Source organism: Mesoplodon bidens (genome assembly GCF_964165515.1).
Source record: "Mesoplodon bidens genome assembly, chromosome: 1".
NCBI classification, from domain to species: Eukaryota; Metazoa; Chordata; class Mammalia; order Artiodactyla; family Ziphiidae; genus Mesoplodon; species Mesoplodon bidens.
Window position 1 is genome coordinate 75,016,522 of NC_138176.1, and position 144,179 is coordinate 75,160,700.

Genomic DNA, 144,179 nt, shown 5'->3' on the forward strand with positions numbered 1-144,179 from the left:
CAAAAAAAAAAAAGCCTCGATTTGCTTTTCTTTATTGACTGTTTCACCTCTTTCCTTAACATTTCTGCTACTTGAAGCATTTCTGCTCATGCAAAGGAAGGACAGTCTAACGGTTAAGAGTGCAGAAGTTCTGAAGCCAGATGCTTAGGTTTAAATCCCAGCCTGGCTACTTCTTCGCTGTGTGACCACGGGCAGGTCACTTAACCTTCATCTCAGTTTCCCCATCCTACTGACATAAGATTGAGATATGCCCAGCACATTCTAAGTGCAATGTAAGTGCTAGCTACAACTAAGGGCTAGGTATACATTTGTTGCTAGGGATCAAATGATAGACAAGAGCAACGCCATCTTGCCCTATGGAGCTTTCTAGCTGTAGGACTTAAGCAAATGACTTAACATGAGCCTCGGTTTAATTATTTGTAATCAGGTGTTTCCCTCACAGGATTCTTACGGGAATCACATGAGATATGCCAAGGAAAATGCTTAATAGGGTGTGGTGAATATTAAACACTCAACAGGAGCTAATACTGTACAGCAAGACAGGCAGATCATTTAACAGCCTAAGAGATGCAATAACTTATAATAGAAGTTTAGAATGCTATAGGAGCGCCCCCTAGGATATCGAAAGTGAGTCCTAAAAAATAAGGAGGAGTTCGCCAGAATAAAAAGAGGAAGAGGGTTCCCAGAAGAGGAAGCCAGAGAGCTTCACCGGTTTAAACAAACTAGAAGTTGAATGTAGTAAAGAATGGAAGCCGGGAGTGGCAGGCAGAAATCAAGTCATTAATAGAGCTTTTCAGCTATACTCAAAGTTGACCGTATCCTGAGAAATGGGAGAAATGAGAAGCCAGGTAATGGGCTCAAATAGGGGGTGATAAAACCAGAATGGCACTTTAGAATGAGCCTGATGGCTGCAGACTAGGGAATGAAAGGGAGGGGGTCAGGAGGCAGGACGCCCTTTGGGAAGCTGCTGCAGTTTCTAGGTTCTAAGTGAGGGCTGGAAGGTGGTGAACTGGGACAGGGTAGTGACAATGGGAATGGAGAGACCTGGTGTCCTTCCTCAATCCTGCTGCTTTGGTGAGCACTTCATGTCTTCAGTCTGAAGTCTTCTTTCCTATGTAGATCCCACTGTGACTTTCTCACCTCCTCTCACCTACTGCAGTGAGGGGTGTTATTGTCCTCCTGAAACTTCCCCAAACATCCTGCCCCAGCAGCAGGCACTGGAGGAGAGCTCACCAGCTTAGCTGGTTTGAGTGTTGATTTCCTCCCACAAAGAGAACAATTCTTAATCAAATATTGCTTGAGGCCCCCTATCATTTGTTTTACATGCTGTCATGTGGAGCTGCCCCCAGGTATGTCATATGACCACAGTGTCGCCAAGATGATTAGGACTGCAGTTTTCCAGCTGGAAAGGTAATATTTACCTCACCAGGAGGAGAAGTGAAACTACTTCTTCATATAATAAAATAATGACTTACAAACTTCACCACCTGACCATACTGTATCCAACTATTTATAAATAATTCCTTGGAAATGACTTGGGTGTTGGGCAGTGGGGAGGGTAAATTAGCTCTGTTATGGGCTTCCCTGGTGGTGCAGTGGTTGAGAGTCCGCCTGCCGATGCAGGGGACACGGGTTCGTGCCCTGGTCCGGGAAGATCCCACATGCCGTGGAGCGGCTGGGCCCGTGAGCCATGGCCGCTGAGCCTGCGCGTCCGGAGCCTGTGCTCCGCAACGGGAGAGGCCACAACAGTGAGAGGCCTGCGTACCGCAAAAAAAAAAAAAAAAAAAAAAAAAAAAAATGAGCTCTGTTTTGGGAGCCCAACCCACCCTAATCACCTAATCCACCCTAATCACCTAATCCACCTTATCCACGGTCAGAGTTCAATGTAATCCCGTATAGAGGTTGTGGGTTGTGATAAGTGAGCAGTAAATATCTAATCAACTGAAGAAGAAATGCCATTTTAGAGGTCATTGGCCTCACTGTGCTCCTCCAAAACCATTATGGGATTTGGGTAGGAGGTTAGTTTTATGGTTTGTTTTTGTTTCCTTTGTCATCTTTGCTCAGTAGCAGTTCCTGACTGGAATAGCCTCAAGCAAAATTGTAAGGGTGGTGAACTGAGACAGCATTTTCCTCGTTTCACCACTCTTTGCTTTCCTAAACTTCAGTGCCTTCACCTGATACTCTCTTGAAAGCAGGAAAAGGTATGAACTTATTTACAATAAGACTAGTGTGTGTGTCTTAGCGTAAGGTGGACCCAGTCCCAGGGAAGCAAAGGTGATCTCAGACTCAGAGGGCCTGGAAAATTTGCTGAAAAACATGAATTTAGGATCATGAAGATAATAGGGGGAAGTGCAAGTCAAAACCAGTTCAACTGAAATCAACATCCAGTCTGAGAGCCATGAACCTCAAGTCTTCCTCCCCTGCTCCCCTCTGGTCATGCCCCGTGCAACTTTAACTTTTAACTTCACAAACCATCCAACACCGTAACTTCAGATCTTTAGCTGCCATGCTGTAGCAAGCTTCACCCCCTGGTGCTTATGCAAAATCCCTTAGCCAGAAATAGGTAAAACCATATCACTTGGAACTGTGCCTACTCCAAAATAATAAACTTATAAATTCCTCTCTGAAAACAATGGCCTCAAACCTACACTTCAAGTTCATGGAGACTTCAGTCTTTATCCCTTTTCCCAACCTCAGCCCTTCCTAGTTTTATTTATTTTATTTAATTAATTAATTAATTTATTTATTTATTTATTTATTTTTGGCTGCGTTGTGTCTTTGTTGCGTGTGGGCTTTCTCTAGTTGCGGTGAGCGGGGGCTACTCTTCATTGCAGTGTATGGGCTTCTCATTGCAGTGGCTTCTCTTGTTGCGGAGCACGGGCTCTAGGCGCACAGGCTTCAGTAGTTGTGGCTTGCGGGCTCTAGAGCGTAGGCTCAGTAGTTGTGGCGCACGGGCTTAGTTGCTCCACGGCTTGTGGGATCTTCCCAGACCAGGGCTCAAACCCGTGTCCCCTGCATTGGCAGGTGGATTCTTAACCACTGCACCACCAGGGAAGTCCCCCTTCCTAGTTTTAGAGCCTCTGTAATCTAACCTGAATCCCATTCACTGAACTGAATTTATTAGGTTTCTATTTTATGCCAGACATTGTCCTAGACCAGTTGTTGTCAGCCTTGGCTGTAGACTGGAATCATTCAGAGACCTTTAAAAAAATACCATGCCTGGAACTCACCCAGAGATTCCGATTTAACTGGTTCAAGGTGCAGTTTAGGCATAAGGACTTTCTAAAGCTCTCCGGGTGATTACAATCCACCGTTAAGAGCCGTTGTTCCAGGTACTGGAGATACAGCAATGACAAGACAAACAAGGCAGAACTCTTATTTTAACAAGTTCAAATTCTGTCCCTCCTCTGATTACCAGCTGCCTCAATTCTCTTGCTAGCTTATCTTTTCTACTATTCTTGCTCTTCCAGGTCATGGTCCTAGATAAAACCGTCTAACACTCTCTTTTCTCAAGCCCCCAGGTGTCCTGTCCCAGCTGTGTGAAACATATAACTCTGCTGATTAGCTTCATTACAAATTTATGAGCTCCATTCTCAGTCTGGCTCTCAACATTGGCAAATTTTTACTTATCTTTTGGCAGCTTCCTTTCTCATCTTTGATAGCAAACATTTCAAATCTTTATTTCTCTCTTAAAACCCCATATCAAGATCCTGTCTCTCTCACTCTCAGCAGATAACTCAACCTCTTTTTAACAAAGAAAATAGTAGCCAGAGTGGTGAAATCCTTCAGCATTCTTCCTTCCCACCTTAACAGTGCCTTCCTTTTCTCCCCCTTGTATCTGTAATTTCTCTCTACAGCCAGACCCTTCTTTACTTCTTACAAATGTCCTCAAGCATCTGCCTATTAAACCTACATAGAGGGACTTTCCTGGTTGTCCACTATGTAAGACTCCGTGCTCCCAATGCAGGGGGCCCAGGTTTGATCCCTGGTCAGGGAACTAGACCCCACATGCATGCCACAACAAAGATCCCACATGCCGCAACTAAGACCCGGCACAGGCCAAGATAAATAAGCAAAATAAATAATTTTTTAAAAACCTGCTTAGAATCAGTCTATTTGCTCTCTCTCCTTTCACTGACATATATATCTGGACAGACTTCTCTACACTCACAGCTTCCACCTCCATTTCTCCACTTAGTCCTCGTGAATTGCAGTTTGACTTCCACTGCTATCACTATGCAGCTGTGCTTTCCAAACTTTTCCATGTCACAGCAGCCAGAGAAAATTACTATATTTATTTGGTATCCTGAGAACAACATCAAAGTCAATCTAGCTCCTCCCGGCCATGTCAGGAACTTAAGGGGTTAAGTTTTCAGCCCCCCCCTTGCAATCATTCATGCCTCACCAGCCTACCTTGGCATACCAGGGGGGAGGCTCTCTTCCACTGCAACTGGTCTGGCAAAGGACACCAGTGACCTAACTGACAAATGCAGTGTCCACTTCTCTGTCCTCATCCGTTCTATAGCACAGTTTATTGAACATGGAGATCCTATTTAAAATGACCACATTTGGTCAAGATAATGGGGAATTGGAGGCCAGGAAGTAGGTGGAGATGAGAAGAGCAGGCTACTTTCCTTTCACTGTCTCCTTAATCAAAGCCCAGTTGTAGGGCTTCCCTGGTGGCGCAGTGGTTGAGAGTACTCCTGCCGATGCAGGGGACACGTGTTCGTGCCCCGGTCTGGGAAGATCCCACATGCCGTGGAGCGGCTGGGCCCGTGAGCCATGGCCGCTGAGCCTGCACGTCCAGAGCCTGTGCTCCGCAACGGGAGAGGCCACAACAGTGAGAGGCCTGTGTACCGCAAAAAAAAAAAAAAAAAAAAAAGCCCAGTTGTATAGGAGAATCAACAGGCAATGCCTGGGAATCCATGGTCAGATTATGCGGCCAGAGAAGGTCATTTGCCCCAGGCAAAGGGCCCCAGAGTCTTTTTTTTTTTGGCTGCCTCCCACGGTTTGAGGGATCTTAGTTCCCCAACCAGGGATCGAACCCGTGCCCCCTGCAGTGGAAGCATGGAGTCTTAACCACTGGACCAGTAGGGAAGTCCCAGGGGCCCCAGAGTCTCAACTGACTAAGCAGTTGGTAAACTGTGACACTCATGAACATTTTGTGTATTATTGTACCCCTAGAATGCTTTCACAAATTAATTCGAATTCATTAAGATCCTGACCATGGACTATCTGCATATTTCTGAGGAGAGGCCATTTAGGGAGTCTTTGCGTTACAAACCTTAGGATGGTTTTTGTTGTGTGTGTGGTTTAACTTGGGATTGTCCACAGCATCCATGCGTAACTGCTTACCTTACCTTCATGTTGGCTTCATTTTCTCCCAGTTGGCCCTTACTCTAATGGTAAAGTTTGGCCTGACAAAAGAGCATTTTCCCACCAAAATAATAGGGGTAGAATGTTAACAACTTGGCTACATTTAAACTATATAGTACCTAGTTGGTGTGTGGTGGGAGGGGGTTTGGGAAATTGACTGGTTAGGTTAAATTCTAAGGTCATTGGTCTCTTCAATTTGCCCTATTATGCCTGTTGCCAACCAGGCTGAGGATGCTGGAGTTCACTGCCTTAGAAATCCCTTACCATAAACCTACCTGCAGAGACTCCTAAAACTCTGTAGGGATTTGTGCTGGGTATTCTCTATTTGCCCTTCCAGATCCATTCTCACCCATCTCAGCTCTGTTCTGTACCCCTGGACACTAAACCTTTACCAACGGTATCGTCTGGGTTTTCTCACCCTTCAGCTGTGGGTTTGGGTCAGTTACCAGCAGGAAATCCGGGGGCAGGAGGAGAGGGAAGTCAGGATCATTGTTCTCACTCTTTCCCCTCTTGTAAAAGTTCTGCGTGGTTACACTCCTCCCGCTAAGGCCGTAGCTCCCGTCAGGCTGCCCCTTTACACAGAGCTGGCTCTTAGCTGCTGCTGGAAACATCTTTCCCCTTCTTTCCCCTTCAGGCCTAGAGTTAGTAATGACTTCCCAATGTCCCTGGGCACTTCATCATTTCTTATTCTGACTACACCCTTTATAACTAGTCCCTTTGTTAAACTCTTTGTAGTTAAACCCTGTGGGTATATCATCTTTTTCCTGACAAGACCCTAACTGTATGAGCACATGTATAGCTGTATGCCGATGGTTCAACATTTCAGTGAATATAATTACTATTGTTATTCTATGTTTTCCTCTTAACTTTTTCATTTATTTAGTTATCTACTACTTTAATTCCCTAACATGTTTCAAGGGGTATTATCCTAGTGATGGAGGGACAGGGGGAAGCCAGAAGCTGTTGGCACTAGTAGGCACAATTAAAGTGGGTTCTAAAAAGCATGGCATGTCGTCCATGAGTTGGGTTGAAAAACTTTGAAAACAAATGTGAAATAGGTACATTAAGTTTTAAGTTACTTCCAGGTGAAGTATGATCACATTTTCATCAATGTAATTCTGATGTGTTTATCTTATTTTCCCAACTGTATTGAGAACATTTTGAAACCAGGAATATAGGCTATACTTTTGTCTCCCTTATAAAACTCAGTATTTTCCAGAGTAAATACTACAGTACTACATGATCTATAGCTGGTTTAATCTGCAAGTACAGAGGAACCAAGAAAATGAAGGGCCAACTATCAATTGTACTCAGATTTTCAACTGTGTGGAGGGTGGTCACCCCTAACCCTCGAATTGTTCAAGTGTCAACAGTATAATGAAAGAAACCAGACCAGGGAAAGAGAGGGCTAAAAGAAGGACACAATTAATTTATGAGACCTAGCTACAAAAGGGCAAGGGCAACAGAGAATGAAGAATGCCAGGTTGGGTGGGTAGGGGTGATGTAATGTCAAGAAATTAAATGGAAAACAATGGGTTTTAAAAGCACAAAAGAAAACAGAAAGTGGTTTTTTAAAACTATTATAGGCAACTACTTTCTTCTGAATCTTAGAGCATTTAATATTAAATACTGAACGCAGACTAAGGAGTAACCAAAATTTAAGAGGATGTTGTAAAGATATAATAAATGAGTTAATGACATGAAAGTACTCTGGATTCTTTTCAATAACAACATTAGTATAAAAGCAAGATGTTATTTCATGTTAAATTTATAGATTGCATACATGATATACACTCTAATGGCCACTATCTGAAAACACACCTAAGATTAGAAGGGTTGAAGAAACTGGGAAGTCAAAGATTTTCATCGATTACTTCTTATCGTCTATGTCTCTCTATCCCTGACAATATTTAACTACTAGAAAGTTGTAAAGATGATTGAGGTCATCTTTGTAGATGATTGACCTACATGTCTGAGGTCATTGACCCAATACTTTCATATAGAAAGCACAACACAGTGCAATTATTACCCCCCCTTCATTACAGAAAAGGCTTGAATAAACAGGCAGAATTTGTACCTTTCTCGTTCAACATTTTGGTTTGAGCTAACAGCTGAAAAGTCAGGGCTGCATAAAATTACCATGTCCTTCAGCAATATCATCCTCCTTCACATTTCAAATTAGGGGGGTAAAAAGTCTGTTTAATTTGCAATTCAAGTCCCATCCCCTTTTTTTTTTTTCTCAACATCTTTATTGGAGTATAATTGCTTTACAATGGTGTGTCAGTTTCTGCTTTATAACAAAGTGAATCAATTATACATATACACATGTTCCCATATCTCTTCCCTCTTTCGTCTCCCTCCCTCCCACCCTCCCTATCCCACCCCTCTAGGTGGTCACAAAGCACCGAGCTGATCTCCCTGTGCTATGTGGCTGCTTCCCACTAGCTATCTACGTTTGGTAGTGTATATATGTCCATGCCACTCTCTCACTTTGTCACAGCCTACCCTTCCCCCTCCCCACATCCTCAAGTCCATTCTCTAGTAGGTCTGCGTCTCCATTCCCATCTTACCCCTAGATTCTTCATGACCTTTTTTTTTTTCTTAGATTCCATATATATGTGTTAGCATACGGTATTTGTTTTTCTCTTTCTGACTTACTTCACTCTGTATGACAGACTCTAGGTCCATCCACCTCACTACAAATAACTCAATTTCGTTTCTTTTTATGGCTGAGTAATACTCCATTGTATATATGTGCCACATCTTCTTTATCCATTCATCTGATGATGGACACTTAGGTTGCTTCCATCTCCTGGCTATTGTAAATAGAGCTGCAATGAAAATTTTGGTACATGACTCTTTTTGAATTATGGTTTTCTCAGGGTATATGCCTAGTAGTGGGATTGCTGGGTCATATGGTAGTTCTATTTGTAGTTTTTTAAGGAACCTCCATACTGTTCTCCATAGTGGCTGTACCAATTTACATTCCCACCAGCAGTGCAAGAGTGTTCCCTTTTCTCCACACCCTCTCCAGCATTTACTGTTTCTAGATATTTTGATGATGGCCATTCTGACCAGTGTGAGATAATATCGCATTGTTGTTTTGATTTGCATTTCTCTAATGATTAATGATGTTGAGCATTCTTTCATGTTTTTGTTGGCAATCTGTATATCTTCTTTGGAGAAATGTCTGTTTAGGTCTTCTGCCCATTTTTGGATTGGGTTGTTTGTTTTTTTGTTATTGAGCTGCATGAGCTGCTTGTAAATTTTGGAGATTAATCCTTTGTCAGTTGCTTCATTTGCAAATATTTTCTCCCATTCTGAGGGTTGTCTTTTGGTCTTGTTTTTTTTTTTTTTTTTTTTTTTGCGGTATGCGGGCCTCTCACTGTTGTGGCCTCTCCCGTTGCGGAGCACAGGCTCCGGATGCGCAGGCTCAGTGGCCATGGCTCACGGGCCCAGCCGCTCCGCGGCATATGGGATCCTCCCGGACCGGGGCACGAACCCGTATCCCCTGCATCGGCAGGCGGACTCTCAACCACTGCGCCACCAGGGAGGCCCTGGTCTTGTTTATGGTTTCCTTTGCTGTGCAAAAGCTTTTAAGTTTTATTAGGTCCCATTTGTTTATTTTTGTTTTTATTTCCATTTCTCTAGGACGTGGGTCAAAAAGGATCTTGCTGTGATTTATGTCATAGAGTGTTCTGCCTATGTTTTCCTCTTAAGAGTTTGATAGTTTCTGGCCTTACATTTAGGTCTTTAATCCATTTTGAGCTTATTTTTGTGTATGGTGTTAGGGAGTGTTCTAATCTCATACTTTTACATGTAGCTGTCCAGTTTTCCCAGCACCACTTATTGAAGAGGCTGTCTTTTCTCCACTGTATATTCTTGCCTCCTTTATTAAAGATAAGGTGACCATATGTGTGTGGGTTTATCTCTGGGCTTTCTATCCTGTTCCATTGATCTATATTTCTGTCCCATCCCTTTTAAGGTCAAATTGGAGTAAGGCGATATCATCATGTACAGTGCCCTTATGTAAACTTAGTTTGTAAACTGTAAGAGTTATGTAGATAATGGCCTTATTGTTATCACTATTAACAACATTAATATTAAAGTGTGAATAATTTTTAAAAATCACAGTAAAAAAAATCATATACAGTGCCCTGTTAAACTGTATGGAGGAAGATGTGTGTGTGTATGCACATTCTAATTGGAATATAACCAGGGATACAGCTGGAGATCCAGCCAATGAAGAAAGAGAGTGAGGCCTGGGAGGCTAGCAAGCTGTCCAGATGTGTTCTACAGGGGGTCATTTTGGGCACCAGTCTGTGAAGTCCAGTCTTTAGTTTGGTAGGCTTAAAATTCAACTTTGCTAGAATAGCAAGGTGACTGGCTTTCTAGAGGCAGCCTGACCAGAATTATGTCATAGAACACTCTAAACATCAGAACATAACTATTAAGTTCATTAGTGAATTCTCTTCCTCTTGGCTAGAGTCTAGACCAGTGACTGTCAAACAGAGAAAGAGGTTGGAAATAGGGTGGTGGAGGATGACCCTCCCTAGTGAGAAGGAGACTCAGTTTCTCTGGGGAATCTTTTTAAAGTTAAATCCACACTATCCTCCTTCTTACCCAATCCCAGACAGTGTTGTAATTCTGATAGCCCCGTCCAGGAGGGCATGGTCCCTGATTGAAAATTATGGCTAATATTTCTTATTATTAGAAATAATAATAATTATTATTAAGCAAATTACACAACTATATAGGGAAATTTGCTCAGCTATATAGGGAAAAAGGTAGAGAATCATTGCCTTAAGCTAAAATTTTCCAAGTTTTTCTCAGCATAAGAATCACCTCAGGGGAGTTCCCTGGCGGTCCAGGGGTTAGGACTCGGCCCTTTCACCGCCGAGGGCCTGGGTTCAATCCCTGGTCAGGGAGCTAAGCCCACGTGGTGGCAAAAAAAAAAAGAATCACCTTAGGCACTTACTTAACATGGTGTCAGGAATCCCTTCCCTGAAGATTCATTGAGTCATGGGTGGGCCCCACGTAATGACGGTATTTAGAAAACTGGCTAGTTTGGGCAATGCTGCTCCAGGCTAACCTCTCTGGGAATCAAATCATTATCATGCAGGCCTCCTTCTTGCTGTTGCTGAATTTTCCAAGGCACCTGTTCCCACTACCCTCCAGGAGACTCTCAGACATATATCTGCCATTTCTCATGTGGTTCCAACACTTACCCCTTTATGATAGAAGTGAGGGTCAAAGAGTAAAAACAAAGCAAACTCAAAGTTAGCCAGTCAAGCATATACACAGACCCCAGAGGTTAGACCAGCCCTTACTTCTGATTCAAGTACTATATTTCAACCAGCCAGATTCCCCCGACTGATGGACCTTTGGTACTATTCTCTCGATCCCTTGGATGCTGACCACATAAAGACCACCTGGAGCCGCCGATATGACAGATCTCAGTATTAAAATGGAAGGAGGGACTTCCCTGGTGGCTTAGTGGTTAAGAATCTGCCTGCCAATGCAGGGGGCACGGGTTGGAGCCCTGGTCTGGGAAGATCCCACATGCCGCAGAGCAACTAAGCCCATGCACCACAACTACTGAGCCTGCACTCTAGAGCCTGCGAGCCACAACTACTGAAGCCTGCGCTATAAGAGCCCGTACTCCGCAACAAGAGAAGCCACTGCAATAAGCCAGCGCACTGCAACAAAGAGTAGCTCCCGCTTGCTTCAACTGAAGAAAGCCCGTGTGCAGCAGCGAAGATCCAATGCAGCCAAAAATTAAAAATAAATAAATTTATTAAAAACAAAAAAACAGTACGGCACTGGCACAACAGACACATAGATCAATGGAACAGAACAGAGACCCTTTGCCTGTCTGTTCCATCACTACTCCCATTCTCTGTGCCATGCCCAAGTGGCTGAGTGCTGCCAGAGAAAGCCACTCTTGGTATCACCATGGCCCCAACCGTGCCATCTGTCACATTTACAGAGTTTCTCTAGTCAGTTCATGTTCTTACTTTCCAGTGTGGTTACTTCAAACTTTTCCCATTCTCTCTAAAACCTCCCACCTCTTCCACTTCCTATTCTCAGTTGATGTTGTCACTTTGCGCTCAGCAGAATGGGCCTCCCAAAGATGTCCATGCCCTAATCCCTAGAACCTGTGAATATGTTACATTACATGGCAAACGGGACTTTGCAGATGTAATTAAGATTATGGGTCTTACAGTAGAAAAAGTATCCTGAATTATCCAGGTGGGCCCAATTTAATCACATGCATCCTTAAAAACAGAGAACTTTCTCCAGCGGAGGCAAAGAGATGTGGCAGAGAAGTAAGAAAGATTCCAGTTGTGAGAAGGATTCAACATGCTGTGGCTAGCTCTGGGACAGATGCTTCTGCTGCCAAAGGTGACCCCCCCACCCCCCAGCTGACAGCCAGAAGGGAAATAGAAACCTTTGTTCTGCAAGTGGAAAGACCTAGATTCTGCTAATGACCTGAGGAGTTTGGAAGCCTGCCAGAACCTGCTAAAACTTGGAGCAGAGAAACCAACAGACCGGCGGAACTGTGAGCTAATAGATTTGTGTTATTTCAAGCTAGTAAGTTTGTGATCATTTGTTACAGCAACAATAGAAAACTAATACACACCTCCTGACTCACAGAAAAATGGAAGCATCCAAAGGGTTGAGTTCAGGGCTTCCCTGGTGGCGCAGTGGTTGAGAGTCCGCCTGCTGATGCAGGGGACACGGGTTCATGCCCCGGTCCGGGAAGATCCCACATGCTGCAGAGTGGCTGGGCCCGTGAGCCATGGCTGCTGAGCCTGCGTGTCCGGAGCCTGTGCTCCGCAACGGGAGAGGCCACAACAGTAAAAGGTCCATGTACTGCAAAACAAAACAAAACAAAACAAAAAAAAACCCCAAAGGGGTGAGTTCAACTTTCTACACGCAGTCTACAAGCATAACTGTGTCACTCCCATGCTTCTCTTTCTTCCTTTTTCCCTCTTGTTGTATTGAACTAGCTGTTCTTTCTCATCTCCCAGGCCATTCCTTCCATCTGTTCTGAATACCGTCTCCTCTTGACTTCTGAACTTTGACTGTTGATTATCCTCCCCATTGTCTCCTTCCTCATCCCCTTTACTGATTCCTTCCCATCAGCAGTCAATTGTAGAAAGTTTTCCTCACCTCAGAAAGAAAACCTATACTATTAGCCCTCATTTCCCACCAACCCAAGTTTATTTTACCAATTTATTCTGATAATGCTTTAGCACCCCTTATAGATCAGCCCTCCAGGAAGACAGCTCACTGGCCTGCTGCTGAACCCAGCTCTTTTTCACTCCCACTCAACCAGGATTCCACTCAACATAGCATAACCAAACTCCCTCTGGCTAAGGCTAACAAAGACCTCTATGTTACCAAATTCAATGGACTTTTACAGCTTTATTTTACCTGCGCTCTCAGGAGCATTCAATATATTATAGATGCCATTCTGCCTTTCTCAAAAAGTCTTTTTTTTTTTTTTTAGTTTCTGCTTTATAACAAAGTGAATCAGTCATACATATACATCTGTTCCCCCATCCCTTCCCTCTTGCGTCTCCCTCCCTCCCACCCTCCCTATCCCACCCCTCCAGGCGGTCACAAAGCACCAAGCTGATCTCCCTGTGCTATGCGGCTGCTTCCCACTATCTATCTACCTTACGTTTGGTACTGTATATATGTCCATGCCTCTCTTTCGCTTTGTCACAGCTTACCCTTCCCCCTCCCCATATCCTCAAGTCCATTCTCAAGTAGGTCTGTGTCTTTATTCCTGTTTTACCCCTAGGTTCTTCATGACATTTTTTTCTTAAATTCCATATATATGTGTTAGCATACGGTATTTGTCTTTCTCTTTCTGAGTTACTTCACTCTGTATGACAGACTCTAGGTCTATCCACCTCATTACAAATAGCTCAGTTTCATTTCTTTTTATGGCTGAGTAATATTCCATTGTATATATGTGCCACATCTTCTTTATCCATTCATCCGATGATGGACACTTAGGTTGTTTCCATCTCCGGGCTATTGTGAATAGAGCTGCAATGAACATTTTGGTACATGTCTCTTTTTGAATTATGGTTTTCTCAGGGTATATGCCTAGTAGTGGGATTGCTGGGTCATATGGTAGTTCTATTTTTAGTTTTTTGAGGAGCCTCCATATTGTTCTCCACAGTGGCTGCACCAACTCACATTCCCACCAACTGTGTCCAAGGGGTCCCTTTCCTCCACATCCTCACCAACATTTTTTATTTGTGGTCTTTATGATGACAGCCCTTCTGACAGGTGTGAGGTGATATCTCATTGTGGTTTCAATTTGCATTTCTCTGATGATTAGTGATTTTGAGAATTGTTTCATGTGCCTGTTGGGCATTGGTATGTCGTCTTTGGAAAAATGTCTGTTCAGACCTTCTGCCCAGTTTTTTCTATTTCTGATAATCAGTACTATGAGCTGCTTAGATATTTTCAACATCAACCCCTTATTGTTCAGATCACTTACAAATATTTTCTACCCTTCAGTATGTTGTCTTTTTGTTGTCAATTGTTTCCTTTGCTGTGCAAAAGCTTTTAAGTTTAATTAGGTCCCATTTGTTTACTTTTTCTTTTGTTTCATGTGCCTTAGGTGACAGATCCAAAAAAATATTGCTACAATTTATGACAAAGACTGTTCTGCCTGTGTTTTTTCCTAAGAGTTTTATGCTTTCCAGTCTAACATTTAGGTCTTTAATCCATTTTGAGTTTATTTTTGTATATGGTATGAGAAAATGCTCTAATTTCATTCTTTTACATGTAGCTGTCCCGTTTTCCCAGCGCCACTAATTGAAGAGACTGTCTTTCCTCCATTGTATATTCTTGCCTCCTTTGTCGTAGATAAGTTGACCATAAGTCGTGGGTTTATTTCTGCGGTCTCTCTTCTGTTCCATTGATCTATGTGTCTGTTGTGCCAGTACCATACTGTTTTTTTGTTTTTAATAAATTTATTTATTTATTTTTAATTTTTGGCTGCATTGGATCGCTGCTGCACACGGGCTTTCTTCAGTTACAGCAAGTGGGAGCTACTCTTTGTTGTGGTGCATGGGCTTCTTATTGCAGTGGCTTCTCTTGTTGCAGAGCACAGGCTCTAATAGTGCAGACTTCAGTAGTTGTGGCTCACAGGCTCTGAAGTGCAGGGTCAGTAGTTGTGGCACACGGGCTTAGTTGCTCTGTGACATGTGGGATCTTCCTGGACCAGGGCTCAAACCCGTGTCCCCTGCTCTGGCAGGCAGATTCTTAACCACTGCACCACCAGGGAAGCCCCAGTACCATACTGTTTTGATTGATGTAGCTTTGTAGTATAGTCTGAAGTCAGGGAGCATGATACCTCCAGCTCTGTTCTTCTTTCTCAAGATTGTTTTGACTATTTGGGATCTTTTGTGCTTCCATACACATTTTAAAATTATTTTTTCTAGATTTCTGATAAATGCCATTGGTACTTTGAAAGGGGTTGCAATGAATCTGTAGATTGCCTTGGGTAGCAACTATGGTCATTTTAACAATTATTAATTTTTCTAATCCGTGAACACAGTGTATCTTTCCATCTGTTTGTGTTGTCTTCAATTTCTTTCATCAGTATCTTACAGGTTTTTTTTTTTTGGCCGCACTGCATGGCATGCAGGATCTTAGTTCCCTGGCCAGGGATCAAACCCATGCCCCCTGCATTGGAAGCATGGAGTCTTAACCACTGGACCACCAGGGAAGTCCCATCTTAAGTTTTCTAAGTACAGTTAGATTTATTCCTGGGTATTTTATTCTTTTTGATGAGATTGTAAATGGGATTGTTTCCTTAATTTCTCTTGCAGTTGTTAGTTTTAGAAATGCAGCTGATTTCTGCATATTGATTTTGTATCCTACAATTTTACTGAATTCATTGATGAGCTCTAGTATTTTTTTTTTTTTTTTTTTTTTTTGCGGTACACGGGCCTCTCACTGTTGTGGCCTCTCCCATTGCAGAGCACAGGCTCCGGATGTGCAGGCTTATAGGCCATGGCTCATAGGCCTAGCTGCTCCACGGCATGTGAGATCTTCCCGGACTGGGGCACGAACCCCTGTCCCCTGCATCGGCAGGCGGACTCTCAACCACTGCGCCACCAGGGAAGCCCATCTATTTTATATATAGTAGTGTGTATATTTTCAATTTGGATTCCTTCTATTTCTTTTTTTTTTTGTCTGGTTGCTGTGGCTAGGACTTCCAATACTATGTTGAATAAAAATAGTGAAAGTGGGCATCCTTGTCTTGCTCTTGTTCTTAGAGGAAAAGCTTTCAGCTTTTCACTGTTAAGTATCATGTTAACTGTCAGCTTATATATGGCCTTTATTATGTTGAGTTATGTTCTCTATATACCACTTTGTGTAGAGTATGTGTGTGTGTGTGTATGTGTAGAGTTTTTTTCATAAATCGATGTAGAATTTTTTCAAAAACTTTTTCTGCATCTACTGAGATGATCATATGATTTTTATTCTTAAATTTATTAATGTGGTGTATCATATTGATTTATTTGCAGATACTGAACCATTCTTGCAACCCTGAGATAAATCCCACTTGATCATGGTGTATTATCCTTTTAATGTATTGTTGGATTTGGTTTGCTAATATTTTGTTGAGAATTTTTGCATCTATGTTCATCAGTAATATTGGCCTGTAATTTTCTTTCTTTCTTTCTTTTTTGATATCTTTGTTTGATTTTGGTTATCAGGGTGATGCTGATCTTGTAGAATAAGTTTGGAAGCATTCCTTCCTCTACAGTTGTTCTACAATTGTTTGGAATAGTTTGAGAAAAATAGGGTTAACTCTTCTGTAAATGCTTGGGAGAATTCACCTGTGAAGCCATCTAGCCTTGGACTTTTGTTTGGGAGTTTTTTGTTTTTGTTGTTTTTTAATTGGAGTATAGTTGCTTTACAATGTTGTGTTAGCTTCTACTGCACTGCAAAATGAATCAGCCATACGTATACATATATCCCCTTCCTTTTGGATTACCCTCCCATTTAGGACACCACAGTGAATTAAGTAGAGTTCCCTGTGCTATACAGTATGTTCCCATCAGTTGTCTATTTAATACATAGCATCAATAGCATATATGTGTCAATCCCAATCTCCCAATTCCTCCCACCCCACCCCTTTCCCCCTTGGTAACCATACATTTGTTCTCTATGTCCATGTCTCTATTTCTGCTTGGCAAATAAGGTCATCTATGCCATTTTACTAGATTCCACATATATGCGTTAATATACAATATTTGTTTTTCTCTTTCTGACTTACTTCACTCTGTATGACACTCTAGGTCCATCCACTTCTCTACAAATGACCCAATTTCATTCCTTTTTATGGCTGAGTAATATTCCATTGTATATATGTACCACATCTTCTTTATCCATTCCTCTGCTGATGGACATTTAGGTTGCTTCCATGCCCTGGCTTTTATAAATAGGGCTGCTATAAACATTGTAATGCATGTGTCTTTTTGAATTATGGTTTTCTCTGGGTATATGCCCAGTAGTGGGCCTGCTGAGTCATAGTGTAGTTCTATTTTTAGTTTTTTAAGGAACCTCCATACTGTTTTGTTGGGAGTTTTAAAATTACTGATTCAATTTCATTACTGGTAATTGGTCTGTTCATATTGTCTATTTCTTCCTGATTCAGTCTTGGGAGATTGTACATTTCTAGGAATTTGTCCATTTCTTCTAGGTGGTCCATTTTATTGGCATATAGTTGTTCATAGTAATCTCTTATGATGCTTTGTGTTTCTGTGGTGTCCATTGTAATTTCTCCTTTTTCATTTCTGATTTTATTGATTTGGGCCCTCTTTTTTTCTTGATGAGTCCAGCTAAAGGTTTATCCATTTTATCTTTTCAAAGAACCAGCTCTTAGTTTTACTGATCTTTTCTCTTCTTTTCTTTCTTTCTTTCTTTCTTTTTCTTTCTTTCTTTCCTTCTTTCTTTTTATTCTTTGTCTCTATTTCATTAATTTCTGCTCTGATCTCTATGATTTCTTTCCTTCCACTAACTTTGTTTTGTGTTTGTTCTTTTTCTAATTAATTTAGGTGTAGGGTTAGGTTGTTTATTTGAGATTTTTCTTGTTTCCTGAGGTAGGCTTGTATCACTATAAACTTCCCTATTAGAACTGCTTTTGCTGCATTCCATAGATTTAGGATTATTGTGTTTTCATTTTCATTTGTCTCTCGGTATTTTTTTATTTCTTGTTTGAGTCCTTCAGTGATTCATTGGTTGTTTAGTAGCATATTGTTTAGCCTCCATGTGTTTTTGTTATCTACATTTTTTTGTTATTTTTAGTTGATTTCTAGTCTCATCACGTTGTGGTTGGAAAAAATGTTTGGTTTAATTTAAATTTTCTTAAATTTACCAAGGCTTGTTTTGTTTTGTGGTATAGTATGTGATCTGCCCTGGAGAATGTTCCATGTGCACTTGAAAAGAATGTGTATTCTGCTGCTTTGGGATGGAATGTTTTATATATATATATATATATATATATATATATATATATATATATATATATATATGTCTATTTGTTTTAATGTGTCATGTTGTGTTTCCTTATTGATTTTCTGTCTGGGTGATCTGTCCATTGATTTAAGTTGGGTGTTAAATTCCCCTCCTATTATTGTTTTGCCATTGATTTCTCCCTTTATGTCTGTTAATATTTGCCTTTTGTATTTATGTGCTCCTAACTTGGGTGCATATATATTTACAATTGTTACATATTCTCCTTGGATTGATCCCTTGATCATTATGTGATGTCTTTCTTTGTCTCTTATTACAGTCTTTGTTTAAAAGTCTATTTTGTCTTGATACAAATATTGCTACCCTGACTTTCTTTTGATTTCCATTGCATATTGCATCTTTTTCCATCCCTTCCCTTTCAGTCTCTGTGTGTCTTTAGATCTGAAGTGAGTCTCTTGTAGGCAGCATATAGATAGGTCTTGCTTTTTTTTATCTATTCAGTCACCCTAAGTTTTTTTGGTTTTTTTTGTTTTGTTTTTTTTTTAGAATTCTCTCTTCTCTTTAATCACTGTGTTTCACATTTTACAAATAATCTTAGAACAATTCAGGTAACTAAGGTTTTGGGGGGAAACAGTTCTTACTTGTACATGAAAAACTACTACATGCTCCATTTTTCTGTAAATAACTCCATTGGCTGGATTAACAAAGATTGTCACAGAAACACAGAACTTTTTTAAAGCCATAGATCACTGCATATATATTCACAAAAAGCCGTAAACGAACGTGCATTTCTTCTTACTAGGAGAACTTAATTAGATGTTTGAACATTAAGGCAGTGATGATTCTAAAACATAATGAAATTCTAAGTTAAGCCTTTATGTTTATTTTGAAACCCATATTCATAGGCAACTGTGACCAAAGCAAACTTTTATCTACCAGGTTGAGTTCATCTGCCCAGGGTATGTTATTTATCCACTACCAAAAATTCTTCGACAGGATAGGAATTAGTAGCGACACCATTGATTTACTTTAATGAATTATTAGTCCCCTCCTTAGGTTTTATTTTGAGGATTTAGCTTTCAGCAGCATAAGCATGTGCCACAGAAGGAACAGAGTATTTTTCTGTGTAAACTTAGAAAAATTTACAGACCGCACTGATTTTTACTTGCTTGAAAGTTGGCCAACAGTCAAGAACTCAGAATCTCCTAAATACAGAAAACCCCAAAAGCATGCTTCACCACACACCCATCTCAAAACATAGATGTTCTTGATTATTGAAGCACTTGGTTTTCACATCATTTTCTTTGAAGATTGTTTGGTATTACCCTCTCTAAACAAACAAAGCAACAAAATGCAGAATACGATATTTTAGATGGATCTATTCTATAATTGCTACCCTCAAGGCACAAATACTATCCTTGCTAGACCAATGTGTTTCCTCATTTAAGAAAAAATGAGAGGTGGATGAAAAGAAGATTCACTTTAAAATAGTTGTTGACTGCACTCTTGCCCTATCAAGCTTATGCAAAGTATTCAAATTTAGTGGGGAATGTCCTTTTCTCCTTATGTTATTTTTTTTAACATTTAGAGAGACAAAACTCAGACTCAGCTGGTGGGTGCATTTTGAGGAGCAGCTCTGGGGCACCATCTTGGCCTTCTGTAAGGAGTAGGAGGGATGCTCATAGGACACACTCCAGTCTGAGCTAACAGGCATGATTTCACAGCCCAGCGTTTCCATAGTTGGGGTGACTTACTGTCCCTTAGACTGAAAGTCAGTCATCCTACGTTTTTTGATTGGGACATTTAGTCATTTACATTTGAAGTAATTACGGATAGGTTGTATTTAATCTCATTTAGTTAATTGTTTTCTGGTTGTTTTTGTAGTTCTTCGCTGTTTCTTTCTTTTTCTCTTGCTCTCTTCATGATTTGATGATTTTCTTTAGTGTTATGTTTGAATTCCTTTCTGTTTATTTTTTATGTCTCTATATTAGGTTTTTGGTTCATGGTTACCATGAGGTTTATATATAGCAATCTTTATATATACATGATTATTTTAAGTTGCTGATGTCTTAATTTCAAATGCACTTTAACAACCCTCCATTTTTACTCTCCTCCCCCCATCATTACTGTTTTTGACATCATATTTTACATCTTTTTGTTTTGTGTATCCCTTAACTGCTTATCACAGATATAAATGGTTTTACTACTTTTGTCTTTTAACCTTCCTGCTAATTTTGCACATGGTTGATTTACTACCTTTTCTGTATATTTGCCTTTACCAATGAGGTTTTACTTTTTTGTAATTTTCATGTTTCTACTTGTAGCCTTTTCTTTTTCACTTAGAGAAATCCCTTTAACATTTCTTGTAAAGCTGGTTTGATGGTGCTGAACTCTTATCTTTTGCTTATCTGTAAAACTTTTTTTTTGAATTTTAGAATTTTATTACTTTTTTATACAGCAGGTTCTTATTAGTTATCCATTTAATACATATTAGTGTATATATGTCAATCCCAATCTCCCAATTTATCACCTCCCCTCCCCCCACCCCGCTTATCTGTAAAACTTTTGATCTCTCCATCCAATCAGAAAGAAAGCCTTGCTTGGTGGATTATTCTTGGTTGTAGTTTTTCCCTTTCATCACTTTAGATATGTCATGCCAGTCCCTTCTGGCCAGCAGAGTTTCTGCTGAAAAGTCAGCTGAGAGCCTGATGGGAGTTCCCTTGTATGTAATTTATTGCTTTTCCCTGGCTGCTTTTAATATTCTCTCTTTATCTTTAATTTTTGTCATCTTAAATACAATGTGTCTTGGTATGTTCCTCCTTAGGTTGATCCTGTTTTGCACTCTCTGTGCTTCCTGGACCTGGATGTCTGCTTCCTTTCTCAGGTTATGTAAGTATTCAGCTATTATGTCTTCAAATATGTTCTCAGTCCCTTTCTCTCTCTCTCCTCTTTCTGGGATTCCTATAATGTAAATGTTAGTATGCCTGATGTTGTGCCAGAAGTCTCTTAAACTGTCCTCATTTCCTTTTATTCTTTTTTCTGTTCAACCTCAGTGATTTCCACAGCTCTATCTTCTAGCTCGCTGATACCTTCCTCTGTATCATTTAATCTACTCTTGATTCCTTCTAGTTTATTTTTCATTTCAGTTACTGTATTCTATCTCTCTCATTCTTCTTTATATTTTCTAACTCTTTGTTAAAAACTCCTAATTTCTCACTCTGTTCATCCATTTTTCTCCTGAGTTCTTTGATCATCTTTACAATCATTACCTTGAACTCTTTATCAGGTAGATTGCCTATCTCCATTTCACTTAGTTCTTCTTTTGGGGCTTTATCTTGTTGCTTCATCTGGAACATTGTCACCTCATTTTCCAAGTTGCTATTTTTACTTCTATGTATCTGGTAGGTTGGTTACATATCCAGACCTTGGAGAAGCTGCTGTTTGGAGGAGGTGTCCTATGCATCCCAGCAGCACACTCCCCTCTGGTAACCAGAGCTATATGCTCTAGGGATGCTCCCTATGTTGGGCTACATAGGTCCTTCTCTTGTAGTGGGCTGACTACTATGGGCAGTTTGGTAGGCGTGGCTGGCCCCCTGTCCAGTTGGTTGCCAGGCCCTGCCTGTGCGGAGGCTGCCAGCTGCTGTTTGGTGGGGCCAGGTCACGAGTTGGCTAGCTATGGAACCTCGCGGGCTAGCTCGTGGTGGGCAGAGCTAGGTTCTGTAGTGCGTGGTTGTGGGGCTGGACTTCCCAAATATAGTGTTGGTGGTGGGTAGGACCAGTTCCTGACAAAGCTGGCTGCAGGTTCTGGGGTTTCCCAAAGCTGGTGCTGGCCCACTGGTGACTGGGGCTGGAGCCTTGGGTGTCTGAGGAGTCCAAGTATCTCAGACCTGGTGTTGGCCTGCAGGTGAGTGGCCCCAGGGCCCAGGGGCGTCCCAGGACTAGTGCTGGCTCACTGGTGTGTGGAGCTGGGTACCAGGGTCTCTAGCTGCAGGGCCCTGGGTGTTCCAAAGCTGGTTTCAATCCGCTGCTGGGTGGGGCTAGATCCTGGGGCTGCTGGCTAAAAGGCGCAAGGTGTTCCAGAGCTGGTGGGCATGGCCGGGGCCTGGGGGTTTCCAGGGTTGCTGTGTTGGCTGGGTCCTGACAAGTCAAGCTGCAGGGCTGCACTGGTCCTGGGGCCAGTGTCTGCCTGCTTCTGTGTGGGGTCGTGGCGCAGAGATCCCGGGACTGGTGGGTCGCCCGCTTGGGTGTATGAGTCTTGACTGTACTGTGTGTGACTCCACTCCTCCTACCCATCTCATTGCTGTTTCTTTTTTTCTTTCTTTTTTTTTTTTTGCGGTACGCGGGCCTCCCACTCTTGTGGCCTCTCCCACTGCAGAGCACAGGCTCTGGACGTGCAGGCTCAGCGGCCATGGCTCACGGGCCCAGCTGCTCCACGGCATGTGGGATCTTCCCGGACCAGGGCACGAACCCGTGTCCCCTGCATTGACAGGCGGACTCTCAACCACTGCGCCACCAGGGAAGCCCTGTTTCTTTCTTTATATCTTTAGTTGTACAAGATCTTTTCTGGTAGATTCTGGGTTTTCTCATCAAACGTTGCTCTCTAAATATTTGTAATTTTGGCATGCCCACGAGAGGAGGTGAGCTCAGGGTCTTCCTACTCCACCGTCTTTGCCAAGGTCTCCTATGGCTTTCTTATCTACATGCTGACTCTTCTCAAATTTATATCTGCAGTTCTTGGCTCTTTTCTGAGTTCCAGACTCCTATCATCAGCTCCCCATTTGACATCTCCAATTATACGTCTCAGATCTCAAAGTCATCATGTTTAAATATAATTCATCATCTTCCTTCATAAACCTGTTCTTATCTTGGCATTCCTTGTCCTGGTAAAGGGCACTACCATCCATCCACCTAAGTGCTCAAGTAAACAAAAAAAGTAGGAGTATCTTTGGCTCCATCCCCATATCCAATTGATCTGCAAGTTCTGTCCATTATCCTTCAAATCTGCTCTACCTTCTACATTCCCATCACTACTCTCCTAATGCAGACCATGGCCATTTCACACCCGGACTGCGGCAAAACTGCTTATTGTGGTCCCTACACCCTCCTCATTTTCCTCCAGTCCAGAAACAGCATGGACAGTAATGTTAATAAAATGTGGCAAATAGTACATTTCATTTACTTTTCTGAATACCCAAAACACTTTCATTTAATATAGAACATTTGTTTAGATAGTGTAGTAGTACCAACTGTAAAAAAGATAGCCCAAGGATTTTCATTAGTAGAAAAATATAAAAATATTAAACTAAATTGCTCCTCAATCAAGAACTAGACTACCAGATTTCAGAGAGACCAAGTTCAATGCACACACATACATGTACAAGCATATATATATATATTTTTGGCACACCTTCCAGCCACTGAAATAATAATCTTGAGGAAAGAGCATATGATATAGTGCTAATTTTTTTAAAAAATCAGAATAAGAATAATTTGTATGCTGTTGTTGAAATTATCTTAAACAATGGAAATCTAAGGGAAGGAGACTGGACACCAAAATGTTAACAGTGTTTACATTTTTTCTTCATTTTCCAATAGCAGCATAATATGGTACTATTACCTTATTTTAAAAATAAGTTTAAAATAAACATGTTTTAAAAACCAAAGTAAGAGTATTGTTACATCAAAGGAGTTATATCAGTGTGGATGCAATTTTTTTTTTTAGAGCATGTTTCAATGTCAGTGTTTAATGTGTCACAACATTTGGCTCATCTTGGCAAATCATGAAATTTTTCTAATTCCTAAGGTATCATTAAACAGCTGTTGTTTTTCTTCTAAATAATAATAACTCTGCCCCCTCCCCACCCAGGACTGTCTAGGTTTCAATAGCCTAGATTTTCAGTGCAATGGTGTCAATTTCACTTTGGAATCCTTTCACAGATTATGGATGTCCACTTCTCATGCAGGGGTATGAACATGCAAGAAATGGTCAAGAGTTTGCTGTTTGTGAAAAGACTCAGCTGTAGCGGCATCTGGACAACACACTTTCAAAACGGGGTTATTTCATAATTGCATCGGCTCAACTCCGACTGCACTGGACCTTGTCAGTTTATTGTTGGCTCTGCAGTTCCACGCTCCAGGGTGGCAAGAACTGCCCTGCTTGGCCAGCCTGGAGAAGGCTTGGTGAATTCCTGCAGCCATGGCTCCATTTCTTGCTGCCCACGATTGGCATGGCATTGGAGTGAAGTCCATTTGGCCTGTGACTGGACCTCTTATTAGTCACAGGCAAAAAGTCCACTGAGGTCCCCAGGAAAAGTAAGATGGAATCCAGGTGATAAGGTCTTAACCCCTTCTTGCGCACTTGGTCTAGTTTCACTTGCTCACAGGGTGCCACATGCAGAGGCCTTGCATCATCGGCCCTTCACACCACAGCTCCTAGCATGAAAGAGCTGGGCCTGACTCCTCAGCTCCGAGACCATGTGCAGAAGCGCCACGCACAACACTCAGTGTGGATGCAATTTAAGGAATAGTGGCCCAAAGCATGAACTTTAGGGCCAGAAGACCCTGGTTTTATGCCCCAATGATGCCACTTACTTTTTTTTTTTTTTTTTTTTTTGTCACCTGGTTTTAGTTCCCTGACCAGGGATTGAACCTGGGCCCTCAACAGTGAGAGTGCAGAGTCCTAACCACTGGACTGCCAGGGAATTCCCATGATGCTACTTACTTGAATGTGATCTCCAGAAAATGACAATCTCTCTTTTCTTTGGTTACCTTATATGTAGAGAAGGGCATTATGAGTACCTATCTCAGATTGTTGCTGAAATTGTTAAATGAGATAATATAGGTAAAGCAATTTGCACAGTCCCTGGCATACAATAAGTACTCAATAAATGGTAGGTGTTTGCTTTTTGGATGGGCCTGGCACAGAATAAATATCTGAAACCCCAAATTCAGAGGGTGATCAGCCTTAATCTCTATTGTTCCGGGCATTATTATCTCTCCAACTAGACAGTAAGCTTCCTTATGTCATGGACTTGTATTACTGCCTTCTCAGTTGTAATATTGCTTGTGTTGTTGTTTTTGATTTCAAAAGTAACGTCTTATTGAAAAATAGTCCAGAAATACTAGTTTCCCCCTCACATTCTTACCTTCTATATAGTTGCCCTCAGTATCTGCAGGGTATTGGTTCCAGGACCCTGGTGGGTACCAAAATCCATGGATGCTCAAATCCCTTATATTAAATGGCAAAGATTTTGCATATAACCTATGCACACCCTCCTATATACTTTAAATCATCTTTAGATTACTTATAATACCTAATACAATGTAAATGCTATCTAAATAATTGCAATAATGGCACTGCAAATTAAAGTTTTGCTTTTTGGAATTTCCTGGAATTTTTTTCTGAATATTTTCAATCTTGGTTGAATCGGAGGCTACAGAACCTGCAGATACAGAGGGCTGACTGTATCTCATTGCAAGAGGTAATACATAGTTTGATTCTGGATTTTTTGGGGGGAAGTTTTTTTTTTTTTAAACCTGTCTTCCTCCTTTTTAAAAAAATGTTTTCTTTTTGGCTACCTTGGGTCTTAGTTGCTGCATGCAGGCTTTCTTCTAGTTGCGGCCAGAGGGGGCTGCTCTTCGTTGCAGTGTGCGGGCTTCTCATTGCGGTGGCTTTTCTTGTTGCGGAGCATGGGCTTTAGGCATGCAGGCTTCAGTAGTTGTGGCTCACAGGCTCTAGAGCACAGGCTCAGTAGTTGTGGTGCACGGGCTTAGTTGTTCCACAGCATGTGGGATCTTCCTGGACCAGGGCTTGAATCCGCGTCCCCTGCATTGGCAGGCGGATTCTTAACCACTGCGCCACAAGGGAAGTCCTGGGAAGTTATGGGTTTTTTTTTTTTCTTTTAAAATTTTATTTATTTATTTTTGGCTGCATTGGGTCTTCGTTGCTGTGCGTGGGTTTTCTCTAGTTGTGGCAAGTGGGGGCTACTCTTCGTTGCGGTGCATGGGCTTCTCATTGCGGTGGCTTCTCTTGTTGCAGAGCTCGGGCTCTAGGTGCGCAGGCTTCAATAGTTGTGGCACATGGGCTAAGTAGTTGTGGCTCGCGGGCTCTAGAGCACAGGCTCAGTAGTTGTGGCACACGGTCTTAGTTGCTCCGCGGCATGTGGGATCTTCCTGGTTCAGGGATCGAACCCGTGTCCCCTGCATTGGCAGGAGGATTCTTAATCACTGCACCACCGGGGAAGTCCTGGAAGTTATGTTTGATTCATAAAAATTGTGTGTGTGTGAATATATTTCTCATCAGCTCAAATTTTCACTTAACACAGAGTTTTCTAAGAGCCTATGGAACTATTTTATTCTTTTTTTTTTCCATTGCCTATATAGTATCTCATAACATGGGATTACTTCACTATTAGTTTGTTCTTTGAGGCTTGTTCATTCATTTATTTCACTCACTTAATAATTACATTCCAGGCACTAGACCCTGGGAAAATTATAAATAGTACTGCTCTAAACATCTTTAGGTAATTTTTTTAAAAAAGCAAACATTCTTGGGCTTCCCTGGTGGCGCAGTGGTTGAGAGTCCGCCTGCCGATGCAGGGGACACGGGTTCGTGCCCTGGTCTGGGAAGATCCCACATGCCGCGGAGCGGCTGGGCTCGTGAGCCGTGGCCACTGAGCCTGCACGTCTGGAGCCTGTGCTCCGCAGCGGAAGAGGGCACGGCAGTGAGAGGCCCGCGTACGGCAAAAAAAAAAATAAATAAAATAAAATATCTTTAAAAAAAAATAAATAAATAAAAAATAAAAATAAAAATAAAAAAGCAAACATTCCCATTGCTGAGACATATGTTTAGAAGATGCACATGGTGATTCTTTTTTTTTTTTTTTTTTTTTTTTTTCTTTTTGCGGTATGCGGGCCTCTCACTGTTGTGGCCTCTCCCGTTGCGGAGCACAGGCTCCGGACGCGCAGGCCCAGAGGCCATGGCTCACGGGCCCAGCCGCTCCGCGGCATGTGGGATCCTCCCTGACCGGGGCACGAACCCGTGTCCCCTGCATCGGCAGGCGGACTCTCAACCACTGCGCCACCAGGGAGGCCCCACATGGTGATTCTTAGACAAACGATGCAGGCACAAAGTGGGAACTCAGTAAACATTTGTTGCTTGAGTCAATGACTTAGGTACATCTAGAGTAGAAGTTATTATAAGAGCAGATAAGTACTACAGATATGTATGTTTTCCTAGCTTAACCAGTATGTTGTATCATACCAAAGAAATATCTGTAAAACTCACTTTACAGTATGTACTGGTTTAGAAAAAAAAATTGACAGGAATACAACTGTCAGCCCTATCTCTCCTTTAGAACATTCAGCATTATTATTTTCGGAAGGTGATTAATCAAGGACTTAATAAACTTTGATATGTTGTATAACAAAAAGTTCAGTTGAAAAAAAAATCACCTCTTTCTGTGAGACAGACAAGTCAATCAGTGTTTTTCAAAACATGGAAATTAAGAAGAATAATTTCCTTTCTCATATGTTGATAATGAGTAGAATGGAGAAACTTTATGGAACTCAATCACAATTATATTATTCAGTATTACATTTACTGGGGTATATTTAAGTGGTATAATAAAATCATGTAATTATTTATTTCACAATATTTAAACTGAGACATAATAGTAACTGCAAATTTAAAACTACCCATTAAACAGCCTCTCATACAGACAGTGACCTTTGTATGATAGAGCTGCAGGATTTACATCTGCAACAAGACACATAGGATGGGAGGCCTTCTTTTGAGGTTTTTGACTTCACCCACGTACATAGACCCCGAAACCCACAATATCATTTTCTGAGATCTGTAGAAAATCTTACTTAAACATATCTCCATAATGCCTGAACATTTGGGTCATAAAGTAGGGAGTAGGTGGGATATTTACTCAAACTTTCCTGTGGCTACACATTTGAATCTAGTCCTTCTGTGTTACCAGTGGACAGGACACCCAAGCCTCTGATTACATCTGCGATGGTCTATAAAAACTGTTGGTTTGAATTTCTATTTACTTTACATCCTAGCAAACCAATCCATTTGCTAGTGCCTTCTGGGCAAAATGCCTGGGTTTTGTAAAAAACGAACTCCTATTGAAAAGGAAACATAAACCCAAGTAAAATAAATTTCAATTGTTGGTGTTCTGGGTTGTTACCTTTCTGTACCTTGATGTACATTTTCCACAACAATGATGTTGAACCTCTGGTTAACTCAGGAGCGTTTTCATTTCAGGGAAACTCCTGTAGTGACATCATACAGTTGTCCGTTTTGGGACTGTCCTGCAAGTTTTTGTGTGTGTGTTTTTTTGTTTGTTTTTCTGTTACCATCCTGTTGAATAATCATAAACAGATGATTGTTTACCTCCATGATTTCTGCACTGGGCACCCAGACATGTCTCTAGATTATTTTTGTTGACTATATGTAATCACCCACAAGCCAGTGCAAATCCTAAGCATAATTACCCTGTCCGAAACTAGAAATTAACATAAAACATATCTGTCAGTTAAATTCAATAAGGATTTGACCAAATTCCCTCTGATTCATCCTAGTTAGAATCCGAGGCAGCCATCGTTTACTTTGAAAACTGCCTAGCAGGTGTATGAATAGCAACTCCAAAAACTGTAGAGCCTTGACCATTTTAAAGAAGGCAACACCCTTCTAAAAACATAACTGCTGAGCTCATCAAAGAAATCTCACACGGCCGTCTTGTGCTCTCGAAAAGCTGCGGAAAAGCGCAGTGTTCCGCTGAGCAAAGAACTACTCTCTCACTGTTTATTTTGGTTACTGTTTTCTATCCTTAATGAGAAGCAAATCAATTAACAGGATATATGACATGGTGGTTAGTCACCTAAGGGAAAGTATTAGTAGCCTCATTAACTTGGAGAACCCTTCCAGCTCTCACCTAGAGTTACCATCGTGCGGACCCATGACTAACCCTGCCAGGCAATCCTTTGAGGTCTGGAAACCCACTCTTTGGCCCAGGCCCAGGCAATACCCAGTGAATAACCGCTGGTGCCCCAAGCCCACTCACACCGACATCAGGAAGCCGTTCCCGAGAAAGGCGACGTGCGGGGGTGGGGGGATTTCTTCCCGGCCCCACCCTTGAAAGTTGCAGGGAGTGGCACCCAGAGAACTTTCCCAGATTGTTCTCTGTCACCGCTCAGGGAGGTCCGCTCCAGCCTTTCCCCGCTGAGCCAATCTGCCCCGCCTGCCAAGCCCCTCCTTCCCTGCACCTTTAACGGCTGGGAGCAGAGAGCCGCGTCTGGGGTTCACTTCTCAAGAAGTCGCACCGGTTTTTCGAGCTCCTCTCTGCGCCTGGAGAGCCACAGCAGCGGGAGCGGGCGCCACTGGGTGAGTCACTGTTTGGAAACGGAGTGGGCGGGCAAGGGTGTGAGAGAATGAATGATGTCAGGAGCGCGCAGGGCGGCGGGCGGGGAGAGCGGGCCGCGGGGCCGCGGTAAACACCGAGCGCCGCGGCGCGGGCTGAGCGGGGAGACCCCGCCCTCCGCGCGGAGAGAACCGTCCTCGGCCGCCCGAGCCCGGCCGGTGCTGCAGCGCCGCCGAGAGCGGCCTCGGAGGCGGCAGCCGCGGGAGCGACCCGGGAGGTGCTTCCCTGGCAGGGCCGAGGCAGGAGAGGGCGAGACCCCGAGCAAACTTTACAGCGGCTTCGGCCGGGGGCGTCTGCGGTTGCGGCAGCGGGCTCCGTCCGCGAGCAGATCCCGGGCCCAGGAGCTGGTGCGTCCGGCCGGGAAGGTCTGGAGCCCCAGGTGAGAGCGGGTAAGGAGCGCCGGAGGGGCCGGGGAGGAGGATGGGCTGGAAAGCCGTGCGGCGGGCGCAGCGCGGGGAGGGCAGGGTGGACTGCGAACGCGGACGTGGCTCTAATTCGGCTCCCACGCGCCCCGCCCCAAGGCATCCTTCCCTGATTTTGCCTGATAGAGAGGATGGACGTGTGGCTTCGTCTCCACGCTCTGAGCATTCATCTCATTCATTTGCAACCATTGCGGGTTACTGGGTCCTGACGTTGAAAGGACACAGATTGAGCCATAGATTGTCCTGAGCCACTCTGGAGGTCAGGACTGAAGTTCAAAGGAGGTGGAGGAGGGACTGTCTTTAAGCTTTTTTGAGAGGCACTTACTGATGATGTGTGAACGGTAAGAACCCAGCTCTGGGCTGCCCACACTGAAACGTTTCCACGTTTGGCATTCCAAAGCTTCTACCCTTAAGGAAAGGGAGACTTGGTGTTTCAGCGCAGTTGGGTGCCAGTGGACCCGTCTACTTCTCTGAGGTATGGATAGTTAATAGCCCGCGGTTACGTCTTGAAACAACTCAAATGTTATGTCCTGTAATTTTTATATATCAGTCTTTGCCATTCTATTTCATCTTGCTTGCTCTTATGCGACCTTAAGATCGTTTTGACACTTATGTTAAATTTTTGAAGAGATTCAGTTGTTTAGTGCCTCTAGGTGGGCGTGGATTTTTAACTTAACTTTCCAAATCCTTGGTTTCACTCCTAGTCACATCTGTTAATGGTGGGTTCTCAGTCGCATTAAACACTCTGAACTAGTAAAATGGGACCGTAACTACTTCAGAGGATAATAATGAGAATTAAACCTCCGAAGACCTATCATAATGTCTGGCACAAAGCAGACCTCAACAAAATTTAACTGTTTATATATAAATAGTGTGTTCCAGCTGGCTTAGATAATCACCAATTAATTTCCACAGCATTTCCTACTTATAAACCTGGTGGGTTGAGGTTTAGGGTGTGAAATCCTTTGGCAAGTTCCTCAGAGTGTGAAGTCAGTTAAACGCTTCTGTGTGGATACCTAAAGAGTTCCGGTTCCCACCCCATACCAGGGGAACTGCCATTCACTAAACAGAGTCAGAGCAGTGGCTGAAAGTGACAAATGGAATTTGGAGGAAGAGGGGATGTGTGGATAACTCTCTAACTTTACCCTTAACTTGTTTTTTTGCCTTTTTAAAAAATACGCAGTACAAAATTATAGCCCTTTCCTTGGTTTGCTGCTGGCCTTACTTCACAGTAGTCTTCTGGTTGAAGTGTTTTTTAACGAGTTAATGTTTAATTTGGTTTCTCTAGTTTCATTTTTCAGTAAAGCTGGTTGACTTTTGAACATGGAGGGAAACACTTGGACACCTTTGGGTTGCTGCCTACTGTCCTCTTTTCACGGAATCTTATAAAACCCCCTAGGAGATAGCTGGAGGGATAGGGAGCATTTGCTCAGGTGTTACTGAAAACATTTGTTCTTACCTTATATCTGCAACAACTTTTAGGGTCAAAGGTTACAGGGAATGTTTTTTTCCACAGTGTGATGCAGAGATCTTGGGCATCAGAATCCAGAAGACCTAAGGCTATCCGGGTGGTAACTTACTGGCTGTGTTCCTCTGAGCAATTTACTTAAACTCCCTGGAATTCTTGTGGGACTTTAAACAAAATATAGGGGAAAACATAGAAATAATCTTACATCTATTAAAATAGACAATGGAATACAAATGAGAACTTTAAAAAAAGTGATACGTTGAAGTGAGATGTTGTTTGTTTTCTTTTCTTAAGGAAGAATTACCGAGAATTCTAGACAGTTTCAGATAAGAGTAGCCTATCCACCTTTATCTAATTCCCTTATGAGGGATTTGAAGCCTCCATCGTGAACTACTACTATCAGATATTTATTCAGTTGGTGAATGTTTAGTGAGCAGCTACTATATTCCAGCCACTATGCTAGGTACTAGCAACGCTAACATGAAGGAGGCACTGTAACTGGCTTACAGTCTTGTAGAAAGAACCCCTAGGCTTTGATTTAGGAGAGGAGAGAAAAAAGTCAAAAAGAAGGAGAGAGGAAGGGACTTGGGAGGAAACCAGAAGTGATTAGGCTATGATAGGCTGCCTCCCACTGATAATTTGAGATCTACTGGCTTTCTAGTGAACTGGGTCTCATAAGTTTTGAGGCTGAAACATGCACATATGCCTTGCTTTACCCAGTAACAGTATTATATAGACACATTTAGCCCTTAAGTCAAGTATTTTTTAAATAATTTATTTTATTTTATTTTATTTTAATTTTTGGCTCTGTTGGGTCTTCATTGCTGCGTGCGGGCTTTCTCTAGTTGTGGCGAGCGGGGGCTACTCTTCGTTGCGGTACGTGGGCTTCCCACTGCGGTAGCTTCTCTTGTTGTGGAGCACGGGCTCTAGGCGTGTGGGCTTTGGTAGTTGTGGCTCACAGGCTTAGTTGTTCCGCGGCATGTGGGATCTTCCCAGACAATGGCTTGAACCTGTGTCCCCTGTATTGGCAGGCGGATTCTTAACTGCTGTGCCACTAGGGAAGTCCTTTTTTTTTTTTTGATGTGACCATTTTTAAAGTCTTTATTGAATTTTGTTACAATATTGCTTCTGTTTTTTGTTTTTGTTTTTTGGCTGAGAGGCATGTGGGATCTTAGCTCCCCGACCAGGGATCGAACCTGCACCCCCTGCATTGGAAGGCGAAGCCTTAACCACTGGACTGCCTGGGAAGTCCCAAGTCAAATAATTTTAACCATGTCAGAACAAACTTGCTTAAATGAAATCTGAAGGGTAAAATCAGTTCAACCAAGATTTATTTACTGTGAGCAAAGAAAGCACCGTCGTAGATTTTTAAGAGAATAATCACTGTGTGTGAATAGTATATTTCAGTTTCTTACTTGTAGAGGTTTAAAAGTACAAGGTAAACAAATCAGCCGCCACCCAGAAAATTACTTAGTGTTATACCTTCAAATGCTTTCTCACCGCTATGAACATACAACATCGAGAGCTAACATGTATAGCACTTACTGTGGGCTGGGCAATATGCCAGTTACTTTATACAGAGAATCTCATGTTATCCTCACTCTAACCCTATGAGGTAGGTACAATTATGGAGGAAAAAAAACTGCTTTAGGGAAATTAAGGAACTTTCCTGAAGTTACACAGCTAGAAAATTATTCTCTACAAAACTGGGTTTGTTCTCTACAAACTGTTTTCTAACTTTTTTTTTCACCCAAATATGGATGCCTCTATATCACTAATATATGCTTAAACAGCATCTTTTATAGTTTTCTACTGAATGGCTGCATCTCAACTTAACCAATCCCTTATCGTTGGACAGTTAGTTTGTTTCCAGTTTTCACTATTTTAAGCAACTCTGCAATAAGTATTCTTCTAACTATATCTGTGTGCAATCCATGATTATTTTAGTCATTTTAAAAAGTGAATTATGATCTTTAATTTATCTGCCTTTTTTTTCACCACATTCAGAATTAGAAACTTTCTCCTTTCTCTTTAAAATTTGTTATAATTTCTGTTCCTTGAGTGTTTCTCATAAAATTTCAGCAATAGGATCAACATTCTCTATGGAGGGGCACAATAGCTCAGTAGGTCATTACGCAAGGGATTTATGATGAAAACGGAACACAGAGCCTTTCTTAACAACTATTTGTGTTTGTATTATTGTTATTAGACATAAAGCTGAACTTTTATGGGGAAATATAGCAGAATGGAGCAGTGCTGATTTTGCCAGGCAGAAAAGAAATTTTTTTTTTTTTTGCGGTACGCGGGCCTCTCACTGTTGTGGCCTCTCCCGTTGTGGAGCACAGGCTCCGGACGCGCAGGCTCAGTGGCCATGGCTCACGGGCCCAGCCGCTCCGTGGCATGTGGGATCTTCCCGGACCGGGGCAGGAACCCGTGTCCCCTGCATCGGCAGGTGGACTCTGAACCACTGCGCCACCGGGGAAGCCCAGAAAATAAAATAAAAAAAAAAATTTATTGAAGTATAGTTGATTTACAATGTTGTGTTAACTTCTGCTGTACAGCAAAGTGACTCAGTTATACATATATATTCTTTTTCATATTGTTTTCTATTATGTTTTATCATAAGATATTGAATACAGCTCCCTGTGCTGTACAGTAGGACTTTGTTGTCTATCCATCCTGTATATAATAGTTCGCATCTGCTAATCCCAAACTCCCAATCCTTCCCTCCCCCTTGGCAACCACAAGTCTGTTCTCTATGTCTGTGAGTCTGTTTCTGTTTCATAGGTATGTTCACTTGTGTTGTATTTTAGACTCCACATATAAGTGTTTGTCTCTCTTTCTGACTTACTTCACTTAGTATGATAATCTCTAGGTTCATCCATGTTGCTGCAAATGGCATTATTTCATTCTTTCTTTATGGCTGAGTAAGTCTATTGAAAATATGTACCACATCTTCTTTATCAATTCCTCTGCTGATGGACATTTAGGTTGTTTCCATGTCTTGGCTATTGTAAATAGTGCTGCTATGAACATAGGGGTGCATGTATCTCAGAAAAGAAACTCTACTTCTACAGTTTGCCTCCTTGGTACCCAGTAGGATAGACAGGTTGCATTTTGCAGATATTACATATACAGTAGATGTATCATCAGGTTTAGAATAATCTCATCACTTTTAAACTGATCACCTTTTAAAAAAAATCTTAGGGGGCTTCCCTGGTGGCGCAGTGATTGAGAGTCTGCCTGCCGATGCAGGGGACACGGGTTCCTGCCCCAGTCCGGGGAGATCCCACATGCCGCGGAGCGGCTGGGCCCGTGAGCCATGACCGCTGAGCCTGTGCGTCCGGAGCCTGTGCTCCTCAACGGGAGAGGCCACAACAGTGAGAGGCCCGCGTACCACAAAATAAATAAATAAATAAATAAATAAAATAAAAATTAAAAAATCTTAGAAATTTGTTGTTTAATCTCTTGAAAAGGGTGTCACTGCTAAGACATTTTCTGGTTGATTTAACGAACGAAAGTGCAAGAAATATCCATTAGCTAGTTTTCATTATAGGTATAAAGCATTTCTTCATTTAAACATTTCTCAAGTTTTATTATAATATCATACCCTCTTTGCTACCCTGAGTCAAACTTTTATATTTATTATTATTATTTTTTTGGCTGTGTCGGATCTTAGTCGCGGCATGCAGGCTACTGTCTAGTTGCGGTGCGCGAGCTCAGTAGTTGTGGCACATGGGTTTAGTTGCCCCAAGGCATGTGGGATCTTAGTTCCCCCACAAGGGATCGAACCCACGTCCCCTGCATTGGAAGGCGGATTCTTAACCACCGGACCACCAGGGAAGTCCCAAGTGAAACTTTTAATTTTGCTTTGGGTTTATATTTCCATATCCAGTGCTAGTTACTTTATCCTCATGGTTTTGATAAAGGATGTTGGAATATGAGTAGTGTTCAATTCAGCCTCTTCATACAGAAACCCAGATAAGTTCAATTTGTTAATTCCTAACAATGACTTTTAATTCAAAGCAGAATTTTAAAAACAGCTAATAAAATTGCAGTATAAATAGGTTAATCAGTTATTTGGTGATTGGTTTTCCCTACTGTCAAACCCTAATTTGATGATTTGCTTACAGTTTAAAATTCAGCCTTACAATTTTGTGTCTTTAGATTGATCGTGTCACTTAAAACTTTCAAAGAAACTTGTGCACGTTCTTAGATCTTTTTCTTAAAAGCAGCATTAACTGGATTGAGTGTTTGTCTTATATTTACATCTTTTCTCCCAGTAAACCCCTTGTACTATTTAAAAAGAATAAAACCACATACTAAAATTGTTAAAGTGGAGGGAATAAAAGGAGGTGAAAGATAATTTTGAAGCCACAGTTGTCAGAAAAGACAGCTAGCTACTAAAAGTCAGATGAAGTGAAAGGCTCTGGAAGGGACCTTCAGGTAAGTGTCATTTCTCCGCCTGGTAGTGTCTGTGCTGAGCTTCATTTAGGGTGATACATTTGACTGTGGAAAGAGAAATACCCAAGTGTTAGGGCTGGCCTCAGGCAAAATTGAGACCTTGAGCTGAAATACTCACCTTAGGGCATCCTTAACTCTGAGTTTACCCGGCAGGACTTGCCTACACCGAGAAAGTGCTCGATGAGTACCTGTATAAGGGCAAATTGCTATCCAGTTGAAACTGTGGACCTGGAGGCATCATATTTATGGAAAACTAGGGGATGAGTATCCACCTCTGGAATTTGTTTTATTTTTGGCCACACCATGCAGTATGCGGGACCTTAGTTCCCTGGCCAGGGATCGAACCTGCTCCCTGCAGTGGAAGCTCGGAGTCTTGACTTGCTGGACCAGAGAAGTCCCCTACCTTGGGAATTTAATGACCTCTTTTCAATTAAGATGATTAGAAATGCAAAATACGCAATAAGAGTTAAACTTCTGAAAAGCTTTTCCACAAATGGGAGGGACTGAAGGGAGGAGTAGCCCTGGAGGTGGGGAGACAACTGTAGAAAGATACAGATGTGCCAAAGGCAGACTGTGTCCCTTGGAAGGTAGTACGTAATCCCAAGGCTTGCTGGGAATTGGCTCCTGCTGTTGAAACTGGGCTCACATGTGATCCTGTAGGGTCTGGCCTGCCAGAATGTGAAAATGCATGTTCCGGGCCTCTCTGACCTGCTCTGTTGATGAGAATCATCCTGGGAAGCACCTCTTAACATGCACCCCACCCAGATGGGTTAAGGATACTTTTCCTTACCTGGGAGTACTTTAAGTAGGTAGTCTGATCTAACTAGAGAAAATGTGAAGGAATGAGTTTTCATTTAGGGAGTAGGAAAAAGGGTTAAAGAATAAACGGTTTTGGATTAGGGATCACTTAGCTAATTGGGATGCCAAGGAGGGATACCTCTAGATAGAAGCCCACTTCCAGTGAGAAGGGAAGACCTTTCAGGAAAAGACTGGCAGCAGTAGTTGAAAATGAAGCTAAGCCTTTAAAACAGAGACGCCAAACGCTTGAGTTGGTTCTCCAAGCTTCACCAAACACAGACGCTGGAGATGGTGCAGTAAGATAGCGATGGTTAGATAATGGTAGGTACTCTGAGATAGGTTCTAGAGAAGATTAAATCAAATTCTCTATCTTCAGACAGCCCTGCAAAATAGAAGTTGTGTTATCTCCACTGTGGAAGTAGGGAAACAATTTAGAAAGGTTAATATACTCAAGGCTGCAGAGCTGGTGAGAAGAGGAGCAGGGCTTTGAAGCCAGGGGCAGCTGTTTCTCTTGCCCATGCACTGCCCAGCATCCCCCTAGGCTTTCTGTAATCTCTCCACTAGCTTTGGAGATACAGCAGGTTTGAGGGGGGGACATATTTTGATACGGGATTGTATGTCTACCACCCATCTCCTGGAATGCTTCTCTGGTCTGTGCTGCTTCAGGCCATGAAGTAGTGCCAGAGAGATGAAGGCCCATAGGCTTACTCGGACCACACTTGGACTTAAGTCCCAGCAACATCCCTCACCACTAGGTGACCTGAGCAACTTCCTCTGATGAACCTCCATTTCCTGGCTGTGAAATGGGAATAAGATAGTATTTACTTCCTAAGGTGACAATGAATTATATTACTTTAAATGTGTAAAACACTGAGGATAATGCTTGGTTCATAGTTAATATTTGGTGGCTCAGCTATTACTTTTTTAAAAATTTATTTATTTATTTATTATTTATTTTTGGTTGCATTGGGTCTTGTGCTGAGCGTGAGCTTTCTCTAGTTGTGGCGAGCGGGGGCTACTCTTCGTTGCAGTGCGCAGGCTTCTCATTGCGGTGGCTTCTCTTGCTGTGGAAGACGGGCTCTAGGTGTGCGGGTTTCAGTAGTTGTGGCACATGGGCTCAGTAGTTGTGGCTTGTGGGCTCTAGAGCTCAGGCTCAGAAGTTGTGGCACGCGGGCTTAGTTGCTCCACGGCATGTGGGATCTTCCCGGACCAGGGCTCGAACCTGTGTCCCCTGCATTGGCAGGCAGGTTCTTAACCACTGCGCCACCAGGGAAGCCCTCAGCTATTACTTTTTGCATATAGACTATACTTCTAACTTTTAAAACAAAGGGTTCATTCCTATTGTCCCCCAAATCAAATTGTTTCTCATTATTTCTCATGAAGGTAGTGTATTTTTCTTGTAACCTAATAGCCATTTGTTATACCTTGCCTGCATTGGTAGGATCTGGGTCCTATCCCTCTCTCCTCCTCCCTTCTTTCAGGGTTAAAATAAAATTATTAAAATTGGTCGTCCACTGCCATTGAGTTCAAGAACTTGCGTAAGAAGTATATAACATCAGCTGTGAATGCTGAAAAGCTTTCAAAGCTGCCATCACAATATGCCAGCCCTCTCAGCAGATGTTGGTAGCACTGGTGAGCATAACCGTCACTGTCCCTCACAGATCTCAGCCTTCTGCGGAGTATTGATTGTACCATGAGCACCACTGTCCCAGAAAATGCCGAGGCCATTAAGAATCACAGACCCTACTGTCCTCCCCGGACAGTACGCTCTACATCTTTCTTTAGGAGGCCCTGAGACGGTCTGTCTAAGACAGCCGCTACTGTTTTCTGAGATTTGCATTTGATCTGCAAGTTATTTAACCGTCCAGTTATTACTGCCCCAGTAGTTGCTACCAAACTTTAGTAGCAACAAAGGGCATTGTTTCTGTTAAATTAATATTTATGTGTGTATATATATATGATATCATATCCTCTGTGATGGGTTAGCTAGTGCTGAGAGGTACATTCCCCCGGTGTATAGTTTGGTTGGCAAGTTATAAGCAACAAGCAGGAACACTTACAATTTTATTTTCCAAATACTTAAAGCATTCACTATATGCCAGGGTTTGTTCTGAGCACTTAGAACTCTTACTCATCTCTTCCACCTTAAACACTCTGAGACAGATATTATTATCCCCATTTTAAGAATCCTCTTTTGAGACACAGAGAAGTTAAGTCACCTGCCTAAGGTCACACAGCTAGTGTGAGGCAGGCAGAATTGGGTTTTGAAACCAGACAGTCTGGGTGTGAGGTCTGACCACCGCACTGTCGTCTGTGGACTCTAGCATGTATCTCACGCCTTGGGCCTCATTTTATCCTCGCGCACGCAGTTTTAGCAAAGGGAACGTCCCTCCTGTCCACACGTGCTGTCACCTCCTCGTGATCTACCATGTGGAGGACTACAGCTAGGTCATATATTTCAGTGTTGCTAGTGAAATGTATTGATGAGACAGTATTGTCAAACAGTTCTCTCAAAAAGCTTGTGAGTGCTCAGTCAGCCCTGGTGGTGTCTCCGGGAAAGGAGCAGCGCATTCTTTCTCCCAGTCCCCTGACCAGCACACTCAGCTGCAACCTGTTCTGGTTTCTTTAAACATATTTTTTAAGTTCTCAATTTTTTTTTTTTTTTTTTGTGGTACACGGGCCTCTCACTGCTGTGGCCTCTCCCGTTGTGGAGCACAGGCTCCGGACGCGCAGGCTCAGCGGCCATGGCTCACGGGCCCAGCCGCTCCGCAGCATGTGGGATCTTCCCGGACCGGGGCACGAACCCATGTCCCCTGCATCGGCAGGTGGACTCTCAACCCCTGCACCACTAGGGTAGCCCTAAGCTCTCAATTTTTTTAAAAAATTATTTCTTTATTTATGGCTGCGTTGGGTCTTCATTGCTGTGCAGGGGCTTTCTCTAGTTGCGGCGAGAGGAGGCTACTCTTCGTTGTGGTGCGCGTGCTTCTCATTGCGGTGGCTTCTCTTGCTGTGGAGCACAGGCTCTAAGGTACGCGGACTTCAGTAGTTGTGGCACGTGGGCTCAGTAGTTGTGGCTCACAGGCTCTACAGCACAGGCTGAGTAGTTCTGGCGCACGGGCTTAGTTGCTCTGCGGCATGTGGGATTTTCCCAGACCAGGGATCGAACCCGTGTCCCCTGCCTTGGCAGGCAGATTCTTAACCACTGCACCACCAGGGAAGTCATCCTGCTGCTTTAATGTTACTTATTTTTTTAAGTTTTAGGGCTTTCACCTATTGTAAATTAAAATATTTAAAAATCCTTATTGGAGGAGAATAGCTTGCACATGTGAGGTTTCTTTGAATGTTTTCTAGTTACTCTTGGAGATAGTGGTAGGCAGAATAATGGTGCCCCAAAGATGTTCACATCCTAATCCCCAGAAACTATGAACCTGTTATGTTACTTGGCAAGGAGGGATTAAGGCTGCTAATCAGCTGACTTAAGGTATGGAGACTATCCTGGGTTATCTGGGTAGACAGGGGTCCCAGGGTCTGGGTAGACAATGTAATCACAAAGGTCCTTATGAGAAGAGTCAGAATCAGAGAGTTGGCACCATCAGGAAAACTTCAAACAGCCATTGCTGGCTTAAGGTGGAAGGAGGCCACGAGCCAAGGAATGCACGCGATCTCTAAGAAGCTGGGAAAGGCTGGGAAATGGATTCTCCCCCCGGCCTCCAGAAAGGAGCACAGCCCGGCTGACATTTCATTGTTAACCCACTGAGTCCCCTTTTGGACTTCTGATTTCTAGAACTGTAAGAGAAGAAATTTGTGTCGTTTTAATCCATTAACTTTATAGTCACTTATACATCTGCAACAGGAAACTAATACAGAGAATTACTAGAACAATCAGTGCTTTGATTTGTTCCTTTATGCCAGCCCTGTGAAAGAGCTGCTTCATCTCATGATTTATTGTATGCACATGTCAAGTATAGCAAGTATTTACATTTGGGGGGGGCTGTTTTATTTTGCATATAAACTGAACCACTTTGGGGCAGAGGGAGTTAACTTTTGATAATTCTATACATTTGTATACAGATGTATACTGTCTATTTTAAAGGACAGTCTCAAGGTTTTAGCAAAAAAAGAAAAGTCTTGTTGATTCCAGAGCAAGTGGAGCCGCCCGGGTCTTTCATCAGAGTTGCCTAATAGAAATGTGGCTCTGTACCCCATGTGGCAGTCCTTATAGCCTTGCATTTGTTTGGGGTAAGATGATGGTCCACATGTGGTGGTGGTGATGGTTGTGGGCATTATCCCTTGAGTTTTGACTCCAGATTCTCTTTATTTTATTTTTAATTTATTTTTTTATTGAGGTATAGTTGATTTACAATATTATATTAGTTTCAGGTGTATGACATAGTAGTGATTCAAAATTTTTTTAGATTATACTCCATTTATGTTTATTATAAGATATTGGCTGTGTTCCCTGTGCTGTACAACATATCCTTGTAGCTTATTTATTTTATATATAATAGTTTGTACCTCTTAATCCCCTATAGCTATCTTGCCCCTTCCCCCTTCCTCTCTCCCCACTGGTAACCACTAGTTTGTTCTCTATATCTGTGAGTCTTTTTTGTTATATTTGCCAGTTTGTTTTATCTTTTAGATTCCACATATAAGTAATAACATACAGTATTAGTCTTTCTCTGTCCAACTTATTTCACTAAGCATAATATATCCTCCAGGTCCATCCATGTTGTTGCAAATGGCAAAATTTTATTCTTTTTTATGGCTGAGTCGTATTCCATTGTATGTATATGTATCTCACATCTTCTTTATCCACTTGTTTATTGATGGGCACTTAGGTTGCTTCCATATTTTGGCCATTGTAAATAATGCTGCTATGAACATTGGGGTGCTTGTATCTTTTCGAATTAGTGTTTTCATTTTCAGATATATACCCAGGAGTGGGATTGCTGGATCATATGGTAGTTCTATTTTTAGGTTTTTGAGGAACCTCCATACTGTTTTCCACAGTGGCTGCACCAGTTTACATTCCCACCAACAGTGTCCAAGGGTTCCCTTTTCTCCACATCCTCACCAACATTTGTGGTCTTTTTGGTGATAGTCATTCTGATAGGTGTGAGGTCAGATTCCCTTTACATTTTAAAAATCTTTTTCTTGCTGTGCTTGCCTAGCAATGTTATTATGAATTCTTTGAGAGCAAGAGCACTTCTATACAATGGCTTTTCAAATTGTAATAAATTAAACAAATAAAAGGTGGTATCATTCATTGGGTCATCTGTAGTAAGTACCTAGAGGGTTATAGACCCCAGAGTAGACGATATCTTGGAATCAGCGTGTCAATTATGGAAATTAAAAATAGCAAGAATTATCATAATGGATGGGGTTAGTTTTTGGTTTTTGTTTTTTTAAGGAATCCTCCAGTAGCAATCTTAAATTTTTATTTGGAGACAGCTTGCATCAGTTAAGGACCCCTTTGTGCAATGTAGAAATAGTACCAGTGTAAAAACTAAAATCTTGGGAATTTTCCTGCTTGAGAAATGAAATAAGGGATAACATAAGATTTTTGGTAGTTTTAAAGAAATATGGGTGGAACACTAACTGGATGGTGTAATATATACATATAGCAGTTTCTAGAGGGAAGAGACTGTCTTGTGTAGAAGTAGAAAAAAATTGGAGACTCTTAAGACCACAGAGATAGGATATTTGGAGTCATTTTGTTAAGGACATATTTTATTTAAGAGCATATTTTATTTAACCAGTGTATCAAAATGTTATATTTAGTATTATAGATTATAATCAATGTAAAAATTCTTGACAATTTAACTTTTTTTCTAAATCTTCGAAATCTGGTGGGTATTCTACACTTAACTGCACATGTCAGCTTGGATCGGCCACACTTCAAGTACTCAGTAGCCACATGGGGCTAGTGGCTGCTTTGACAGGCAGTGCAGCTCTGACCAGCCTTATCCTTAAGGAACCATACCCTGCATGAATCTGAGGTTATCCTCAGAACTATCCCTGTATTTTATTTTATAAACTGAATAAAATAATAATATAATATATATACAATAATATAAAATATTATTGTATTTTATAAATTATTATAATAATAATTATAATTTATTGTATTTTATAAACTGAATTATATCATGGAGTCACCAGAGAAAACTGGTTCTGGTGCCTTTTGCTAGAATGAGTGAACTGGCTGAACGATACAGTGAAACATGTCTCTAAGGTTGTCTGTAATATAAATTTGTGAATTCCAATGCCAGGAGGTGTGCCTGGGCCTATAAATGAAATATTTAGATTATTAGGTTCTTATTATTATGCTTATAGGAAAGATGGCTGCTCATATGCCTTTGTGGGCTGTGATAAGTGGGATGTGTGTGGCATCTACCCTGGTCTCAGTCCCAGAGCCTCACCACACTTACTTCCTCTCATGTGTCACCTCACTGTTTACCTGTTCATCCATCACCACCTTCACCCTATCCTTGCCCTGTTTATATGCATGATGCTGCTTACTAATTTGTGTTCTTGTTCAGTGCTTATTCTGACAATTTAGGAAGCAAGGCCACTGTGAAACCTAGATCAGAGAAATCATTACTTGATATCAAATATCAGTCTGCCAGGAATAGATAAGATTAGACTGTAAGAAAACACAGGTGCAGTATGAGAGGGAGAGGGGTAGGGGAGAGAGGGGTAGAGGGTGGGGGAGGGAGGGAGGAAGGAAGGAAGGAAGGAAGAAAGGGAGAAAAGGAGGTCAGGAGAAAGGGAGAAAGGAGAGAGTACCATTCTGTTCAGGAAAATCACCTAAATGCAGAGGAAGGAAATCATGGTGGAGGATTTTGTAGCAAAACATTCCCCCAGCCACTGGACAAGCTGCTGTTCTCACCAAGGTCTCAAGATAGGTTGCTCTGGATTTCATAAATATATTGACTTTATCAAATACCTGTACTACACAGGTGGCTGAGACTAGTCCTAAGCCCTCCTCAGCCCCTTCTGAAATTGATAAATGCATTCAACACAGTTTTTGAGCACTTGTTAATGTGCTAGACTTTATTCTTGATTCTAGGAATTCAGTGACCAATAGATAATCAAGGTTTCTACCCTTAATGGAGATTGTATGAGTTTATGCGTTGAGAGAGGAAAAAGTGCTGAAAAGGGAGGTTGAGCAGATGATAAGCAAGTAAAACTAATAAACAGTTTTGTTAGTAAAACTAATCTTTTTATTAGTAAAACTAATTTTTTTATTAGTAAAACTAATAAACAATTAGTTCAGACTTGGACCAGTTCTTTAAAGGAAACATGTAGAGATGCCTGGGGAAGCCTGCCCTAGCACAGTCAGGAAAGTTTGTCAGAGGTTGGACTTGCACTGAGGGGTGAAGGGTGAGAAGGAGCCAGTAGAGGGAACAGGGAGAGTGCTTGGTTACACAAGGGAAGGAAGGGAGACCAGTCTGGTCGCAGTGTCTGCGCAGGAAGGAATAGTGAGAAAGAAGGTGGCGAGGCAGGCAGGACCCAGTGAGGAGGGGCTGGTACTTTCAAAATTTGTAAGGCCTATGGATTTTATTCCAAATGCAATGAGAAGGCGTTGTGAAGTGATCTAAGGAGAGACACATGGTCCAATTTACATTTGTAACAGATCTGTCTGTCTGCTGGGCAGAGCGGAGTAGAAGGGGTCCAGCGTAGAAGCAAGGAGACCAGTTATGAAGCTATTGGCAGCATTCTACGTGAGAAGTGATGTGGGCTGGAGCAGCGTGGCAGTATTAGAGATGGAGAGCAGTGGATGGTTTTGAGAGGTTTGGAGATAGAATCGACAAGACTTAATGGATAGGCCTGGGTGGGTGACGTGACAGAGTGGGAGAAATCAAGCAGGACTCCTGCTGGTGGGTGACGGGGTTGTAGGGAACCGAGTTCTCTTTTGGCCGTTGGTTAGCATGAGTTGTCTGTTAGTTGTGCTGACGGAGATAGTTGTCAAACGGCCGGTAGTGATTCTGAGAACTGCATTCAGGGACAAGATCAGGGCCAGTGGGTGTCAGCATAGAAGTGGTATATAAAGAGATGGGAAATCTAGAATCACCTGGGGAGATTTGATAGGCAGAGAAGAGAGGCAGCGGAGATCAGGCCCCGAGGAATAACAGAGTTAATAAATAGATCAAGTAGGAGACCAGGGAGTAACCAGTGAGGTAGGAGGAGCACGAAAAGAGCAGTGTTCCAGGGGCTTCCCTGGTGGCTCAGTGGTTGAGAGTCTGCCTGACGATGCAGGGGACACGGGTTCATGCCCCGGTCTGGGAGGATCCCACATGCCACGGAGCGGCTGGGCCCGTGAGCCATGGCCGCTGAGCCTGTGCGTCTGGAGCCTGTGCTCCAAAACGGAAGAGGCCACAACAGTGAGAGGCCCGTGTACTGCAAAAAAAAAAAAAAAAAAAAAAAAAAAGAGCAGTGTTCCAGATGCCAACTAAATCGAGTGTTTAAGGCAGGATGGAGTAATCAGTTCTGTTGTAAGTTCTTGAGGAGTTGAGTAAGATGAGAACACAGTGCTCAGTGGGTTTTACAATGTGGAGGATTCCTTTACATGGTGATCTTGTTGAACCTTTTAGAGGAGTGATTTAAAGCACAAATGACCTCCAGCATCTCCTGCAGGGAGCTTTCCTCACTCTCTTCCATCTCCAGTTCACCCCCATAGGCTAGGTGTCCCCTCTTTGTTCCAGAATAGTTAGGCTTTTCTCTTGTCACTGGACTACCATACTGTAATATGATTTTTCTGCTGAAACTATGTTTTTCTTCCAGCCTAAGCTCCTCCGGAGCAAAATTTATACTTTGTTGTTGTTATTTCCTAGCATGATGTAGGCGCTCAACACATGTTTTCTTTTTTCTTTTAATATATATATATCTTTAAATAAATTTATTTTTGGCTGCGTTGGGTCTTCATTGCTGTGTGTGGGCTTTCTCTAGTTACGGCGAGCAGGGGCTACTCTTCGTTGTGGTGTGCAGGCTTCTTACTGCGGTGGCTTCTCTTGTTGCAGAGCACTGGCTCTAGGAGAGCAGGCTTCAATAGTTGTGGCACGCAGTCTCCGTAGTTGTGGCTCGCGGGCTCTAGAGCACAGGCTCAGTAGTTGTGGTGCACGGGCTTAGTTGCTCTGCAGCATGTGGAATCTTCCAGCACTGGGGCTCAAACCTGTGTCCCCTGCCTTGGCAGGCAGATTCTTAACTGCTGCACCACCAGGAAAGTCCCTGAACACGTTTTCTAAATTAATGGGTATTCTTTTTTTTTTTTAAACAAGATGTTGGGGGCAGGAGTTTATTAATTAATTAATTTATTTTTGCTGTTTTGGGTCTTCGTTTCTGTGCGAGGGCTATCTCTAATGTGGCAAGCGGGGGCTACTCTTAATCGTGGTGCGCGGGCCACTCACTATCACGGCCTCTCTTGTTGCGGAACACAGGCTCCAGACACGCAGGCTCAGTAGTTGTGGCTCACGGGCCTAGTTGCTCCATGGCATGTGGGATCCTCCCAGACCAGGGCTCGAACCTGTGTCCCCTGCATTAGCAGGCAGATTCTCAACCACTGCGTCACCAGGGAAACCCGGTATTCCTTTTTTTTTTAAATCATGTCTTTTATTTTTAAATTTTATTTACTTATTTTTTTATACAGCAGGTTCTTATTAGTTATCTATTTTATACATATCAGTGTATATATGTCAATCCCAATCTCCCAATTCATCCCACCACCCCCTGCCACCCCCCATGGGTATTCTTGAATACTGCTTTTTTGCTTGCATTATTTACCCCTGTGTTGTGTCAGGCAGAAGCCAATGAAGAGCCCAGGTTTCCTGATTCTCAAACTGCTGCTCTCTGCCTTCTGTAGCCACTGTCGGGCCTGGGCTGAGGATATATTTTGCCCAGGACTGCCCTCCCCTCCCTCCCCCATACACATCTCACCAGTTGCCAGGGTTTGGTTTGGGAGGCTTACAAAGCTCTAATGCCCTCTTAGACATTTTACCTGTACCTTGTTCCCTGTACCTTCTTGGGAGCCACATGTGAAACCTGTGGAAATCACTTCTTATCTATTTCAGGAACCTCATCTCTTCCCCACCTCAGAGTTCTTTGGGTGAAGTCATCTGCGCTTGCTCCATAGGATTCACCATTTTGGAAACTTTTATTTGCCTCGTTGGATACTTGAGTATTTTTCTTTTTTTTTTTTTTTGCGGTACGCGGGCCTCTCACTGTTGTGGCCTCTCCCGTTGTGGAGCACAGGCTCTGGACGCGCAGGCTCAGCGGCCATGGCTCACGGGCCCAGCCGCTCCGCGGCATGTGGGATCTTCCCGGACTGGGGCACGAACCCGTGTCCGCTGCATCGGCAGGCGGACTCTCAACCACTGCGCCAGCAGGGAAGCCCGATACTTGAGTATGTTATAGCCGTCGTAGTGACTGCGTAAAGCCACCCCCGAAGGGTTCTTTTTAGCAGTTTCCTTGTTTCTTTTTGGTAGTTATTTTCCCACCAAGGCTGTGAGGAAGTGGTTTTTTCTTCTATGCTACTTCTATCGCTTTGTTTTGCACTTCATTATCCTCCTGTTGCAACACCCCAATTATACTAGTTGCTGTGGAGATATTAAGTATATTGCTAATAATGGAGGACTATTCTTTTAGGTGGAAGAGTAAAGGCAAGGAAGGATATAAATCTTGTTTTTGTGCAAATGTCTCCTAGTAACAGCAGTAACTAAGTGGTATTAGAGGCTATGCTGCAGAAATATCTATACGGGGTTGGTTTATGTTTTTAGAAAGGATTGGCTCTCTTAATTAAAGAAAATATTAATTTAAGCTTCTGGTCCTATTAGAGGTTAACTCCTTATGTTAATACTTTACTATTCATTCTTTAATTTATATCCTTTGTTTAGTAGGATGTTGCTTCATATGGACAAAATCTTTTGTGGACTTTAGCCTTTACAAATTCATTTCTTAAAACTTTTTTTTCTTTAAAAACTTTACTAAAGGAGACACATTTTAAAATTGTTCATCTGATTTGTATTTCATGAAATCTTACAATTTTCCATGAACTCTATTATGATTAAGGTGATTATGTGTCCTGATTTGCCCAGGACAGTCCCAGTGTATACATATTGTCCTGGTTTAATTATTAGTAAGTCTCTCTTTCACTCAGTATTGGCCTGGTTAGGGTGTTAAATTATATGGTCACCCTAATTAAAGACCACATTCAATAGAAAACTGAGGGAATGAAATATCTTATATATTTTTTTGTTTTAGTCCATGTAACTTAGGTAGATATAGATGTATATGGATATATATGTGGATTATATACATACATGCATACATACACACACACACAAGTATATCTATGTTTTTACTTTTTCCAACTAAACTTATAATTGAGAACTTGCCAAATATCTTGATACTGTGGAAAGATATATATTTATTGTTGTTCTAAGCAAATCAAAAGACTTGCTCATCTTCCTGGTTTCCTCACGTAATATTTTCACGAAGATAATTTTGACTGTGATAACGCCTGACCTGACTCCTCCTAGGTGGGCAGGATCCATTTTCAGGGGGCGATATCATCCTAACAGCAGCTGTTCTGATTCTTTTTTTTTAAATAAATTTATTTATTTTTAAATTTTTGGTGCATTGGGTCTTTGATGCTCTGCGCAGGCTTTCTCTAGTTGCAGCAAGCAGGGGCTACTCTTCGTTGTGGTGCACAGGCTTCTCACTGCTGTGGCTTCTCTTGTTGTGGAGCATGGGCTCTAGGCACGCGGGCTTCAGTAGTCGTGGCTTGCGGGCTCTAGAGCACAGGCTCAGTAGTTGTGCCGGCTCAGTAGTTGTGCCACACGGGCTTAGTTGCTCCGCGGCATGTGGGATCTTCCCCGACCAGGGCTCGAACCCGTGTCCCCTGCATTGGCAGGTGGATTCTTAACCACTGCACCACCAGAGAAGTCCCAGCTGTTCTGATTTGAAATGACTTCCTGTATGTCAAGTTTTATTTCCGTCTGCCCAATACATGTGTCACCTCTTGTTCACATTAGAATTTCCCCTTCTGCATGTGGAATGGGTGTATGTCCTAGACTGTTCCATTACCTTGTCTCTCTGTTAGTGGTTCCATTATTGATAAACCCGGAAGCAGAACAACAGCTGTGGAGTAAGAAATGAAAGGTCTTTTAAAATCTTGGATACCTTGAAGAATAAAAAGTGCTATTTTGATATTCATTCTTGCATTTAAAAAATATGCACATTCCTTGCCTAATCCTTTTCTCTTAATATCAGGTTTATTATTGTAAATACTCTGAAAGTCATACTAAAGTTTTTATAGTTGATCAAAGATCCTTGGGAAAATTTCTGGCAGGTTATGCTCTGGGGCCAAGGGGACCTTTAAGTGGATTTACAAGAAAGTAAGAGTGAATTAGGAGCATTGGAGACCATCTCTTGCAGTTAATGTCTGGAAAAGGGTCCTGACACGTCCTTCAGTATGTCAGGAGAATAAAAGTTGGTCAAGGGGAAAGGCTTGGCAAGAACCAGCAAGCACCTGTTTTGTGCCAGACAGGGTGAACTCCTATAAACAAACAGACATGGTCCATCACCTTGTGAAGCCTGTCACCCAGTGTGGGAGACACCCAGGCAAAACAAGGAAACAAGAATATAATTAAAAATTGTGAAAGTGGATCAGCAGTGCTGAGAGAGAATAAGAGGAGAGACTTACTTTAGACAGTGGTTAGGAAAGGACCCCTTTGAGGAAGGAGCATTAAAGTTCTGTCTGGGTTCCTCTCTCAGTGTTTTTCCACCTTTTGCTTTCATTACTGCCTTTTTCGACAGGTTTTTTCTAACCACTCCCTTCCCCCTGAGTAATTTTAATGCCCTTTGGAGGACCGCAAACTATTTTTCCACTCTTAGAGCACTAATTTTCACCACTGAGAATTGCACACTCAATCAGTTACTGTCTGTGGCCCTCATTTTGGGGGCAGTCAGAAATAAACTTTTATTAGGTTTAACATAGCATCCTTGGATCCTCAACTGGATTTTAAGTTCCTTGAGGCAGGGAACCATCATCTAGTAATAATAGATGCCACTTAGCATGACTTAAAAAAAAAATCTTCCATGAGGTTGAGAAAGGTGGAATAAAAATGTTGGAAGTAGGGCTTCCCTGGTGGCACAGTGGTTGAGAGTCCACCTGCCAATGCAGGGGACACAGGTTCGTGCCCCGGTCCGGGAAGATCCCACATGCTGCGGAGCCGCTGGGCCCGTGAGCCATGGCCGCTGAGCCTGCGCGTCCAGAGCCTGTGCTCCACAATGGGAGAGGCCACAACAGTGAGAGGCCCGCGTACCGCAAAAAAAAAAAAAATGTTGGAAGTAGAGCATGAAAAACAATCCTTAAATGGCCTAGTTAGTCTAATTTTTTATTTAGATGAAGAAACTAAGATTACTAGGAAGTTATTAATCAGTCTCTCTAAGCCAGTTTAGTGCCATTTCCAGGACACTCTGGGTAAGGAGCAGATTCAGGAAGGTGGTGATTGTCAAGAGGAGGAGTTCAGGTTTTATTGTAGAGCCTGAAGATTTGCATGTGCACAAAGTTGAAATCTTAGAAAGACTAATTTGGCAGGCTCTTCTAATACTTTTCTGGAACATGATGATGATCATGACAAGGGTGCTGTTGCTAATAAGGACAAAAAGGAAAAATTTGATTAATAATTTCTTCTGTGTTTCAGAGGCAGCACGACACTGGTCTACAGAGAAAACTATAGGAATTGAGGAGAAAAGTGAACTAAAGATACAGAATACTAATAACCTTTTTCAGAGAAAGGAATTAAGGGGGTGATATAACTGTTCTTTATCATTGAGATTCTTGGGGTTTTTTTTGTTTGTTTGTTTTGTTTTTGGTACGCGGGCCTCTCACTGTTGTGGCCTCTCCCATCGTGGAGCACAGGCTCCTAACGTGCAGGCTCAGCGGCCATGGCTCACGGGCCCAGCCGCTCCGCAGCATGTGGGATCTTCCCAGATCGGGGCACAAACCCGTGTCCCCTGCATTGGCAGGCGGACTCTCAACCACTGCGCCATCAGGGAAGCCTGAGATTCCTTTTTTGTTTAGGGTGAGATTATACATGTCTAAAGGACATGGGTTTATCAAAGATAATTCATGTTATATATATTAGGTTGGGAGGAAGGCAGAGAAATATATTTGAAATTAGGAGAAGGAAGCTATATTCTGGAGCTTTTTCTGTGTCTCTGTTTCTATGTGTTAGTGTGTATGTGAGAGAAATTTAGCTTAAGCTACTTCTACTTATCTGACAAACAGTCTTGGAAACTGGAGTAAGGTGTACCTGTCTTGATGAACTGTCTTGTAATTTCCAGTTGTGCCTCAGTGAATTTTGGAGGTCGGCTCAGTCTGTCAAACAGACATACATTTTGCAATGATTTCTTCCTTTTACTGTTTCTCCATTGACCACTAGTCACATATAGATCTTAATTTTTTTTTAAGGTTCTTTATCCAGTGGTGTAATCTAAGCCTACCTCCCCCCAACCCCTTTTAATCTTTTTTTGTTTTGTTCTCCTTCTTGACAAGTCAGTTGCTTTTAGTAGGTGAGCAAGGAGCAGGAAAATTATGAGACAACAGCCAGAAGGATATAATTTACAGAAGTTCTTTCTAAATGGTTTAGTAGAGAAGATAGAATACTAAAGGTAATATATGGTGTTAGACCCTAAGTTTCATTTCTGTTCTTTTTGCCCCATTTGCCAACCACTTGAGCCCCTGCCCTACTCTACCATCATCATTAAAGAAAATGAGGCTGAATTCTTCTGTTTTAAACGATGTACTTGAACCTAGATTCTAAAGTGCTATTTGTAAAAATAATCTTAAGATTGGGTACATACTCACTTTTTCATACAAATAATTAATTAGCTATTTTTGAATTCTAAGAATCCTTTGATCCCTTTCAATATGAATCTTAAAAAGAAGGAAATATTGACAGAATGCTTTTTTTGAATCACTTGTCCTCAAACACATTTTTATTCATTTAAATGAATAAATTTGATTATATTCTAATGAGAATTTGGATTTGACTCTTTAAATACAACCAGTTTAACAAATATAGTTGTCTGATGAGCCAGCTTTATTATTGTTTGTTTATAAACCACAAGTGTTACTAATAGTTTCTAAATATTGTGTCTGAAAAGGGAAGTAGTGGAAGTAGTGTAGTGTCAGCCATGAGTTGCCATGGACACAGTTGTCATCACCTGTGAGTTGCCAGGGACACGGTTGTCAGTGAGAAGTAGAATGAGCAGAGGCTGTGACTGCAACAGGAAATTGGAGGTGGAACTCTGAGGTCTAGCGTCGTTAGGGTCTACCTCCATCCTAAGGCTGCCTACACAGGAAAAGGTTCAAAGATCCCACACCCTTTGAGGTAGGACTGAAGAGTAAAATTACCACTCAGGGGGTGCCACTTTACAAAAGGTGCTCAGGGTGACCACCTAGGTCACCTGCACACGGTTCCATGTGTAATTCTGAACTGTAATTCACAGAAGACTTAAGAAGGCTGTTTGAAGTTGAAATGTTTTCATTTAAAATCACAGTATAAAAACTTACGTGAGGGCTTCCCTGGTGGCGCAGTGGTTGAGAGTTCGCCTGCCGATGCAGGGGACACGGGTTCGTGCCCTGGTCCGGGAAGATCCCACATGCCGCGGAGCCGCTGGGCCCGTGGGCCATGGCCGCTGGGCCTGCACGTCCGGAGCCTGTGCTCCGCAACGGGAGAGGCCACAACAGTGAGAGGCCCGCATAACGCAAAAAAAAAAAAAAAAAAACTTACGTGGAATTTTGCAAATAGCTGAAAAAATATCTTTTGGGACCTGACTGTTATTTTCTGTGGTCAGATTTCTGTCTTATTGCCAGATGTGTCTCACGTTACCTGCATCTTCTTAGCTGATAGCAAGGCTCTTGTTAGCAAGGTTCCTTCCTTGAAGCAAGCGGTTTGGGAACTCTTCACTTAGGGAGCTCTATTAAAGTGCATCTTTGGCTAGGAGAATGTTCTTAAGGGATGTGGTAAAAATGTCATTGTGGAAGGAAAGCAAGTCTTCTCTTAGGTGTAGTTTCATCAGGGTACAAGTTTGCAAATGGCACATTACATATTTGTGCTGAGTCCACTCCTTATATGTATGTGCTTATGTTGCTCCCTGAATGAAGCCTTTAATTTCAGCAGGATAAGGTGTGCCCTGCCATGTGGTACACAAAGCATCATCTTCATGTCTGTTGGAATGAATATGTACATAGAATATGAAAACCTGTGGCGGCAGAGTTATGAAATCGAGCACTGCCCTGACCACGAATGTTGCTTCATCAACATTAAGCAGTATTTAGAAAGTACTTAAAAGACTTAAGTGCTTTTGAATTACAAGGCAGTTTTAGATTAGTAGTTGGTGTTTGAGCAAATTGTCATTGTCCTTAAAGGGCATAACTGGAGGCTATTTTGCCATTAATTTTCGAGTGTTGCTTTACAGGTTAAATCACAATATTTGGAGTATTTCTTGTTTTTATTTTTGAAAAAATTATTGCTCTCAAAAATATCTTTAAAATGAATGAGTTTATAGCTAATTCTGAGAAGTAATTTTTTGGAAATTAATAAGCTTTATTTTTTGGAGCAGTTTTCGGTTTACAGAAAAATTGAGCAGAAAGTACTGAGTTCTCATATATGTCCCCTCCTCCCCCAGTTTCCCCTATCATTAACATCTTGCATTAATGGGGTACATTTGTTACAATTGATGAGCCAGTGTTGATACACTATTTTTTTTTGAATTTTATTTTCTTTATTTTTTTTATACAGCATGATACACTATTAACTAAAGTCCATAGTTCACATTAGGGTTCACTCTTGTTGTACATTCTATTGGTTTTTTTTTTTAATTGGGGTATAGTTGCTTTATAATGTTGTGTTAGTTTATGCTGTACAACAAAGTGAATCAGCTATATGTATACATATATCCCCTCCCTCCTGGACCTCCCCCCCAAGTCCCACCCATTTAGGTCACCAAAGAGCACTGAGCTGAGCATAACCATCATTTACAGTATCATATAGAATAGTTTCACCACCCTAAAAATCCCCTGGCAACCACTGATCTTTCTATTGTCTCTGTAGTTTTGCCTTTTCCAGAATGCCATGTAGTTGGAATCATATAGTATATAGCCTTTTCAGATGGGCTCTTTTACTTAGCAATTTGCACTTAAAGATCTTCCATGTCTTTTTGTAGCTTGAGATAGCTCATTACTTTTTGTCACTGAATAATATTCCATTGTATGATGTATCACAGTTTATCCATTCCCCCATTGAAGGACATCTTGTTTGCTTCCACTTTTTGGCAATTCTGAATAACCTTGCTATAAATATTTGTATGTGTGCAGGTTTTTGTGTGGACATAAGTTTTTAACTCCTTTGGGTAAATACCAAGGAGCACGATTGCTAAACTGTACAGTAAAAGTGTATTTAGTTTTATAAGAAACCATCAGACTGTCTTCCAAAGTGGTTGTACCATTTTGCATTTCGACCATCAGTTAATGAGTGTTCTTGTTGCTCTACGTACTCACCATCATTTGGTTTTGTCAGTGTTCCAGATTTTGGGCATTCTGATAGGTGTAGTGGTATCTCATTGCTGTTTTAATTTGCATTTCCTGTGTGACATGTGATGTGAAGCATCTTTTCATATGCTTATTTGCCATCTCTGTATCTTCTTTGATGAGGTATGTTCAAGTCTTTGACCCATTTATTTATTGGGTCGTTTGTTTTCTTATTGTTGAGTTCTAAGAGTTTTCGGTATATTTTGGAACAGTCCTTTATCATATATATATATATATATATTTTTTTTTTTTCCTTCGGTACGCGGACCTCTCACTGCTGTGGCCTCTCCCGTTGCGGAGCACAGGCTCCGGACGCGCAGGCTCAGTGGCCATGGCTCACAGGCCTAGCCGCTCCACGGCATGTGGCATCTTCCCGGACCGGGGCACGAACCCGTGTCCCCTGCATCGGCAGGCGGACTCTCAACCACTGCGCCACCAGGGAAGCCCTATCATATATTCTTTTGCAAACATTTTCTGCCAGTCTGTTGCTTGTCTTCTCATTCTCTTGACATTGCCTTTCACAGAGCACAAGGTTTTAATTTTAGTAAAGTCCAGCTTATCAGTTATTTCTTTCAAGGATTGTGCTTTTTGCTGTTGTATCGGAAAAGTAATCTCCATATCCAAGGTCAATTGGTTTTCTCCTGTGTTATCTTTTAAGAGTTAGTTTTGTGCTTTACATTTAGGCCTGTGATCCATTTTGAGTTAACTTTTGTGAAGGGTGTAAGATCTGTGTCTAGATTCATTTTTTTGCATGTGAATGGCCAACTGTTCCAGTACCATTTATTGAAAAGACTATCTTTGCTCCAAGGTATTGTCTGCTCCTTTGTCAAAGATCCGTTGACTTTATTTATGTGGGTCTATTTCTGGGCTCTCTATTATATTTCATTGACTTCTTTGTCTATTCTTTCACCAATATGAGACTATCTTGATTACTCTAGCTTTAAATTGTCTTGAAGTCAGGTAGTGTTATTTTCCTTCAAAATTGAGTTGGCTATTCTGGGTCTTCTGTCTCTCCATATAAACTTTATTATTATTTATTTATTGGCTGAGTTGGGTCTTTGTTGCTGGGCGCGGGCTTTTTCTCTAGCTGTGGTGAGCGGGGGCTACTCTTCTTTGCAGTGCGTGGGTTTCTCATTGCAGTAGCTTCTCTTGTTGTGGAACACGGGCTCTAGGCGCATGGGCTCCAGTAGTTGCAGCACGTGGGCTTAGTAGTTGTGGCTCGCAGGCTCTAGAACGCAGGCTCAGTAGTTGTGGCGCAAGGGCTTAGTTGCTCTGTGGCATGTGGGATCTTCCCGGACCAGGGATTGAACCCGTGTCCCTTGCATTGTCAGGTGGATTCTTAACCACTGTACCACCAAGGAAGCCCTCCATATAAACTTTAGAATCAGTTTGTCAATATCTACAAAATAACTTGCTGGGATTTTGATTGGGATTGCATTGAATCTGTGCTTCAATTTGGGAAGAACTGACTTCTTAACAACATTAACTCTTCCTATTCATGAACATGGAATATCTCTCCATTTATTCAGTTTTTCTTTGATATCTTTAATCAGTCTTGTAGTTTTCCTCATGTAGATCTTATACATATTTTGTTAGATTTATACCTAAGTATTTCAATTTTGGGGGGAGAGCTGCTAATGTAAATAGTATAGCGTTTTAAATTTCAAATTCCAGTTGTTCATTGTTGGTATATAGGAAAGTGGTTGACTTTTGTATGTTAACCTTGTATCCTGCAACCTTGCTATCATTGCTTATTAGTTCTAGGAGTCTTTTTGGTCATTTCAGATTTTCTACATAGATGATCATGTTGTCTGTGAAACAAAGATAGTTTTATTTCTTCCTTCCCAATCTTTATATTTTTTATTTCCTTTTCTTATCTAACGGTATGAGCTTGGATTTCCAGTTTGATGTTAAAAAGCAGTGGTGAGAGGGCACATCCTTACCTTGTTCCTGATCTTAGTGGTAAAGCTCCAAGCTTTCAGCATTTAGTACAATATGATATTAGCTGTAGGCTTTTTGTAGATGTTCTTTATCAAGTTGAGAAAGTTCCTCTCTCTCCCTAGTTGACTGACAGTTTTTATCATGAATGGGTGCTGGATTTTGTCAAATGCTTTTTCTACATCTGTTGGTATGATCATGTGATTTTTCTTCTTTAGCCTGTTGATGTGATGGATTACATTAATTCATTTTCAGATGTGTAATTAGCCTTGCATACCTTTTATAGATCTCATTTAGGCATGGTGTATAATTCTCTTCTTATATAGTTGGATTCAATTTTTGATATTTTGTTGAGGATTTTGCATCTGTGTTCATGAGAGATAGTGGTCTACAGTTTTCTAGTATTGTTTTTGTCTGGTTTTGGTATTAGGGTAATGCTGGCCTCATAGAATGAATTAGGAAGTATTCCCTCTACTTTTATCTTCTGAAAGAGATTGGTATGATTTCTTCCTTAAATACCTGGTAGTATTCAGTGGTAAACCCATCTGGGCCTGGTGCTTTGTATTTTATAAGGTTATTAATTTTTTTTGGCTATTCCTAACCACTGGACTGCCAGGGAATTCCCAAGGTTATTAATTATTGATTCAATTTATTTAATAGATATAGGCTTATGCAGATGGCTTGTTTCTTGTGAGTTTTGGCAGATTGCATCTTTGAAGCAATTGGTCCATTTCACCCAGGTTATTAAATTTATGGGCATAGATACATTCATAGTATTCCTTTATTATCCTTTTAATGTTTGTGGGGTCTACAGTCCTCTCTTTTATTTCCGATATTTGAAGTTTGTGTTCTTTTTTTTTTCTTAGTTAGCCTGCCTAGAGACCTGTTGATTTTATTGATCTTTTCAAATAACAAGCTTTTGGTTTCATTAATTTTCTCTTGATTTCCTGTTTTCAATTCCATTGATTTATGCTCTAATTTTGTATTATTTCTTTTCTTCTATTTACTTTGGGTTTAATTCGCTCTTCTTTTACTAGTTTCCTAAGGTATAAGCTTAGATTATTGATTTTAGATCTTCCTTTCTAAAATGTGCATTCATTGCTATAAATTTCCTTCTGCTTTTGCTGCATCCATAATTTTTTTTTTTTTTTTTGCCATACCACATGGCATATGGAACTTCCCCGACCAGGGATTGAACCTGTACCCTGCAGTGGAAGTGCAGAGTCTTAACCACTGGACCACCAGGGAAGTCCAAAATAATTTTTTTTTAAATTTGGCCACGCCACGTGGCATGTGGGATCTTAGTTCCCTGACCAGGGATCGAACCCTTGCCCCCTGCATTGGAAACATGGAGTCTTAACCACTGGATCGCCAGGGAAATCCCTGCATCCATAAATTCTGATGTTATATTTTCATTTTTATTTAGTTCAAAATATTTTAAAAATTTCCCTGGGATCTCTTTATTGGCTCATGTATTAATTAGAAATGTGTTATTTAATCTCCAAGTATTTTGGGATTTTCCAGCTATCTTTCATTATTGATTTCTAGTTTAATTCCACTTTGATCTGAAAGGAGACATTGTATAATTTCTATTCTTTTAAATTTATTAAGGTGTGTTTTATGGCCCAGAATGTGGCCTCTCTTGGTGAAAGTTCATGTGAGTTTGAGAAGAATGTGTATTCTGCTGTTACAAGAAGTAGTCTAGGGATGTCAGCTAGATCCAGTGGATTGATTGTGTTGTTGAGTTCAACTTGATTTTCTGTATGCTGGATCTGTTAAAGTGACTTTTAAAGATCACACTTAGCAATATCAGAATCCAGGTTAAAACCAGGTCTCCTGACTGTAGTAAAGTATTCTTTGCTCATGCTCTGTCCCTCAGGAAGCCTCTTTACTTTCTTGTTTTCATCGTATTTCCCACTGCTCTCAATTAGAGAGTGACTCACCACCTAATACATTATTACAGTTTAAAGTACCATGAAAGAGTGAAAAATGAATGTGTGTATTCTCAGTGGGGAGAATACACATGCTTGCGTTTCCTTGACATAGTTTTGTTTGTTTGTTTGTTTAGAAAGGTGATCCAACATTGGGATTGTTTACTGTCTGTAAACCTTTCTGTAAGGGTGAATAGGAATTATTCTTTACTTTTCTCTAGAGCAAGCTTTAGACACTTCAGGGAGGTTAGGGAGGACCTCAGAGTTTCTTTTTCGATGCGCTAAACCTCATCCTCTCTTCTCTGAAATCAAGGTGGTGTCCAAAGTATTCAAAGCCCATGGGTTGATTTCAATAGCAAGAGAGAGGGTAGGATGGTCATTAATAATGACATTCATAATGTTTACTCAGACTTTTCCTTCATGTACTCTGAGATGTAGCCTCTGACCATGCATGACATAGAAGCTCAACATAAAAGTACACAGCTGATTTATTTACTTGGTCAGCATCACCATCCATTTCTATGACAGCCCGTTAGAGCCTGATTTCTACCAGCAGGTTCTACCAGCAGGAGCTTTGGTTTACAACTTGATTCTCACCACTGGCCCCTGCCCTCAAAATATGTTCATCATCCCTGGGCTTTGGATGCGTTGCTTCATTTTCCTTTATTTTTGCTCAAGGTTCAGTTGCAAAACCTTCTGCTAGTGTGCCCCTCATTTCACTTCTTTCTTCTTCCCCCTTTCCAGTTATTCCTGGTATTTTAATTGTTCTTTTATTTGGACACCAAATAACTCTTTGTGGTCCTGAGAGTTTACTTTCTTGACTCAACATTTTGTTCTCTGAACATCATCCTTCCTCCAAGACTTAAAAAGAAGATCTTGAGGGCTTGCCTGGTGGTGCAGTGGTTGAGAGTCCGCCTGCCGATGCAGGGGACACGGGTTCGTGCCCCGGTCCGCGAGGACCCCACATGCCGCGGAGCAGCTGGGCCCGTGAGCCATGGCCACTGAGCCTGCGGGTCCGGAGCCTGTGCTCCGCAACGGGAGAGGCCACAACAGTGAGAGGCCCATGTACCGCAAAAAAAAAAAAAAAAAAAAAAAAAAAATCTTGAAAGACATTGCTTTGTGAAATAGAGGATTATGTAAGTATGCCAGTATGTATTTTGCTTTGATATTGCTTGGAAGGAACGTTGGAAACCTGTTGGGTGAGGATGTCTGTGATGGATCATGATACACAGGTAGACCAGGTAAACTTTATAAGAGTTAAAGTAAGTACAAATTATTCATTTTCTAAAACAAGAGAAGCAAACTGCTGATAACTAGTGAGGAGGCTGGAGTAATCAATCTCTTGGAAACATTAAGAGCAAGGACAACAAAAAATTAAGAGAGAGAAAAATAAGAACTAAAGGAAATGGATTACAAAACCAAGAAACTTGGGAATCTAAAGGAGACTTCCCAAGCAAGAGCTGGAGAGCTAGTGCAAGTTTAGTGCTGGCTGAATTACTCAGGTGTAGCTAGTCTGCTCATTCTGTTAATCTACTCAGGTACCTATACTATAGAATCCTTGCGGTTTTGATTATAATGCTTCTGTATCCTGAGGAGTTACTCTGCCTCCCCACAAACGTCCTTTCTCCCTGACCAAAGGTGAATTCTCTCTGTCTGGCAGCCTCCTTCTAATAATACCCCCTCCACCACCGCCACCCCCGCCCCCGCAATTTGTTTCTGTCTTAATTCATATTTATCCATGTCTGGTTTCATTTTTACTTCTAGTTTCATTTTTATTTTCAAAGACAGCATTTTATTTGAGCAAGAGTAGTAATCACAGCAAATATGTACATTTTACTTTAATTTTATGAACTATATAATTATGCTATATTTAACTAGAGGGGCTGATCTCTTTGCTACCTGGTGGCATGTTACCACAAATGGCATCTTGCTAAAAAGAAAACTTTTTAAGTTGCCGAGACAGAATGTTTTTATTCGCCTACCCCACACATAGTTACCAAAATGAAAAATGAGGTTTATTATTTTTATCCTTAGTACGTGATATTAAACAGACTCTGTGCTTATCATAATACTAAACTTCTTTAAGAGACTGTTAATATAATAGCTGATATTTGGAAATTTATTTTGGGAGTTTAAGACTCACCTTTTCTCTTTAACTTTTAAATTATAGTAACAACTCATGTTTATTTTAGAAAATTTTGAACCTTGATACGCAAAGGGAAACCTTAAGTCATCTATAATCTATCACCTGTTAAAATTTTGCATGATCTTTCCAGCATTTACATTTATGTGTGCAACTTTTTTTTTGCAGCACCGCCCGGCATGTGGCATCTTAGTTCCCCGACCAGGGGTCGAACCCATGCCCCCTGCAATGGAAGTGCAGAATCCTAACCACTGGACTGCCAGGGAATTCCCATGTACAACTTTTAAAAAACAAGATAAATAGGGTCATACATATATCACTGTTTTGCACTCATGGATATATCATGAACCTCTTGTCACTCCCCACTCAACATGGTAGAGAAGTATTTCAGTATTCTGTTGCATTCATCCATCATAATTTATTTAAGCAACCCACTGTTGTTGGATACTTAGTTATTTCCAGTTTTTCACTGTTATAAATAATGTCAGAGGCTCAGAGTTAAATCTTGTTCACAATCTTAGGGTGTTTGTAAAATATAAGAAATGTATTTTACAGTAGTCCTAGAGAGCAGCTTGATATTTTTGTGTTTTTTTTTAACAGAAATATTTTGATTTGGGTTTCTTTCCTCACCAGTAAGTTTAAAACACCTTCTCACTTTCAGTGTTAAAGTATAAAAATATTGTTTTCTTTGGTTGCAGTAGGTCTGAAAGCATTTCTTAAAATTAAGTAATAATTGAAGTTTCACTGTTATGATACTATGTGGTACTATTTCTTGTGACTTTTACTCTAAAGAGTTGAGGAATTCGAATCTAACAACAACTTTGTGTCCTGAAGGAAAGAACTAGATTGACGATTGTCTCTTCATGGAAGACCTAACAGAAAAACTGTAGAGGCTGAGAGACACAGGGCTTTTTAAATCTGTTCAACTTCTTCTCTCTGGGCTTTAAAAAAAAAAAAAAAAAAAGGGCTCCTATTTCTGGGATGTTTGAATGCTGCTTGTATTAGGCAGAGGGAAGTACAGGGTGACCTTTCAAATTTGAGTCTATAATTAGAAAACACTATTTGAGTTCTCATCATAGAGTTTTACTCTTAAAGCACCCGTCTAAATTAGTCCGTCCTCCCTCCCCCGTTTCTCCCTCCCTCTGTCACTCATACCTGCCATGTGTACATCCAAGGACTCTGCTTCTGAAAATCTTCAAGGCATCAAACTTGTGGGTTTCATGATATGTAATGCTTTCCTCCCTTCCTCCCCCCTTTATAAGATTCCTTCAAGGACTTCATTGTCTTACTGGCAAGGGGCTTACATGGGACTCTTCAGGAACACAGCTGGCTATCTTATAAAGCAGGGGTTACTCAGTGAACAAATAATATCAACTATGTGCCAGGAGCACAGCAGATAAACCTGACAGATGTGGTCCCTTCCCTCATGGGGTTTATAGTCTGACAGAAAAGAGCCAGTAAACCTTTACCAGTAGTTGACTAGAGAGTTACAATTAACAAACAGTTATGGTGGAGAAAAAGTATGGAGTGATGTGGAAGCAGGTAAAGGGGACCCTAATCCAATCTGGAAGAGTCAAGAAAAGGCTTCTTTTCAAGGAAGTGATATTTGTCCAAAGATGCATGGGGATTTATTATACATGCCATCCTGTGCTCTTCTTCCTTGCCAAGTGCTATGTTTAGTGCCTGTAAACTGCAAGTGAATTAATCTATTTCTGCTTTCTTTGGGTGGCTTTAGTAATACCCCCCAAGAATTAAAATGAAAATACATTGTTATAGTTGATTACCAACTTTAAGATGGAACACTATTTCAATCTGAAGAAACATTCTTAAATAATCAGTCCTAAGAACAACACACTTTGCCTGATGGAATGAAAAAAGCTGACAAATCACTGGAACATCAGCTAATTCACAGGGTTTATGGAATAGCTTGGGAGTTCAGCTGTGTCATGTCTTCCATGTACAGCAGGGGAATATCTGAAGGAACAAAGGTCCTTGGCTAGCTAAGGTTTGCTCTCTTAATAACTAGTCTTTAAAATAAAAATTAATCTGTTTTCCAACTTACAATAAAATGTGCCTCAAGCACAATGGCTTTTGTAATTTGGAAATGCTCCACGTTTAACTGTTAGGTAGAGCCTGAGATGACTATGACAAATAGAAATATTCTTTGAGCTGTTCAATCCCCTGAGATATTATGGCTGTTCTTTGGCCAGATGGTGACTCTCAAGTCCATTAGACTTAAAAACAGAGGCTTCTGTGGAAAGTCACTTTCAATGCATCAGGTTACTTAGTGTTTCTATGTGGCTGTACCTTGGCCATCTCCTGATGGTAGAGAATTTGTTCCACAAATCTGGAACTGTCTTCTCTTCAACTCTTATCAGATGCATGGCTGAGGGATATGGAAGTAAAGGATGGATTTCTGGTGCAGTTGTGTCCCTGAAATAAGCCAGACCATCAGAGCTGCTTATTTATATTGCATTGCCTTGGCTTCCTACCGAAGAAACTCTAGAGAGCCATGCTTCGGAATTTATTGAGGGTCATGATGAAAAACTATCATGTGACATGGTCTCCCTGATCTGTGCTGTTGCTCACTGACTCTTATGTACAGACCTGCAGTGAGCATGTTACAGCTAAGTGTCAAGAAAAACTTTTTTTCCCCTGGGGGATAAAACATGGTTCCCCATTCCCCATTCTTCCAATACATGCAGATATGGAGATACTCACACTCTTGAGTTTGGAAAATTTTGTCTCTTCTCTTTTTTGCTCTAGCTGCAAAGGAACTGAGAGTCAAATATGTATCCCAGTTTTTGTCATGTTGTAAGACTTAACCAGTACACTCAATTCCCCCTGTTCTTTCCTTTCTATTTTAGTTAGTTAATAAATATGGATAATGCATACTATATGCCAGGTGCTGTTTCTAAGGTCTTTATAAGTATTAACTCCTTCACCCCTCTTAAGGACCCTATGAAGTTAGTGCTGTTGTTATCCCTATTTATAGATGAGGAAACTGAGGCACAGGGAGGTTATGTATCATGTCTGGAGTCCCAGAGGTGCTGAGTGTGGCGATTCCTTGCTGGGAGTGGGTGAGACAATATTCAGTCACAGGAAAGACACCCGCACTCCTCCCACTGCATCTTGTGATCAAGAACCCCTGGGCTTCCCTGGTGGTGCAGTGGTTGAGGGTCTGCCTGCCGATGCAGGGGACAAGGGTTCGTGCCCTGGTCCGGGAAGATCCCACATGCCGTGGAGCGGCTGGGCCCGTGAGCCATGGCTGCTGAGCCTGTGCGTCCGGAGCCTATGCTCCACAATGGGAGAGGCCACAACAGTGAGAGGCCCGCGTACCGCAAAAAAAAAAAAAAAAAAAAAGAACCCCTGGTCTCTATTTACCTGGCTTTCTGATCCTATGTTACTCCTTTTACAGGAGTATTTTACTTCTTAGTTGTATCATTTACTTTATTCCTTTATGAAGTGATGCATGGTATATATACTTCAAATGAAAATAAATGAACTTCCATGACACTCTTTTAAATGGGTCTTCTCTTAACTACTTCAGGATGTGTACAGAGTGTTTGGAGTAGTCAGCATGAATTTGCAGTCTAACATCCGCCCCCTTTACCCATCTCCTTTTCAACAAGAGCACACATTTAAAGTTTGACTAGATGAAAAAATCTATAAGCTGATGATGTTATCGGTATCATTAATACCATGTTAGAAACAATTATAAATGTCCACAGACTTAAGTTATGGCCCAGGAACCACTATCTGCTCTTTTTTAATTTGACTTACCCCTGCTACCTAAGAAATAAACTGTTGCCCTATTTTGTTTTTTTGTTTTTGTTTTTGCTGTATGCGGGCCTCTCACTGTTGTGGCCTCTCCTGTTGTGGAGCACAGGCTCCAGACGCGCAGGCTCGGCAGCCATGGCTCACGGGCCTAGCCGCTCCGCGGCATGTGGGATCTTCCCGGACCGGGGCACAAACTCGTGTCCCCTGCATCGGCAGGCGGACTCTCAACCACTGCGCCACCAGGGAAGCCCTGGTTTATGAGCTACTTTAAGTTTCAGCTTCTCCCAACTTGACACTCTGGGCTTGTTTCTACATACCGCGCTGTGTGTAGGTACATGAAAAGCATTGGACCTTCGGGATGTGTGTCTTCTTGAGAAATCTCTTTGTTAGCCCAGTTCTTACCTTATTAGGTATTTATCTAAGCTAACTTGACTCTTGACCTTATAAATAGGCAATTGAATTGATCCTTTTGATAGAGTAGCTCAAGTTGGCAGTTGCAAAGATTAGCCCATGAGATTATTGGTGGGTGTTAACAGTGCAACCAGTGTCCCTACAGGCAGGGACAGGCATGGTTTGGGGATACTTTGAGGCCATATTTTTAGGCACCTTTAATATTAAGAGGCACATGTACTACCTGATTGAATGTGAATATACATTAATTTCTTCTAATAGTACCTCTGTGTTCCAGAAATGGCTTAAATATGGGGAACCTCTGAAGGGTTTCAAGTGAGAGTAAATTTTTAGAAAGATCAGATTTTCCTGTGGAAAATCAGGAGCGGGAGAAGATTAAGGCAATCCAGGGGAAACACTGGTGGCTGGAAGTAGGGTCAGGTTAGTGTCAGTGGTGGATGAAGTCAAGAGAGAGGTCATAGCTGGAACGAGGTCCCAAGTGAAATGAGAAAGACATTCTCTGAGGGTGGAGTGGTCTTTTCAAAGGAGTGAATGTGGCCCACTGAGTGTATTGTATGGTATCTGCAATGTAAACTAAGTTGCTTCCTATTATGGGCCTTATTGGAACTTAGCACTGTTGACCAGTTGAAGTCTATTCATCTCTACCCGGCATTTCAGATATACTTATTTTTTTTTTTTTTTTTTTCTTTTTGCGGTATGCGGGCCTCTCACTGTTGTGGCCTCTCCCGTTGCGGAGCACAGGCTCCGGATGCGCAGGCCCAGCGGCCATGGCTCACGGGCCCAGCCGCTCCGCGGCATATGGGATCCTCCCAGACCGGGGCACGAACCCGTATCCCCTGCATCGGCAGGCGGACTCTCAACCACTGCGCCACCAGGGAGGCCCTATACTTATGTTTTTTAATTTTAATTTTGGCCACGCCGAGTGGCTGGCAGGATGTTAGTTCCCCAGCTAACGATCGAACCTGGGCCCCAGCAATGAAAGCACCACGTCCTAACCACTGGACTGCCAGGGAATTCCCTTGTTCTTTAATTTTTATAACAACTTTATTGAGATGTAATTCATACCATAAAATTCTCTCTTTTAAAGAGTATAATCAGTGATTTTTAGTGTATTCACAGAGTTGTGCACCGTCACACTATCTAATTTTACAACATTTATATCATCCCCAAAAGAAACCCCATACACACTTTTTTTTTTAAATTTATTTATTTTTGGCTGCATTGGGACTTTGTTGCTGCGTGCGGGCTTTCTCTAGTTGCGGTGAGCGGGGGCTGCTCTTCTTTGCAGTGCCCGGGCTTCTCATTGTGGTGGCTTCTCTTATTGCGGAGCACGGGCTCTAGGTGTGTGGGCTTCAGTAGTTGTGGCTCACGGGCTCAGTAGTTGTGGCTCACAGGCTCAGTAGTTGTGGCGCGCGGGCTTAGTTGCTCCACAGCATGTGGGATCTTCCCAGACCAGGTCTCAAACCCGTGTCCCCTGCATTGGCAGGTGGATTCTTAACCACTGCGCCACCAGGGAAGCCCACTGCGCCACTAGAAACCCCATACACATTGATATTCACTACCAATTCTCTTCTGCCTCCAGCCCCTGACAATGCTCATCTTCTTTCTCCATACCTACTTCTCTCAGAGGTATGGATCTGCTTCTTCTGCACACTTCAAATAAATGGAATCATGCAATATGTGATCTTTTGTAACTGGCTTCTTTTATTTAACGTTGTCAAGGTTCATCCATGTTCTAGCATATATCACTCCTTCATTCCTTTTTATTGCCAAATAATATTTTATGATATGGATACACCACATTTTGTTCATCCATTCATCAGCTGATGGACGTTTGGATTGTTTCCATTTTTTGGCTGTTATGAATAGTGCAGAATGAACATTTGTGCACAAGTGTTTGTGTGGACTAGGGCTTTCATTTTTCTTGGGTATATAACTAGGAGTGACACATTCGTTCTTGAGTCTCTTCCAACAGTTGAGTATTTTTGGTGAAAGTGGGATCTCAGTTGAAAATCAGTTTCTGGTTGCGGATATGTATGTATATGCCCTGTAATTGTTAAACATAGATTTTAATGAAATTTGTTAAGCATTTAAAAGGTATATATACATCAACTACCAAATATCGTGTGTGTGTCTTTGTGTGTGTGTGTGTGTGTGTGTCTGTGTGTGTATCCCAGTCTATACTCTTAGGATGTTCATATGGTGGTTCTATGAATTGTAAACTTCTGGAAAATGGTATACTTTTTACTTCCACCCACCAGTCAAATTTCAGCTACTTAAAATCCATTGAAAGAGAGGAGGGAGAGATGATAGGTGGAGCGTAGCAGATTTTTAGGGCAGCGAAACTACTCTGATACTTTAATAGTAGATACATGTCATTATACCTGTGTCCAAACCCATAGAATGTATTCCAGCAAAGGTAAACGTTGCTGTAAACTGTGGACTCTGGGTGATTATGATGAGTCCATGTAGGTTCATTGATGGTAACATATGTACCACCCACTCCATGGGGGACGTTGATAATGGAGGAGGCTATGCATGTGTGGGGAAGTATGGGAAATCTGTGCACTTTCTGCTCAATTTCACCATGAATCTAAAACTCCTCTAAAAAATAAAGTCTATTTAAAAACCCATTAAAGTATCACAGCAGTTGTGTGTATTTCGAAGGGAATCCTCCACCATTTTGTTTGAACATGACAGATTATGCACCCACAGCAGCCTGGGTTTCGGTGACACTGAGTTTGCCTGTGTATTGGCAGTTCCTCACCTGCTCTGCAAAGCCCTCGGTGACCTGGCCTCTGGCCTCTTGTCTCCGGCCTCTGGTCTCCACTGCACTTCTCTATTCCTGAGTTTCAATGCTCCATTGCCTTTCCATTCTCGAAACCTGCCTGGCTCATTCCTGCCTCAGGGCCTTTGAACCAGCTGCTTCTTTGACCTGGAATGCTCTTCTTCCATGTCCCATCCCCCATTATTATTAAGTCTTAACTCAAATAGCATCCCCTCACTCCCTAACCGCTTGCTCTAAATCAGCCACGCCAGCCTCGCTCTGATTCTGACTGACTTCTCTCAGTGGCATTTATCACAGGCTTCCTTTATCTGCTTGTGAGCATCATGATGGGAATCCACCTACCTTCCTTGCTCCACCTCTGAACAGGTCTGTCAGGTATTAAATTAATGTTGGTGGAATGCATGGCCAAGTTGCTTTTCTCCCCCTGAAATTCTGGTACCTGTTAGAGCCAGTGTTCTCCCATGACTCTTCCAGGGACGGCAGTATCATAGAACTCATCATTTCACCCTCACCTCCAGAAAACCAGCAAAACATAACAAAGCATCATTCTTATTTAACCTCTCACTTTCTCTGCCTTTTAGAGCTATCATCCTCTGCCCCTCCCACTCTTCGCAGAAAGGATCTGCTACAAGACTGAATGTGTTCACTGCTTCGAGGACCAGGGACCACGGTGGGATTTGCTGTGCTGCCATCTGCAAACAGTAGGTTGGGTGCTTCCTGGTGCTAGATCTTAAGTGTGATTTGCATCCGCTGAAGGTTGGCTGCCTACCAGTTGTTCTGCAACTTCTCGGCTATCTTCTCTTATCTAGTTAAGACATTTCGAAAATGCCTTAACTCTGAGAATTTCTGTTTTATCCTCAAGAGAGTCTTAGATTTCAAGCTGTTTCAGGTGAGTGGATGTTTCCTTACTTGTTGGATTGTTGTCTTAAATGACGGCAAGAGAAATAGAGGTGACACCAAAACTTCCTAACCTCTTTGCATGACTGCCAAAATCGGCACTCAGTAACTGCCTCAACTGTGCATTAAGAAAAATTAGTGGCACTATAAATCTTCAAAGAAACATTGGTCAGCTGTGCACCTGTTCAACAACATTAGTGAAATGATTACTAGCAAAGTTATTGTTTCTGCACTTTTTAAACTAAGGTCAAAGAGATGTAGGGCTTCCCTGGTGGCACAGTGGTTGAGAGTCCGCCTGCCGATGCAGGGGACGCGGGTTCGTGCCCCGGTCCGGGAAGATCCCACATGCCGTGGAGCGGCTGGGCCCGTGAGCCATGGCCGCTGAGCCTGTGCGTCCGGAGCCTGTGCTCTGCAACAGGATAGGCCACAACAGTGAGAGGCCCGCGTACCGCAAAAAAAAAAAAAAAAAAAAGAGATGTGGTAGTTATACCCATTCTCTGCCCACTGAGGAGGAAGGAAGTTTTCGTGTTCATGATTGACATTGTGCAACTCAATTAACTGTCTAAACTAATTTGAATTTAGTTCCTAGGATAATTTTACTCTTGAAAATATAAATAGGAGTTGCATTTTTAATGCACAAGATTTTCTTTTTCTTCTTTATAGCTAGGGCACCTTAGGACCGGGGCTCAGTTGACACTTATGATAGCCATTCTTCTTCATCATTACTAGTTAGTGTGGTGTTTGCCTAAAAAGTCTTCAGCCCAAAGATGGACCCCAGGGCCAGGTAATCCCAAGTTAATTAAAAATAAATTTTTAGGAATATTTAAGAGTCACTGTTCAGCACAGCACTCCATAGGCATATTTGTTTGTCTTCTGTAAAATTCAAAATAATTCTAAGAATGTTGCTAGGATTAGAATGACCATATGGGCCGATACTAGGAATGACAACTATTTCTGAATATTTGACCGCAGTGATATCTCTCCCTTTGTCTGATAGTGTCTGTCCCATGGAAGCTGGGTAAAGAAAAAAATTCATGTATTCAACAAATACTTACTGAACAATTTCTGTGGGCCAGGCACTCATTTCAGTGTTGCGAATGAGGCAGTGAACAAAGCAAAATTCCTGCTTTCATGGAGCTTTTAAAAAGCCCCCAAATAGGGCTTCCCTGGTGGCACAGTGGTTGAGAGTCCGCTTGCCAATGCAGAGGACACGGGTTTGAGCCCTGGTCTGGGAAGATCCCACATGCCGCAGAGCACCTAAGCCCGTGCGCCACAACTACTGAAGCCCGCGCGCCTAGAGCCCGTGCTCCGCAACAAGAGAAGCCACCACAATGAGAAGCCCGCGCAACGCAACAGAGTAGCCCCCGCTCGCCGCAACTAGAAAAAAGCCCGCGCGCAGCAACAAAGACCCAACACAGCCATAAATGAATGAATGAATGAATGAATAAATAAATAAATAAGAAAGAAAGAAAGAGGAAGAAAGAAAGAAAGAAAGAAAAGCCCCCAAATACCCTCAGCAAACAGATGGGAGAAGGGAGGCACAGATAACTTGACTCACTCTCAGGTGTCCTGGGAACAGCTCCTTCTAGATGGTAGACAGGCACAGATGAAAAAGAGTTGAAACCTGATTCGGAAAATAAGATAAAGCAATCTTAATGCTCTAGTTTAATCACTGCAAAATAGAGAAGCTTATTAAAACAATAAACAAAAAACAGGTGCCAGGGTGATGTGACCTAGGCTTAGAAAAGAAGGATTACTTTTCAAGGATACCATTTTACTTCATTTTTTTCAGGTTCACAGATTCTGCCCAAATTCTGCCTCCACCACCTCCTCCCAGCGTCAGCTATCAGTGCCTAATGCAGCCTTCCAGAGTATCTCTGTGCACAAGTATGAATTCATTTTTGCCCCCTTCATAAAGTAAAAGATAGCAAACTATACTTTTGAGCAATGTATTTTTTTCTCCTGATATATGTAGGAGGGTTTAACAAATCAGTACAAAGAGAGCGTCCTCATTCTTTTTTTTTCTTCTCTCAACAGTCACAGAGTAGTCCATTGTATGGATGTACCACAATTTAAATAGTGACCTATTGATGCACATTTGGGTTGTAGCCAATCCTTGCTCTTAAACAATGCTGCAATAAATAACTTTGTGTGTAGGTTATTCTGCGTGTACACAATTTTATGTGTATAAATTTGCAAAGTAGAACTGCCAGTCATAAAGGATGTGTATAATTTTGATAGCTGTCTTGTCAAATTGCCTCCCAGAGGGGATTTATCTTATTCTCACCCCCTGCTAGAAACTTGTGAGACTAGTTGTCATTTGGGTCTGGATTTTTTCACCAATCTGATAAGTTAAGTGGTTTCTCACAGTTTCAGTGTAGGAATACTATTCATTCAGAATTTTCAATGGCATTTTTAAGAAGAAAGTGCCCAGAAAAGTAAACAGGACTAGAATTCAGCTCTTTTTATTATGCAAAAAAAAAGGACACTGAAGGCCATGTTAGCTCTTTTACTATGTAAGTTAAGACAATGTCCACGTTAAAAATGCTGCATTTTAAGTACTGAAAATATACAGGGTAAAAGTGCTTCTTAGGATCATGATGTACCTAGGTGACCTGCTAAGAGTAAGACCTTTCTCCTATAGTTTGGTCCTGTATGGTAGCTAATTGAAATAGAACAGTGTACAAAAATGAGTTAACACAGCAGGTCTGAGACTGCGCTCCTTAGAAACGCCCACTTGCAAGGTTGGCCCTTGACTGGTGGTGCCTGGTAACTTAGATTTGAGGAGGGTTCCCACCATTTCCTGGTAAGAATGGCTCACTGTGGCTGGACTGTTTGTGCAAACAGTATGGTTTCTGTTGAATGCCTGCTTGCATTCCGAGAGTGTAGAATTTAGGTACATGCCTAGCAGAAGGTTCCTATGTGACCAGCCCTAATAAAAACCCCAGACACAGAGTCACTAATGAGCTTCTCTGGGAGACGATATTTCACAGGTGTTGACACAACTTCTTGGGGAAATTAAGCATCACCTGTGTGATTCCACTGGGAAAGGACTCTTGGAAGCTTGCTCTGGTTTCCTCTGGACTTTACCCCATGTACCTTTTTCCTTTGCTGATTTGCTTTGTATCCCTCTGCTGTAAAAATAGCCATGAGTACAACTGTATACTGGGTCTTATGAGTCCTCCTAGTAAATCATCAAACTGGGAGTGGTCTTGGGGACCCTGACGCAGTCAGCTTGCAAAGACTTTAATATTCTCTCTGTCTATATTGGTATTAGTGGTGACCGACACAGATATTTTTAGCATGCAGTTAATTGACCTTTGACATTATATCTTGACTTGTAGTCTGTGTGTTATTGTAAACTGTGCTTCAGAGTTCTAACTGTGATTTAGCATTTACATCTAACAAGTGGAGGCAACAAGACGGCGGCTGGATATTGGAGGTTTTTTTTTTTAATATAAATTTATTTATTTATTTTTGGCTGCGTTGGATCTTTGTTGCTGTGCGCAGGCTTTCTAGTTGTGGTGAGTGGTGGCCACTCTTCATTGCGGTGCGCAGGCTTCTCATTGCAGTGGCTTCTCTTGTTGTGGAGCATGGGCTCTAGGCATGCGGGCTTCAGTAGTTGCAGCACGTGGACTCAGCAGTTGTGGCACGCAGGCCCTAGAGCGTGCGGGCTCAGTAGTTGTGGCTCCTGGGCTCTAGAGCTCAGGCTCAGTAGTCGTGGTGCATGGGCTTAGTTGCTTCGCGGCATATGAGATCTTCCCGGACCAGGGATTGAACCCATGTCCCCTGCATTGGCAGGCAGATTCTTGACCACTGTGCCACCAGGGAAGGCCCATATTGGAGAGTTTTATGTTGAGTGGTGAATCCACAATTGATTCTTCGGTCTTCCCAGTGTCTATACTTAGGCTTAAAAACTTCTTGCTTTAATTTTCTATAATTTAATTATTAGGTAAATGAATTTATTCATATTCTTCTGGATTCATAGCCACAGAATTTTAGCTAGACAGTCTGATTTCTAAGTATGCTCTGATTTTGAAGCTTAACTGCAAACCAGTAGTTCTGGAAACGTCACTTAACATTGCAGATTTTTGTCCAAATAGGACATAAGGTCTAAAGAATGAAATAAAGCTTATTTTTGCATAATTGTATTATATTAGCATCCCGTTTTAAATTTTTCAAATGGAAAACTGATAAAAGTGTTAAACATAAAGATTTATTTCTTTAAGCTGCTTTTTAAAAAAGAAATTAGATGGCTTCTGAAGAGAAGTGTTCGTACTGTTTAAAAATATTACATGTAGTCCAGAGCAGTGGTTCTTAATGCTTACGGTTGACTGGTGTATTTTTGTTGATAATAACTAAGATGGAATGACATTGTGGCAGCCATTGTTGTTAGTGTTTTACATATAGAACCTCATTTAACGTTGTGAGATAGCTGTTATTAACTCCAGTTTGAGACAGAAGGGGTTTAAGCAATTTGCCCAAAGTTAAGTGATTGGCTGGCCAGAACATGGTAGGACTAGAATTTGAATTTAGGTCATCTTTCTCTATAGGCTGAGCTCTTAGCCACTCTGCTTTCCTGGGTCCCATGGTAGCATCTCACTGGTGCTACAGAAAATTGGTTCTGCGAAGACCCTTATACATTTATCCTTGGGTATAGGGACGATCTGGTAATTTTCTGCTGAGAGTAAGAAATGTTCATCTTCTCAGTTTCTCAGTGTCGGAAATCATATGTGGGATCCTTCCAAAACACAAAACGCTCCTTGATCCCATTATCCTGGGGGCAAAATCCAAGTATCATAACAAGGCCTTACCAGCCTCTTCATGAGCCAACCTTTCCGCATTTCAGCCAAGCTGACTTTCTTTTTGTTCCCATACACACAAACCACATTCTGCTTTGCTCCTTAAGGCCTTTGCACGTGCTATTCCTTCTGCCTTAAATAACCCCACCTGCACTTTGCCTGACTTTTCTTCATCCTTCAGATCTGAATTGAAAAGTCCTTCTTCCAGGAAGCCTTCCCTGACTTTCCTGAACTGAGGGCCGTGTGTGTCCCTGTAGCATCTTAATTTTACTATCCAAACATTTATCTCCTCGTGTTGTAGTTATTTGTTTCCCCAACTGACACAAGCTGTGTGAGGTCAGGGCCTAGGTTTGTCTGGTTTACTTGGTCATAACAGGCACTCAGATAGCAGATATTCAAATACCTAAATGAAGGTTAAATAAGATTTTGAAAGATGAGGCAAAATTAGCAATTTAGGGACTTCCCTGGTGGTGCAGTGGTTAAGAATCTGCCTGCCAACGCAGGGGACAGGGGTTTGAGCCCTGGTCCAGGAAGATCCCACATGCCGCGGAGCAACTAAGCCCATGCGCTACAACTATTGAGCCTGCCCTCTAGAGCCCGTGAGCCAAACTACTGAGCCCGCGCACCACAACTATTGAAGCCCGCGTGCGCAGAGCCCGTGCTCCACAACGAGAAGAGCCACCACAATGAGAAGCTTGAGCACAGCAACGAAGAGTAGCCCCCGCTCGCCGCAACTAGAGAAAGCCCGTGCGCAGCAACAAAGACCCAACACAGCCAAAAATAAGTAAATAAATAAATTTTTTTAAAAAAGAGCAATTTAGCTTTCGGAGTACACAAATGCAATAAACTGTGGTGGTATCGTAGATGAAGCTCTATTCCCATTAGTTATCAGAAATCTTCAGTTATAGCGTGGGAACGAACATTCTTTTGTTACTGAAACTTGCATTAAGGAAGTAGTCAGCAACAAATTCATGAGCTTAAATACGAAGCTTTCTGCTGGCAGTTTCGTTTCCCAAGTCTGAACTCCATTTTGGGAATCTGAAGAACGAAGCTCTATATCCCCAGTTATATGCATGAGCCTAAACATTTCATAGGGCTGCACCAGGTCCACTCATGAGCTCTGAACCCCAAATTGGGAGAATCTGCTTAGACATGGTTAAGGACTTAACAATACTTTGGAGAGCGATTCACCCCCCATGTTGCTTGCCAGCAGTAATTGTAATCTGCAGTTATCCAGTTGTAGATAACGAGAGTACCCATTTCTTAAATCTGCTATGGAATTTGTCTGGTGGACTTCAAGAAATTTTTAGACATGGAAAAAAATTTTTCCCTAAGAACACCTTTCAAAAAGAAAATATTTTGGAGAAGATAAAGTTTTAACATATATTTAAGATGAAAATCTTTGCTAAGTAAACTTATACACCCCTTTGTCAAGAACAAGATAAAACATCTATTATTCATTATACTTTTAATAGTACTTAAAGATATCAGGCATGCTGAAACCCCTGTGTTAGGATGAATATTATTTGATCAAGGGAAGAAGAAAACTTTCTAAATTATATTTGTCCCCTCAGTCCATTAGCATTAAATAAATTTAGGATTCAGGTCTTTCCCACTAAGATTAGAGGTAACATTTAGGCACATCCTTACAATCTTATTTTCTGTGTCCATAGCTTGCAGGGCTGAAAGGGACCAGACAGAAAAGCAACATAGTATCCGGTATGTGTGCATGTGTGTGGCTTTTTTAGAACCACTTTCCCCCTTTGAATATTTAATGCATAGAAATGATTAGAAAGAATGGTGAATCCATAAAATATTAGGGAACTAGTAATAACTGGTGGAAGAAATTACATACAATGCAAACCCAGAGTATTTTATTCTAGATTTTTGGCTTCTAGAGTGACCTAGGCATGCGTGCTGCTTTATGTTTAAAGACAAAGCTCAGCAAGGTGACCTTAGGCTGCCAGTGACATTTATTTATTTACTTATTTTTGGCTGCGTTGGGTCTTTGTTGCTGTGTGCGGCCTTTCTCTAGTTGCAGTGAGCGGGGGCTACTCTTCATTGCAGTGCACGGGCTTCTCATTGTGGTAGCTTCTCTTATTGAGGAGGACGGGCTCTAGGCGCACAGGCTTCAGTAGTTGTGGCTCGCGGGCTCTAGAGGGTAGGCTCAGTAGTTGTGGCACACAGGCTTAGTTGCTCCGCGGCATGTGGGATCTTCCCAGACCAGGGCTCGAACCTGTGTCCCCTGCATTGGCAGGCGGGTTTTTAACCACTGCACCACCAGGGAAGCCCTGACATTTATTTATATTCACAGTGGTGTTTGAGGGTGAACCCCTTCAATTCTGAAGCTACTTGTATTATGGTATCAATTCTTTCAGATAAAAAGACAGGTATATGTAAAGATGTAGTAGATTTTCTGGCCTGAAATATGGCCCACCAAATGAGTCAACCCTCTGGTTGCCTGAAGAAAATTCCTTCTTTGACTATGAGGTCAGAATTAGTGACTCAGGACTGTTCAGGAATATATAAACTGAATTCATGAGAGAATTAATTATTACAGGGATGGCAAGTAACTTCCATGAGAGCATATAATTCCAATTCACTTTTATATGTAAGAATCCTGTAATTGCTTTTTGTGTTAAAGCTCTTCTTCAGAACTCAATAGAAAAAATAATGTAGCCTGTATTTCAGCTACAAGGGATCTGTAGATTCTGTGCACAGCATAGTTGTCTTTGAATTCCTTGACTTGAAAAGAATCGAAGGAGCTCTGCTCCCAGTGACATGGGAAAGAACAGTGTCAAGATTAAGCATGAAATCAACCATCTAGTGCTGGGAGGAGTTTGCACCGAATAAATATCTGTCCTGCATCTGACTGTACCTGTGCCTGAGTCACTTTCCTCCTGCCAAACAGGTTACTAGGCAACAGGGGTGATTCAGACACTCTAAACATCTCACCACAGCGAAATGTCCATGTGCAAGATTTCCAGGAAATGCCCTTCTTGTAAGTCACTGGGGAGCTAGATAAACATTCACACAGGCACCGAAGGCATCAGATGACCCAGAGCTAGTAGCTGTGTATTAAAATGTAGGGCCAGCTAATATCTGGAAGGAAGTCACCTCTCGGGGCAAACACAGACTGTTAATCTGCATGGTAACTGTGGGAAAGAAACATGGAGGAGAAAAAGGTGAAATCTCTCCCCAGAAGGACTCATGGGGAAGGAAATGCATTGCTCTTTGGGGGGGGGGGTGCGGGGAGGGAAAGCACATTCCAGATTGTTAAAATAGACCAAGATTTCAGAAAACCTAGCAGAGTGGCTAAGATTGCCTGGGTTCAAATCCCACCTTTGACCACTTGCTGGATTTCTGGGTTTCACTTCCTCATGCCTCACATGGAGGTGATGATGGTACCTACCCTGTAAGGTGGTTGTACATATTAACATGTTGATGCTGGGGAAGCTCCAATGCCTGGTATCATAAGCTCTGGGGAAGTGTAATCACGTCCTGCATCCTCCAGGCATCTCCCTAAGTAAGGGGTGGGGGCAGAATTGTGTGGGAATGAAGGAAAACCCAAAAATAGGTGAGAACTTTTCAGGGATTTATCTATTCTTTTTATCATTTTGAGAACTGCAATTATAGAAATTATAGCATCTTTTAAGAAACATCTCCAAGGGTTTTCAACATTACATACTTTGAAAATTATTTATATATTGATAAAGTACATTAGGATTATGAAGGGGGAGGAGGATATAATCATGAAGATTGCTTGGGGGCTTCCAGGGTATCAGTAATATTCTGAAACTATGTATGGGTTTTTGCTTTACTATTTTTTATACTTGATGTTTTATCCCCCTCTTTATATAAGATGTATTATAATTAAAAATGCAGTCATCTAAAGTAAAGCACTCTAAGTTGGGTGAAATTTTGGGGTCTTGTATCCCATATGGAAATTATAATTATGCAGATCCATTATTGACTCCTTTAGAAAAAGAAAGGTGCTGGGGGTATTTTGGAAAAGGGTGAGATAGAGCTGGAGTCTTTCAGTGTGTGAACTGACACGTTCATTCACAGCCATTCTAGTGCCTCTGAATGCCAGTCCCTTGGCTGGTGGCCACATTGACACAAATCAGACGTGGACTGTCCTTGCACCTTCTAACCCAGCAGAAGAGATACCCTGTGTAGGCTGCAAACTACAAACCGTAGGCTAGACTAAAGAAATGGGAGGAGCATAGGTAAGGGGAGAAAGGCATGGCATTGAATACCAGTCTGATCTTTTAAGAGTTCTCACTTCCCTTGAATTTATTTTTTGAAGGGAAAGCAGAACGTTAGCAGATTGGATTGAGAATATGTTGCTGCACGTTGGGCTGGGCTAGTGGCACAGCAGTGCCAGGGTGACTTGAGAGAGTTGTGAGATTAGGAACTGTTTTTCTTCCTGAATTTGTAAAGTCTGGTTCTATCAGGTGGGGATGCATCCCAGGGAGGGATCCACTGTAAAGTCGAGTGAAAGAAGGAGATTAGAGGAGTGCCTCTCAGGGTTGTCTCAAGAGCTCAACATACGAGTCCATGGTGCAGCACTAGTACCTGACACCATTTTATTCAATAACCATACAGATTTCTTTATTACCGAATTAGTAGCCAAATGACTTACGGTTAACTTTTAACTCTCTATAAAAGGTAAGAGACAAATCCATTTAACTCTAAAATTTCTTACTTTCCCTAAAGCCACAATGTATAGTGCTTCATTCGCTGAATATAGCATTGAAGGTAGCATTGTTTTATATTGAGTCTTATACCTTGAATAACTTTCTGAGTGTAGAATATTGATTTTGGGGAAATACTTTTTTTTTCTGGCCACTCTGCACAGCATGTGGGATCTTAGTTCCCCAACCAGGGATTGAATCCGTGCCCCTTGCATTGGAAGCATGGAGTCCTAACCAGTGGAGCGCCAGGGAATTCCCAGGGAATGCTTTTAAGTTTGACTTGTTTTATAAAGAACCTAGAGTTTTTCCCATTAATTAATTAATTATTCAGTAATTAATTATTGAAGGATAATTGGTATACAGTAATATTATATAAGTTACAAGTGTGCAATATAGTGATTCACAATTTTTAAAGGTTATACAACACTTATAGTTGTTATAAAACATTGGCTATAGTCCCTCTGTAGTATAGTATATCCTTGTAGCTTATTTTATAGGTAATAGTTTGTACCTCCCATTAATTTAGATTCTCAGTCTTTCATCAGGAATCTTTATGTTATTTGATGGAAAACTGTATTAACCATTATTCATAAAAGCTTACTGAACAAACATAACTTATTTTCAAAAACACAAGAAGCCATAAATAATGCCTCAAATGATTCAAATGAACTTAGATGGAGTTCACTTACTTTATTTGTTGCAAAAATATTTGCAGTAGGAATTTGTTATTTTAATTAATGAAGTTCTAACACATGATCGGCTGCTTTTCTAAAGTTATTTGTTCCTCTGCGTGTGTGTGTATGTGTGTGTGTAAGAGAGAGATGTGTGATGTTAAAACTGGAATAGTCTGCTACCCAGAAAAAAAAAATCAATCTAGGATTGCTAATCCTAATTACCAGAGAAATCTAGTCTTATTTGACTCTGTAAATTGTCTGCCTTTAAACATTAATGCTAGTGGAATAGGTAGTTTAACTCTTCAAATCAAGATATACAATTTCCAGTTACTTGGAATATTTTTACTTCTTAATTTTTAGTATTTCATAAAAGGCCTTTTAAAATATAGTTTATACTAATTTGTATTATTTCCTAATTTTGAATCTGCATCCACATAGTGGTCAGTTGGTATAATAAAGAATAATACTTGATTCTTTTATATCCTTTGGTGTTGGTCCTGAGCTGACTCAATAACTTTCTATTTACCTTGCAACTAATTAACCACCTCTTATTCTATATGCGATAGGACCTTTCACTTCAACCTTATGAAATTATTTTCTTCAGTTTTAATGTCTTATTTCTTCTCTATTTAATTAACATGAGGTCAGAAGCTCTTTGGTAAAATCTTATTTAATTGGCTTCAGTCATGGTAGGAAAGGGGTTCTGCATCAGGCCCCCCGCAGAAGTCTTCTTACTCCATACAGATGCCCAAATAGTGGATGGAACCTAATGAGTGATTCTTCCATGAATTTATTTCCCTTTTCATGTGGTCTGTTCTGACAGGATGACTTCTGACATTGAGAAATAAAGACATAAGCTAACCATTTTTAAATTGTAATATGCCAATGGCCAATCATTTAACACAGTCCCCTATTTGAGAATGTGAGACAGGTAAGGCAGAAGAAACTGAGGACCAAGGGGATTGCTTTAATTCTCATCAAGTAGTAGAGTCAGGGTTAGAACCCAGATCTTAGGATTCTAAGATGTTACCATACACGGTTGACCTGTATTTATTTTTTTTCTGGTATTAGCAAGGGCATGTTTTAGGGGCCATGGTTATTGAGTGAACTTTTGTTGTTCATTGTTTTAATAAACTCATATGGACCTGTTACCCATAAATTACCTGCATCAAGCTAATTAAAATGCCAAAAAATGTTAAACCTTTGAGAGAATCGATTTCTCACCCACAGGGCCAATCTCATGGTGTTCTGAGCACTAAGAGGAAATACCTAGACCCTCTGATGGTTAGTACACTCTTTATCAGGAAGGTACCTTACCCTACTTCTTTTCTTTCTGTGAGAAATGAGATTTTTGTTTGCTTTCTTTAACTGTCTTTGGTGGAATCACCAAAAATACAGTAATCAATTGACTTCACAATGTGAATTAGATTTGTTAAAGCCCCAGAGAAATCTTCTCGTGTGCCTAGTTATTATGCATGGCCTTATTTTTGTAGATAAGGAAAGCTACCAAAGTGGTCAGCCAACATTTCCAAGAAAACTTTCTGACAGTTGATCTTCAAATATAGGTTTCTGATTGCACTTTGGTGAAAGTCTATGCAGAGAAAGTCAGTTTATTTAGCCAGTTATCTGTTGAAGTACACTAATGTCCTTGATGAGTGCATTTTTGTTTTTAGAGTTGGTGCCACTTTTAGAATAAAATGAAGCAATTATGTGCTCCAGTAACAATAGGATTCTGAGCTTTTTTTAGAGTTAGGGTCTTCTGTGGCCACTAGCTCTTTTGTCCCTGTCACTACCACACCCAGATATTTGCCAAATATCTAATTCACATTTGAAAGCTTCATGATTATTAAATATAATGTTTAAGTAATTCTGTGGATTTTCTTACTACTGAAATCTTTGCACTGATGTCTGATTTGCCCCTCTAGGACACCATTTATAAGAGATTTGTATAATAATTGTGCATGAATATATAGTCAAAGCGCAAAATAACGAATGGTGACCGTACCATGAAAATGTCAGACACAAAGCACCCCAGAGGGGAAGGTTGGTTTCCATCTAACAAGCTGGAAGTTATAAATTGGCATTTGTCTTTCAACAGGGACACTAGGTTTTGTACCCTCTCTGGGCAGTGAGTGCTGTGTTTGACAATTCATTTCTGAGTCCAGGAGTTGTAGCGAGAAAGGTTTTTTGGAGGAAGTGACATCTAAGCTGGAACCTGAAGCATGAGAGGCAGGTGGGCAAGCAAGAGGGTAGGGGCAAGAGGAGGTTTGGGCTGCTGGAAAATTGTATGGAAAGGCCTGGTAAGAGGAGATACTGCATGTGAAGGGAACAGAAGTTAAGCAGTTATGTCTGGAAACACAGGATTTAGGGAAAGGAAAAAAAAAAAACCGACTCACAGACAGCCTGAAAAGGAGGGCAGAGGCCAGATTATGAAGGTCCTTGTAAGCAGTGTCACCCGTCAGAAGGACACACCAGCATCTGAGAAGCAGTCTGGGGAAAAAAGATAATTGGGGAAAGGTGATCTGACCAGATATTTGTCATTAAGGAAAGAAAGTTTATTTTGTTTACCTATAATGGCATTAGTGTTTTGTTGTTTTTGCTTTTGTTTTTGTTTCTTTAAAGAGAGCCTTACAGAGGCATACTGAAATATTTACAAGTGAAATGATGTTTGGGATTGTGTCCAAAAAAACCCAGGGTAGAGGACAGATGAAATAGATTTCCCATGATGATCATTGTAGCTGATGAGGTTTGCTGTACTATTCTACTTTCAATACAACATTTGAAATTTTCTATTATAAGGTGTTTTGTTTTTGTTTGTTTTTTGTTGTTTTTTAAGTCAAAATAAGCAATGGACTTTTGGCCAGAGGGAGCCATTTAAGGGCTTTAAGGAAGCCAGTAAAGCAGGAAATGGACTGGGAACAAAACCAGAGAGGGAGGGAGTGCTGCATTAAGTACTTGCTCAGTCCTTTTCCCACAGTGACTGTGGCGCTTCAGTTTCTCCTTGTGCAAGATTCATAACTTCAGGTCTTCTTAGTGACCTGTTCTCTATTATCCACTTCTTCTTAATACTTTCACTTTGTATTCAGTAGTCCAAAATACTAGTAGTACCCGATACTCCTAGTACTACATCAGCTTTCTTTTTATGAAAAAACATTTTTTAGTGTATCTTTTTGGTGGATGGATTTAATCCATTAAAAATTTGTTGTGGGCTTCCCTGGTGGCGCAGTGGTTGAGAGTCCACCTGCCAATGCAGGGGACACGGGTTCATGCCCCGGTCCGGGAAGATCCCACATGCCGCGGAGCGGCTAGGCGCGTGAGCCATGGCTGCTGAGCCTGCGCGTCTGGAACCTGTGCTCCGCAATGGGAGAGGCCACAGCAGTGAGAGGCCCGCGTGCTGAAAAAAAACCCCAAAACAAAACAAAAACAAACAAACAAACAAAAAAAAAAAAATTTGTTGTAACTATTGATATGTTTGGACTAATTCACGCCCTCTGTAAGGAAGGGTGTTTGTGAGCTGAACTAAGCTAGAGAGAGCAGAGTTAGGTGGATAGATGGAAGATTAAAATGGACAGGACCTGGGCTGACTGGCAGGGCAGCAGAGGAGGGAGTTTGAAGCCCAGATGATAACTAAGGTTTTATTTACCCTACAGATACCCCCCCCAATGGAATTCCTTCATTTCCTTTAAAGATACCCCCCATCAACCCATCATCCTTTCTGACATTCTGAAGAAGTACCTCTAAAGTATATAAACATATTAACCAGAATGTCATTTTGGGGCTTGTTCAGTACAAGCCTTGGAAACGGGCTTGCAATCTTCTAATATCTTTATTGTTGTGGATTAAGCTACAGAAGAAAAAAATGAAAACAAAAAACCAGAAAATGAAAAACTTCTAGGCTGCTACTTTGTTTCAATTTATTTTAAATATAGGTTTTTGATAACATTTAAAAAAATTTTCAAGTGAGTATTTATAGTCAAATACTTTATTTATGTAGAGTCATCAATGAAAATTACATTTAATGGAAATAAGATTAAATATGGAATTACATCTTTTAACTTCCTGATACTAATTGAGCATTGAGTTTATAGCGTTTCCTGAGTACCTCTTGGCATGAGGTTCAGGTTTAGAGACAGTGCTTTTAATCATCCTGTGTTTTTCTGAACCTGCTTCACTCTGTAGAAAACAGTCTGACCATAGTTTACTCCCAAGGATAGACCAGTGCTAAACCTAATAGAATGATTTTCTATTCATTACTGATTAGTAGAACTTGGCATTTTAAAAAGCTGTTTAAAAAAAAAAAGACTATTCTAGTTTTTAAAATTTTTGTTTTCAGTTTTCATCTATATACCCTAGACTTTTAAAGTTTCTAAGACATATATATATATGTTTCCCTCCCCACCCTCCCCATTTATGTTCATTATTTGAATTTTCTTTTTACTTTTATTTCTATCAGGTACATGGTTTTACCAAACTTCAAATGTTATTTCAGGCTCTTCTCTAATTTGTAAAAGTTGTTTTTGTTGCTCATTGGTCTTTTTAAGTGACTTCTGGGTGGAAGGGGAGAGTGGGAGTTACTTAATCAAAAACCTCCTGAGGATAGGAGCCAGCCTTCTCTTCTGCTACCTTCCTGAGCACTTAGAGCCGAATTCCACACAGAAGGGAAGGCCAGAAATAGTTCTCTCTTCTGGTTGGCTGGCCATTCATTTGCCTCACCTTCCAGGCTTTCAGCAGTGTTGCAACATTTGCTATATATTTAACCTTTGAGTATTGCTTATCTTGAGTTTGGTCGCTCTGTTTCATTAAACAGCTTTTTAAGTTTTCTATATCTGTAGTTTCTATCCTACCTATTTAAGATAAAATAAAATTTCTGCATTGAAAGTCAAATTGAGTTCTGAATCCTTATTAGATATTTGGTAGCTTCAGCTCTTCTGTCCCCACATAATATCTTGTTTTTATTCTTCCTGTGTTTACATAATAATATTGCATCTTTAACCTTTTCTTAAATCCTCATGTGGGTTAAACATTTCTTAGAAGATGCACTGGGGTGATCAATTTTTTTAACAGTCCATTATGACTTCTAAAAAACAGAATAGAATTAGAATACTGTAAACATTCATACATTATTTCAATCTATTAGAAATGGAAAGGACTCAAAAGCAAAAATCCACTACTGAGTATGGGAGCATTTTTGGTGGAATTCCTTTTTAGTTTTAAAAAGTTATATTTGTGGGACTTCCCTGGTGGTCCAGTGGCTAGACTTCACGCTCCCAATGCAGGGGGCCTGGGTTCGATCCCTGGTCAGGGAACTAGATCCCACATGTCACAACTAAGAGTTCGCATGCTGCAACTAAAAGGTCCCGCATGCTGCAACTAAAAGGTCCCGCATGCCGCAACTAAGACTGGGAGCAGCCAAATAAATGAATAAATATTTTTTAAGAAGTTATATTTGTGCAGGTTTCTAGAAGCTATTTATTGTAATTGGGTCTCAGCAGGTTGGAACATAGATGTTCTTGATGTTCTTTTGACTTGATGGTGTACTGATTTTTTTTTCTGATAATGAGTATTCATTTAAAAATTTTAAATTGAGTGTTGCCTCATAAGCCTGGTGATCTAACTTTGAATAACCCTCCTGTTTTATTTTTCTTCATAGCACTATATATATATATTTTTTAATAAATTTATTTATTTTTTTTGGCTGTCTTGGGTCTTCATTGCTGTACGTGGGCTTTCTCTAGTGGGCGACTACTGGGGGCTACTCTTCGTTGCGGTGCACGGGCTTCTCATTGTGGTGGCTTCTTTTGTTGTGGAGTACAGGCTCTAGGTGCTCCGGCTTCAGTAGTTGTGGCATGTGGGCTCCGTAGTTGTGGCTCGCGGGCTCTAGAGCGCAGGCTCAGTAGTTGTGGCTCACAGACCTAGTTGCTCCGTGACATGTGGGATCTTCCCAGCCCAGACCAGGGCTCAAACCCATGTCCCCTGCATTGGCAGGCGGATTCTTAACCACTGTGCCACCAGGGAAGCCCCAAAACGCAACAGTCTTAAGCATATACTTTTTATTGCCGTTAATTGAGGCTGAGTGAAGACATGAAATAAAGAGATTTCAGTAAATACATATTTCTGTGAAAACAACAGCAACAACTATATGTGGTTTCCAATACTTTTAGCTATAAAATGACACATTGGTAATGAAAATGTTTTTAATGTGGCCTCTACACAAATGTAGGAAGGAAAAAAATCTCATACTCCTGCCACTTGGACAACCATTCTTAATATTTTAGTGTACTTGTGCACTGACTGTTTTGTACGTGCATTTTTTACATATTTGAAATTGTATAAACCAAAATTAACTCTGTCAATACTTCTATAGTTAAAATAGCCATTAGCATTTTCCTGATTATAAGACTGATTAATGTGGAAAATTAGAAAATACAATCCAGAATAAAGAAAAAAATTAAAATCACCCATAAATTCATCAAGCAGTATTACTATTCGGTATATTTTCTTCAGACTTTTAAAAATATATATGTAACATACGTCTGTACATTGCTGAAATCATACTGTAATATCCTCATCATTAAAATCTTAAACATAATTTTAATAAATTATTTGAGAATACAGTTGTATCTAGATATATGGGTGAATACTTTTATCATAGAAAATTTGGAGAAAATAGGAAAGCACCAAATAAAACAAAAATAATTGGTAAATCTCACGACCAGCATTAACACCTTACCTTTATTTTGGTGTATTTATTTTTAACTTGTTTTTTAAAATGTCATACATTTACATTTTAAGAAAATAAGAATATGGTACCGTGTTTTTTTTCCCCCCGGTACGTGAGCCTCTCACTGTTGTGGCCTCTCCCGTTGCGGAGCACAGGCTCCGGACGCGCAGGCTCAGTGGCCATGGCTCATGGGCCCAGCCGCTCCGTGGCATGTGGGATCTTCCCTGACCAGGGCATGAACCCGTGTCCCCTACATCGGCAGGTGGACTCTCAACCACTGCTCCACCAGGGAAGCCCAGTACTGTTTTTTAAACAGTAAGTTTAATGCAGTTCATGGATCCTTCAAAATGTCTACTGTAGACATTGAGACTGTTTTAATGTTTCACTGAATGTATTTTTGGGTAATGTTTTTTCTGTATTTAAAACTTGTTCCAAATAAATTGTTAGTAATAGTTATTATAATATGTCAAGAAGTATAAGCAAGCATTTTTTTAAACTCATCATGTGTTTAAAAAGAGAGATTTTCCAAAAAATTGTACCGATTTATGATCCTACCAGTAACTCGTATTTTGTATGCTTCTTTCTGATTACAGCTTAAACTACATTTTAATGGGGTTTGTTTCAAGGTGACTTCCCAGTATTCTCATCCGTGGGTTACAATCGGGTAGAAGCTTGTGTATTTAATCTGTCAATGAGAAGTTCTGTAGGAAGTTTTTGTTTTTAGAAATTGGGAGACATTTAGTCACAGAAATTCTTTTCTTAGGATTTGTCAGAGGAGGTGTAGAAAGTAAGGCAATGAACTCTGGCAATTTTATCCTTTACTTCTGTTTCCTTTCCTGACCATTCTTCACTCACTGCATGGATAAACCAGCAAAAATCATTCTCTGTTCCTGTTGTCTCTTTCCATGTTCTCCCAGTGGCTTTTGAGGGTGGACTTCAGGGCTTGGGTTCATGAAATCACCTGCCCTTACTGCAAAGATTGTGAGAATGAAAAGCTGACTTAATCTGCAAATAAAGATGAGAGGCAAGGCCCATGTGGAAGCCTTGATTAAATAAATCATCATACTTCAAGGATTTTACATGTTATTTGTATAGAACCTATCTATATGTTATAATTATATATTTATTTATTTACATATAATACCTAACCATTTCTGCTAAATAGAATATCTGACTTTTTCATATGCTGAATTTTACTGTGGTTGTATGTACTATTGCTTGGGTAGAAATGTTTCAGTAAAGGTGGTCCCCAGACTTTCAAAACTATGTTGCTGTGTAACAGTGCCAGCCCCCAATCCCTACCAGTTTTTTGGTTTTCTAGCCAAATCCTCTGGACTCTCCTGGTTTTGATGGCAAGGATTAATGCTCACCTACAGTGCCCCTCTGGACTCCCCAAGCTATAAGTTCCCTTTTATGGAACATGTCTTACTAGGAGCCATTTAAGTGCATCTCCAATGTCTATACTTTTCCATATTGTCTTTCTCTTTTAAGGCTTCCTTGTAAAAACTCTGACTCTTGTACTGTTATCCCTTTTCTTTCCAAACTCTCTTCCCTCTTTTTCTAATTATCTCCTGGAGGGACAGCTTGGGTGTATTGAAATTCCTCATATTATGGTATTATGGTATTTCTAAAAGAAATACAAAATAAGAACTGTGTATCCTGTTCTAGATTTTTGCTTAAGAGAAACAGGAAGTTGGCTAAGGGTCACTACGAAACCAGTGGTGTGCAAAAACTCACTCTATGGTCTTTATTATACCAACAGCCACCTACGCTTTGTGGTGGAGTGCTCAAGCTTCATACAGGGGACATTTCATAGAGTAGGCAACAAAAGACACATTTGTTTATTAAACTTTGCAACTTTGTGAACCAGCGCAGTTGGTCACAAAAGGAAATAAAACTCTTGAGTGAGCTGTTCTCCGTGCTTTGAGAGAGAAATGCCTCAAAACATTTTGACACAGCTGAAGGTTCCTGGATCACTTGCTCTTGCTAAAGACATTGAGATTTAGTTCTGAACAGCCTCATTTTCCCTAGCAGACCATGTCTGTTGACAGTTATTCTGAAAATCCAGATATTCACTAATATTTCACAAAACAATATTTAAATACTATGGTGTATAAACCAAATTTATTTACTTCAAATGAAATTTTTTAAATATGCAAACTTTCTGGTGAAAATTATAGAAAGGGACACTTTGTGACTTTCTTCTTTTCCTTAATTTATTAAGATAAGTTAAAATTTGATAGATAAATATTTTATAGATCTATTTCAAGTCCCAATATAACAGTCACTTGTATTCCTTAAAATTGTTGAAATGGCATTGTTAGACTCAGGATTTTAATCTTTTTAGTTACTCTTTTGCTGCCTCTTCCCCACGTGTGCCATTCTTTATGTTGCAGTTATATGCAGAAACCAAAGCCTAGGTTGGAATCATTGGTCAAATAAGTGCTTTTGAGAAAGAAATAATTTATTTAAATACAACATAGTAGTTTAAGTTCTGGAAGCCAAATATAGTGACCTTAATGGGTTTGGAGAAGGTATGGCTTTTTATAGCCTCATACCATTTGAAAGCAATGGCTTATTCGGCCAGTCATTGCAAAAAAACCTTTTTGTGGTTGGCATAAGAGAATGAGAAATGAGGGCTTTATACAGACCTTTCTGGGTCTTCCATGCTTGCTTTCTTTTCCTACTTTGTCCTTTCCTTATATGAAACGGTGCTCTGCCTTGAGGATGCCAGATGGGCTGCAGCACAGGACTTTAAAACCCAAAGAGTTGTCTAGCCTTCCTGCTCCCCACTTGCCTTTGCCCTCTACCAAAGCCTGTAGAACACCACACCTAAATTGCAGCAAGCAGATGGGACTAACCTGCTGAAGGTGCAGATTCTAGAAGCTTCCTTTTCCTTCATTTTTCAGCGTTTAATTCTTGCTAACAGGAAGTGTTCCCCTTAATGTCTTAGGCTATATTAAGCGATTTTTTGCACTTGTTTCGTTGGTACAGAGTACTAAGCAGAAATATAATAACAAGTAACCCATTGTATTTTAAATACATATTGAACTGTCCTAATTCTAGACTTTAGACCTCTATAAGGAAATTGTGTTAAAGTGTACCTAGGTGCAGTTTCTGAAGCAGCACTGGGGATTGAGTAAGCTTCCTGTTCTTAGGCATCTGCCTCTGTTTACAACTACGAAATGTACTAAGTGTACTAACCGCAGGCTCCGGGTTAAATGTTTCTGCTGAAGTCTCGCCTTTGCCTCCACACTAGAGCAGGATTATTTAACTCCTTTCTATGGATTCTTGCTTAAAGGTGATTGCACTCAAATCTCAAAACAAAGTGTTAATATTGTCTTCTAATGTACTAGTAAACAGCAAGCAAAGTTTCAAGATGTCATTTTTTTGAATACTCATTTAAATAGCCTGTTAATATTATTTTATGCAAACTTTTGAAATTGTATAAAATATACACAAAGTTTGGTCACCATGTGGTAGAGGGAGAAATCAACAGATGTATTTTATAATAATCTGAAAGGCACGTAGTAAAGGAGCTTTATTAGAGGAAAGAATTATGAAATTATTTTTAAGGAACTATCCTTTTTTTTTTTTCTTCTCATGGTTTTCCTATAATATTTAAGATACTATGCTTCCAACAAATCTAGAAAACTTGTTGTTGTTGTTGACAAAGAAATATACTGTTGACTTTGTGATCTATTTATTTATTTAGCATGAGATCTCTAATATAGTTTAGAAAATGTTGTGTGGTTTGGGAGTATAGTGTTAAACTCTTAGACCTAGCTTCTGCATTTCTCTTTCTCAAACCAGCCACTGTTGTTGGGAGAATATGTAAGCTCCACTGTCATTTAAAAATATTAAATGGAGTAGTTTTTTAATGGTTTTCAGAAACCTCTCACTTCAGTAGGTAATCTGTGCAGACTCCTATTACAGAGTAATAAGTATTAAAACCTACGGGAATCAGTTTCTAGGTATATAAACCTTTGGGGTATATAAGGAAAGCTAGGAATGGAGAAACATAATCACCACTGTTGTTCAGTTAGGCTGTTAGATTTAACCTTTGTGATAAAGCCCCCAGAGTGTTTCTACTAAACCAGTGCCAGCAGCTTTTGTTTGACCATTAAACATGGAGCCGGTGGTGCCAGTTAGCGCAGAATGATTCTCTGACCAAACATCTCTCTGGCAGGGTTGCTCAGGAATTAACGGAATCACAGTTCAGGTTGTTAAAAGTACAAATGTCTTTGTTTAAATTATTGGGGACTTCCTTTGCTTACCTGCTAAAGTAGTTATAAGCATTTTACCACAAACACAAACCTTCAACCCACCTTACTTATTCTCTGGGGTCATGGGTTTATCATACTGGCTGTAAATTCATAAAGGGGTGGGAAGTAAAATATGCCTGCCTTATTCTTTTTTCTCAACACTGAAAACACCCAGGCACAGGAGGAAGAAACCACCTGGAAAGCCCATCCACCCCCATCCTCCAGAAGTTCTCTAAGCTCCTAAATGTATCAGGAATGGAGGTGGGGAAAGGGGTTTGGGGCAAGCATAATCCAGTATTTGGGGAAAATGTGTGATGTTCCCCCACTCTACCCCTTAACTCTCAAAACCTCTGATTTAGCGTATTTCCCAAAGAAATACAAAGGATTATTTAAATATTCCCTAGTCTTTCACCTTGTTTTACAGCCCTCTTCTCTCTTCAGGGTCCTGTCTGTGTGTTTACTTATCTAATCTAATCTGTTCGTCTACCTGCTCATTCCTTTATTTATTCATTTGTTCGTTCATTCTCCTTACCATGTGTTCCACATTATACCAGGGATTGTTAAATTGTCTTTCTCTGGGTCTCCACCTCTCTTTAAGATTCCTCTCCTGGAATCAGATCTGATCTTCGGAATTCTCCAGCCACAAATAAAAAGATGAACAGGAAATAGAAGCCAAAATTTAAAACATCCTATGAAACATTTTGCATGTCAGATTTTAGTGAAGGTACTTTATTCTGTCAGAATTGGTGATGTCACAAACAGTTGCTCTAGGCTGAGTGCTGTACCACCCTCTCAGTCTGCCCTGTGGACTGCAGATTATCCCTTCCTGTGAAATACTCCCAGTCCCACAATTTGTTTTCAAATTTGCACAGCTAATATTTGCTCTGTGTAAATAAGTAGTATGCATTTCAACAAGTATTAAATGGTCTACCTTGCCAGTTAAAGTGATCAATTTTTTTTTTTTTTTTTGGTGAGAAAGAAAACAGATCGTCTCTTTTTCCTTGGGATCCAACTCCTAGTAAATTTTGATGAATTTTGTTAGAAAATCCTTCTGTTTTTTATCACTTCATATTATTTAGTTACAAGTTTATTTTGGGAGCAGTTTACACAAATTTTGTGAAACAGTTTGCATTTTATTGGCTTATTCTTGATCCTGTCTGTAGAAAACTTTGAAAGGTGTGTTATTTCCAAGTCACTGCTAAAGAAGTGCTCAGCTGGTAAGTACAGCACTTTAAAGGGATAAGTGAGCCTGGAATATAATAACAGAACATGGGTTAGTCCCTGGTTTCTAATTCTTTAGAAACCATATATCTCCATGGGCTATAGCTTTATTTATTTATTTATTTTAATTTATTTATTTATTTATTTATTTTTGGCTGTGTTGGGTCTTTGTTTCTGTGCAAGGGCCCTCTCTAATTGCGGCAAGTGGGGGCCACTCCCCATCGTGGTGCGCGGGCCTCTCACTGTCATGGCCTCTCCTGTTGCGGAGCACAGGCTCGGGGCACGCAGGCTCAGCAGTTGTGGCTCACGGGCCCAGTTGCTCCGCGGCATGTGGGATCCTCCCAGACAGGGCCCGAACCCGTGTCCCCTGCATTAGCAGGCAGACTCTCAACCACTGCGCCACCAGGGAAGCCCTGGGCTATAGCTTTAAAAAAAACTTAATTGAGTTATAACTTTCATCCTATAAAATTCATGTGTTTTAAGGATACAATTAAATGATTTTTAGTAAATTTACAGAATTGTACAACCATTGTCACAATCTAATTTTAGACCATTTCCATCATTCCCCCAAAGAAACTTCCAGCCTGTTTGCCGTCACTCTCCATTCCCACCAACAACCACTATTGATAGGATGAGTCTTTCTTTTATAACAACTGGATACAGAACTATAGTTGTCAGTCTACCTTAGCGTGAGATAGTAAATTAGTACCAAAAATCAAAACGTCTATTCTCTACCTGAGCATCTCTTCCAGAGTTCAGAATTACAGTCATGGGTAGCTGTTTTTTCAATTCTGTCTTTTAAATTAAAAAAAAAAAGTTTTCTTTCCCCCAGTCCATTCTCAGAATAGTGTCACAAGCCACCTTACCCACCTGTCCGTTTCCCTAATTTAAATCTATCATACTTGTACAGATGTGGAACCTGTAATGGTATGACAAGGACTCTTTTCCATGTTCCTTTTGTTGGGAAAGTATTTCACAAATATACGCAATAATTTTTGAATAAACAGTGGATCTTCTTTTCAGTTTTCAAGAACTTGTTAATAAAAATATTTAACAAATTTTATGGGTGTTTCTGAAATTAGAATGCCATGACTCACAAGGCACCCTTGTTTCTGTAAGCATATTAATGCCTATCCATTTTAGGCAGGAGGATTTTTACAGGTAAATTTAGCTCTAAGAATGTAAATAAGGAGAAGCTAATATGTCTTGGTCTCTGCAAAAACTTTTATAGGCATAAAACTTCTTAGCTAAAGTGAATGCTGTTAACATAGCAATATACCTATATTATAAATGTAATATAGTGGTTTGTTAGTTACAGTAATTATAATTAAATGGCAAGTATGGGTAACAGGGAAATACTTAACAGGCTCCTTCCCTCTCCCCGCCAAGAGAGGTGATTTATATATTAAATTTTTTTCTAAGTTTATATTAATTTTTGCAAAATTATGAAGATTTAAAAATGCCTGTAATGTTATCTGGAGACTTTCCTATGTATTTTATGTATCTCTCTGTTTTAAAAAAGCTTGTCATTGATTGTCTCAATCTTTTTTTTTTTAATTTATTTATTTATTTATTTATGGCTGTGTTGGGTCTTCGATGTTCCGTGCAGGCTTTCTCTAGTTGCAGCGAGTGGGGGCTACTCTTCATTGCAGTGCGCGGGCTTCTCATTGCGGAGCACGGGCTCTAGGCGCGCAGCCTTCAGTAGTTGTGGCATGCGGGCTCAGTAGTTGTGGCTCACGGGCTCTAGAGCACAGGCTCAGTAGTTGTGGCACATGGGCTTAGTTGTTTCCGCAGCATGTGGGATCTTCCCAGACCAGGGCTCGAACCCGTGTCCCCTGCGTTGGCAGGTGGATTCTTAACCACTGTGCCACCAGGGAAGTCCTAATCTTTTTCACTGACTATATTGTTGATTGTTGACCTATAATATGTAATGCACTAGAGGTAGTGATGTGGTATTAAGAACAGGGACTCCTGAGATTGGATTCCTGATTCAAATTTGAGCTCTGCCACTTCCTACCTGTCTGACCTTGAGCATCTCACTTATCTCCATTTCTTTTCTTTAATATATTTCCTAGCATTGTTATGAGGAATAATTAGATATTACACAAAGCACAGTACCTGGCACATAGTAACATTTGCTGAGGACTATTATATTGTGGCCATTTTATTCTACAACTTGACTTTTTAATGACTTTACACGGTGACCACTGGGTTTTCTGTTTTAAGGTCTGAGAAAGCTTAATGTCTGTTAAGAAACTCATCAGCTCTTTTGTTTCCATTGATCTTCAACTCTGTTTCAGGACCTTGTTTTTCTTAAGCCTTTAAACAACTCCTAAATCTCTTTCATTCAGAATTGCAATTTGTAAATGTTAGCACCACATTGTCTTTGGTCAATGTTTAACCTCTATCTTTAACAGATTACATCTTTTTAAACATTGAAACCCACATATAAACTTAGATAAGTTTCCTTAATTTTTAAACTACATTTACATGTTTAATACATCTTATCTTCTTAACCACTGCAAACCACAAGGAGGCCAACGTACAAATTTAACAAATTTGACAAGCAAAGCATTTCTAAGCCCGGCAGCTGGAGCTCATGTCTGCATTTAACCTCTCCTGTGGGATGCTGTCCGTGAGCTTCAGATCAGAACTGGGAGTGAGTCATGAGTCTCACACTTGCACCTTTTCTTCGAGCCTTGAACCTCTGTCACGTGGCCCCTTTCCTATTTTTTTTGGTAAACCATAACCTCTGATATGAATCACTGAGGTCCTACACCTCCTATCTAAGTTTGTACTTAATTGGATACTGCATCCTTCTTATAGTATTAATATACTTGTCTCACAATTCTGTAGTTACTATATCAAAATACAGTATTAACATGGCTATAATTTATTTAATCCCCTGTTGTTGGATATTAGTCTGTTTCCAATTTGCTCTTATGAATAACTGTGTTGAAAGCATATTTGTAGAAACATTTTGTGTACATGCTTATTTCCTTGGGATAAATTCCCAAAATAGAATAACTGGGTACCATTACCTCAATATTGGTTGTATAATGTAGTCTAACGTCTACTGGTACAAACCTTCTACTGCTGCCCCCATTTTCACTCCCTGATGAACCTTAGAAGTATTTTTTGTCAAATTACAGGAAAAATACTCTTGGGATTATTAAGAGAAAATGACTAATGTTGTATACTAATATGGTAAGATCAAACCCTTTATGGTATAATAGAGGTGAAATAAAACATAGAAGCAAAATTATGTATTTTCTTGTAATTTGACAGAAAGATCCTGAAGTTCCCTTAGGGGTGAAAAGTGGAGGATTTTTTCCACTAGATATTAGAACACATATTACACAGCTAAAATAGTGGTATTGGCATTGAAAGAGCACAGCTATATACATACTTCTGTTCCTACTATTGAATACTTTCTCTCCCCCAAATCACGTGGATACTGAATTTTATCAACTGCCTTTTTTAACTTCACTCAAGATGATCGTACCTTTTCTGTTTACATTTCTTTTTTGTATTTAATAAAGTACAAATTCGTCATTTCCTAATTTGAAACCTTCCTTGTATTTCTGGAGTAGATCATACTTAGTTCTTAAAAACAAAAACAAAACCTAGTAAAACAGTATCACTGTACTAAAAGTTTCAGAGTTTCACAGTTGCCTGCAAAAGAAAGATTAATCTATAGAGATCTTGAACTTTTAAAATATTATCTAGACTAACTTCCAGTATATTGCAATGTAAGAGAACTTGGAAATCTTCTCATCTGCTTTGTGCTCTGAGAGAGGACCCTGAACAAGTGACCTAATGGGATTGCCCTTCCTCAAGAGGAACTGTTGTGGCTTTTGTCACTTTCCAGATCCTTTACTGGTAGGAAAGTCTCACCATAGGAATGAGTATGTTGTAATCATCATCTTGATGATAAACATTGCATCTCAAGATTGGCTGACACATGATGAATGTGCTTTGTATACTTAATCCTCTTGATGAAACCCCAAGGAAAATAACAATCTCGCCACTAATATTGATAAATGGGCCTTGTACTCACAGAGTGCTATTGCTCCCAGGAGCACAAAGCTCTCCAGGATTAATTATTTCAGTCATTCTCACAGTTGTCCCAGGAGGTGGATGGCTGAACGCTTCCTCTTTAAAAAAAAAGGTAACTTGGCCTTCCCTGGTGGCGCAGTGGTTGAGAGTCCGCCTGCCGATGCAGGGGACACGGGTTCGTGCCCCGGTCTGGGAGGATCCCACATGCCGCGGAGCGGTTGGGCCCGTGAGCCATGGCCGTTGGGCCTGCGCGTCCGGAGCCTGTGCTCCGCAACGGGAGAGGCCACAACAGTGAGAGGCCCGCGTACAGCAAAAAAAAAAAAAAAAAAAAAGGTAACTGTTCTCTTCTGTTCTACATTCTGTGTTCTAGAACTAGGTAGCTATCTTTTCAAAGACCATCTGTATGTCCGCTGGTGGACTTGGGTTTCAAAATCAACAAGCTTCTTTCCCCTGTAGACACCAGGCTCGGAGCAGATGTGTAGCAGTAAAGTTGGACGGAATTTGGATAATAGTTTGGCAAGATGCTATGAGTGGTGTAGCCTGAAGTTCGTAACGAGAGACAGGCAGTGGCTGAGTTAGTGCTTTGGTACCTCCGTTAGAAGTAATTGTCCATGGTGTTGAAGGTTTGTTTTTGAAAATGCCTTACTCAGGCACCTCTTCATTATACTTGTCCTACAACACTAAGCTAGGGCAATATAGAGAATCTCTGTCAGTCTTCTTTTACAGAGAGGGGCCCTGGTCCTTTCTCACCCTGCTCTGATGCATTAGTATCTGGGGGCTTTTCACAGGGGCAGAACAGTAGAAAGGTGAGAGGTCCAAAATTTTTGGTTCTACCCCTTAGCCAATCTCCGTCTCTTCTGTTTCCCTGCCAGGCTAACTTTCCTCTTGCTTTCACTTCCTCGGAAATGGACAGTGGCTTTCTGTGGACACTTCTTTAGGGATACAGCTAAGGCTACATTTTGATCTAGCGATCCACCACCTCAGCTTTCTTCGTCTTAACAATATGCCAGTTAGTCTTCTCCAAAGTTCTGCTATTTTAGTTCCATCTCTTCAGCTAGGCTTCAAGCTCTTTGGGTGAATGTTCAGGTCAGTGTTTTTCTTTTTTTTTTTCAAACTCCTTTTAATTGCACCCACATATTCCTCGGTGCTGGGACATTTAGGTGCACAATAAACATTTGTGGTTGATCATCTATTTGCCATTCACAACTGTCAAGAAATACTGCTTGTCCATACTGACTGTGCCATTTTAACTTTTTTTTTTCCTTTTTCTTTTGTTAAACAAAGGCCTAGCTGTCACCACTTTGAGTTTTTCCTCCTCCCTATTTTTCTCCCCTGAAGTTACCCTGAAGGGGAGGTCTTTAAAATGAAAAGGATTGTGCTTAAGTTGTGCAGTGTACCCTGGGTGGGGACTAATTACAAGGTTTGAAAACTTCTTCAGGCAGCTGGGTTCTGGATCGGGCCGAAAATACTGCTTTCCTAAATTGACAACAGCTGGGGCCGTGTTGCTGGCACATATAAAAGAGGTGGTGCTGGTGCTCTGTGTTGTGGAGAAATCTTCACTCTTTAGAGCCTGTGGAGCGTTAAGCAGAGGGCACCTTTCATCACTGGTGTCGTGGTGGGTAAGTGCCCCGAGCTGGTCCTCTGGGTCCGCATTTCTGTTGTTTGGTAGAAATTGTGGTGACTGTATCGAAATGTTGTCAGTTACTAATTTACCATGTTAGTTGTAGTGAATTATTTTATCCTTCCAGTAAGGAGTAGAATTTCTCCCTAAATGGGCATAGCTAATAAGGCTTTGTGTATCTTTTCACTGTGTTATTTTGAAGGCTGTCAGCTTTCCTTCTGTATGGTGTGCATCTCTGTATATAAAAGGATAAACAGAGGTAGTGCCATTTAAAGTATCTTGAATGTGTAGTTCTTGAATATGTTCTGAAAAAGAGTCACTTAAAAAGATTCCAGTTTTTAATATGAAAGTAGAAAGTTGACCATTTTGACAAATGCAGAGACTAACAATTATTCTATGCATGTAAGCAATTCATCACAGTTTTTTATCCTTTAAGGTTCATAGAAAAGACACAGTCTTAGGAAGGAATGATATAATCTCTGGGTGGGTCTAGCTTATTATGACCTCATGGTTTGCAACAAGTGATAGTGTCTGATGAAGTGTTTGCAATGCTGGGTCCTGACTTTTATTTATAGAAGTTTAAAAGGAATTGTTTATTAAAATTTTCCTATTTATGCTGACATCAGCTCAAAAAGAGAAGAATTCCAAGGTGGAACAATTCAATGTTTTATTTTTATTTATTTATTTTTAAATTTTACTTATTTTTGCCTGTGTTGGGTCTTTGTTGCTGTGTGTGGACTTTCTCTAGTTGCGGCTAGCGGGGGCTACTCTTCATTGTGGTGCGCGGGCTTCTCATTGTGGTGGCTTCTCTCGTTGCGGAGCACGAGCTGTAGGCACACAGGCTTCAGTAGTTGTGGCACATGGGCTCTGTAGTTGTGGCTCACGGGCTCTAGAGCAAAGGCTGAGTAGTTGTGGCACACGGACTTAGTTGCTCCGCGGCATGTGGGATCTTCCCAGACCAGGGCTCGAACCCGTGTCCCCTGCATTGGCAGGTGGATTCTTAACCACTGTGCCACAAGGGAAGTCCCTCAATGTTTTATAAATAAACTCCATCTCAGCAGCTTTAACTATGTTCTGACGATACATTTATAAAGCAAATGGCTTTGGTATTTGTTTCCTTATTTTGATAATGTTTTTGTTTTGGATGCTTGACAACTGGACAAGCACAGTTTCTGAACATAGTTCTGTTTTGTTTTTACAGGTGGGATAGCAACATCTTTGGGGGAAAGAAAATTGGCTTCCTTTCCTGAGAGCGGTGAATGTACAGCAGATGGTTGTCCAGGAGGAACCGTAGTCCGATGGAGACCCTCTATGTTTTGTACTAGGAAACAGAATCAGTTGTAAGAGTCCATGTTGATCTTGGCAGTAGAAGGATTAAAAAAAGTTGAGTTTCCACAAAGAACAAGAACTTTACCATCTCCTTTTTGGTCTGAAGACCGGAGGACAATGGATATCATAGAGACAGCAAAACTTGAAGAACATATGGAAAACCAAACCAGTGATCCTGCAAACACTTACACAAGACCTGCTGAACCTGTTGAAGAAGAGAACAAAAATGGCAATGGTAAACCTAAGAGTTTATCCAATGGGTTGCGAAAGGGCACCAAAGAGTACCCGGACTATATCCAAATTGCTATCCCCGTGGAATCGAGGAACCAATTTCCCCTAGAGTGGTGGAAAACGGGCATTGCCTTCGTGTACGCTCTTTTCAACCTCGTCCTGACAACCGTCATGATCACGGTTGTGCACGAGAGGGTCCCTCCCAAGGAGCTCAGCCCTCCACTCCCAGACAAGTTTTTTGATTACATAGATCGAGTGAAATGGGCATTTTCTGTATCAGAAATAAATGGAATTATATTAGTTGGATTATGGATCACCCAGTGGCTATTCCTGAGATACAGGTAAGTAAGGTCTAACATGTTTTGGGGATTGGCCATGAGTTTATATTTTAGTGAGCCGGTGTGTAATTGAAATGATCTTTCTCGGTTTTATCTGATAAATTCAGTCTTATCCAGGCACTTAATGAAAATAATCAATAGAAAGATCTACAGCCTTGAGTAAATCCAGTCATTATTCCATAAGCATTTATTGAGCAACTGTATGAAAGTGGCAGCTGTGTGTGAAGGTGCAGAAGTACTGTGGTGGATGATTCAGACTTTGTAAATTTAAGGTGCAGTTCTAATTTCAAGCAACTTGGCACTATGGTATTTGCATGATACATTAAGAGCCTTGGAAAGGAAAAACATTCACTTCATCATGCTTGTGTTATTCCAGGCTCTTGACAGGTGGGGAAAGTTGTAGGCTGGGAAGCTTTTTTCTCTCTTACTCATAATGTGATGACTGTATTGGTCAATTGCAGGCTTTGAGGTTTGCCTGTCTTCAAGAGCTCGAATTTTACATGTCTTTTCCTTTTGCCTTTTGGCAATCCAGTCACAAGAGTTTGTTTAATAGACTGCATTTAGAAGTGGGTCCATGTGGTTTGGGTTTTAGATTTCTAAAGTAAATGTGCCTTCTGGTTTCCTCAAGCCATCACAAAGGAGCATTTAGTTCATTGGTTTAAGTCTTCCCATTTTAGAATAGCAGGAATCAGGAAGTGTAGTAAGCCAGGTAGTTTTGCTTTGAAGATACTTAAAAATAGGACACAGCTCTGAGGTGGTTATTTCTGCTTCCCTGTTGAATTCTGACTGCTAGTCCATTAAGAAAAAAGGCCCCTCAATTTTCCTTTTGTCCTCAGCCATCATTCAGATGTTTTTTTTCTACTAAGATTCTAATAATTAAATCACAAATATAAGTTTAATTAAAACATTGCCCATAAACGGAGGCTTTTGAAAGTGTAATACATGCTAACATAGTCAATACACTTCAGAGTCAAATAGGGTTTCAGTAGTAACGTCACAAGATCATTTTTTGAAGAAGGAATTTATGCTATATTGTTCTTTCAATTGGTTGTTGCTTTGAGATTTGAAGAGTTCAGTCTCTTTGTTAAAGAGTTCCGCACATGCAGGTGTGCAGTTTTGAAAACTTATTCCACAAACTGAAGTCATTCCTAAGCATTTTCTTTAAAATATTTCTCTTAATAATGTATAAGTAAAAGACATAGCTGTCAATTGTCTTTTACTTAGTAGGGGAACTTTACCCTAAAGTTGTTAGTTATAACGTGCTTTATGCTAAAAGCAAACACAGTGTAGCTGTTGAACTTTAGCGTTTTCCTTTTTAGTGTCTGGAATTGACACTGAATATAAGAGAGACTGCGCAGGCCAAAGATATTTGCTCTCTCCTTTGTTTCAGAGCAAAGTTTTATTTGTATATGTGTGTGAAAGAGAAATTTCCCAGGGCCGGGTAAGTAGCTGGCTTCCAGCCTGCAGTACAGTCTTGGTGTATTTGCATCTTCACGTAGAGGACAGTTGTTACCTGTCTCTCCAGTGCCAACTTCAGTTTTACCATGTCAAAACTTATTTCCACACAGGCCAGCTGCATGTTTTAATGATAGCCACTGTTTGGGTCACAATCCACTAGCAAAACCTTGGGGAAATCACACTAATTTTCCTTTTTCCTTTTCGTATAGAATTGGATCTTATATTTTAGTAACTGGTAGAGTAATTTTTATAACCCATTTTGAACATTCCAGCTGAATAAGAAATTCTAGTTGTTCTCTCTCTTTCACTCTCACTCTCTCACTTAAAACACCTTTAAAGCTATGGGGGAAAAATCACTGGCAGTAGTTCTTTAAATAAGGCTGCGGAGTGCCTGTTTCACCTCTTAAACTAATTTTCTGTTCTGAGTACAGCTGAACTCTGAATACTGGAATGAATATAATTGACCCATAATAATTCCTGCTTATTACTTCACCTTGTCTAACAGCATGGAGCACAGTTCAGCACTCTTTTTGAACCTGGGTTTGAATCAAAGGGAGAATAGTTTTTCACTTAACCAAATGGAAGCACTCAGCAATGTTCATTACCTGTTCCTTTTCAGTACTAGAAAAGGCAGGGCTAGAATAGCAAGCCTTTGAAAGAAATGCCTTGCAAGAAATAGATACTTTCATCAACTAGTCAAGGTGTTTCTCTCTATATTTTGACCCCAGAAACCCTGGAATCTCCTTAAAATAGCTTTTGGAGACAGGCAGCTAAAATTATATTTGTACATGATTCTTTAGAAGTCCCAACAGTTACCTGAATTAGACCTTGATCCGTGGCACACCACAGTCTTGGAGAAAACATAAAATATTCCACATGCCTAAAATTGCCTGTTTTTCCAGAGGTTTTTGATCACTGGCTTTGGAAGTTTGAGAGCTCTGAAAATGGGAGACCTGGAGTAACATATTTTATGTACTAGGGAAGTTACAACTAGTAATTCTAGGGGCTTTGTGGATCCCAGCCATCTTTATAGAGCCCAGAGTTTATAGGTCCACCTCTAACTACACAACAGAGTCACCTTCAGAATTCTTGATGCCCATTCAGGTACCCAAGAGACAGTGGTGCAGATGGGCAAAACCCTTCCCTTTGGAGGACAGTGTGCTCAAAGCCAGCTTCTGGGAACCACTGCCTTAGACTGATGACTTGGGGGCAAAGGACAGGGACTAATGTTAGTCAAGACAACTGTCTTCACCGAAACATATAAGGTGAAAAAGGACTTGTGGGATTCTTTTTTTTTTTTTTACGTCTTTTGATCAAGATTGCATAAAATCAGGATAAACTAATCAGTTTACAGCTTCACTCTTAAATGTCCTTAAATGCACGAGGACACTTTGAACATCTTCAAAATATAATTTTCTGAAAATCTCTGTAGTCATAGACAAAATAGTTCATGCCTAAGTTGTCAGAATATTTTTGGATAGTCCCCAAATAAACCTTGCTTATATAACTTAGGTTAAAAGAGTTGTCCCATTTCCCTATGTGCCCAATTATGTCGTATCACCTTAGCTCATTAGTTAATTCCTCTGTGACCGTGGCTCGCTTATACCTCTGCTGTGTTCTCAAGAGAGGGTTTATTAATGCAGTGAGTTGACTGACAACGTAGAGAGGTCCATTGAATTCTCTGGCAAAGAGGGCCTTTTTTAGGGGTGGTAGTTGTGTAAAATCCTTAATCTACTTTAACACCCCCTCTCCCCAGAGACTCATTCCTTTGGGGCCCAACCCACCTAGATTAATTGCAGTATGTGAATCTTCAGTTCTGAAAACTGCAATTATTCTTTATTCTGTTAAACATTATTTTATGTTGCCTTAGGAGCAAAAAACCCCAGTAAACCTGTTTTTCCCCATCCCTGTTTTTCCTTTAGGTCAATAGTGGGGCGCAGATTCTTTTTTATCATTGGAACTTTGTACCTGTATCGCTGTATCACGATGTACGTTACTACTCTCCCTGTGCCTGGAATGCATTTCCAGTGTGCTCCAAAGGTAAGCGCCTCTGAATTACCATTTAGAGGACATTAAGCAAACAGTGATTGAACACCTGCTCTCTGTTATACATTCTCCTAGACACGTTCATATATGTTAACTGAAATCTAGCATGTTTTGTTTTGCTTTAGATCTTGGGGGGAAACCTTAAAATGTGTTCATAAAACTGATATGTTTTCTGCATAAAAAAATTCATTTTCTGCTAACTGGAAGTTACTATTGGGTCTTTGACTCTGCATTTTTGCCTTCTCATTTGCTCATTCATGAATTCATTTTGAAAGTATTAAGTTCCTGTTATATACCAGGCACTGTGTAACAGCAATGACCAAAACAAAGTTCTGCTCCTCTGAGAACGTATACTCTTATTGAAGGATGGCGACAGTTAAATGAAGTCATAACTTGTTACACGGTGGTAAGTCAGGTGGCTATCAGATGGAGAACGGTAAAGCTGAGTAAGGGTGAAAGGGACTGTGAGGGTAGGTACTAATTTATAGACTGGTCAGGAAACCTTCTTCAATAAGAAAGCTTTTGGGCAGCCAAGATGAGGGAGTGAGCCATGTGAATGGGGTGAGAACTCCAGGACAAGGAAATGACTTAATCATTCTGCATTCAGGGAAGAGCAGGGAGACACGTGTGGCTGCATAGAGTTATAAAGAGTTGAGATGATGCAGCCACAGGTCTCACAGGGCCTCTGTGCCCATTGTAGGAACTTGAACCTTGGTGGTGGCAGTGGAAATGAGGAGAAGCCATTTGACTCGGGATGTATTTTGAAGGTAGAGCCAACAGGATGTGCTAATAAGTTGGATGTGGGTTTAAGAGAAAGAAGTCAAGGATGACCTCAAAGCTTTTAGCAGCTGGAAGGATCGAGTGGCCTTTCACTGAGATAGAGTGTGAGAATGGATACTGAAACTGTTGTAAGCAGGATTTATAGTTTCTCCAGGTAGAGTCATTTCTCAAGAGAGCTGTTAATCATCTTAGACCCCAGTGTGCCCTGGTTTAAAAAGGAAACTTACAAATCATGTGCTTTCTGGGCAAGAGAATGAAGACTATCATATTTAACTGAACACTAAGCAGATGTCCAAGGTGGAAGGAAAAATAGAGTTGTTCTGAAGAAGTCAACAGTCTCCATCACCAAATATAGGTGTGGTTTGGAGAAGCTATAATTTTCCAAAGCCATCAAAGCAGAAAGTGTCTGTAATTAAAAGTGTACATATTGAATTTAAACATTGACTGATTTTTAGTGAAACTAATTTAAGTCATGGGAGAAGTTCAGAAGCATAATAAACACTTCTAAGGGGTTATTGCAATGGGTTAAATGAAGAAATGGCCACAGGAAAGAAGGCAAGCCCATCCTAGTAACGGGTGAGGTTTGCAGGGATGAAGTGCTATGATTACAGAAAGCATGTAAAGATTATCTTCTGTGGAAAAGTTGCAATTTTCAGAAGCCACAAGAGCAAATGTACTGCTGGGTAATCAAGCTACAAATGTTCACAGTGGAAGCTCTGGGAACAGCCCCTGTGTTCAGATGTCAAGACCTAAGACCTTTTCCTGAAGCATCAGCAGGCTATTGGTGCCTGGATTGTGGTTCAGTAAAACAAACACAAATCAATTTGTTTCAGTAGAGGTGATGTGGTCTTATAGAGCAAGAGGCAGAATTGCATTCTATTTGTGGTTCAGCCGCTGGCTTTGAGTGCTCCTTAGATTTTTGTGGTTACAAAACTATTAGATAATCTACCTGTCTCCTTTGTTGCTGACTCTATAGAATGCCCTTAGTGACTGAGAGCAATGACAGAACTGTGTATACTGAAGCCACTTGCTATGGAAGGTTATCTGACTAGTCACTGATGCCTCACATCACTTGTTACTTAGTGGATGTTATCACAGAAGCCATCACAGTGATAGGCCCTTAGTGAAATCCTTGGCTCTCACAGTTTTCCAGTTGCCTTCCCCCTTCTCCATCCTATGGTTTACTTTAAGTCCTTGGCTTAATGATTTGCTTCTTCCCACACACCCAAGTCTTAGTTTGAAGTTGCAAAATTTGAGTTCTGAAAATTGTGTTTAAATAGATATTGACCTAGTTATTGGAACTCACATGAAATGATTTAGCTTCTCAAACCCCTTTTGCCACAGGAATGTTGGGCTGGCACAGCTACATTCCTTCCCCTGAGAAAGCTTCCCTCTCATCCTGGCCATAGAGGTCCAAAGGACTTCTCTTCTAAATTGAAGGGATGGTGTGTGGATGGTAAGGTTTCTGGTTTGGCAGCAGCCAAGTTGGGCTCTCTTGTACCTAATTTATTTTTGTGGGAAATGTTGTGTGGAGGTCATAGTTTGAGGAACCCTTGAGAACACTGAGCTCTGTCTGTTTTGGCTATTATGATCAATGCTTCTCTTCCTGGTTTTCCACATCTTCAGTTTCATATCCAGCAATGGCATAGAATGGGTCTGAAAACTGAGGAAATTATGAGGAACTAGAGTCTTTAGTGGTGTGTGATAGAGGGCCTCAATGAAATAGAATAGAACTAGAAAATAATCTGTTAATCCCAGCTCTCACTATTACCCTCCCCCTTCCCAGTTTTCTTTCAGCCCTCTTTTAAAATTTCCTTTCTTGAAGTTCTGTTTAACATTTATGCTGGGGCTTCCCTGGTGGTGTAGTGGTTGAGAGTCCGCCTGCCGATGCAGGGGACAAGGGTTCGTGCCCTGGTCTGGAAAGATCCCACATGCCGCGGAGCAGCTGGGCCCGTGAGCCATGGTTGCCGGGCCTGCACATCCAGAGCCTGTGCTCCGCAAAGGGAGAGGCCACAACAGTGAGAGGCCCGCGTACTGCAAAAAAAAAAAAAAAAAAAAAAATTTATGCTGAGCATGGTCTGACATCTTAAGATAGCAGTGACAGGACTGAGGAATTAAGAACTCAGAAAGTACAGAAAAAGCAAGAAGAGAGTCCTTCCTCTGTTCTGTGAAGGCATTTGGAATCAGATGCTATCGGAAATCTCAATACACCAACACTGCTGAAAGAAAGGGGAGAGAAGAGAAAGTGTGGCAGTATTTTAGCTCCTGGTTTAATTATGCCTTTTGATCCATCTACATATCTTTCTGGTAAAGAAATTTAAGTGTTTCTGCCCTTAGAAAATTCGAGTACTGAGTTGGGGTGGGTCAGTGGATAAAAAAATATTATTATAGTTTTGAAATGAATAATGTGTTCTTTAAACTGGGAACACAATGGTCAGGCGGAGTGTACGTACCTTTCTATTTGATCTCATTGTTGACAGTTGTTTGTACCAACCGCACCACCAGAAATTCCTGAAGGTCTGTGGCTGATCTGATAAAGCACATGCTAGATTCTATCCTCCACGTCAAGGGCTTTCACGTCATTTTATGTGGTTTGCAGTACGCCTTTCCTGAGGGGCACCTGAAGTGAGTCCTGCAACTCTGTCAACAGTCCTTATCTTCTCCGGGTAGAGATCCTTTACTGCCTTCTAGACCCTGTCTTTTCAAGGCAGGGTCACCCGTTACTTGGCCTGTTTGGTTTAAGGACTGTCAATTCTTGATAAAATGCACATGTTCTCTTGGTTTTGCCAGCTGGGCTCGGCCTAAGCAAACTCTTGAAGAAAATTGAGTTTCTTTCAAACCTCCAGTTTCGCACGCTGCACTCTAATCCTGTTTCATGTCATTTTCTGCTGCAGAGCCTTATTCTCAACTATCATCCGATCACGGTGTGTTTGCCTTTTTACAAGGGTCACCTGAATACCAGAAAGCTTTCCAGATCCATAAGATTTTTTTTTTTTTTTTTTGCGGTAGGCGGGCCTCTCACTGTTGTGGCCTCTCCCGCTGTGGAGCACAGGCTCCGGACGCGCAGGCTCAGCGGCCATGGCTCACAGGCCCAGCCGCTCCGCGGCATGTGGGATCTTCCCGGACCGGGGCACGAACCCGTGTCCCCTGCATCGGCAGGCGGACTCTCAACCACTGTGCCACCAGGGAAGCCCCATAAGATATTTTTAATCAGGAAAGTTTTAGGCAAGGAATCCTGCCCTAATTCCCATTTTACCATATAGGATGGTTTCCCACCTGCTTTGGAGACTCAATTTCTCTACTCCTAGACTGTCTTCTCCTCCATCTGTACACACCTTACCCTCCTTCACCACTACACGTCTACTTGGACTAGACACTACCTGTCTACACCACCAAACAGTTTGCCACCATCATGACTGGCCTGGCCATGCTTCAGGGGCCAGTTGCCCAGAAGGATCATCACTGAGTATGAAAAGCACCGTATCTTACAACTGTGCCCCCGGTCCCAAGTGAAAATAGTCATTAATGGTCTTTCTATATTTCTCTTCTTGTGTATACTCTGACTCCATTTTATTTCTGAGTGTCATTCTTTGATTTTCTAAACCTATTCACTTGCTATTAGACTGATCGGAAACCCTCCATCCGGCCCTACAGTGTTTCAGCATTCCATTTTCCCGTGCATTCCATCTCAGTCCACTACTCCTTCCTGTATGCTTAAGGTTTGGGTTTGGGGGGATGGTTTTTTGGGGGGGTTTTAATACAGTTTTTAAAGGTTACACTCCACTTACAGTTATTGCCAAATTATTGGCTCTATTCCCCGTGTTGTACAACGCATCCTTGAGCCGATCTTACACACAGTAGTTTGTATCTCCCACTCCCTCACCCCTATATTACCCCTCTCCCTTCCCTCCCCACTGGTAACCACTAGTTTGTTCCCTATATCTGTGAGTCTGCTTCCTTTTTTGTTATTTTACTAGTTTGTTGTATTTTTCAGATTCCACATGTAAGTGATACCTGTATGCTTACGTTTTAACGGGATATGAACTTTTGACTGTTGCCTCAAACTCCTGCCCTAACCCATGATTGTTCCCCATGTCATCACAACAGCTTCTCGGGGCTTCTCCACCCTTGCCCAGGGAGCTCTCTCCTGACCTCCTGCCACAGCACACAGGTTATTGCTTTGGAGGATGTTTTGCCTGATCGAGCTACTCATTTTAAAGCTGCCAGTACATCCCTCATCCGTCATTTTCAAGCCTATTTAAATTAGTTAATGTATTGCAGTGCTTTTTAACTGTAAATGTTTTGATCAGATGTTAATACAGCTATATGCACACTTTAGGTTGCCCACCTAACACAAGGTACGAATACACTGTAGAGTATTAGTGATGTGGAGTGCAGCCCAATCAAGTATTAGCCATCTGAAACCCCAACCTCCCCCTGCAAAGAGGAAAGAAAGGAGCTTTGATCTTTTTAGTCCATAACTGTGGTGAAGTCATTAGTTATTAGTATTTTTAAAAGCTTTGCCCAAGGACACACCACCACTAAAATGTATTATTAGTAACATATTGAATAATTTAAAACGTATCACTAAAACTGGCCAGTACAATGAATAAAATTCAGTTTGAGTAGCTTCCCCCTTGGATTCTTTTTGACCGAAGTTAAAAAGAAAAAAAATCACAACCTGGTGGCCTTTCTAAATATCACATTAATTAGGCTAAAACATGATTTTATCAGCTTATAAATTTTTTTCCTGATCTTCTTGTGTCATTCAGCTCAACGGAGACTCTCAGGCAAAAGTACAGCGGATTCTACGGTTGATTTCTGGTGGCGGCTTGTCCATAACTGGGTCGCATATCTTGTGTGGAGACTTCCTCTTCAGCGGTCACACAGTTGTGCTGACACTTACTTATTTGTTCATCAAAGAATGTAAGTAATAACTCATTCCTGCTTTATTGATTGTTGTAGTGGGCGGGATCCCTAAGCCCTGAAACTGATAAGAGTCCTTATTCTATTGGAATTGATAGCTATGGAAAGAGGGATATGTGTGTGTGTGTGACGTGTGTGTGTGTGTGTGTGTGTGTGTTTAAATCATTTCAACCAGTCGTATGTGATTTGAACACTGAAGGAAGGCTTAAAGCTTGGCCCTGTTTTGTTTTGTTTTTTTGCTGTATGTGGGCCTCTCACTGCTGTGGCCTCTCCCGTTGCGGAGCACAGGCTCCGGACGCGCAGGCTCAGCGGCCATGGCTCACGGGCCCAGCCGCTCCGCGGCATGTGGGATCCTCCCGGACCGGGGCACGAACCCGTGTCCCCTGCATCGGCAGGCGGACACTCAACCACTGCGCCACCAGGGAAGCCCAGCCCTGGCTTCTTGCTAACATTTAGCATGACTCCAAAATGTCTCCCTCCTTGGTTAGTAGTTCTTAAGGTATGAAAAGCTATTTTAATGTTGAAACAAAGAAGAATTATTGTTAAGGTTACTGCAAAAAAGAATCAGTATGTTCCAGAGCCAAATGGAAAGGACTTTTGAATGAAATTTCCATTGTATGGAACATCCATTCCATCATCCCAAATACTTTGGTTAATATTTTCCCCTTTTTAAACCTTTTTTAACGTTTCCTTATCCCACTTTATTCTAGTTTCGTCACTTCCAGTAGCTTTCTGTGCTTTAATATGCATCTTCATGAAACAGTTTGCCAATACTAACCATTTTCTTCTTAGAAAGCAACATGGAGATGAGAATGTGAAATATCTCCCCATATTTATATACTTAATTCCCATTATACAAAATTCTTGTGTATTCCAGTGGCTTTTTTTTTGGCTGGAATAACGTCTTGTTCATTGTGAAGGAGGTTGTATTTGGTTTTAGCTGCCTAGCAGATTTCTGAGGCTTTGTATATTTGGACCCATTCTCTCAAAATCCTTTTGAAGTAGTGATGCTTCTCCCTCCATTTTTTCCAAGCTGGTCGGTATTAACCTTCATCTTCAGTTCCAAGATACCCTATCCCCATGCCATTGTTCTTTTAGAGGCTTATCTCAATTGTCTTCACTTGCAGAGCATATCATGGAGGTCTTTGGGCAGAGACCAGGGGAAGGAGGCTCCTTGGTTAGTCCCCTTCTCTCCCTTCTTCTCTTAGTCTGTCATGAATCCAAACAGGTTTAGACCCATCAAAGTTTATCTTCCAGTGGTGCAGAAGTGAATTCTTGCCCCATAGACTGCCCAGGGTTATAGATTTTAATTCTGCTTTGAGGGCAATATGACAAAGAGAGGAGAGTCTCTGTAGTAGATGAAGTTTGTTTTTTTTTTTTTTTGGTGACAATTGTATATCATCTGAATTGTTTTCTTTCTGAATGCTACCCACAAGCTTTGAGTTAGAAGAGCAGCATGTTAAGTGTTCGGCCTTTGTCATACTGTCTGACTGGAAGGCAGAGGGCCTTCTGCACCTTGTCCCATAGTTCTGTTCTTACACGGTTGGAGAGGGGTGGTGGAGGGGAGGAACCTAGCTCTGTCTGTGCGCCAATAACTCCCCCTTAAATTTCAATCTTCTGAAATTTCTAATTTCTAATACCTAGTTACAGGTTCTGGGTGGTGGGCAGAGTGATTTATGTTGTTTATAGGGCTCAGTCTTTTGCTGTGGAAAGTTCAGCAAAAACTGATCTGTGTAAGATCAGTCATTTTCCAGTCCAGAGGTTCATTTGGGTTGTAGGATCTTCTCTCTAATCTGCAGATCATAAAAGCTTATAGAAGAAGAGGAGGAGGATGGGCTTCCCTGGTGGCGCAGTGGTTGAGAGTCCGCCTGCCGATGCAGGGGACATGGGTTTGTGCCCCGGTCCGGGAAGGTCCCACAAGCCGCGGAGCGGCTGGGCCCGTGAGCCATGGCCGCTGAGCCTGCGCGTCCGGAGCCTGTGCTCCTCAACGGGAGAGGCCACAACAGTGAGAGGCCCGCGTACCGCAAAAGAAAAAAGAAAAAAAAAAAAAGGAGGAGGAGGAGGAGGGCCAGGAGGAGTTACATGTTAGAGTGTTAGAGTGAAGCTACTGTGGGTGGAAAACATAAGGTAATGAAGAGAAAACATCCCAGGAAACTGAGAGTCAGTTTTATAAAATAATTGAAGACCAAGTGATATTACCAATAACAGCAAATAGACATAGTACTATTTTTCTGTGCCAGGCACTATTCCAAGGCCTTGATGCAAATTAACTCGTTTAATTCTTGTAGCTACCTCATGAGGGAAACACTGTTTTTCCCCATTTTTCAGGGGAAACTTAAGCATAAAGAAAGTGAATGAATTAAGCCACAGTCCACAGTTAGTAATTGGAGGATGGGGTGTTCAAGCTCACGCAGGCTGACTCCAGAGGGTACACTACCAATTTCTTGGCTCTGTCTGGAATTTTTGGAAACGCGAGCTGTCTGATCTTATAGACTTGCTAAGGAATAGCCTGGATGTACTGCTCATTGTTGTGCTTTCACCTCAGAGCAATAGCAGGGCAACTTTGTGTTTATTTCTGTGCTTTAATAAAGGCTGATGCAGTATGTAGAGACATTTTCTTCCCCACATATGATTTGAGCTTGAGCTTGTTTAAATTGTCTAAGTCTACATACAGCAAGGAAAGAATTACATTCTGCTTTTTCCTTTCTATTTCTTTTAAAATAGATCTTTATTGGAGTAGAATTGCTTTACAAGGGTGTGTTAGTTTCTGCTGTATAACAAAGTGAATCAGTTATACATATATTCCCATATCTCTTCCCTCTTGCGTCTCCCTCCCACCCTCCCTATCCCACTCCTCTAGGTGGTCACAAAGCACCGAGCTGATCTCCCTGTGCTGTGCGGCTGCTTCCCACTAGCTAGCTATTTTACATTTGGTAGTGTGTATATGTCCATGCTACTCTCGCTTTCTCCAAGTTTTGGTGAGAAACCAAAGGGCAAATCTGTAATGCTTGATACAAACCCAACTTTAGAATCAGTTCTGTACATAAACTGGGCATTCCATGTTTACGCCCATTTCCTATGCAATTAGGAAAAACAGTTACCTTCTAAATTATACCATGGGTTGCTGTTCTGAGTAAGCATCGGTTCCAGTGGTTTCTTTGAACATTCTGCTTCTAGAATTAGATGCATCATTTGTATATTTTTTGCTTTCCTGCCTTTTGATCATTTTGGACTCTCCCTGTTTACTCCATTGTTACGAGCAGATTTGAATTTAGTCATGAGAGTAGTTGAAAACGTGGGACCAGCATCATTTTGTGGATTAGCGAGAGAGGGTCTTACCCAGGTGTGCAAATATTATCTTTGGGACTTAGGTTCCCTATAAAATTAGCCTGGAGAAATCAATGTAGCTCTTAGAACCAAATGTCTTGCTAGTCGAGGAAACTACTTTTTTTTTTCTTTTTTTTTTTTACCTTGCTACTACACAAAGTCTTTTGTCTCTATTATTCATTGACAACTAGGGCTAGGATCCCACACAGACAGTGGAGTTCATTAATAATTGTATCATCACCTCTCAACTCAAGGTTATCCCTGTGGGTAGAATGAGAGAACAGAGAGGATTACCATTTTGCCATTTCTATTTCAAAATAGTTCATATTAAATCTTTTCTTTGGGCCAGCCAGTGTGCTCAGTTAATGAGCAGTGATCCCAGTGTGGTAGCTCATAGAGAATACATTTTTATGTGCCAGGAGAGCAGTGCTAGGGCATCTAGCCATTCCTGAAACCTCATTTTCAATTCCACGAGTAGTAAAGTGGGCCACCTCTTTACTCCCTACCTACTTCAGCTTTGCTTCTTGTGGATAAACAAATACAACATAGTTCTGCTTTGCTCAGACATTTTGGACTTTTAAGGTAAATACCAGATGACCTGTTAGGAAGGGAAGTAGGGCTGATGGGAGGCTTCAGGGAGGGGTGGGGTCTGTGGTGCTGGAGAATGCATATTTAGTGAAATCTCCAGATTTCTGAATGTTATTTCAATTTTTAACATTCAGATCCCAACAGAACAGTTATGGGGACTGGATCTGGCCCCCCAGGCTACAGAAGTAAGGCCTCTCCTAGCTATAGAATTCTCAGATTTCCTGAGTTATCTGCTAGAACCTCATGGCAGAATGAACCAAGCAAGAGTTGGAAATAATGAGCTGCATGTTCAGAAATAGAAAATCAGACTTTCAAATGCAAATACAGGTTTATCATCTTACTGTTCCACGTAGGACTAAAAGAGCAACAGCTATTTAATTTTTATTTGAACCATGTTTGATTTGATGTGTCATGTAAAGTTCTGGAAATGGATCTTTTTGCTCTTCAACCATTCTTCCACACTTGAAAGTAAATATCACTATAAATATAAACACAGTTAAATATGAAATAAATTTTAGTTTATTCGATTATTATCTTTGTGAGCTAATAAAGCTTTAAAATAGAAAAAAGGAAACAGTTATTCAAAGAAAAGAAAAGTTATTAGAGATGAGCACTGGTTCCAGTTACACCTGTGTCATTACCACCTGTGTGGGAAGGCTGGGGGGCGTGCGATCATATTTAACCTCCCCAGTGCTTTAGTTCTCTCTTAATGCTGATCAGTGTCATGAACTTAGTGCCCTCTCTAGGTAAGGCTCAAACCCATAAGTGAATAGGCAAGAATCCCAAGCTTTACATAGGGAGTGTCTTATAGTTGCTATTGGCAATAACAGTATAAAATTGCTGAGAAACAGGCTTCCCTGGTGGCGCGGTGGTTGAGAGTCCGCCTGCCGATGCAGGGGACATGGGTTCGTGCCCCGGTCCGGGAAGATCCCACATGCCGTGGAGCGGCTGGGCCCGTGAGCCATGGCCGCTGGGCCTGTGCGTCTGGAGCCTGTGCTCTGCAACGGGAGAGGCCACAACAGTGAGAAGCCCGCGTACCGAAAAAAAAAAAAAAAAAAATATTGCCGAGAATCAAAATATTGCTAGCCACAAATACCATTTTTCTCTCCCTGCAGAAATCAAAGTAAGTTTATATATAAGACCTAAAATTACTCTTGCTTTCTCATTCCCTCCTCCACCCCACCGCCCCATTTTCATAGACAACGACCCTTTCGTTTTCTTTGTTTGGCCACACAGCATGGCTCATGGGATCTGAGTTCCCTGACCAGGGATTAAACCCAGCCACAGCAGTGCAAGTGCTGAGTCCTAACCACTGGACCATCAGGGAGTTCCTGACAACTATCCTTTCTTTTCACTCTACTGTTTCTCTTTCCAGTGGGGTCCCTACAGGAGCCAGCATGAGCCAATTCCAACCTAATGTGAAATATTTCTGTTCTCTTCCTAATTATTAAACACTGTGGGTAAGACCTAGAGTACATAGTGTTACCAACTGCCCCGGGGAATTACTATTAGACCTGTTAACCAACAGCACCCCGTCTCCCCCCGGCAACCGGAGCAAATCCCAGCCAGTTCACAGGGACTCATTTTGGGTTATCCATTCTCTCCTTCAGTGACTTCCTGGCCTTAGACTTTTCTCAGCTCATTAGGATAGACTGTCATCATTCAGTCCACCTCTGGGAATCCTATTAACTATTACTTTTTCTGCTGTCCAGATTCGCCTCGTCACTTCTGGTGGTATCATTTATTCTGCTGGCTGCTGAGCGCTGCTGGGATCATCTGCATTCTTGTAGCACACGAACACTATACTGTCGATGTGATCGTTGCTTATTATATCACAACACGGCTCTTTTGGTGGTACCATTCCATGGCCAATGAAAAGGTGAGAGCAGTGACATTATCCTTGGATAATTTCTTTTCTTTAAATGTAGTGGACCCCTTTTCACACAGCGGCATTTCCAGTAGCTTAATGGGAATAACTGCTGTCGCTGCCTAAACGTGTGGTTTAGGTCAATTCACTTAAACTTATAGTAATGACTGCCTCTTAAAATAAAGAATGTCACAACTATAAATGATGTTCGAGGGTAAAAATGCTGTATAATTATAAAGCACGGTGTTTTACTAATTTCAGCTAATTTATAGGAGAATTAAAATTGAATAAAAGTTTAGGAACCTTCTCTGTGGAAGCATTGTTGTGCAGCTAGGTGAAACATGCCCTGCCCTTTTGAGGAAAAGACAGCAACTATTTTAAAAGTCAGGCAAAATGAGTAACTAATGAAGAGCTGGACTTTGTACATCTCTTGGTGATACTGTGCTCTCTGGCTTCCCTTCTTCTTTTTTTTTTTGCGTTACACGGGCCTCTCACTGTTGTGGCCTCTCTCGTTGCGGAGCACAGGCTCTGGACGCGCAGGCTCAGCGGCCATGGCTCACAGGCCCAGCCACTCCGCGGCATGTGGGATCTTCCCGGACCGGGGCATGAACCCGTGTCCCCCGCATCGGCAGGCGGACTCTCAACCACTGCGCCACCAGGGAAGCCCTGGCTTCCCTTCTTATCCTTCCGTATTTGTTTCTGCAGCCTCCTGTTCCTAGATGACTTTTTTTTCTTCTCCCATTCATTCTGAAAGAGCTGGTTCAGATGCCATCTCTTCTGAGAAGCCTTTCCTAACTCCTGCTCTCTGCCTCTAGTCCCAAGATGGAATGATCCCTTCTCTGTGTCTTCCTAGCCTTAGTGTATGTCCTTGGTGTTAATAGAGTTAGTCTGCGGGCCATGACTCACTTATCTTGGGATAGTCCTGCCATATTGTCTGATGCATATAACGTTGGGAGAATTTGTGAGCAACTGAAATATGTAGTTCCCCAAGGATCTAAATCCAGTTCTCAGTTAGTGGTGTCCACCAATAAATGCCCCTCCCATGGATTACTTTACTTGTCTCCGTGGCTCTGTTTCCTATTTTGTCATCTCCTATTTCCATCTTCCTTCTTCCATTCCCATCTAGATGTCTACTGACACCAATGAACCAAAATCTTCATTTTTCCCCTTAAATATGCTCAACCTTATGAGCTCTCCTTTCACTCTTCCATCTTCCTTGACCCACAGATCTGATCACTGACATATCCTGAAAATTTTTCCTCCTGGAGAGCTAGCTCTCCCACCCATTCTTGAGTCTCCAGTCTTACTGGAATTGCAGGCAGAAGATTTGCCTGAGAACTTCTCTGATGGTCCAGTGGTTAAGACTCCGTGCTTCCAACACAGGGGGTGCAGGCTTGATCTCTGGTTGGGGAACTAAGATCACACATGCCACAGGGCACGGCCAAAAAGTAAAAAAAAAAAAAAGAAAAAAAAAGAAAAAAGATTTGCCTGAGCCACAGAGAGGGAAAGAGTGGAGGGGGTTGGAAGTGTGGCCAGAGTCCTGTCAGAGTTAGGGGAAAGGAGCAAAGACAAGCATTGCCTTGCGATCCGGATTCTGCTGCTTTCCCTGTTCAGTTACAGCAAATGACAGTTTCATTAAGAAACAAATTAGGATGCAAATTGTGAAAAATATGTCTCATTTTACTTTTTTTCTGCCTTTTACAGAACTTGAAGGTCTCTTCACAGACTAATTTCTTGTCTCGAGCATGGTGGTTCCCCATCTTTTATTTTTTTGAGAAAAACGTACAAGGCTCAATTCCTTGCTGCTTCTCCTGGCCACTGTCCTGCCCTCCAGGCTGCTTTAAATGGTCTTGCAAGAAGTATTCACGGGTTCAGAAGACTGGTGAAGATAATGAAAAATCTACCTGAGGAGCAAAACAAAGGCATCAGCTCTTAGACCAAAAGAGTTATCGCTGTAACCAAAGGTATAGGTTTTTTTTGTTTGTTTTTGTTTTTGTGCTGTACGCGGGCCTCTCACTGTTGTGGCCTCTCCCGTTGCGAAGCACAGGCTCCGGACGCGCAGGCTCAGCGGCCATGGCTCACGGGCCCAGCCGCTCCGCGGCATGTGGGATCTTCCCAGACCGGGGCACGAACCCGTGTCCCCTGCATCAGCAGGCGGACTGTCAACCACTGCGCCACCAGGGAAGCCCTGTTTTTTTTTTAATTTTAGGAGAACTGATTGCTAGATGAAGCAGACCAAATTTTGTGCAAATGATTAGGAAGATGAACGAAGTATTACCCTTTGACTGGTTTTTTATTCATCCTGAGAAAGTTATATTCTCCTGCAGCTATTCATTCATTGGTCACAAGTCCTCAAACTGGGATTTTACTAATGAGCTTGTTTAAAGAGGTGCCAGAGAACATACTACTCCTTCCCTCATTCTTTCTCCACTAAAGCTCTCTACTTCAGAACTTTTTCAGGAATTTTTTTCCCTCCAAGGTCAAAAGAATTTGTTAATGTTTTAAATAAAAATCTGATATATACGGCCACTGTGTAAATAGAATCACCTAATGTTGAGAGTGATTTTTTTTTTTTTTTTTTTTTTTTGCGGTACGTGGGCCTCGCACTGTTGTGGCCTCTCCCGTGGCGGAGCACAGGCTCCGGACGTGCAGGCTCAGCGGCCATGGCTCATGGGCCCAGCCGCTCCGCGGCATGTGGTCTTCCCCGGATCGGGGCACGAACCCGTATCCTCTGCATCAGCAGGCAGACTCTCAACCACTGCACCACCAGGGAAGCCCGGGAGTGATTTTTAGCATTAGGCTTATCAGTGAGGGGGAGATCCATGGGTTGTGAGTGAACTTCAGGTAAACTTTGTTTCTGCTCTGTCAAGGGGAAGGTCAGGGTCAGGTCTGGGAATATGCGCTGCTGCTACCACCCAATGTACTATATCACTTTCACTTTATTATTTTTTTTAACTGATAATTTTATAACTTAAAAAAATGAACTAAGTAAATATAGTATTTGACACACCCACAGATTTTACATGTGTGTAAATATTTCATTTTAAGATCTCTGTGACAGATATACAGGAGACATGGGGCTATTTATGCTAATGAGGAGTCCTTCTGCTGTCCACCTGGTAACTTTGCACCTGTGCCCCCAGAGCAGTCAACAGTGTAGCACAGGCTGAACACACATAGCTGCATGAACTGATGCTCATGCCCTTGTGGAGAACAAGCCTGTGTTTCTCTCCCAGGTCACGCCCTGTGTGAGGTCTGTTTTAGAGCTGCAAATTGGAACTCAGAAATACAGTTGGTCACATTTCACTGACAACCATTTCTTCCTAGTGACATTGTGCTTTATGGAAAAACCAAGATGGAATCCAAAAGTTTAATGCATCCTTGCCTTTTAGCAAGAGACTCCGTTTCTTATGTACTGGTCCTAAGGACACATACCACAATTGAGTAATTTTACTTTGACCCTAAAATTATACCACGGTGCTGCACTATAATCTATGGTTGGAATTGGTGTGCTAGTCGGTTACAGCTACTCAATAAAGGGGAATAATAGTTTCTAAAGTTCCTTCAGGTGATGCAAAAAAAAAGAAAAGATGGATTTTTAAAAATCTGACCAGATGTAGTGCATTATTTAATGCTGTTGAATCTTTTGGATAATTCTTGGCTTAATTTCTTTAGACTTCTAGTAACCGTAGGAAAAAATTTAAGGTCACAAAGTCATCAACACTAGTCAGAGAGTGGAGAGGCCAGGGGGGCTGGTAGGAGGCAGTTACATTTATACTGAAGGTGAAAATTTCTCCCCACTTAGAATGAAAAACATCCCTAAATTTGTCATTGTAAACAAGTCGGCCTTGATTCGGTACACAAAATTGACCTTTAAATTGTTGGAGAGAAGCACAATACAGATCTGTTCAGAAGGGTCATCATCCTTTGGTGCTAAAATTCTGTATATGTTTTCAGTATGGCTCTTTCTCTGTGTAAAAAAGAAACACTAAAGGTTGAATTCAAAGGCAGAAAGACAGACTAATCTGGTTATTTACAACAAGAATTGAAACCCTAAACATCCTTGGCAGGCTTTGGAATGCAAGAAGTTTTTCTGGTATTTATTATTAAGTAAGTCAGTAAGAAACATGTGTAGCTTACCTGCTGTGTTTAGCTATAATTCTATATAATTTTCACTTATTTTCATTTGTTAAATATTGACATCTGCGATAAGACAATGTGTTCTACTTGAAAACACTGATTTTAAATTTCTTTTGTCTAATTGTGAGGAAAAGTATCTGATACGGAAGCCTGGGTTTTGCTCTCCTAACATTGGTGTATTCCTTGAGCCTCGAATTCAAATAAAACAACCTGCTATACCTTAGAGCCTTATTCAGCTGCATCTTAGATAACCCAGTCTTCTTCAAATTAAGTAAGGAAAGGTGTTTAACCTTTAAAAATCATGGACATCCTTGATTGTTGGAGATCCTTTAAAACAGTATAAGTCTTGCATTTTAGTCAAATAATCCTGTTTTGTTTTGTTTTTTTTCACATAATACCATCACCTTTTAAAGAACTTTAAAAACATCTATGACCTCATTTGTGGACACTACTGCTCCCGTGTTCTTTACATGTATATGTCAGAGCTCTCTAATAAATGCTGTGGAAACATGTGCTATGAAAATAAGGGGGGTGGGGAATATCAAAGTTTCAAGATGGGAAAATAAAAAACCCACTTACATTTAGAAAAGCAAACTTCAGTTTCAACCCAACATGCCACTTTGGGATATAAAACATAAACAATTACTAGACTTACTGTGGTGATCATTTCACAATATATACAAGTAAATCATTATGTTGTATACCTAAAATTAATATAATGTTATATGTCAATTATACCTTGATTAAAAAATCATAATTATGAGCTTGCCTTTTGAAACAATAAATTTTTGGAACTCCTTTTCCTTGCTAATCAATCTATAAGATCTTATTCGTTATCCTTGTTTTTGTAAGCCAGTGCTCCTGTTTGAAGCTTTTTCTGTGATTAAGTCCTCGGTGCAGTATTTCTATAATAATTTCTGTAAATGATGCCACATTTTTTTCTAAATTCTTTCAAATGAAAATAAATTCCTTTCAGATTCTGTTTTTTTTGATCTCCTCCACTAGCTCTGAAAATAAAGCCTTCTTACCTACTCGGTTCCACCCAAAGTAATTTAGAATTTGTTATTTAATTTACTGGCATCTTGGGAAACAAGTTTTGCTGTGGAAGGAAAGTGGTAGTGAACTAGCCCGAGTTTCTAGTCTTGGTTGATGGATGACATCGCAAAGGTTCTTTGCTGTATAGCAGTGCCCCCTTGTGGAAATACCTTATATGACTTGGAACACAAACGCCACTTTTTTAAGTGTATTTTCGAGTTTTGAAAGGCATTTTAAAAATTATTTTTGTCAATAATCTGAAAGCATCATGCAAAAGGATAATTATTTTAAAGGCATTTTAAACCTTTCCCAAAGGGAAAATGTGCTTAGGTCACAGGGGGTTGCGATTCTAATCTTTTATAAGTTTGATCAAAGAAAACTTGCGGACCGTTTTTACCTCTCACCATCACAATCATTAATGTCTCCCTTTATAACTGCCTATACTTTGTTTACTTTGAAACACCAGGTTGGCTGTCTTTCTTATGTGTGTGTGTGGTTTTTTTTTACGTGCTAGAACTCATGCAGTTTCTTTTTCAGTCGAGAGTTCACATCTTGTTCCTTGAATATTTTGAACATTTCTTTTAAAATTCTTTTATAAAATTTTTTTGTTTTGCACTGTAAAACTGATTAAAAGTTTAAGCTGGTCTTAACACACTCACTTCTGTAGTGTAAGGAAGTATGAGAAGGAATTTCTTAATAACTGAGTTTACATGGTTAAATCAAGCATATTATAGTTAATATGCCCTGTGTTAAAGGCTTTTCTATTTGTATGTATAGAGTCCTTTTTATTAATGTCATTGTGTTGCAATAGTTTAACTCCTTTGACTTACTTGCTAAAAATATTTCTTCTATTAAGAAGTGCTCTTGACTTCAATACCTAAACACTGAAAATCATGTCAAAAGGTACCCAAAGATAAGTTTTTATATAGATACACATCTTATAAGTTGTGATTTATTTTATGATTCATTTATCTAAATATGTTGTGTTCTGAATGAATCATGAATGAGAATAGTTCTTTATTGTGGAATTATTTAAAACTGTCCTTTAAAAGAAAAAGAAGAAACTATAAACATATAAGTTAATCTAGTTGCCAAGTTGGAATTCATTATTTAATTTACCTCCTATGCAATGATTAATGCTGCAAAATGTATGGTTATGTTAGAGTATATTCACAAAAGAAATATTATTACAAGGTTTGAGAGGTAGCCAATTGCATCTTTTGGAAATTTACTGTACTATTTCAATGTGTTAAGTGCCTTGTTGTAAAGTAAAATTTTAAGTCTAGAATTCATTATTTTCCTGACATATATTTTTCATTATCATATATACTGTATATTATTGTAATAGTTTTATTAAATGCTTAAGTTTTAATTAAATATGTAAATTTCAGAAGCTCTTTTCCCCTACCCACCAGTACCTTAATCATTGGTCTATCATATGGGATTTGAATTCAGGTTCTTTTTTTAAAAAGGGGAAATTATCTTAGTTTAGAAATATGTTTTCCATGCTTGTGCATTTGTGTTTATAAAAACATTTCAGGAGGAATTTAAGAGTGTAACTATAGTTTGTACTTCAAAATGCCATTTTACATTTACATTTTAAGTGCCTAATTGTTAGTTAAAACTAATTTATGTTTCTATTCTAAAGAGAATATGTCTACTTGGTTTCTAATCTCTTTGGCTTTGCTTAAAAAAATAAAAGAGCAAGGGCCTATACTTTGTATTTACCCAATAAACCACCATGACATCGACAGTCTTTTCAAAATCAGTATTGCTGTTTTTTTAATTAATAAAATTGTTTTCTTTAAAGATTTGTAAAAAACATTTAGTTTTTAAGTAGTTATTAAAACCACAAGAGGGTTATTTTCTTCAAGCACTGTTTTTTTGGGGGGGTCTTTTGTGGGTTTTTTTTGCGATACGCGGGGCCTCTCACTGTTGTGGCCTCTCCCGTTGCGGAGCACAGGCTCCGGACGTGCAGACTCAGCGGCCATGGCTCACGGGCCCAGCCGCTCCGCGACATGTGGGATCCTCCCGGACCAGGGCACGAACCCGTGTCCCCTGCATCGGCAGGCGGACTCCCAACCACTGCGCCACCAGGGAAGCCCCAAGCACAGTTTTTTAAATAATCTGATAACCTTCAATTAATGGCACACTAAATAAACTGGAGTGTGTTATTTTACCCACCCTTGGATTTAAGGTGAGAAATAATTCACAACAATATAAGGTCATTCATGGAGAAAGATAAAGTCAGTTACCAGTTCCATGATCCTCATTCTCTTTGTTCACAGAGGGGCAAATATCATTAATTCTTCAAGGAAAGCATTCTCTGTGTCACTCAGTTGTGAAAGAAATGTCATCATCTTCCTTCACAAAGGGGCACCAGGGTATGGCCTCAACCAGACTTTAGTAGTCATTGCAGCAGTAGATCGCTGTAAGTTGTTTTTGGACCCCCTGAGTAAAAATGAAAGCATGACCCTCAAAGACAAATTTACTAAAAGAAACTCAGTGGGATGAGGGGACAAGGATAAGATAATATGGTTCAAAGATCAAGTTGTTGGATAATCCAGGTTTATTTGGATTATCTGGAAACGATGGAGGATAAATCACAATAGTCTTTCTGCCACCTCCACCCAGGTCTTGGATGAAAAGGTTGTCCCATCCTCCTCTTTGAAACAATGGCTTGCTGATTTTTCTGGCCAGAGCCTCAAAGACTGCCCTTATTATCTCCAATGTATTATACAAGGAACTAATGTGATGCCTCACAAACCTTGACACCTAACATTTCATTTCTTCTAATAAAATTTGTAAGAATATCAGGAGCATAAACTAGATTACTCACCGACACGTTAGAACAATAGTGGATTATGTGTGGATTACTGTGTGTCTATACAATGCATATTCAATTCATACGTGGCAGGTTGTAATGAGACATCACATTTTACTGTTTTTATGCTTGACATACATTCTTGAATCTTCACAAAACCCCACGAGGTAGGCAAGGAAAGAGTTGGTGACCCCATTTTGTGAGATGAAGGAACTCGGAAGTATTAGGGCTGGAACCTGAATTTTGTTTTCTCTGTTTTGCTACCTTCCTGTGATAATTACTGTGGTCACCATCACTGTTCAGAGGTTTTGTTGTTGTCACTGTTGTTGCTTGTTTTGGGGGGGAGTTTATTCCCTTATCAGCCAGTTAGTTTGTTGAGAGGGCAGCTGGTCGTTGGAACAAATGCTACCGATTTTTCCTGTAGTTAGAATTTACTACATTTCAGAGGGGAGAAAAGTCAATTCTTCTAGTGCAAAATGGCCTTGAAAGCAAAAGAATCCCCAAGTGTTTGAGCTTTCAACTTTGTTAGAATAAAGCTAACTCGTTGCAAGTATCACTTATAGGATAGTAGGTAATCATGTACCTTAGCCTTACACAAGTTGGGGTGGGGGGAGAACCAAAGTGCATAAGGTTTTATCTCTAAATGTGACTCTCAGGGATTATTCCCAAGGGAATGTCAAAAGGCAGGAGAGATACAATGATCTGTTTTCAAAGGATAGCAAAGTTCTGAGGAAATGGAACGGAGTCTTGGGACACACTGTAGTCTGGATTGATGCTGGGCTCCCCAAGGGACCAAAGTGAAGCTATAGGATTGTTTGGTCCTGGTGTGAACTGGTGAGTCCTCTGTGCTAAAAATCTGTCCAACCTGTGCCCTTGCTTCTGATCAAGTTTCTGGGCATGCTTTACTTCAGTTCTTATATCCAAGAAGTTATCTCTTTTTCTTCCTAAGTTCCTTAAATCATGTGTTTATTTGGATAAAGAAAAAAGAAGCCACTACTCTTGAGAAGCTGCCATGGATCAGGCACTGTTCCTTGGTTTCCTCTTGTTTAAAGCCAGGTGAATCTCATTATGCTCTTTTTTGCACTTGAGGGAACTCCAGACTCAGAGAGCTAAATATAGTACAAGGAGCCCCACTGGCTGATTGGCACACAATTGCCCAAAGCCCATAATTTTCCCACCATATTAATGGGACGGAAGAATCACCTGCCATGGGAGGAATGCAGGAGAGGAAGAATTGCCTCTTCCAGAAATCTTTTGACAACCAAGTTTTGTGCTGTTGAGAGCAAAGTTATGGAGGGCTTGAGCTTGAGCCCTGTAAGATTCTTTGACCCACATTCAGAAGATTTCCTGTCTCCACCTTAACTCTAGTCCTTTCGTCTATAAATATGCTCTTTCCTCTTTATATCCTCATGCCCTATTACTGACGTGTGATGAGGGGGGCAAAACCCAGTTGCCCCGTCATTCCTCTCCTGTCATCACACACCTGCCTCTGGCCAATGGCAGGGGCTCTGGGTCTGTGAGGAGACAGCCCCCAGAGCACACATCCCAGGTCCCCAAGCACACAGGGTTTTGCAGGGAGGAAGTGATACTTTTGAACATATTTTGTATTACATCTGGTCGGTTTCCCAGTCCATGGGTTGAAGGGAATGTTTACATTTGACACCAGGGGAAAGACATTTCCCTGCTGTCTGCGTGGGTTTAAGCCGTTTTAACAAAATACCATAAACTGGGTGGCTTAAACGAAAACGTTTAATTTCTCACAGTTCTGTAGGTCGGGAAGTCCGAGGCCAGGGTGCCAGCATGGTCGGGTTCTGGTGAGGGCCCTCTTCCTGGTTTCCTCCCCTGTGGGACCCATGGAGGAGTGAGAGCTCTAGTGTCTTTCTCTTCTTCTAAGGACACTAATCTCATCACCCTCCTGACCTCCTCTAAACCCAATTACCTCCCAAAGACAACTTTGCATACAATCCCCTATGGGTTAGGGTTTCAACATAATGGATTTTCACGAGGACACAAACATCATGTAGTCCACAACACCTGGGTTTCTTGATTTTATACAAATACATCTTTTAAAAGCAAAGTGCACTTTTTTGTGCAAGATCTTAAGCTCTTTGGGTCCCGTGGCTTTTGGCAATCTGTGAGCCTGTCTCTGCAAGGCACTTTCCCATTGCTTCGGTGAACAGTGCCCTCTGTCCTGGTCAGGCTGCTCTCATCCCGGTCCTCTGTGCTGCAGCTCCCAGTCCAACCACGTGAGGTGCTTCCCCCAACCAGACTGTCACCTGTGTACCCAGGAAGGCAGTGTGACATGGTGGCCCTGTGCTCTCTGGGTCTGAATCTCGGTTCTTCCAGTGCTGGCTGGATGTGGAACACGTCAAACAAGTTGCCTAACCTCTGTGCCTCGGTTTCTTTATCAGTGGGATGGAAATAATAATAGTCCATGTCTCACAGAATTGTTGGGAAGACTAAAGATGTTGTTATAAGATACACATTCGGTTAAGTGTTAGCCAAATTCAGTTAAATATTTTAGGTACCATAGTTCTAGCTCTGAAATTATTCACGTATCAATATATCCAGATCTTGCTTGTCCTGAAAGTTCAGCTGAAGTCTCATCTCCTGAAAACTTTACCTTGCTTCTCTGAATCTGAGTTCCTCCCTAAAAGATACATACAAACTAATTGTCAAAATGTGAGATACACTCACTGATATAAGATTTTAAAAAATATGTCCTGTTAACATACCAAATTTCCTTAAGAGAAGGAATTGTCTTAGTGTTCATTCCAGTGTCTAATAAAGTTCTTATCACATACAGCAAATATTTGTTGAATGAGTTTTTTTAAATGTCATCATTTGTGTTTGGAATATTAACAGAATTTATGAGGCTTTGATGAAAAGGAAATTGCCCGTCATGCCTCTAAATAATTTGCTTTAAAATAATTGAAGCACTTATCAAATCATCAGATGTTTATAACTTAAATGTTTCAGTAGCCATCATATTATATGTATTTTGTGAGATTTTAGCCAAAAATATGGATTGAAAAATAAAGGCTGAAGTGAAAAATCCAAAGACTTTGGACTCAGCCCCTAGGTTTAATTCCTAAGCAAGTTACTTTACCTTTCTGAATCATCATGTCCATCCCTTCTGTAAAATGAGAGTGAAGAAACCTACCTCCCAATGTCATGGTGAGGATTGGAGATAATGTTTAGTAAAGCACTTGATACTACCTGACTCATCAATATATATTCAAGTCTAATCAGAAAATAAATTCATGGGATTTTAAAACTTTTAAATTTTATTGGAAGGAATTTTAGAATTTTTAAATTGCAAGGATTTAGAATTTTCTACTTAATACAAGACACATATGTTTGTCACACTATACAAGCTTTTGGATTTCAGTTGGGAACAATGTCAGGTGTTCAAGCTTATGTTTCCAAAGCCTCCACTCTGCCTCTTCCCCACATTTTGTACACTAATCAGATGCATGAATTGTTTTGCTGTATCTCTCCAGAAACATCCAGAAAAATGAGTGATGAACTGCTAGTGTGGAAACAGTTTTTTCTAATGCAAAAGGACAGTTCATTCAAAGAGGTAAACTGTGGCTTTCCCTTGACCATTGAATTAAGGGTGATTATCCCGGTCATAAGTAGCTACAGCTGGTCCATCACAGTGGGGTTATATGTCTGGTACAATGTTGAACTACCAACAAAGTTACTAGATTTCACCAGAAACTCATCTAGTGACCTGACTTTTGAATGACCTGCCTATATATTGGGGGAACACTAGAGTTTGGGCAAGTGCCAAAAGGTCTTAAGATTAAAGAGAGCTAAGCTCAAAAGCAGAAAAAGTTGTTAAAGGCTCTTTTGCTATACGACAGCCTTTCCAAGAGGAGTGTTGAGAAATCTGCTTCTGGAGCTATTTAAAATGAATTGTCCAAACAGAAAAATTCACAAAAATATGAGAATTAGGCAATATACTCTTTTAAAAATTTTTTATTTAATTTATTTATTTTTGGCTGCATTGGGTCTTTGTTGCTGTGCGGGCTTTCTCTAGTTGCGGCAAACGGGGGCTACTCTTTGTTGCAGTACGCGGGCTTCTCATCACGGTGGCTTCTCTTGTTGTGGAGCACGGCCTCTAGTCGCTTGGGCTTCAGTAGCTGTGGCACTCAGGCTCTAGAGCGGAGGCTCAGTAGTTGTGGTGTACGGGCTCCAGAGTGCAGGCTCAGTAGTTGTGGTGCACAGGCTTAGTTGCTCCGCGGCATGTGGGATCTTCTGAGACCAGGGCTCGAACCTGTGTCCCCTGCATTGGCAGGCAGATTCTTTTTTTTTTTTTTTTTTTTTTTATGCATTGCGCGGGCCTCTCACTGTTGTGGCCTCTCCCGCTGCGGAGCACAGGCTCCGGACGCGCAGGCCCAGCGGCCATGGCCCATGGGCCCAGCCGCTCCGCAGCATGTGGGATCCTCCCGGACCGGGGCACGAACCCGTGTCCCCTGCATCAGCAGGTGGACACTCAACCACTGCGCCACCAGGGAAGCCCGGCAGGCAGATTCTTAACCACTGCACCACCAGGGAAGCCCAACCAATACACTCTTAACTAACGGGTCAAGTAAGAAGTCACAAGGGAGATTTGAAAATACTTTGAGACAAATGACAATGAAAAAAAAAACACCATCAAAATGTATGGGATGCAGTGAAAGTGGTGCTGAGAGGGAAATTTATAATTACAAATACATACATTACAAAGAAAGATTTCAAATCAATAACCTACCTGTAGTTCTTAAGGAACTGGAGAAAGAGAAGCAAACCTACACCCAAAGTTAGCAGACGGAAAGAAATAAAAGTTAAAGTAGATATAGGGAATAGAAAAACAACAGAGAAATCAATGAAGCCAAAAGTTGCTTCTTTGAAAAGACCAACAGAATTGACAAATATTTAGCTAGACTGACTAAGGAAAAAGAGAAAGAAGGCTCAAATTACTGAAGTCAAAATGGAAGTGGGGACATTACTACTTGATTTTATAGAAATAAAACATTTGTAAAAGACTATGAATAATTGTAAGCAGACAGATTGGATAACTTAGATGAAATGGACAAATTTCTAGAAGCATGAAGCCAGCCAATACTGAATCATGAAGAAACAGAAAATCTAAATAAACCTTTAATAATGAGAATTGAATTAGCAATCAAAAATCTCCCAACAAAGAATAGCCCTGGACCAGATGGCTACACTGGTGAATTCTACCAAATATTTAAAGAATCAACACCAGTCTTTCTCAGTCTCTTCCAGAAAATTGAAGAAAATACTTCCTAACTCATTCTGTGAGGCCAGAATTACCCTGACACCAAAGCCAAACAAAGGCACTATGAGAAAAGAAAACTTCACACCAATATACCTTATGAATATTGACATAAAAAGAAACAAAATATTAGCAAAACCAAATTCAGCAGAATATTAAAAGGATTATACACCATGACCAAGTGGGATTAATTCCTAGAATGCAAGGATGATTCAATACACGAAAATCAATCAATATAATACACTACTTTAACAGAATGAAGGGGGAAAATAACATGATCATTTCAATTGATACAGAAAAAGCATTTGGCAAAATTTAACACCCTTTCATGATAAAAAAAAAGAAAACCTCAATAAACTAGGAATAAAAGGAAACGACTTCAACATAATAAATGGTATATATGAAAAACCCACTGCTAACATCACACAATGCTTTTCCTCTAAGATCAGGTAAAAGACAAGGATGTCTGCTTTCATCACTTCAGCATAGTATTGGAAGTTCTAGCCAGAATAATAAGGCAAGAAAAAGAAAGAAAGAGCATACAAATTGAAAAGGAAGAAGTAAAATTAACTCTGTTCAAAGATGATACAATCTTATATGTAGAAAACCCCCACACATAAACTATATTTAGCTCAAATAAATGACTTCAGCGAAGTTGCAGGATATAAAGTCAAAAGACAAAAATCAGTCACACTTCTGTATACTAACAATAAACAATCTAAAAAGGAAATTTAGAAAACAATAGCATTTGATTTACAATAGCATCATTTGATTTACAATAGCATCAAAAAGAAAAAATAGGAATAAATTTATCCAAGGAGGTGAAAGATTTGTATACTAAAAAGTATAAAACATTACTGAAAGAAATTAAAGAATACCTAAATAAATGGGAAGACATTCCATGCTCATGGATTGGAAGACTTAATATTAAGATGATAATACTACACAAAGCAGTCTACAGATTCAATGTAATCTATATTAAAATTTCAATGGTGTTTTTTACAGAAAAAGAAAAGCCCATCCATAGGTTTATATGAAGTCCCGAGGGACCAAAACAATAACAAAACTGTAGCCAAATGGTTTGTCCATATAGCCAAATTTGCCAGAATGGCCAAAACAATCTTGAAAGGAGAAATAGTTGGAAACCTCAAACTTTCTAATTTTGAAACTTACTATAAAGTACAATAGTCAAAACACTGGTACTGGCAAAAGGATGAACATACAGACCAATGGAACAGAATGGAGACCCCCAAAAATAAACCCATGCATTTCTGGTCAATTTTTGGCAGAGGTTCTAAGAGCATTCAGTGGGGGAAAAGACAAGTGTTAATAGTCCTAGAAAAACTGGATATCCACATGCAGAAGAATGAAGCTGGACCTTTAGCATATACCACACACAAAAATTAACTTGAAAAGTGAATCAAGACCTAAATTTAAGAGCTAAAACTATAAAAATCTTAGAACAAAACAGTTCTAAGGGAAAATCTTCAGGACCTTGGATTAGACTGTTTTCTTAAGTATGACACCAAAAGCACAGGCAATGAAAGAAAAAAATTACATAAATTGGACTTAATCAAAATTAAAAACCTTTGTGCATCGAAGAACAATGTCAAGAGAGTGAAAAGACAATCACAAAATGGGAGAAAGTATTTGCAAATCATATATCTGATAAGGGATAAGCATCCAGAATGTATAAAGAACTCCTACAACTCAAAAATGACAAAACACCCCAATTCAAAAATAGGCAAAGGATTTGAATAGACATTTCTTTAAAGAATATATACAAATGGCACATAAATATATACAATGAAAGCACATGAAAGGAATCTCAGTGTCATTAGTCATTAGAAAAATATAAATCAAAGGCACAATGGGATACCACTTCATACTCATTAGGATGGCTATTATGAAAAAATAAAAAGAACAGCAAAATAACAAGTGTTGGTAAGGATATAGAGAAATTGGAGCCCTCATCATTGCTGGTAGGAAAGTTAAAACTGGTACAGCTACTGTAGAAAAAGCTTGGTGATTCCTCAAAAAGTTGAACATGGGGTTACTATATGATTCAGCAATTCCATCCCTAGATATATACCTGAAAGAACGGAAAGCAGGGGCTCAATCAGATATTCATATACCAATGTTCATCACAGCATTATTCACACGAGCCAAAAGTGGAAACAACCCAAATGTCCATCGATGGATGAATGGATAAACAAAAGGTAGTATGTGCATACAGATGGCCCCTAACTTATGATGGTTCAATTTAAGATTTTTTGACTTTACAGTGGTGCGAAAGTGATATGCCTTCAGCAGAAACCATACACTGAATTTTGGATTTTGATCTTTTCCTGGGCTAGCGACATGTTATAGTACTCTCTGGGGACACTGGGCAGCAGCAAGCAGCTGCAGCTCTCAGGCAGCCACGCAATCGCAAGGGTAAGCAACCGATAAATGTACAACCATTCAGTATCAGACACCTTTCTGCTTTTCACTTTCAGTACAGTAGTCCAAAAATTACATGATTTTGCCCAACTGTAGGTTAATGTAAGTGTTCTGAGCATGTTCAATGTAGGTTAGGCTAAGCTATGATGTTTGGTAGGTTAAGTGTATTAAATGCACTTTCGACTTAGTGTTTTCAACTTAGGATGGGTTTATGGTTTATCAAGATGTAACCCCATCATAAGGAGAGGAAGATCTGTACAATGGAATATTATTCAGCCATAAAAAGGAATGTAATTCTGAGATGTGCTACAACATGGATGAATCTTTAAAACATTATGCTAAGCAAAATAAGCCAGACACAAAAGAACAAATATTGTATGATTCCACGTATATGAGGTATCTAGATTAGGCACTTCAGAGAGACAGAAAGTAGAATAGAAGTTACCAGGGGCTGGGGGAGATAGGGAGTTATTGTTTAATGGGTACAGAGTTTCCGTTTGGGATTATGAAAAAGTTCTGGAAATAGATAGTGATGGTAGTTATACATCACTGTGAATGTCCTTAATGCCACCGAATTGTAAACTAAAAATGGTTAAAATGGTAAATTTTGTTATGTAAGTTTTACCACAATAAATAAAAACAAGCCCCTCCATATTTATTCCAGCATAATTTTAATAGAAATTAGAAATAACCTAGATATTTGTTAACAGAGGATTGGGCTAACATTGTGACATACCTGTATGGGTTTCTTGATAGTCTTGCTCTCACCTCTGCCCCTTTACAGAGCAGCCAAAATGATTCTATTAAAACATCAGCGTTAAATGAGAAGAGCAGGTTAGTGAACTAAATGCATAGTATGATGCCATTTATGGGGCGGCGGGGGAAATCTATATAAGCATAAAAGAAATCTGAGAGGAGATATATCATACTTTTTTTGTTGGTTTTTTTTTGCGGTATGTGGGCCTCTCACTATTGTGGCCTCTCCCGTTGCGGAGCACAGGCTCCGGATGCACAGGCTCAGCGGCCATGGCTCACGGGCCCAGACGCTCCGCGGCATGTGGGATCCTCCTGGACCAGGGCACGAACCCGCGTCCCCTGCATCGGCAGGCGGACTCTCAACCACTGCGCCACCTGGGAAGCCCCATATCATACTTTTAACAGAGGTTATCTCCAGGTGGTAGAAAGGCAAAGTGCATGCATGTGTGTGTGTGTGTGTGTGTGTGTGTGTACTTTGTTCTATGTAGCAACAGCCTTAGTACCAGTTCTGCTTCTTGGTATTTATTTTACTGAAATAATCCAAAATGTATATGTCACATTATTGTTCATAATAGCATAAAAACTGAAAATAGCCTGTGTTGACAATAGGATATCTGTCAGATAAATTTTGAAATATTCCTAAACACTGAACTAGACTTTTAAAAGTCCAGAAGTCAACAAATAATGGCCTGCAGAATAAGTCCAGCTGTTGTCTTTTTTTTATATAAATAAAGTTTTACTGAAATATGGCCATGACCATTTATTTACATATTGTCTATGACTACTTTCCTGCTTCCATGGCTCAACTGTACTGTTGTGACAGACCAAATTGCTGGCAAACCTAAAATATTTACTATTTGGCCCTTTTTGGAAAAAGTTGCTGAATCCTTGGACTAGAATATAGTAATTAAAAATGATTTGTGGGAGAAAAACATGGAAAATGTTAATGATACATATACATAATATGCATATCCATGGTTATAAATTAAACTATTTATAAAGATTAAAGATACCATAGATATATGTGTAAAAAGGCTGGAAGGACACATACAGAAATGTTATAAATTACTTCTGGGTGGAAAAAAATAAAAAGGTGATTATTATTTCCTCTTTTACAGTTTCTTGCATTTTCAAATTTTCTACAAAAACTATGTATTGCTATTTTTTGAATCAGAATAAAAAATCAACTTTCAAATATCTGGTTTGCTTTCCTAAAGGAAAGAGTAGGTCATCTTTCACAGTCTTTCCTAAAACGTGATTCTTTGTGAGACTTGGAAATGAGACTTCATTATTAGGCAAAGGGCCAAGCATGCTTACCGCCACCAGGAAGTAAAAACCCTATGCTTTGCTGAGGCAAACAGGTTATACTTTACCTTGTAAATGCACTTTATTTTTTCAGATTGTATTGACTAAGTATGTTATTAATCCAAGGGTCCAAGTTCAAGGTCCTGACAATCTACTTAAGAAGGTGAATCTTAGGGACTGGAGGTATTTTAGAATCCTTGTGTTAAGCTCCCTCATTTTACTATGAAGAAAAAGTCAAGTTGGAAAGGTTAACAACCTGTCCCTGTTAGATCTGGGCAGACTCCTGTTTGGTTTCCAAGCTGAGTTCTGCAAAATAAATGGAAGTAAATGAGGGAGAAGAAAGGAACATGGATTCCAGCAATGCTTCGGCTTTCATAAAAATCAAAGTCAGGAGTCCGTAACCATTATGGCCAGGCTAATTAAAGTAAGTGTATGTTTATTTTTTTAGAGGAATGTTACTCTAACCATTTCCCCTTCTATCCCTCTTTATTTACATACTAAACTACTAGTCACTGTTGTTATAATAACAGTATATCACGTAACTGTTACTGTGGGCATACATTTCACAATAGGTAGCTAAGTCTTCTTACTTCACCATGTCTTTTCCTTCTAAGATATTGGATTTTATTTTTTTAATTTGTTCTACTGAGATAAAATTTACCTTGAGTGAAATGCACAGTTCAGTTTTGACAAATGCCTATGCTCAAGTAACTAACACCCCAATCAAGACATAAAACATTCCCACCACCTGGGAAAAATGTCTCATGTCCCTTCCCAGTCAATCCTGCCCTCTGTCCTGATATATATCACTATGAGTTAGTTGTGCCTTTCTAGAACTTCTTATAAATGCAATTCTTCAGTATGTAGTCTTTTGGGTCTGGCTTTTTTACTCAGCATAATGTTTTTTTTGAGAATCATCATGCTGTGGGGTGTATGATAACATTCCTTTTCATTGCTGACCAGTCATCTAGTTTACAAATATATCACAGTTTCCTCCCTCCTCCTCTTTTGTTGAAGGACACCTGGATAGTTTCCAGTTTGGTCATTAAACAAAAAATTTCTTCTGATCCTGGAACCTCTTTGTCCAAATAAAAAGTTTTGAAAATTGGATTTTGTTACTTTGGAGATTCTGCCTTCCACCGATACATTTCAGGGTCCTTCCTCCCTTCATCTCCTCTCCAGGAAAATCATAATACATTCAACTAGAGAAGAATGATATGGGTAATATTGAAGATAGGCAAGTTTATTTGTTCATCATACAAGTCCTAAAGGCTGAATATAGAAAACAAATTAATATCCTGGCCAGTCTCACAATCTAATTTTGGAAAGGGCAGGTAAAGCTGCAAGGGGTGAAAAAGTGAGACAATACGGCCAACCCATAGAGTTAAAAGCATTGTCAGGGCCCAAAAGTAATTATTACAATTACAGCTTGTACTTAGCGAGCCTGAGCTAAATGCTAGACATTGTGCTAATTACTCCATCCAATCTTTACGCTTGATGTAGGCACATTTGTTATCCCAATTTCATGTAGGGTACATGGACGCTCAGAGCGTACATGAGGAAGTACCTAACACTATATGTAGAAGACACTCAAAGGAGTATATATGGAGCAAATCACAGGAATTTAAAGGAAATTAAGGGATAATTTTTAAATGGCTAGTGGAGTTGTGCCACTAAATAAATAATTAGCATTTCAACTTTCTCTTCTCATTAGCATTTTGCAAACTCTTCTTAAGCCATAAGCCCTCTCTGTTCATGCTCACTGACTCTGGATGGTTATACTGTGTAGCATTCACCTCCCAGGGAATTACCAGCCGGCTGGACAATTGTAGTTTTACAGAGTAATTTAACACCTCTCTCTTTTAACACCACTCTTTTTTTTTTTTAATTTTTTATGTATTTTTTCTTGGCTGCGTTGGGTCTTCATTGCTGCGCACAGGCTTTCTCTAGTTGCGGCAAGCGAGGGCTACTCTTCGTTGCGGTGCGTGGGCTTCTCATTGTGGTGGCTTCTCTTGTTGCGGAGCACGGGCTCTAGCCGTACGGGCTTTTGTAGTTGTGGCATGCGGGTTCAGTAGTTATGGCTCACAGGCTTAGTTGCTCTGTGGCATGTGGGATCTTCCTGGACCAGGGCTGGAACCCGCGTTCCCTGCATTGGCAGGCGGATTCTTAACCACTGCGCCACCAGGGAAGCCCAACACCACTCTTGATAACAAAATAATAGTACAGATATTTTGGATATCTGTACTATCTGTACTGTTACCAACAATTCTGGCTGAAATCCATGTACAGCAAGAAGGATTCCAGTGAGAAAGCAAGTGGTTTAAAATTATCTTTGGGGATTCAATTTTAAAATGTTTTCCTTAATGCCCTTGTCTTCCTTTCCCTCTCTCCCCAGCCCAAAGATCTTTTAGTATTCTCTTCCTTTACTGCTACTGATTATTATATTATTCATCTATTTAAAATAGGAAGGGGCTTCCCTGGTGGCGCAGTGGTTGAGAGTCCGCCTGCCGATGCAGGGGACGCAGGTTCGTGCCCCGGTCCAGGAAGATCCCACGTGCCGCGGAGCGGCTGGGCCCGTGGGCTATGGCTGCTGAGCCTGTGCGTCTGGAGCCTGTGCTCCGCAACGGGAGAGGCCGCAACAGTGAGAGGCCCGCATACCGCAAAAAATAAAATAAAAAAATAAAAAATAAAATAGGAAAGATGGAGCAGAAAGTATTCCTTTTTCTGGCAAGAAAGCCCTGAATAGTATTTGGGGAAATTCATCCCTAAGAGGCACTGGATGAGCTATGTGGTTTCATGTTTAAAATAGTTTATCCATAGTATGTATTATGAACAATGTAGCTTCCTCTATTAGTTTGCAAGGGCTGCCATTACAAAGTACTACAGACTTATTTCCTCACAGTTCTGGAGGCTAGAACTCTTAAGATCAAGGTGCTGGTGGGGCTGATCTCTTCTGAGGACTCTCTCCCTGTCTTGTAGATGGCCATCTCCTCCCTGTGTTTTCATGTTGGCTTCCCTCTGTGTCTGTCCATGTCCTAATCTCTTCTTCTTAAAAAGACACCAGTGATGTTGGATTACAGTCCACTTATATGACCTCGTTTTACTTTACCTTACTTGACCCTATCTCCAAACAGTCTCATTCTGAGGTACTGCGGGTTACGACTTCAACATATGAATTTTGGAGGAACACAACTCAGCCTATAATACTTCCTATCTGCATCACAGAGCTGTTAGCCTAAATAAGAGAATTCTTAGGAAAACAATGTGAATGTAATTATATTCTGTATAAGAGGGTGTCTGTTAAGGTCGTTAAATTAGTCACATGGTCAACTATTTTAAAATCATTTGTGAATTTAAGTTGCTTGTAAGGAAAGATGTTAGTGTCTACTATTTTGGAGAACAGGCTATGAAGAGAATCAGATGACATATTGAAGATCATCTGTGCAAACAAGTGGTAAGATTTTTTAAATTCTCTAAATTGAAAAATGAGAAAACTAATCTAACAATGGTTACTTATAGAAGATAAGAGGTGTGTTTTTGGGGGAAGCTTAAAATAATTTATGAAGAGCATGGCAAAAATAGAACAGAGTAGATGTGAAATAAAGAATAAAAAGGATCAGAAAATGGGAAACATTTGTTCATTATCACCAGTTGATTTATATGAGACTGGCCTTTTAGCAGACAGAAAACGGTCTAGTATTGACAATTCTTGTGTCAACCTAACATAAGAGAAACCAGAGGATTTAGCCTGTAGAAGACAGAAAAGGGAAGTGCCTACGAGCCATAATTACGGAAAATTAAAGGACTTTGTATTGAAAGCATTACACAATTCTCACTTAAAATCTCAACCTCAGCATAGTTATAATGATATTGTGACCCACTCCTCACCCGATTGATTTTCTTTTTATATTATTAGCTACTTAAATCCTCCAAGCAAATTTCTGGATTAGGTCTTCGGCTTTACCCAGGCCACACGCTGAAACGGACGCTTAACTTTCACTCTCCACATAAAAGGGATATTCCCGTGTATGGCAAGTTTTAAGAGCTTTACTCCATCACCCCACCCACCCCACTATTCCCCACCCATCCTTTCTCCGGAGCGTTGGCCACCTACATCTGCAAATTCTACACATTGCATTTCCATCATCCTGCTGTCAGTGGGTGGAGGAAAGGGTCATTTCTTCCTCCGAATCCCGATTTGGATAAAGCAGTAACCCTGTCTTTTTGCTACCAGGAGATAGGGCGGGGACCCCCCTCGCCCAGCTCAGGGTAGAAGCGCTGGTGCTGAGGCTGAGTCATACGAGGGGCCTGTTGACCCGGCACGTTTGAAGCACTCAACTGACAAATAAGACAGGAAATCCGGTAACCAATGAGAGCGTAAGGATGTGGTGCGAGCACCTTTTTTTTCAGGGGCGGTCACAGCCAAGTCCGACGCAGCGGAGGGGCGCGACCCGGATTGGGCGGCCAACTTCCAGACAGCTTGCCCAGCCTGGTCCGCGGACCGCCACAGACTGGTTGCGAGCGCGTCCCCGTTTCTTCTCGGGCGTCGCTGATTGGAGGGGCTGGGGAGGAAGCGGTGGGCGCAGCCAATCCGGAGCGGCCTCCGCCGCTCTCCTCCCCGCCCCCCGGCTTCCAGGGGAGTTGGCCTTGGGGCCAAGCACCGGTGTCTGGGTGTGCTCTCCTGGTGTTAGTGGCAGGAGCCCGGGGCTGAGGACTCCGGCTCACAGGCCATGGCCTCCGCCGGGCTGCCCCAGGCCCCCGCCGAGGACTCCCCCTGGCCTCTGCGCCTCCTGCACGCGCCCCCGGGGCTGCTGCGGCTGGACCCCACGGGCGGCGCGCTGTTGCTTCTCGTTGTCGCCGCGCTGCTGGGCTGGAGCTGGCTGTGGCGGCGCCCGAAGCGGGGCATACCCCCCGGGCCCACGCCTTGGCCCGTGGTGGGCAACTTCGGCTTCGTGCTGCTGCCGCCTTTCCTCCGACGGAAGAGCTGGCCGTACCGGCGGGCAAGGACCGGAGAATTGAATACCTCGGGCCTGGGCGTGCAGTTGCTCCTGGCAGACCTGGCCCGTGTGTACGGCAACATCTACAGCTTCTTCATCGGCCACTACCTGGTGGTGGTCCTCAACGACTTCCACAGCGTGCGCGAGGCGCTGGTGCAGCAGGCCGAGGTCTTCAGCGACCGCCCACGGATGCCGCTCAACTACATCCTGACCAAGGGGAAGGGTGAGCTGGGCCGCGGCCGCGGGGGCCTTGGGAGTCACGGGCCGTGTGAGCGCGCGGATGGGGCTGCAGGTGCGCCGGGGCTGGGGGTTCTGTGCCCCCTGCGGCCGCGCGCACCCAACCTGCCTCACACCTGCACCCAGCGCCGGAGGGGGAGGGCGGCGCTGCCTCCCACTCCCGGTGCCTTTGAGATCCCCTGCAGCTGTGATAGGTTCCATCTTTCCAGGAGTATTTGCTCCTTCCCAGAATAAGGCCTCACTCTTCAGGCTGTGTTCCCTACGAGAAACTTGAGCCGTGTTAGAAAGAGAGAGGGATATTTACACCTTTTGCGTTTTGGGTGCAAGAGTTGAAGAAGATTATTTCCCCATAAGATAGGAAGTCCAGAAAACACGATAGGAGCCCATTGGCAAACCTAATATACAATAGGTTTATAGTTTCTGTGATTCCTACTTTTGGAAGTCTAAGTTGGGCAGTTTTGAGCGTTGGTAAACATGTTATCCGCTGCAATAGAATATCACATTTGCCCTTTTTGTTTATCAGTGTTCCCCTTTGTCTTATTGGCCGGCACGGGTCCCAGACTGTGTTTCCGTCTGTGTCAATCCTACCCTTTGGTCAGGTGTTAATTTTTTTTTTTACATCTTTATTGGAGTATAATTGCTTTACAATGGTGTGTTATAGTTTCTGCTTTATAACAAAGTAAATCAGTTATACATATACATATGTTCCCAGTTCCCATATCTCTTCCCTCTTGCGTCTCCCTCCCTCCCACCCTCCCTATCCCATCCCTCTAGGTGGTCACAAAGCACCGAGCTGATCTCCCTGTGCTGTGCGGCTGCTTCCCACTAGCTATCTGTTTTACATTTGGTAGTGTATATATGTCCATGCCACTCTCTCGCTTCGTCACAGCTTACCCTTTCCCCGTCCCCATATCCTCAAGTCCATTCTCTAGTAGGTCTGTGTCTTTATTCCCGACTTACCCCTAGGTTCTTCATGACCTTTTTTTTCCTTAAATTCCATATATATGTGTTAGCATACGGTGTTTGTCTTTCTCTTTCTGACTTACTTCACTCTGTATGACAGACTCTAAATGTCTTTCCCTCAGGAAGTTTTTTTCCTCACTTCCGTTCCAGGTAAGTTAGTCTCCCTTGTTAGAACCAGTTTCATGGCACAAGTACTTTTCCTTCACTGCACTTATCAATACTGAGGCTGCATAATTCTGTAACCTTGGCCTGAATGTGAGTCTTCACCACTAGACTGACATCTGGGAAGACAGAGTTATTCCTTGTCCTGCCTGGCACATATAAGAGTCAGTAACTATTTATTAAGTAAATGAACTACTACTTCCTCTTCCTGGCATGTGGTATAAAGAGATCCAGACTTTTCAGAATCTGATTAAGCCAGAATATTGCATCAGGATTTTAAATGAATAGTAATGATGATCTTAATATTCTAAATGTCCCACTGAAAAACAAATCATAAATGTCACAGTTCATACCTCACCCTCTCCATGTCTTCACACATGCTGCTTCTTCTACCTGGAATTCTCTTCTGTTCTCATGGCTGCCTGGAGAACTCCCACCTGCTTTTCTTTTCCTCTCTCTGTTTAAAAAAATTGTGGTGAAATACAGATAGCATAAAATTTACCATCTTAATCATTTTTAAGTGTACAGTTTAGTGGCATTAAGTCATTCACATTGTTGTGAAACCATCACCACTGTCTCCAGAACTCTTTTCATCTTGCAGAACTGAAAGTTTATACCCATTAAACGAACACTAAAAACCCATTAAACATTTAAAAACTCTCTAACCCCTGGCAACCACCATTCTGTTTTCCATCTCTGTGAATTTGACTATCCTAGGTACTTTATACAAGTGGAATCATACAATATTTATCCTTTTGTGACTGACGTATTTCACTTAGTATAATGTTTTAAGGTTCATCCATATTGTAGCATGTGTGAGAATTGCTTTCCTTTTTAAGACTGAATACTATTCCATGGAATGTATGTACCACATTTTGTTTATCCACTCGTGCCCTGATGGATACTTGCCTGCTTCCATCTTTAGGCTATTGTGAAAAATGCTGCTGTGAACATGGTATGTCTACAAATATCTGTTTAAGTCCTTGCTTTCAGTTCTTTTGGGTGTAAATCCAGAAGTGGAATTGCTTAATCATCTGATAATTATATGTTTAATATTTTTGAGTAACTACCATACCATTTTCCATAGCAGCCGCACCATTTTACATTCCTGCCAGCAACAACCAATGTTGCAGCTTCTCAACATCCTCACCAACACTTGTGTTGTATTTTTTCATACCTGCTTAAATGTCACCTCTCTGAGAATGTGTTCTGTGACATATTTCTCTATCCTCCCAGGTACAGGTGAGCTACTCTTTTCTCTGTGATACCACTGTTTTTGTTTAAACCCTCATCCCATTCCCTACCAATCAGTAAGTCTTGTCAACCTGCTGCAGATATATCCATGTTCTGTATCCATTCACTTCTCTCCATCTCCATCTCATTCAAGCTACCATCATTTTTCATTTCTTACTCCAGAAGCCTCTTAACTAGCCTGCTTGCTTCTGCTCTGATCTTTTATCCATACAGCAGCCAAAGGGATTTCTTTTAAAAAAAAAAATGTGAATCAGAACAAATCATGCCGCTTCCCACACTGAAACCAGTTGTTTCCGACTCCATACTAGACCTACTGTGCCCCAAAGGATCTGGCCTCTGCCTGCCTTTCTCACGTTATCTCTTTCCACTCTCCCTTTATTGTACATTTCAAGTACAGTGTCTGCTCTGGACACACTAAGCTGATTCCTGGAAAGTTGGTGACTGCCTCAGGCTACTGGGTTTTGTCGTCCTTAGGCCTGGGATAACTTAAAAAAATTTTTTTAAATATTTATTTATTTATTTGGTTGCACTGGGTCTTAGTTGTGGCAGGCAGGCTCCTTAGTTGTGGCACGCATGTAGGATCTAGTTCCCTGACCAGGGATCGAACCCGGGCCCCCTGCATTGGGAGCTCAGAGTCCTATCCACTGCGCCACCAGGGAAGTCCCCTGGGATAACTTTTTACTTGGTTTATTCCTTATCATCTCTCAGGCCAATTGTCACCTTTTACTACTACTTTAGACACTGCCCAATATCACAACTTATTTTATCTCATTTATATTTCATTAACCTCATTCATTAAAAACTTTGAAAGCATTTAGCCTATTACCAACCCCACCTACCATTGGAATGTGAACTCTGTGAGGGCAAAGATCTGGCTCATCTTGTTAACCACTGTATGCCTTCTAATCGGCACAGAGCAGGTAATCAAGAAATGAATGGATGCATGCATACATCTGTTGATACATACATACATCTAACATCTGTTGATGCACTTACCACATTATATTGTCACTTTTGTTGCTCATCTGTCTTTTCCTCCTGATTTTTTTTTTTTTTTTTTTTTGTGGTACGCGGGCCTCTCACTGTTGTGACCTCTCCCGTTGCGGAGCACAGGCTCCGGACGCGCAGGCTTCAGCGGCCATGGCTCAGGGGCCCAGCCGCACCGCGGCATGTGGGATCTTCCCGGACCGGGGCATGAACCCGTGTCCCCTGCATCGGCAGGCGGACTCTCAACCACTGCGCCACCAGGGAAGCCCTCCACTACCCTTCTGTATCCATTAACTGTGGTTGGAACGGGAGATGCCATATCTTTACATGAATTCCCCTCTCTGACCACAGTGATTACGCAGGGGATAGACCCCTGGTCAAAGGTGATTTGATCAGAATATCTCACCTCTTTGTGATGGTAGTGAGTCTGTGGGCTGGACACAACTCAAAAGTTCATAGCTACAGATCGATCCACACATAGTTTTAGGGTAAGAATTGATACTTGTGGCATAGTTTGGAAACCTCAAGCCAAATAATAAACGTAAAGTATTCCAAATTGGTATCACCATGGAATACCTGACTGAAACATCTGAGTCCTTCCCCAGCGTTTTTCAGGTTAGAACTAGAGAGTAGAGGGCTTTAGAGGGCTTTTCTCTCCGGTGGTGAAAATGGGAGAATGGGCATCTCAAGATAGCTCCCAGTTCTTGGAAAAGCTGGTTCACAGTAGGAAAGAATGAAGTCAGTCAGGAAGAAAGAAGTGAAAAATAGGTGCAGAGAGGAGTTCTGTGGCATTTAGTCTTCTCCAAGGTGGTGACACCCAGCTCTTCCTGCTTTTTGGTTCCATCCACAGCCTAACTGGCCTTTTTCCCAGACTAGCTTGAGGGTATGTTTTTGTCATTCCCAAACAATAGTCCTGGTTTTTGCTTTGGAGCCATGTTTATTTTTCAGTGTTATTATCCTCCTTGAGATGAAGTCTTTGTATACATCCATTGTATACATTCAGGGCTAAGAATGGCGATGTCAGCAACTACAGGGTATGCCTGAACCCCTTCCTAACACTCTAAGACTCTAAGCCAGCGGTCCCCAACCTTTTTCGCACCAGGGACCAGTTTCGTGGAAGACAATTTTTCCACAGATGGGGGTGGTGGTATGGTTTCGGGATGATTCAAGCACATTACATTTATTGTGCACTTTATTTCTATTATTATTACATTGTAATATATAATGAAATAATTATACAACTCACCAGGAGGCGGAGCTCAGGTGGTAATGTGAGCGATGGGGAGCGGCTGTAAATACAGATGAAGCTTTGCTCACTCACCCACCACTCATCTCCTGCTGTGCAGCCCGCTTCCTAACAGGCCACGGACCGGTATCGGTCTGTGGCCCAGGGGTTGGGGACCCCTGCTTTAAGCCATTCTGGCTTCATGACATGGGTATTTTGTAACGTTTGAAACCCTGAGGCCATTAATTCTGTCCCTGCCTCTCGTCCCTGGCATTCTCTCAGGCAGTGTCTCCTTGGTCACCTCTTATCTTGCACTTCATACCTGTCAGATTGTTGTCAAATACCTAATGCCCAGATATTAGTCTCTTTTGGGAAGCTTCCCTCCATTTCCTTGCCTTATCTAAACCTGAATTTTTCCCTGAAGATAATTCAGCTCTCTTAAAATACTGTACCCTCTTTAACTTCCCCCAAGTTCTTTATTTTTCTAAAATGTGCCTTCATACACATCCTTATTTACAAATGAAGTATCGCTCAGATGTCCTCTCTGAGAAGTACTGCTTTCCGTCAGCTGACATGGTGCTTTTTCCTTTGTCTACATTGCAACTTCAATACACCTCCAACATACAACATTTAATACAATGCATTCCAACAATGCAACATTCAATATAGTCCAACATAACAACATTTGATACTGTACATCCCAACAGTGCAACTTCAGTACAATCCAACATACAACATTCAATACTGTACAGTCCAACAATGCAGCATTCAATACCATACATTCCAACTGTGCAACTTTAGTGCAATCCACCATACAACATTCAATACAATATGCAACTTCAATACATTCTAATATACAACAGCGTATTAGAGTTGTTGGTTTATCCAGTTCCTCACAAAACTGGAAGCATCTTGAGAACAAAGACTGTCTTTTAAATCTGTATGCCCTTAGTATCTGGCATGTAGGGGACTGTAAATAAATATTGGAAAAACTAATAGAAAGAGGGCATTTATTTCTAAATTTGAGTGTACCTAACAATGTTGTCTAGCATACATATGTACCTAACAATGTAGATATATACAATTTTTTAATACATTTTAATTTTATATGTTTATATATCTTAATTTTAAAATATTTTATATATTATATATAAATATCTATATAGCCATGATATGTGTCTACAAGTAACAAAAACTTACAGAACTGAAAAAAGGAATTGACAAACGTACCATTAGTGCAAATTATTTTAACTTAAGTATTTGAATCGTTGATAGATCAGGCAGATAAAACTTTGGCAGGGATAAAGAAGATTTGATCCTGACAGTTATGTAGCTTTCTCTGTTGGAAAGAGGACCTTATACCCAACAATTGCTTGTATAAAAATTCTTCTCAATTTTATTTGGAAATTTATTAAAATTGATCACAGACTAAAAAGCTAGCCTCTTTAATATCAAAAATCATCATAAGCCAAATTAATCTAGGTGGTAAAAGAGAATCATAATCGAAAAAAATGTTTATACTTTTTAGAAAAAGATTTATTTTATTATTTACTTATTTTATTTATTTTTGGCCATGTCGGTTCTTAGTTGCAGCATTCAGGCTCTGTTGCGGCATGTGGGCTCTTGTTGTGACGTGTGGGCTTCCTTCTAGTCATGGCGTGCAGGTTTTCTCTCTCTAGTTGTGGTGCACAGGCTCCAGGGCACATGGGCTCTGTAGTTGTGGCGCGAGGGTTCCAGAGCGCGTGGGCTCTGTGGTTTGCAGCACGCAGGCTCTCTGAGGCGCGCGAGCTCAGTAGTCGTGGCGCGCGTGCTGCGTGCTTGGTTGCCCCGCGGCATGTGGGAGCTTAGTTCCCTAACCAGGAATCAAACCAGCATCCCCTGCATTGTAAGGCGGATTCTTTACCACTGGACCACCATGGAAGTCCCCAAATTTTTATACTTAAAATGCATTGAAAAGACATGCACACAATACTGGTTGACTGCAGCTAAAGTGTTACCCAAAGGCAATTGTACAGCCTTAACTATCCTTTATTAGGATAAAGGTCTGAAAATTAGTTAGATAGCTAATTTTATATATCTGAAAAAGAACAAAAGAATAAACGTAAGGAAAAAAGAAGAACATGCCATTATAATTATAGACAAATTCTTCCAGAGAGAAAGAATACACCATGGCTCATTTTAGGAGGTGAGTATATCCAGACAAATACATTATGAGAAAGGAAATTTATAGTCCATTTTCATGTACGAATATGAATTTTTAAAAACTTAACATATTAGGAAACCAAATCCAACAATATCTTTAAAAAAGCATAAAAATATCATAACCAAAGTTGGATTTATTCTTGGATTGCAGGTAAGTCCAATTATCATAAAGAGGGCAATTTTCAAATTAATCTGTAAGTTAAATGCAATTCCCATCAAAATCTCAAAGGTGTTTTTTTAAAAATAGAACTTGACAATCTGATTAAAGTTTGATAAATATGAGTAGAGAGCCAAGAGTAATCAAAAAACAATTTTGAAAAAGAACAAGGTGGTGGTGGGGACTTCCCTATTAAATATTAAGACTTATTATAAAGTCTATTTAGATCTTATTATAGAGTAACAGTAGTTAAAACAGTGTGCTTTAAGCACAATCATAAATAAATAGACCAATATGCAATATAGCAGACTAGAAAACCTATAAACTGAGTTGCCTGTGTTCAGCAAATGTTGTACATCAGTAGGGAAAAGGAGAGGCTGTTTCATAAGTGGTGCTTGAACAATAGGTTATCAAAATAGGGGGGAAAGTGGATTCCTTCTTCACAATAAGTAGGAATACCTAACATAAATATAAATTCCAGGTAGGTTATAGAGACTTAAATGTGAAAAAGCAAAATTTTAAAATTTTACAAGAAAGTAGAGAATGTATTTATAAACCTGTGGTAGGAAAAGATTTCTAAAATAAGACATGCAGCACAAATCACTAAGAAAAAGATTGAGAAATGGAACTACCTTTAAAACATGTTTGGGCTTCCCTGGTGGCGCAGTGGTTGAGAGTCCGCCTGCCGATGCAGGGGACACGGGTTCGTGCCCCGGTCTGGGAGGATCCCACATGCCGCGGAGCGGCTGGGCCCGTGAGCCATGGCTGCTGAGCCTGCGCGTCCGGAGCCTGTGCTCTGCAAGGGGAGAGGCCACAACAGTGAGAGGCCCGCCTACCGCAAAAAAAAAAAAAAAAAAAAAAAAAACATGTTTATCAAGTAATAGCATTAAAACATGAAAAAGCAATTCACATGATGGGAGACAATGTCTGCTATGCATGCAGAATATATAAGAAGAAGAAAATTGCACAGTTATTAAGTACAAATCACAGAATAGGAAACCTGGCCAATAACCATATGAGAAGCTGCTCCAACCCACCAAAACAATCAGGGAAATGCAAATAAAAATCAGATGAGATGCATTTCAGCCCTCTGATTGGCAAAAATAAAATGTTGATGACTACAAAGTGATGGTAACTATTTGACAAGAGATCATTTATTTACTTCTGGTGTTCTCTCCACTTTGGAGAAGAATTTGATAATGTCTAGTCACATTGAAGGTGTACATATTTTATGACGCATCAATGCACTCTTAGCAATGTCTTCAAAATTCTGATGGAAGGGGAAAGGTA

At 41.0% G+C, this 144,179-nt stretch overlaps 2 protein-coding genes across 10 annotated transcripts in view; both read left to right on the forward strand.

The window, feature by feature from the left end:
* Positions 1 to 29,257: 29,257 nt before the first annotated feature.
* Positions 29,258 to 119,844, forward strand: SGMS2 (sphingomyelin synthase 2). 7 transcript variants are annotated; one of them, XM_081247015.1, is made up of 7 exons: positions 29,258 to 29,290; positions 67,651 to 67,770; positions 97,228 to 97,927; positions 101,305 to 101,422; positions 106,981 to 107,134; positions 112,762 to 112,928; positions 114,621 to 119,844. In XM_081247015.1, the coding sequence occupies exons 3-7, from the start codon at positions 97,377 to 97,379 to the stop codon at positions 114,822 to 114,824; spliced, it is 1,194 nt and encodes a 397-aa protein (XP_081103141.1). In that variant the 5' UTR covers positions 29,258 to 29,290; positions 67,651 to 67,770; positions 97,228 to 97,376; the 3' UTR covers positions 114,825 to 119,844. The 7 variants fall into 7 exon arrangements, with proteins under 7 accessions (XP_081103141.1, XP_081103139.1, XP_081103140.1 ...); XM_081247013.1 differs by lacking the exon at positions 29,258 to 29,290 and adding an exon at positions 29,386 to 29,716; XM_081247014.1 differs by lacking the exon at positions 29,258 to 29,290 and adding an exon at positions 29,386 to 29,706 and having other exon boundaries at positions 67,651 to 67,958.
* Positions 119,845 to 135,351: 15,507 nt separating this feature from the next.
* The window catches only part of CYP2U1 (cytochrome P450 family 2 subfamily U member 1), an 18,450-nt gene continuing 9,622 nt past the window's right edge, over positions 135,352 to 144,179 (forward strand). For all 3 annotated transcript variants that reach the window (XR_014015233.1, XM_081226582.1, XM_081226583.1), the window contains exon 1: positions 135,352 to 135,925. Coding sequence is in view for 2 of the 3 variants with exons in the window: in XM_081226582.1 (XP_081082708.1) it covers positions 135,436 to 135,925 (490 nt within the window). In the remaining variant the exon portion in view is untranslated. The remainder of the gene's footprint in view (positions 135,926 to 144,179) is intronic.

Excerpts from the sequence above, each read along its gene's own strand:
- SGMS2 (XM_081247015.1), top strand. The coding sequence starts at position 97,377 with ATGTTGATCTTGGCAGTAGAAGGATTAAAAAAAGTTGAGTTTCCACAA. Across the intron at positions 97,928-101,304 it reads TGGCTATTCCTGAGATACAG|GTCAATAGTGGGGCGCAGAT; the intron begins GTAAGTAAGGTC and ends TTTTTCCTTTAG. Across the intron at positions 101,423-106,980 it reads ATTTCCAGTGTGCTCCAAAG|CTCAACGGAGACTCTCAGGC; the intron begins GTAAGCGCCTCT and ends TGTGTCATTCAG.